Raw genomic sequence first — 126,142 nt, 5'->3', positions numbered from 1 at the left:
TTATTATTTGCAGTACTTCGGGTGGCTGTGTCGTGAGGTGGCAGTGCTATTATTATTTGCAGTACTTCGGGTGGCTGTGTCGTGAGGTGGCAGTGCTATTATTATTTGCAGTACTTCGGGTGGCTGTGTCGTGAGGTGGCAGTGCTATTATTAGTTGCAGTACTTCGGGTGGCTGTGTCGTGAGGTGGCAGTGCTATTATTATTTGCAGTACTTCGGGTGGCTGTGTCGTGAGGTGGCAGTGCTATTATTATTTGCAGTACTTCGGGTGGCTGTGTCGTGAGGTGGCAGTGCTATTATTATTTGCAGTACTTCGGGTGGCTGTGTCGTGAGGTGGCAGTGCTATTATTAGTTGCAGTACTTCGGGTGGCTGTGTCGTGAGGTGGCAGTGCTATTATTAGTTGCAGTACTTCGGGTGGCTGTGTCGTGAGGTGGCAGTGCTATTATTAGTTGCAGTACTTCGGGTGGCTGTGTCGTGAGGTGGCAGTGCTATTATTAGTTGCAGTACTTCGGGTGGCTGTGTCGTGAGGTGGCAGTGCTATTATTAGTTGCAGTACTTCGGGTGGCTGTGTCGTGAGGTGGCAGTGCTATTATTAGTTGCAGTACTTCGGGTGGCTGTGTCGTGAGGTGGCAGTGCTATTATTAGTTGCAGTACTTCGGGTGGCTGTGTCGTGAGGTGGCAGTGCTATTATTAGTTGCAGTACTTCGGGTGGCTGTGTCGTGAGGTGGCAGTGCTATTATTAGTTGCAGTACTTCGGGTGGCTGTGTCGTGAGGTGGCAGTGCTATTATTAGTTGCAGTACTTCGGGTGGCTGTGTCGTGAGGTGGCAGTGCTATTATTAGTTGCAGTACTTCGGGTGGCTGTGTCGTGAGGTGGCAGTGCTATTATTAGTTGCAGTACTTCGGGTGGCTGTGTCGTGAGGTGGCAGTGCTATTATTAGTTGCAGTACTTCGGGTGGCTGTGTCGTGAGGTGGCAGTGCTATTATTATTTGCAGTGCTTCTGGTGGCTGTGTCTATGCATCATCTAAACCCAAATCTTCCGTCAAGTTCACCCAGTCAAACTCTACTTCTGGTTTGACTCCCTCCGTCTTGCTTGATGACTCATCCTCCCCTTCATCTGGGGGTGGTGCCTGAACCCGAGGTATGTCATTGAACCAGTAGTTCGGCTCCCATTCCAGAGGCGGGGCCAATGGAGGAGGTGCCCTTTTTTGTACTCTTGCGTCAGCAACCATCACTCCTGTGTTCCAATGGCATGTTGTGTTAGCTAATCTAAGTTGATCATTTTAAAAGGCTAATTGATCATTAGAAACCCCTTTTGCAATTATGTTAACACAGCTGAAAACTGTTGTTCTGATTAAAGAAGCAATAAAACTGACCTTCTTTAGACTAGTTGAGTATCTGGAGCATCAGCATTTGTGGGTTCGATTTCAGGCTCAAAATGGCCAGAAACAAAGACCTTTCTTCTGAAACTTGTCGGTTTGTCCTTGTTCTGAGAAATTAAGGCTATTCCATGCGAGAAATTGCCAAGAAAATCAAAATCTCGTACAAACGCTGTGTACTAATCCCTTCACAGAACAGCGCAAACTGGCCCTAACCAGAATAGAAAGAGTGGGAAGCCCCGGTGTACAACTAAGCAAGAGGACAAGTACATTAGAGTGTCTAGTTTGAGAAACAGACGCCTCACAAGTCCTCAACTGGCAGCTTCATTAAATAGTACCCGCAAAACACCAGTCTCAACGTCAACGGTGAAGAGGCGACTCTGGGATGCTGGCCTTCTAGGCAGAGTTGCAAAGAAAAAGCCATATCTCAGACTGGCCAATAAGAAGAAAAGATTAAGATGGGTTAAAGATCACAGACACTGGACAGAGGAACTCTGCCTAGAAGGCCAGTATCCCGGAGTCACCCCTTCACGGTTGACATTGAGACTGGTGTTTTGATTGTACTATTTAATGAAGCTGCCAGAAAAATGTCGCCCATACAAAAGGGGAAACTAACAAAGAGTCACTGACAACAACCAAAATGAAACGTGGGGTTTTAGGAGGGGTGTCCACTGAAAGTTGACTAGCCAAAACACTTTTTCGGAGAGTTTGAAAGGGCATTGAAAGGGCATTTCTGGGTATAAAGTTGACATGGAAATGAATAATATTGAACATTTCCCCTTGTAAAATGTTTAAGGTCAAATAATGTAACCAAATGCAAAAATGTCAACTTGTTTCCCTGCCGGATAAGGACTGTCCCGACTTTCAAGAATCCCTGCTCTACAGTTACCAATAGTGTCAACTTATCCACAGCAAATTCAGGAAGTTGTGCAAAATAAGATCTTGGACAGGATGTCTCTACCGTGTAATCTAGGTTGATAACAGGGCATTGTGTGTTCTCTGTTTGAAGACATTTAAGACTGAATAGACCGATCACTGGCACGTGACATCCATCACCACTAGGCCATCTAATTTCCTGTATGGGTAAAAAAAAAAAGTAAACTTGCCCATGTTTATAATCTTCTCTAAAATCTAACATATAACCTTTTTAGTGCCTGGAAACAGCTACTGGTCACAGATGCACATAGGGGCACAGAATTCACCATGGCACCATCATGCTACTTATGATTCTAGCCACATCACCCTGGCTGACAGTCCGCAGAGCAGCTGGTGCCAAGTCGAGTCCTGTGTTAGCTAACCAGGGACTGTTTTTCTGATGACTGCAGCTGTCCAATCACGGCTGTATGGTAAACAAGCCCTCAGCTTGGAGGACAGATAGCTCTGCTATGATTACACATGCTTCAGCTTCACATATCTTTACGCTGTTTGTTCATCTCACTTTTCTTTCTTTTTTTAAAAAAATCTGTATTTATTTTTTGCAGATAAATGGTTGATGAATCATGATGCATTTAACCTCCAGCGTGACACTGTTTATCTTTTGTAAAAGTGTAGTTGGTATTTTAGAGCCAAACAACGTGTCACATGTATCCATGTTATACTATATTTTGTTTGAGCTGGAAAAAATATGATAATGGACAGGTCATGTATTCTTCCACATTATCTGTGCGTAGTAGAGCAACTTAAGCTTTCCATTATCAGTTCCACTTGCTTTGCCAAAGTAGTTGTCAAACAACATACATTTAACATTTGTTATGAAGTCTTAAATCAATATGGCTGTACGTTACGTGGGTCAAAACAGGGATATATCAGCCCATTATTAGAAACTCAGTAGGACAAGGTGGGTGGATGCATAGAGGTGAGCGCTGGCCTGGTCTGTTTCTGAGATACAGTATATATGAGAGGGATTACAATGTCACAATGACATCCAGCACTGTACTTAAAAAAAAAGTAAAAAATAGTTAGTGTAGGTGTGTGTGTGTGTGTGTGTTTCCATGTGTCTGTGTGCGTGTGATGACTCCTAACTCATGACCATGTTTGGCATTGTACCGAGAGGAAAACTGAACTAAGTCTAAAAATGTATACTGTAGGCCTATTGTCTGTTGCCATGGCAGCTAAAGGTCTAGGCAGAGTCCTCTCATTGAAATACCCCCTTCCATAACTTGACTGTGAAGGAACCATCTTTCTGGATCACGTCGCATAATTTAACAAGTATGGGTTTCATACCTAGGTTAAAATACTATTTAGTGTATTTAAATTACTTTCAAAGACTTTTTGGGTTTATTTATATTTTGTTTTTATTGAAAAGACAGTTGAATGTATTTGGAAATTCACTTGGAAAGTATTTGAAAATACTCAAATACCCTCACTCCAATACATTCATTTAACCCTGGTATTTGAAAATAGGATTTTAAATAAGTATTCAAATACACTTTCAAATGGTAGGCTTTTTATAGGAAATTATTTGACAGATCTTTCAAATAATTCCAATATTGATATTGATTATTTGAAAATACTCAAATACACAGAAAATACATATTTAAATAACAAATACCGAAGTATTTGAACTCATGTTTGATGGGTTTATTGTTGCCACCAATAAGTTCAGAGTGTGATGTCCTTTTTACCTGCTGTGTGAGATTGCCACTTACCAACCAGTAGGAGTAACAAGTGTTCCTCTGTCAGACCCAGCAGGCTAGTGAAGAACTCTCACCATTCAGTTTGGTCCTGTGCAGCTAAGTCGGTAGAGCATGGGGGCTTGCAACGTCAAGAGTCGTGGTTTCAATTCCAGCTGGGTCCACCATATGCAAATGTGAAATAAGCATCTGCTAAATGGCATATATATATATAGCAGGTACTTTCCTTCACAGCTGGCCACAAGGCTCTCATAATATGCCCGTGTAGAATCATGCAAAAAGCTGGCTTTGTATCCTGACAAGTGGCACAGGTGTCAAACTCATTTCATGGAGGGACAAGTGTCTGCGGTTTTCTCTCCTCTATTGTACATGATTGATCAATTAAGGTCACGGATTAGTTAGGAAATCCCCTTACCTGGTTGTCTAGGTCTAAAGTGGACACAAATTGAAAGAAAATAACAAGAATCAACAGACACTCGGCTCAGCATGGAATGAGTTTCGCACTACCGACTTCTAAACCATGAGAATTGAATGGAAGGCAGTTGGAAGCCATGTCTATCTGAAGCCCCAGTTCTCTCCCATCTGTAGTATGGCATTTACACTCGAGATCTAGGAGAGCTGATTGACAGGCTGTGAAAAGGCCTTGGAAGCAGGACCCCCAAAATGTGATGAAGATGTATTAAGTACGCAGATATTGGCCTGTCAATCAGAAGGGGAGAAAACATCTTACGAGGAAAATCTCATCCCACACGCGTTGATTATTAAGCATTGTCGACGCTCTCTCTCTCTCTGTGTATTTCTCTCTCTCAACCGGTCATTCAATCCACATACTGTATGTGTTGCAGTGTGATGGAAACTCTGAGCAGATAATGTCTGATGAGCACCACTGATGCATGTCACAAAAACATACATGCCCGGGGCGCAATTTGATCTAGATACGAGTGGCATGCACAACCATCATTATTCACCCCTGTAATTCTCCCAAGTCTTCCATATGCCCCCCCCCCCCCCCCCTAATCTTCCGTCACATTGTTCAAGAGGCAACGCGCTGAATAAAATGACACAGATGAAAAATGGTATGTCAAGGTTTGTACTGATGTCACATATAAATGCCGGGATCTTCGATAGGTTTACATTCGCCAGGCATACATCGATCACACTACATAGAGACATGGTTATACGTGTACATTAATAGTCCTTCATAACTATGCTTTTCTCCTAGACAAATCTACTTCACATGGACACGCAACTTGTTGACACGCTAGGTTCATAGTCAGTCATCAATATCATAGCCCTCCTCCCACACTTTAACATCTTTCTACAGTATCTAAAAGAGCAATAGCATCCCCCCCCCCCCCCCCCCCCCCGACTGCCCATTGGTGTTTAATGGTGTCCATGACAAACAATTCAGAAAACGTCCACATTGCCTCCATCATAGCAGTGTCTGTCTACAGGTCTAGGGCCCACTCAAACCACCATGGCTTGTGATTTAGCACTTCCGGAAGACGAGTAGTCTCTAGTCTTCCCTAATAAGTCATCATCAAAAATGGTGTTGCACCAACCAGGACAGTTCCGTGAATATTTCCCTATTTTGTTGCATTACAACCTGTAATTGAAGTAGAGTTTTATTTGGATTTCATGTAATGGTCATACACAAAAGAGTCCAAATTGGTGGAGTGAAAAAACAAAAAACGGAAAAGCTGTGTGTGCATACGTATTCACCCCCTTTGCAACGAAGCCCCTAAATAAGATCTGGTGCAACCAATTTCCTTCAGAAGTCACATAATTAGTTAAATAAAGGCCACCTGTGTGCAATCTAAGTGTCACATGATCTGTTACATGATCTCAGTATATATACACCTGTTCTGAAAGGCCCCAGAGTCTGCAACACCACTAAGCAAGGGGCACCACCAAGCAAGCGGCACCATGAAGACCAAGGAGCTCTCCAAACAGATCAGGGACAAAGTTGTGGAGACGTACAGATCAGAGTTGGGTTATAAAAAAAAGATCAGAAACTTTGAGCATCCCACGGAGCACCATTAAACCCATTATTAAAAAAATGGAAAGAACATGGCACCACAACAAACCTGCCAAGAGAGGGCCACCCACCAAAACTCACAGACCAGGCAAGGAGGGCATTAATCAGAGGCAACAAAGAGACCAAAGATAACTCTGAAGGAGCTGCAAAGCTCCAAAGCGGGGATTGGAGTATCTGTCCATAGGACCACTTTTAGCCATATGCTCCACAGAGCTGGGCTTTACGGAAGAGTGGCCAGAAAAAAAGCCATTGCTTAAATAAAAAAATAAGCAAACGCATTTGGTGTTTGCCAAAAGGCGTATGGGAGAAGATACTCTGGTCAGATTTAGCTTTTTGACCATCAAGGAAAGCGCTATGTCTGGCGCAAACCCAACACCTCATCACCCCGAGAATACCATCCCCACAGTGAAGCATGGTGGTGGCAGCATCACGCTGCGTGGATGTTTTTCATCGGTAGGGACTGGGAAACTGGTCAGAATTGAAGGAATGATGGATGGAGCTAAATACAGGGAAATTCTTGAGGGAAACCGGTTTCAGTCTTCCAGAGATTTGAGACTGGGATGGAGGTTCACCTTCCAGCAGGACAATGACCCTAAGCATACTGCTAAAGCAACACTCAAGTGGTTTAAGGGGAACATTTAAATGTCTTGGAATGGCCTTGTCAAAGCCCAGACCTCAATCCAATTGAGAATCTGTGATATAACTTAAAGATTGCTGTACACCAGCGGAACCCATCCAACTTGAAGGAGCTGGAGCAGTTTTGCCTTGAAGAATGGGCAAATATCCCAGTGGCTAGATGTGCCAAGCTTATAGAGACATACTCCAAGAGACTTGCAGCTGTAATTGCTGCAAAAGGTGGCACTATAAAGTCTTGACTTTAGTGGGGTGAATAGTTATGCACGCTCAAGTCCTGTTTTTTTTGTCTTATTTCTTGTTCCACAATAAAAAATATTTTGCGTTTTCAAAGTGGTAGGCATGTTGTGTAAATCAAATTATATACAACCCCACCCAAAATCATTTTAATTCCAGGTTTTAAGGCAACAAAATAGGAAAAATGCCAAGGGGTGTGAATACTTTCGTAAGCCACTGTATCAGACGACAGTTTTAAAAGGGGCAATCTTCGATTACTACATCCATTTCTGGCTTTGTTTTCTTTGCTGTCATTTGAACTGCAGATTTCCTCTGAGACCATGACACCCCACAAGCACTGGTCTGCTGCCTACAGTTATAAGCCTTTTATCTACCAGTCACAGGCACTAAATGACTGGTCTGCAGCAAACAGGTCTGACAGCACATGCAGGGCGATTCCACTCATCACATTCAATGAAAATAAAAAGGAACGGTTCATACGGATTTGTTTATGGGTGGGTATAAGTTACGCATTAGTGGATCGATCGAGTCCTTAATGTTTTTTTTGTCTGTCTCTCTCCCTCTCCATCCCCATCTCTCTCTCTCGCATCCAAACTGACCTTTGCCATACTGCAGTTTAGACTGAATGAGCACACTGCAGCAGCGATATTCTACACATCCCCTGACCACTGGATACAGTATGTCCTTGTGGGATATAGAAGAGCAGTCTGTTAAACTCAAAGAGTTCTAGGGTTGAAGAGAGAGTGGTCAAGGATGGGGTCTGGAGATTGGACAGGCTTGGGCAAGAGTGGGACACCATTAGTAGACGGACAGGGGCGGGATCATGTCTATAGAAGGCGCTGTTCTACAGCTAAACCTCCCAGCCTCACCCTCCCCAGACCTCCAACCATCCATCCAGCCAGCCCCTCTGTCTCTCCACTCGCTCCCCACACTCCCCTCCTCTTCCCTGGGTCAGTCTTGAGTCCCTTGGGCCCTCGTGGGTCCTGGTTCTGCTGGTTCTCCAGGTTCTCAGAGTATGCTGACCCTCTCGGTGAGTCCCTGCATGTCTGCGTCCTCCCCGGCCTCATCGTCGGAGCCAGGCGCAGGCAGAGGGGGAACCAGGTGGGCCGGGTAGGGGAGCGTGTGCTCGCGGGCAAACATCTGCCAGCGGCAGTCGTCGCTCTCATGGGTGATGTAGCGCTCACCCAGCTTGGTCTCCAGCTCCCTCAGATCCAACCACGTCTGGTAGTCCTGGAGATGAGGGATGGGGGGGAGGGAGGGAGGGAGGGGGGGAGGGAGGGAGGGAGGGAGGGAAGGAGGGAGGGAGGGAGGATAGGCATGAGGGGGAAGAAGATAAGAGCATAGAAGAAGGGAAGTGGATGAGACAAGAGGTTTGAGGATGGAGAGAAACATGATAAATAAGTAAGTTAGGGGGCCTTGTGTCTCCACTGTAGGTAATGGACTTCTGTATAGCCGCCATGATTCTGTTGACTAGCGTACCTGTAGATAGGAATGACTCAGGCTCTTGTCCACGCTGTAGCGTTTCCTCATCTTCACCTGGAGCAGGTTGTTGATCAGGTCAGTGGCTGAAGAGAAACACAGGGACACAGGTGAGAACAGTATGTGTATGCCAAAATAATCTGTATATTTGGGTATACTTAACCATGCACAAGACCTTGCATTGGCCATTTAACGGTGCAAGTGTGTGTGTGTCTTACCATCAGGTGAGATCTGTTTCCAGGGGTTGGGTGGGTACATGAAGGCAGCGTTGTGGATCTGGTCGTTGATGTCCTCATCCTCGTTGAAGGGGAAGGTGCCACTGAGGCTGACGTACATGATGACTCCTACAGACCACATGTCCAGGGAGCGGTTATAGCCCTGGTTGAGGAGCACCTCTGGGGCCAGGTAGGCCGGGGTGCCCACCACCGAACGCCTGAACGACTTCTCACCAATGATACGGGCAAAGCCAAAGTCACACAGCTTCACCTGGGGGGGGGAGACAGACAAGAGTGAGAGGGAGTAAATAATAAGAAGAAATACTGCATGTATCGCTACTTTGGAGTAGAATAAAGTCAGGGTGAATTTGTATACTATGCATGAAGGTGCATTACATGGAGTAAAGGGCTGTCTACATTAGCTTGGATGTGTAGAGTCTGTGTGATAGTGCGATGACAGGGTTCTGTACCTGGGGGAAGGGCTCGGCAGAGGCCAGCAGGACATTCTCAGGCTTCAGATCACAGTGGACGATGTTCTTAAAGTGCAGGTTTCTCAGAGCTGCCAGAATCTACACACACAAACAAACCCGGATTTGGCTTTGACTTTCTGGGTCGTAACAAGAAACTAAAAAAAAAAAAAAAACACACAGAGAGTGAGAATACACCCCCGAAAAAAAACACATACACCTAGAACGTGTGTGTTACATAGTGAGTGATCTGTGGAGTAAAGCAACACGAAACGGTGACCAGCAAACCCTCAAGCGAATATGAACATTGCGGCTTAAATTGTTTGTTTTTTTAACTGTATCCAAAACAGTATCAAATCTTTTTTTATATATATTTCAAATGCATTTCAAATTTGAATCTCTGCTAAAAAATGCATGTACTGCCTGACCATATTCCAGAAATGCGTGGCTGTGACATCTAGTCTACAGGGTGGCTAAACGGGTTACTAATTTGGCTTCTTAAATGACTCGTTACGTATTGATCAGTAGTTAGGTTTCCATCCAAATTGGCACAGATTTGACTGTGAATATTCTAAAATCGGCATTTTCCCCACCAGAGATGTGTTTCCATCAAATTGACTTGTTGCAGATGAAAGGATGAAAGGGTGTCCTGTGATGACGCAGTGCACAAAAAAAAAGTACATTTTGTGGTTAAAATTCCCAAGTACTGAATAAAAAATACAAGGTAGAAAATACAAGTTAAATGGGTTTCCATCACATTTTCAACTCTACGGAAGGTTTTCTCACAACTATCTGCTGTTGGCTAGAGAACACGTACACTGAGTATATCAAACATTAGGAACACCTTCCTAATATTGAGTTGCCAAAGTGGCTAAACTAGGCCCATCTTTGACTTTGAGTACTTGTGTTTTATAGTGAATGGCATTCTGGGATTAGGGAGTTTTCACTTGTCAAACACAAACAAACATGGCTGCCGTCGTAAACAATTTATCTGCTGTTAGCTGACACGTCTCTCGTTGTGCCTGCCAGAGATGTGGTACATTGTAAACAAGTCTAGCTGTTCGCTCGCTAACTTGTGTTTTATTTTTGTTGTTTAGACTGGTTCATGGATTGAGTTTGGCTGTGGATGTGTTCTGTGTGATGCTTGGAGTTCGCATTTATCTTTCACGATGAAGTTCGCATTTATCTTTTACAATGAAATATGAAATTGAGGAATAGAGTTGTGAATAACTTAATTTTCCATCAGTACAAAACATTGTTTAGAAATGTTTTCTGCATCATACGTTCTGTTGCTACTGTTCCAAATCACATATTTGCGATAGTACACTGCAGGGACCACTCAACAATGATCACAAATATGAGCGTGAAATCCCCAGCAGCGTTGCATTTCTCCACACAATCCGGTGCGCCTGGCACCTACTACCATACCCCGTTCAAAAGGCACTTAAATATTTTGTCTTGCCCATGCACCCTCTGAATGGCACACATACACAATCGGTCTCAGTTGTCTCAAGGCTCAATCCTTAAATCCTTCTTTAACCTGTCTCCTCCCCTTCATCTAAACTGATTGAAGTGGATTTAACAAGTGATCATAGCTTTCACCTGGTCAGGCTATCTCATGGAAAGAGCAGGTGTTCTTAATGTTTGGTATACTCAGTGTATTGCGTACATAATGAGATTATTATGGACCAAAACAATTTTATTTTTATACGATTTTTTTTTTTTTTTTCCAAAGGGCAGCCAAGCATCAATTATCTTGTGACCAGAATAAAACAAATTCACATAGAAATGTGAGATCTGTCATTCTCATTGCAAGCAAGTCAAAGAAGCAGTAGATCTGTTCTGTGTGTGCAATTTCGTTTCTTGCATCTTTTACGTTCAGTTTTGTACACCAGCTTCAAACAGCTGAAAATACCGATTCAAACTAAATCTATACATCGCACAACTCCGCAATATGTCAAAGTGTAGGTCTAGGTCTTCTGCTTCCAAGAAGGGGTATTATACGGCTCTACAGTGGATGGTTAGCTGTGTTGGGGTGCGTTTGTAACCAAGGGGGAAGTGGGGATTTACCACATCTGGGGAAAATCCCTTGAACGCACTCCAACTGGCTGAAGTTAAATCAGCCATGAATCCCCATGTGACAAGGGTAATGGAAGCTTGTTATGTGCAACAGGGAGGGGCAATTACCGTAAATGCAAGAGAAAAAAACATGTAATTGTTCAAACATTTCTAGCCTGCCTATGTATAGGTAAACAAGGTTTATGTGTTATGCTCGACCCGCTCAGTTTTTCACCACAAAACAGCAGAAAATGGACAAAGTAGAACCAGATAAGCTGCTATTATACTATGATTTGACTGGTAGATGTTCAATGTTTCTTTTCAAATAAATATATATATTTTAAAAAAGGAATAGTTTCATCATAGTAAAACCAGTTTGGTTCCCGTAACGGGGTAGACCTTAAAAGGAGGGACATATGTAGACAAATCATTAAATCACATTAAATACAGAATATTATTCAGAAATAAGTTAACACAAAAACTAAGGCTTTACAAAAAAACAAGTTTCCATCCACAGTTGTTTTGCGAGTAAAGTCATACCCTATTTAAAAAATATTAAAAAACATCACGACAGCTGCAATGGAAACAGGAAGTTTTGGTACAATTTTATAAAATGGCGACAGATCATTTGTTTGTTCAACATGGTGGGATCTTTTTGTGTCGGTAAAATTAATTATGTGAGAAATGGAGCAAAATGCCTTTTTGCTCAAATATTGGATATAATAACCGTCATATCGAAGTCACGCAATGTTATGTTGTGTGATCCTCCCACTACGACTGGGGGTAACCATGCAGTTTACTAGGCTACAGATGAAATAAGTTACGATGAACTTCACAGGGTGGCGAAAGTGCACGGTGATTATAGCTTTATAACGCTCCTTTCCAATAAATATCGAGGGTCTTATTCTGGTGACATGACGATCGATGCTTGACTACTGTTTGACAAATACAAATAGCCTCGCTCTTATCCATAAGAATCTCATCATGTAGACTAGCCTACCTGCACAGCCTACCCGAAATGTATCTGTGAGCTGTTGGCTGTTGAGCGTGTGTACCAAGACCAGAGTAGGCACATTTGTTTTGTCATAACAGCTTTTTTTGTGACAAAACTTTCCGTAGAGTTAAAAATGTGATGGAAACACATTGAAATGTAGATTTTTATTCAGAACAAGAAAAAAAATAAATCTAATTTTGTTTTTCACTACGTCATCACACACTGATTTTTTATCCGCAACAAGTCAGTTTGGTGGAACCACCGGTGGGAAAATGCACATGTTTTCTTCATGGAGATTTTTTAAATATCCGCATGAAAATCTGTCGCCAATTGGATGGAAACCTAACTACGGTGAAAACCTGGAGTATTTCGAGGGGGTTAAAATCTTCCGTTTTCAGGGGACTTCATTTCATATAAACAGACATTTACAAATTCAATATTAGTGCATGATTGTTACTTAACTTATCAAAAGGCACTCATTTCCTGGAACATTTCAATTGGACAAATACATGAATTGCCCGACTGTAAATATTTCACATGTATCCTAAAAGGATTATGAAAAATACCATTTTAAATGTATTTTTTACCCCCATATGGGAGCAAGAGTGCACGCACACACACACACACACACACACACACACACACACACACACACACACACACACACACACACACACACACCTGTGTGATGAGGAACTTGGTGAGCCTCTCTGGGAGCCGTCCTTTCTCACTGGACAGGATCATCTCCAACATGTCTCCATGGAGCTTCTCCATCACCACAAACACCTTCTCTGGAGTCTCAAACATACACTCCAGGTTCACTATGCCCAGGTGACGTAGACTCTGGGAGATGGAGAGAGGGAGGGGGAGGAGGGAGAGGGGGAGGGGTTTGAGCGAGAGAGGGAAAGCGTGGGGAAAGTGGGGAAAAAGTGCGAGAGACAGTGAGAGAGAAGAAGAGAGAGAGAGAACGGGCAGAAGAAGAGGGGGGAGTGACACACAGGGCGGAAGAGAAAGAAACAGAGAGGTAGAGCGGAGGGGATGGAAGAGTGAGAGAGATTTAGAATGAGTATCAGTTAGTTAGAGTATAGTGTGAAGGCAGTGTTTACTGACCTTTATCTAACTACACCCCATAGAGCTGATAACGATGCTGCAAAACCTGCCAATGTAATTGAATGCAGTTGGCATGACAACCCCATGATGTAAAAATGAACCCTCGTGGCCTGTACAGACGTTGGACCTTAATTTGATCACTCTTTTGTTGCTGATAGCGTGTAGTGTATTCGAGGTTTGCATGCCAAATGGCACCCCATTCCCTACATTTTGCACTACTTTTTATCGGGGTAAAAATATGGTGCCATTTGGGATGCAACGCTTGTGTGGCAGCAGTAAGTCACCAGCCAGCCAACAATTAGCTGATGAACTAGACTTGTAGTGGGAGACCCGTTGAAAATGTGTTTCTGCGTCTCCCCCTGGTGGTCACCTGCAGTATGGCCACCTCGTTCCTCAGCTGGCTCTCCTGCTTGGTGGGGAAGCGCAGCTTGTCAATCACCTTCACCGCCACGTCGCGCCCTGTCTTCCTGTGCTTCCCTGGTGGCGGGGGGGGGGGGGGGAGAAGAGAGGAAATTACAGGAGTCTGATTAACTGAGATTCAACGACTCAAAACAGAGAGTGTAGACGATTAGGGACACTCACCCCCATACACCACTCCAAACTGGCCAGAGCCGAGGATTTCATCTGCAAATATCTGGTACACCATACCAATGTCCTGGAGGAGAAATTGATTTTTTAAAAAGCATCATCACCATCATCATCACTACAAAGTCCTGGGTAATGATTGTGAACGGGTATTATGTACGATGGTGTATTACGACCGCGTGGCAAGAGACGACTCACCACGTTCTCCTGGATCACACTGTTGGACACTGAGATGCTGACTGAAGCCTGTCCTGCGGATCAAAGTCAAAAATGCTAACCATCCACACTAACATATACAGGACTTCCACCTGAGCTTATGTGGGGTCACTACAGAATGATTGAGCGTGCGCTCGTGTGTGTGTGTGTGTGTGTGTGTGTGTGTGTGTGTGTGTGTGTGCGCGCATGCAAAGAGCTCTGAAAACAGTGTGTGTGTGTGTGCGCGTGCAAAGAGCTCTGAAAACAAGCTTCTGAGTTCCTTGAGCTATGGACTGCATACCACTCAGAAGCCTTTCACTGTTAATCTCCCACAACACCAGTCCCCCCACACACACACACACACACACTAAATCCAGACTAAGAGCAGGACTGAGATCAGATCCAGACCTCGTGATTCTGTTCTTCAGATGGCTAACGTTAAGAACTAAGAAACTTGGGAATTAAATTTTCGCTAAATTAACATATTATTATTGTAAGGTGATATTATATCTTACTGTGAGGAGTGTGTCCCTCTACCGGTGGTGCATCCTGGAAGATGACTGGCATGAGGGCCTGGCGAATGGCGCCCTCCCACGCCTTGGCCACCTCCCGCCCCACGCCGCTATTGGGCACCACGTTGCTGGGGGAGGGGGGTGTGGGGGGGAAGGCCTGGGGGGTGTTGGGGGGCAGGGCGGGGGGGTGGACGTTGGGGTCCTCCCCTACAAAGTAGCGCATGGTGCCCATGACAAGCTCGAAGCAGTGGGGGCTGGTGCCCGGCGGGACCAGGGTGAAGTCACCTGCGGGGCGCACCTCCAGAATCTCAGACAGAGGGATCTCCTACAGGACGGGGGGGAAGGACGTGAGGCCAGGGGATGTACGCAATCAATCATGTGAAGACAAGTGCAATCGAGACATTTTTTTAAAATGTTAGTTTTTTTTTTTTTTTTACTTTGAAAATGTGGAATAGGTTGTGTAGATCAATAGGATTGTTTGTTTTTTTCAATCCCTTTTTAGATGACATTTTAAGGCAGAAAAATGTGAAAACTCCGCAAGGGGTGTGTAGACTTTCACCAGGTCAATGTATGTGAGAGTGTCTACACATCTGTATCGCTTTCTCTTCTGAGTTTTAGGCTGGGTATCTGTATAAGCACTTTGTGACCACTACCGATGTATAAAAAAAAAGGCTCTATAAAATAAAGTTGACTGATCGATTGACTGAGACCCGACTCACATAGTACCTGTGAAGTTTATTGGCTTGCTAACCTAGTTGAGCGGAGCTGGAGAATACAATACCTTATAGTACTTGTTGGTGGTGTTGTTCTGGAACAAGATGATGCACTTGCAGTCCAGACGCCAGTAGTGCCGCTTTCTCTGTGGGGGGTGCCGGAGGAGTAGGAGGGGACAGGGGGGTAAAAGGGGTCAACCAAGGTTCACTGAGGGGGTCAGAGGTTAAGCTGTGGTCCAGGAAGAGTGGACAAGGAGAAGGATGAGGCGGGCCAGCTGATGGGTGGAGGAGAGGGAACGAAAGGGAACGGTAGGAAGAGAGAAGGAGAAAAGAGACAGTGACAGTGTCAGTAAAGCCAGGACAGGTTGGCTTTGAGAAGGCAGAAAGTGTCTCAGGCCTGAGTTCAGGTAAACAGCAACACTTTCTAAGAGGAAGGAGAAAGAGAAGAAGAAGAGAGAAAAAAGGGCTGCGGATGTGAATTCAACACACGTCTCCCGGGTGTTTTCGTGCGGCGGGGAGCAGGTATACACTATCTATCCCACTCAGCCGGAGACACACACACACACTTTCACACAGATGAAAAAAGGGAGAGCATTAACGAGAGCATTAAAAAGGGGAAGGTCAAAGTTGCAGAGGTAAGAGAAACTCCGACCGAAAACATTGTGAAGAAGAGGCGGAGGACTGGAGGGGTAGGGGAGAATGATAAACGGTGTGTCAATGTCGCGGAGAACAAAGGTGGAGGAGAAAGCTTCTCTGAAAGTTCTAGAAAAGAAGGAGTGGAAACACTATTGTAAGGGAACCTAATAAACCCTTTCTACAGCCTTTGTACGTGTTCACCATGTATTAATCATCACTACAACATGTATTATTACATGTATAAACCATTTACTAATCATTAGTTAAGTTTTTTTGCAGTCCCTAATCTAAAGTGAGCACTATTTGTACTTTTTAAGTCTTGACCAGTGTAATTTGTCACAACAGGATGGGCATGTGATTGGCTAGCAGACTAAACTCAACTTCAACGTTTTATGATGGCGTTGAGCGGCGACTAGGCGGACTGGAGCTCTGACGTCACAATTTTAAAAATATATATATATATATATATATATTTTTAAATGTAAACGATTGATTTTAGCACCCAAAGAATAGCCCCCATTTACACAGAACTATGTGGTGTGTAATTGCGGGCTATTCCGTGGGTGCTGAAATCAGTCATTTTTTGATAAAAACATCCTTTTATGTGAAGTTAATGTGGAGCTCCAGTCCGCCCACACTAGTCGCCGCACAATTCTAGCGTAAATCGTTGAGTTTAATCGGATAGCCATTGGTAGACATTCCTGCAGTACCTGGTAAAAGAAGAAGCACACAAAACAGGATGTGTAAGAAATATATATATTCATGTTAATTAGGTACCCTTAAAATAGAGTAGAATAAAAAATAAAGGAACGTTTTAGAAAAGAAGTAGTAAAAAAGTAACATTTGGTGTGGTAGAGAAAATGTATTGTATGCAAAAGTTGAGAGAGAGAGAGCGAGAGAGAGAGAGAGAGAATAGAGAATAGAATCTGGCTGGTGTGGTACAGAAAATGTCTCACATTGTCAGTCGGTCAGTCAGTCAGTCAGTAGCATTACCAGTGTGTCCTTGTTGCTGTAGTGCACCACCCAGCCCTCTTTGATGGATGTGCTGGAGCGACGGGTGGTCTGCCTCATGGACTGAACCACCCTCATCAACGGGATGTTAGCGCTGAGGAACAAGCGGGACAGGGTTAGGTGGTCGGCGGGTGTGATGCGTGTGGGCGTTAGTGTGCGTGAGCGTACGCGCGTACCTCTGGTCCCCGCCGACCCCATCCTGGCTGCTCTCGGGGGAGAAAGAGCCAGGGATGCTGCAGGCCTCGTCTGAATCGTCCATCAGAGAAGACTTGTCTGAGTCGGCATACTCACTGCTGTAGTCCATAGGCACCTCGTGGTCCACACTGGGACTCAACATGTCTGGAGGAGAGAGGAGGACAGAGCCAGCCACACATGACTACAAATTGATCTAGAGAATAGACAGAGAAAACAGGGTAACACCACCTTCCATTACAACACCCCACTATACCAGTACGTACGTAGGCTGTACTTACCACTTGCGTTGTCTGATAAAATAAATAAAATGCGCAAAGTAAGTACTATATAATATTAATGCTCCATATAAGTACTAATACTGTATATAATATTGGGGATATGGATGTGGGTACGCAGGCCCACAAGCCACTGCCGCCCCGCATGACGAGTTTCATTTTTTGTGTGGCCCCCACCCCCCCCATCAAAGTTAACCCTCCCTGCTGTAGACAACGTCCTCTCAAGTGCGGCTGGACAAATCATGGTACAACATGACACAACGTGACACAACCCGATGAAACATGACACAACATGACAAATCATGGTACAACATGACACAACGTGACACAACCCGATGAAACGTGACACAACGTGACACAACGTGACACAACATGACAAATCATGGTACAACATGACACAACGTGACACAACCCGATGAAACATGACACAACATGACACAACGTGACACAACATGACACAACATGACACAATGTGACACAACCCGATGAAACATGACACAACATGACAAATCATGGTACAACATGACACAATGTGACACAACCCGATGAAACATGACACAACATGACAAATCATGGTACAACATGACACAACGTGACACAACCCGATAAAACATGACACAATGTGACACAACCCGATAAAACATGACACAATGTGACACAACCCGATAAAACATGACACAACGTGACACAACAAAGATGTGTTTTGTCAGCTTTACCTCCTATGGTCTCCCCCAGGCAGTCGTTGGGAACCTTGTACGCACAGCGCTTGTGGCAGTTGAACTTGCAATCTACAACACAACGCGAACAATCAGCGGCATTGTTAAGACAGTCATCTTCCTCCCAATATGCACTCCAAATACGTTTATCCCCCTCTTGATAAACCCCTGGGGCCCCCACACTAACCTTTGACTCCATACTAACCTTTGCATTGCAGCCCTTGTCGGAAGAGGCCCCGGAGCAGCCTCTTGCAGTACTGGCACACGGTGGGGCGCGTGTAGGAGTGCACGGCGAACGTGTGCGGCACCTTCACTTTGCTCATCAAGATCTTGTCCAGGTGCACCGGCCGGCCCGTGTAGAACCGCCGCGCCTCGCTGGGGGTCCGCGGCTGGAAGGGGACGCAAGGAGACCAAGAAACTAGACTTACACAGATCTATCAGTGGCATTTCTACCTATGTAAATCAGAGCGCTGGCTTTCCCCTTAACTACCGCACAGAGCCACGGTTGTAAACCGACATCACTCAAATGTTCCTGAAAAGCCACGCGTCACATGACTTCTTGCATATATTGAATTGAAATAGAATGCGAGCGTTGGCTCACCATGTGAGTGTTGGTGCGGGCCATGGGTCTGGTGATGGAGGCGCTGGTGGACAGGCCCAGGGACGCTGACGCGGTACAGGTGGAGTTCGGGGGCGTCTGGGTGGTGTGAGAGCGGATCAGGCTGGCATCCTCCATGCAGGTGCTGACTGAGCTGGTCCCCACGCTGCTCAGGGACTCGCTGGTGGACAGACGCAGTGACGGGCTACTGGTCAGAGACGTGGTGGACAGGCGCCGCTTGCGAGCGCCGCTGCAGTTGTTGGGGATGCTGAAGGCACAGCGCTTGTGGTAGTTCAGTCCACAGCCTGCAAGGGGGGAAGGGGGCAGAGAGAGAGAAAGAGAGAGAGAGAGAGGGGAGAGACGGATATATATAAGAGAGAGAGAGAGAGACGGATATATATATATAAATGAGAGAGAGAGAGAGAGAGAGAGAGAGAGAGAGAGAAAGAGAGAGAGAGAAAGAGAGAAAGAGAGAAAGAGAGAAAGAGAGAAAGAGACAGCGTGATAGAGAGAGAGAGAGAGAGAGAGAGAGGGAGAGACGGATATATAGAGAGAGAGAGAAAGAAGGGAGACGGATATGTATAGAGAGAGAGAGAGAGAGAGAGGAGAGACGGATATATATATATATATATATATATATATATATATATATATATATAGAGAGAGAGAGAGAGAGAGAGAGAGAGAGAGAGAGAGAGAGAGAGAGAGAGAGAGAGAGAGAGAGAGAGAGAGAGAGAGAGAGAGCGTGATAGAGAGAAAGGAAGGGGGAGGAGATGGGGAGATGAGCTCACCCACGAAGGGGAAATGACTTTGCTGATAGCAACTGTATTTGAGAAAGAATACTGAGATGTGGTTTTCCCACCTAGCTATCTTGAGATGAATGCTCACAGTTAGTAAGTCGCTTAATGTAAATATAAACCCATATCCTTCGTCAGACAAAGTTCTTAACGGGCAAGCTGAACAGGCCCCCCTCCTCCTCCCCTCCTCTCACTCTCTCTCTCTCTCTCATACCGTCACATTTGAGGCCCTGTCTGACCAGTCCAAACAGCATCTCTCCACAGTGATCGCAGAAGGCCGGGGCACGGTACGAGTGGACGTTCAGGGCATGAGGCCGAATCTGGAAGTCCTCGAAGGTGGCCGCAGCTGCAGACGTACAACACAACAGAGAACACAACAGTCAATCTGGGCATCAACCTGGGTATCAACCTGTCAAACACATTAGCAATGATATACTGTCTGTGAATATGTTTCGTACTTCAGCCTTTTGGAGTTGAGACCACATGTTTCACAGGCAACATTACAGAATGTCACCTTTCATTTGAGGGTATTTTCATACATATTTGTTTTTTTTCCGGATAGAAATGAAAGCGCTGTTTGTATCTAGTCCCCATTTGCAGGAGTCATCAGTATTTGGACAAATGCACTTATAGTGTAGTCAAACACTTCAAAAGTAGCCAAAAGTGTCGTATTTGGTCCTATATTCCCTGCACACAATGATTACATGAAGCGTGTGACTCTGCAAGTGGATGCATTTACAGGTTGTTTTGGTTGCGTTTCTGATTATCTTTGGCCCAAATCCAAAATGCTGGAGTACAGAGGCAAATTGTCCAAACACATATGGTGTTGAGTGCATGGTGTTATGCATGTTCCCTGTGGCTCTACTTAGCGTTCCATAAGGATACAAGGGATAGGAACAGAGAGGGTTCGGAGGAATAAGAGGCCGAGGGGATCAGAAAAAAGAGGAGGGGAGCAGGAAGACGAGGATGGGTGGATGAAAGGATGAGTAAGGGAGAAGGGGGTGGGCGGATGAAAGGATGAGTAAGGGGAGAAGGGAACGGGTGGATGAGTAAGGGAGAAGGGCATGGGTGGATGAATAAGGGAGAAGGGGACGGGCGGATGAAAGGATGAATAAGGGGAGAAGGGGACGGGTGGATGAGTAAGGGAGAAGGGGACGGGCGGATGAAAGGATGAATAAGGGGAGAAGGGGACGGGTGGATGAGTAAGGGAGAAGAGGACGGGCGGATGAAAGGATGAGTAAGGGGAGAAGGGGACGGGTGGATGAAAGGATGAGTAAGGGAGAAGAGGACGGGCGGATGAAAGGATGAGTAAGGGAGAAGAGGGACGGGCGGATGACAGGATGAGTAAGGGGAGAAGAGGGACGGGCGGATGAAAAGAGAGCAGAAGTGGATGAGAGACTGCTACCCACCGGAGAGCACCACCTCCACCAGGTCTCCCTCCTGGATGTCCTGGGGAGCCTTGACCAGCTGCAGGATGTTGTTGGTGCCTGTGTCATGTTTAAATAGCAGGATCTTGTCATAGATGCCATAGAAGCCACACTCTGGGAACTACAACAGACAGACAGAAAGAATAGATGAATACCTCATTCCTATCTTCTTCTTTTTTGTATCATTTCACCATCTCTAAAAACCAAGGTAATCTTGGAGACCGTCTTGACGCATATGAGAGTGAGAGACGTATCATGTGTAGTCTACGGAATTGCTATATGGTGTCACACCCAAGTTGTTAAATAAATGCTGACAAAACAGATTTATCTTTGCATAGTGATAGGCTGCAGGTGTGCCCCCAGTGGAAAACTCTATTCAGTGAACCGTTAAGGATGGCACAAAGGGAATGGGGGGGGGGGGGGGGGGGGGGGCACGCACATACACAGGCAAACATGCACATACACACCTGGCAACTGGGTGGTGAGTTAGGGGGAAGGGGGGTAATTAACCGTTTCCTGTTGTGTGTGTGTGTGTGTGGCTCTCACACACACTCACTATTCTGAGAAAACCATGCTGGTCACATGGCAAACACATACACACATACAGTGGGCTCCAAAATAATTAACACCCTTGATAAGGATGAGCAATAATTACTATATTAAGTAAATAATTAAAATAATGTGCTATATCATGAGACTAATGTTTTCAAATGACTTTGTGCCCAATAGAATTGAATGGTGAATAATGTACTGTGTCATTTTTGGAGTCACTTTTAGTGTAAATAAGAATAGAATATATGTTTCTATACCACTTTACATTCATGTGGATACTACAATTATTACGGAAAATCCTGAACGAATCGTGAACAATGATGAGTGAGAAAGTTTCAGGAGGGTCAAAGGCCATATCTCTAGGACACGCTAACCTCTCGTGTCATTGGTAACGGCGAGAGGTTAGCGTGTCTTAGGGCTATGTCAATCATTTCAGACCTCACTGTATATAATCCAGAATCCTATTTCAGATATCAAGCGGTTAAAATGTACTGACAGAGAGTTTTCGAAAAAAAGATTCATTCTAAACGGTGCAAAATGAAGGTATCTCAGTGAGCAGTGTTAAGATAACCCATCCCCGAGCCACAGAACTGAGAAGCAACAATCAAATCTTATGTTATTTGTCACATGCTTCGTAAACAACAGGTGTAGACTAACAGTTGAAATACTTCCTTTGTCCAGAGATAAATATAAAATAAATAAAATGTATAGAAATAAATACACAGGGAATAACGAATAAAAAATGAACATGCTATAATACAGAGAGTACCAGGACCGAGTCGTTGTGCAGGGGTACGAGGTCATTGTGGTAGCTATGTACTGTACATATAGCTAGGGGTGAAGTGACGAGGCAACAGGATAGATAAGACAACTCCATATCATACGGGGATGGGCAGGGGTGCTCTGCATGGAACAGACAGAACACATCGAAAAAGCCACAAGGGTAACACTATACCCCTGTGTCTCTCACTCTCTCTGTCTCACACACACACACACACACACACACACACACACACACACACACACACACTTCCAAACGTGCCCTGGCAGTTATGAATGAGTCAGTCAATGCCACCTAAGCGAGGCTAGTGGTTTGTATGGACAGCCCTGTGCTCCTGAATAGTTCGTATAGTCTGGTTCAAGTCAGCAGCACTATACATGTTACAGGGCGCGGGTCAACAGGGCTGGGACATGACCACTTCATCCAGCACCACAAGAATCCCCAGGGTGATGTATAAAACAGCCGGCACGCACAGTATATGGGCCTATGAAATAGGATTGCTTGATGGCGGCATAAAATGCAACATGCTGCTAATGTTAGTAAGGGAGTCGGTGTATCTGGGTCATCGAGAACAGCGAGGTGGTGACCTCTCCCATATGGGGCGTGGCACAGGTACGTTGAACTTGTTTACTAGGCCTGTCAAAGGGATGATGGGGTTATGGGATAGCGTTACTCGTTTACTAGGAGAGAAGGCCTGCGTGCTGGAACGTACATACTGTTAACAGAGCACTGGAGCTGGTCAAGAGAAAGCGGCCCCGACCTCTCGCTCGCCCCCTACCACCTCACCCGGAAGGCCCTCATGTTTGTCGAATTCCAGACTGGCGAGAAGAATATCAAATAAACCCATCAACTTCTGGAAGCAATCGGGACTCGAATGATGCAATTCCATATTCCACATGATGAAACGAGCATGAATTTCAAAAGAACAATTCTCCCTGTCGTTTTACAATATACCGTGTCGACCTCGGTAACAATTCAACCGTACACCCTCGATCAATTTCACTCCCTCCGTTTTGGGACATTTGTCGTGCAAATGGAGGGCTGGGACTGGTTTGGTATTCAGCATCTGTCTCTCTCCTTCTCTGTTCCACCCCCCCCCCCCCCCCCCCCCCCCCCCCCACCCCCCGGTTGTTCCCATGATTCCACCCTGCAGCCCATCTGGCCAGACCCTACACACTAACAGGAAGAGGGAAGCGGAAGGGGGAGAAGATAGGGAAGTTGTTTTTTCTTCCCGTTATCAAAGACCAGAATTAGCAACTTTCTGTTTGGTGGGGGGACCAAAATGTTGACTGCGGTTGCAAAAATAGTTGGAAAGAGATTCTCGACGTGCCGATTCCATGCCACATGGTTTACGAACTGATACGCAAAACAACATTTGATTCAGAACTGAAGTTGTTTGTTTTTTCTTCAATTTAAATGACAGACGTTATGTATATGGGGCACACAACGACCTGAGCTCTGCAGATTTTGCTAGGAAGAGACAGAATTATTAGATAACTTATTCTGGAATTGCCCCTACAGTATGTGGCTTGTTTCTGGTCACAGGTTCAGGAATGGCTGAAAAATCACATGAATTATAAGTATATACATTAGCAGTGAAAAGTTTGGACACACCTACTCATTCAAGGGGGTTTTTCTTTATTTTCTACATTGTAGAATAATAGTGAAGGCATCAAAACTATGAAATGACACATGGAATCATGGAGTGACGTTAAAAAGTGTTAAACAAATCAAAATATATTTTATGTTTGAGATTCTTCAAAGTAGCCACCCTTTGCCTTGATGACAGATTACTTCATTCATGCAATGAATTTTTTACATTTTTACTAATAATGCCATGTATGTAAAATGTCTATATATAAACAACAAAAGAACAAGCTGTAAAAACAACACTACACACTCCCTGCCTGTACACATTACACACACTCCCACAGTCCCTCTGTTTACGTCTCTGCTGCTCACCAAACACACCCTCTTTCTTTCTCCCAGCGGGGAATCAATAACATCACATCTGAGGGAGGCCAAGAGCTTTGCTTGACTCCCTGCCAAACAACACAACCCTGTTAGCCCACCACACCCAGCTGGGTCATGCTACTATGCTGCCGAACAGGAGTCAACAACACACAGAGTGAGACCCAAACCAGGCCTGTCCCAATACCCAGAACCACAAAGGAACCCCCCCATCCTTACTGCTCCCACACTAACCTTCCAACTCTGTTTGTCAACATCACACCCAAACCTGCTATAGGGCCAGACCAGAACGCTGTCACCACAGACCTACTCAAGGTTATAATGTCCATCGTCCCAAACCACAGTGGTGGGCCCTAATCACAACACTGTCACACTATCCCAGTACGCCACACACACTGCCATGTTGCTGCTGCAGACGCGACTCCGCAACCACTGCCTTCCCACCCGACGACAGGCCCCAGTCGATCCACGCCCCTGCTAGGCGTCCTAGGGCAATTGCCGCGCTTCTACTGAGGCAAACAGGCGTTCAGCAGCTTCCAATGCTCTCAACACTGCCTCCTCCTCACACTGTAGCACTGCTAGCCTCCTGGCCTCGATGCGGACGATAATAACATCCTTAGCCTGGCTGCCAGCGTCTTTAGCCAATTTGGGTTGGGCCAAACTTAAACTAGGAAACGATGTAGTATTGTTGAATTCATTAACAGTCTGACACCTCGGCTAGATGACATAACCAAACCTCCCTTTTCATTGGCCTGGCTCTTCTACTTTTAAGTGGAGCGACTTGTGGTGTGGGTAACAAGACATCCTCTCTTTCCTAGTATCTGGGTTAGCATAGCGCATGGGCGGCATAGTGTACTAGGCTTCTAAGCAGTCTATATCTAAATGCATGTAGACTGTGTGAGTATTTATTTGCACAGGCGCGTTTGTGCAGTATGTATTCAGACAATGGGAGCGGGTGCAATCATATCTTGTTGGCAGATTGAGTTAGTTAGTTTGCCTGGAGACAGGGCTGTGTCTCTAGCCAGCGTCTTTGTGTTGCCAAGGATCAGGTTTCCCGCCTGCTCCCTCCTCGGGCCAATGCCTTCATTATGACTGACTGATCAATTATGGAGGCCCTCCTCTCCGCCCATTCCCACTCTCTATCCTGCCATATTCCTCCTTTGTTTTTCCTCCCCCTTCCTACTTTCTCCTGCCCTACTCTCTCTCTCGACTCCCCTCTTTCCTGGTTCCTCCACTCTCTCAATTCTGCCTCCTCTCTCACACTCCTCCCTGCTCTTTCCATCCCCATCATCCACTGCTTCAGAATAAGTTAGGAAGATGAAGAGTTGCCCAGCCCAAGGTAAAACCCGTCAGGACGGCAGGGCTTTAAAAATCTAACCAACCACTCATTCTAACCCCCGTCAATCTCGACGAAGTACCTCAGGTTGTCGCTAATAAGCAGTGATGCCATTGCCACGTTTGTCACCTCCAGCCGTCTGACCTCTTCCTGCCCCGTCGTTCAGAAGTCCAACAAACATGGGGAGAAATGTGTCCACCAGCGAGGTGGGTTCATTCCCTCTATTAGCAGATGAAGTCATGTTGCTGTTGGCTGTGACTGAGGGGAGGGAGTTCTGTTCTGGATTGGCTAGTGGTTGGAGGAGCTCTGCTGTTTCTGGGTTTGATGTTAGATGATCAAATTCTCCAGGATTTCTGTCGGTGGGCTATTCATTCTAGCCTGGGTACTAGTCTGTTTCTGCTCTTTTGCCAACGCCATATGGATTGTCATGCTTGACAATGGAGTACGCAAAAAGCACAAACAGATCTCGAACAAGGGAAGGGCTTGCCAAGAAAAACTTCCAAAAGGACTAATTTGAGGTTGAAAGGAGTTGGAGCACTCAACAAAAAGCTGAGATCTATTAAAGTGAGATCAAATATATCAATTGTACAGGATCTATTCTCTCTCATTCTATTCTCACTGACTGGACTATGTTGAGTCACACAAAGAGTAGAAGGGAGAGAGATGACCCTATAGCAGTCCCTATAGCAGCTAGCCCTCATCAGAAAATGTCCTACAGACTGCACACTGTCCCTTTCTCCAAGTGTCCACCATGTTGACGCTGTCAATAACAACTAAACTCAGCAACAAAAAAAAGAAACGTCCCTTTTTCGGGACCCTGTCTTTCAAAGATAATTCGTAAAAATCCAAATAACTTCACAGATCTTCATTGTAAAGGGTTTAACCTTTCTAGCGCAGGCATTCCGCTAGCGGAACCCCTCGACAACATTCTGCTGAAAAGGCAGTGCGCGAAAATTTTTTTTTTTTTTTTTGAAATATGGAACTTTCACACATTAAGTCCAATACATCAAATTAAAGATACACTTCTTGTTAATCTACCCATCGTGTCCGATTTCAAAAAGGCTTTACAGCGAAAGCACAACATATGATTATGTTAGGTCAGAGCCAAGTCACAAAAACACACAGCCGTTTTTCCAGCCAAAGATAGGAGTCACAAAAAGCAGAAATATAGATAAAATTAATCACTAAGCTTTGATGATCTTCATCAGATGACACTCATAGGACATCATGTTACACAATACAGGTATGTTTTGTTCGATAATGTGCATATTTATATCCAAAAATCTCAGTTTACATTGACGTGTTATGTGCAGTAATGTTATGATTTTAAAAAATCCAGTGATTTTGCAGATAGCCACATAAAATCCCAGAAATACTCATAATAAACATTGAGAAAAGATAGACTCTCCTTAATGCAACCGCAGTGTCAGATTTCAAAAAAACTTTAAGGAAAAAGCATAACCTGAGTATGGCGCTCAGAGCCCAATCCAGCCAAGAAAATATCCGCCATGTTGGAGTCAACAGAAGTTAGAAATAACATTATAAATATTCACTTACCTTTCATGATCTTCATCAGAATACACTCCCAGGAATCCCAGTTCGACAATAAATGACTGATTTGTTTCATAAAGTTCCATAAAGTTCATAATTTATGTCCAAATAGCCACTTGTTGTTAGCGTGTTCATCCCAGTAATCCATCTTCGCGAGGGGCGAGCACTACATCCAGAAAAAAATTGAAAAGTTCCGTTACAGGTCGTAGAAACATGTCAAACGATGTATAGAATCAATCTTTAGGATATTTTTAACATAAAACTTCAATAATGTTCCAACCGGAGAATTCCATTGCCTGTAGAAAAGCACTGGAACGAGAGCTAACTCTGTCGGGACCACGCGTCACGAGCCTGAGACACTCTGCCAGACCCATGACTCATTCAGCTCCCATTCCCCCCTCCTTTATAGCAGAAGCCTGAAACAAGTTTCTAAAGACGGTTGACATCTAGTGGAAGCTTTAGGAAGTGCAACTTGACCCCATAGACACGGTGTATTCGGTAGGCCAAGCTTTGAAAAACTACAAACCTCATATTTCCCACTTCCTGGTTGGATTTTTCTCAGGTTTTCCACTGCCATATGAGTTCTGTTATAATCATAGACATCATTCAAACAGTTTTAGAAACCCAAGAGTGTTTTCTATCCAATACTACTAATAATATGCATTTATTAGCATCTGGGACTGAGTAGGAGGCAGTTTACTCTGGACACGCATTTCATCCAAAAGTGAAAATGCTGCCTCCTATCCCAAACAGACTGTTTCCCATGCTTGTTCAATGAACCATAAACAATTAAGGAACATGCACCTGTGGAACGGTCGTTAAGACACTAACAGCTTACAGACGGCAATTAAGGTCACAGTTATGAAAACTTAGGACACTAAAGAGGCCTTTCTACTGACTCTGAAAAACACAAAAATAAGAATGCCCAGGGTCCCAGCTCATCTGCGTGAATGTGCCTTAGGCATGCTGCAAGGAGGCATGAGGACTGCAGATGTGGCCAGGGCAATAAATTGCAATGTCTGTACAGTGAGATGCTTAAGACAGCGCTACAGGGAGACAGGGCGGACAGCTGATCGTCCGCGCAGTGGCAGCCCACATGTATCAACACCTGCACGGGATCAGTACACCCGAACATCACACCTGTGGGACAGGTACAGGATGGCAACAACAACTGCCCGAGTTACAGCAGGAACGCAAAATACCTCCATCAGTGCTGAGACTGTCTGCAATAGGCTGAGAGAGACTGTACTGAGGGCTTGTAGGCCTGTTGTAAGGCAGGTTCTCACCAGACATCACCGGCAACAACTTTGCCTATGGGCACAAACCCACCGTCGCTGGACCAGACAGGACTGACAAAGTCTTCACTGACGAGTTGCGGTTTTGTCTCACCAGGGGTGACGGTCGGATTTGCGTTTATCGTCGAAGGAATGAGCATTACACCGTGGCCTGTACTCTGGAGCGGGATTTGTCATTGCAGGCAATCTCAACACTGTGCATTACAGGGAAGACATCCTCCTCCCTCATGTGGTACCCTTCCTGCAGGCTCATCCTGACATGACCCTCCAGCATGACAAAGCTGCCAGCCATACTGCTTGTTCTGTGCATGATTTCCGACAAGACAGGAATGTCAGTGTTCTGCCATGGCCAACGAAGAGCCCGGATCTCAATCTCATTGAGCACATCTGGGACCTGGTGGATCGGAGGGTGAAGGCCAATCCCCCCAGAAACTTGCAGGTGCCTTGGTGGAAGAGTGGGGTAACATCTCACAGCAAGAACTGGCAAATCTGGTGCAGTCCATGAGGAGGAGATGCACTGCAGTACTTAATGCAGCTGGTGGCAACACCAGCTACTGACTGTTACTTTTGATTTTGACCCCCCCCCCCCCTTTGTTCAGGGACACATTATTCAATTTCTGAGAGGTCACATGTCTGTGGAACTTGTTCAGTTTATGTCTCAGTTGTTGAATCTTGTTATATTCATACAAATGTTTACACATGTTAAGTTTGCTGAAAATAAACGCAGTTGACAGTGAGAGGACGTTTCTTTTTTTGCTGAGTTTAGAATCTTTACCTTGGGCAGAGGGTAGATTGTCCAAACCGAAGTAATTGAAATAAACACACATCGAAAATATAAAAACGTCAGCACTCAAAACAAACATAGTGAAGTCAAGGGTACACACACACACACACACACACACACACACACACACACACACACAGTACAAACAAATGAATAGGCTGGGTGTCATGGAGAAGTCTCTTTGATTTTGAAATGGGAGCTCAGAGAACAATATATTCTATTCAGACCAAATGACGTCATGCTTCATAAGCAGCCCTCTCCACATCGCTGCTCTCGATCAGTTTGTTTGTTTATTTGCTTCCTTGTTTCTTTTAACAGTGCTATCACCTGACCTCGTGGTCATCTGTTGTGATCATCCAGGCTGTATTCAGTAGCCTCTGGCAGAGAGCTCCTTGTCCTGATTCTGGCCCGGCTTCTCCTGACATATTTTCTCTCCATCTCTTTCACTTTCTCTCTTGAGGCTAAGGGTTTGATTAGATTCAATCTGTGTGATCGCTCGATTGAAATGAAAAGGTAATTTCCGATTGAGCCGAGTGTGCAGTTTTTTTACAGTGAATGCAAACTCCGCTAATGTGGGAACATTTACATTTAAATGTAAATTGAGCTACAACGTGCTACGGATTTAATCCCACCCTAAATCGTTTGACTTTCGCTCCTGTCCTGGATTGACCAGACATATCACTGCCATGTGATCATATGGTAGAATAGGATATGATGAAAATGTGTTGGAAAACCACAGGGAAATGAGGCGTGTATTTACTATAGTGTTTCTGTTTTATTATCTTTGACATAGAAGTGGAGGCTTTCTCCTTGAGGAAACCTACTGGAGAAATGTTAAAAGGGCACATTTTCCAGAGCTTCTTCTCTTTTCTATAACCTATAGGGAACACAGTATGTTGTCTATACTTGGCATGTACTGTAAGGTTTCTCACATATGGGTGGCAATAAATCGGGAAATGGGGGCGGGGGATGCACAGGGTATACTCAAATTAAATACTGTAGTGTTTACTACAGGTTTTTTTTTAAAGTGTAGCGTTTTTGCGGACATTACTGTAGTATTTAATACAGTGTTTTTATGGATACTATTTTAGCATTTTTTATAGTATTCTACAATATACTACAACATTATTTAGTAAGTAGTACACAATTGAGGGATACTACAGTATGTACTATAGTATTCTACAGTGTACTACAGTTTACTACAGAATTCTATAGAAAGTACTGTAGTATTCGATAGTATTTTTTCATGTGGGTTCGCTCAGTAAAACACAAAGCCGTAACAGGAAACAACAACATGATGCGAGGCAAAACCACAACTCCCCGACATTATTAAAGAGGTGCCCTGACAGAGATTAGACATGTGAGGTTTTTTATGGTGACCTCTCCTAGGAAAAACTCTCATTTAGAGCATTCATAGCATTCTACAGTGCTTACACCATGGCCTCACAGCAACAGAAAGGACTGTGTTTATGACCTCACAGAAAGAGCAACTTTGTCTATGACATCACAGACAGAGAGAAAGCAAGAGAGAGGGACTGTCTTTGGCATGGTTCACCAACTGGTGACCCGCGGGCTGAATTTAGCTTGCAGGTGGTTTTATGTGGGCCCCCAAGTTTTCTGAGCAAATTATTTTAATTATTATTTTTTACAGATTTTTCTTTTTTGGACATAAAACACTTAAAAACACCAGGAAATCAGATTCAAGTGGTTTTAATTTTGGAAATCTTATTTTATTTGATGAAAAACAATCAATCAATCATAATCACTAGTTATAACTACGCATGGTTGATGATATTACTAGTTTATCTAGCGTGTCCTGCGTTGCATATAATCGATGCAGCGCTGGAGGTTGATTTCAACGAAAGCGCATTAGTGAAAAAAGCACAATCGTTGGAGACTGTACCTAACCATAAACACCAATGCCTTTCTTAAAATCAATACACAGAAGTATATATTTTTAAACCTGCATATTTAGCTAAAAGAAATCCAGGTTAGCAGGCAATATTAACCAGGTGAAATTGTGTCACTTCTCTTGCGTTCATTGCACGCAGAGTATATTCAACAGTTTGGGCAGGCTAGCTCATTGCAAACTAATTTGCCAGAATTTTACGTAATTATGACATAACATTGAAGGTTGTGCAATGTAACAAGAATATTTAGACTTAGGGTTGCCACCCGTTAGATAAAATACCGAACGGTTCCGTATTTCACTGAAATAATAAACGTTTTGTTTTCGAAATGATAGTTTCCGGGTTCGACCATATCAATGACCAAAGGCTCGTATTTCTGTGTGTTATGTTATAATTAAGTCTATGATTTGATAGAGCAGTCTGACTGAGAGATGGTAGGCAGCAGCAGACTCGTAAGCATTCATTCAAACAGCACTTTCGTGCGTTTTGCCAGCAGCTCTTCGCAAGCACAGTTAATGTTAAAAGGAACCACCAACTTTCATATGTTCTCATGTTCTGAGCAAGGAACTTAAACGGTAGTTTTTTACATGGCACATTTTGCACTTTTACTTTCTTCTCCAACACTTTGTTTTTGCATTATTTAAACCAAATTGAACATGTTTCATTATTTATTTGAGGCTAAATGGATTTTTAGTAACGTATTATATCAAGTTAAAATAAGTGTTCATTCAGTATTGTTGTAATTGTCATTATTACAAATGAATAAATAAAAATAGTTAGATTAATCGTTATCGGCTTTTTTTGGTCCTCCAAATATCGGTATCGGCGTTGAAAAATCATAATCGGTCGACCTCTACGGTGTACCCCTCCAGCTATTCTGACAGCCTTTAGATCGCCAAAGTGATGACATTTTCACACAATCTATGATCGCAGGGACACAGAAATACCGCTTTTATCCTCCCTCTACCTCAATACTATGCAACTATCCAAAAAGTTGCTTTTATCAATAACATAACTCGTGTTGTGAACAAGGCTCCTCAGTACAATATTTCAATAGCCATACATGGCTTTACGACAGAGTCAGAAACAGAAGAGTTCTCACGATAGCTTTGTCCTCCTGTTCTTCTAAAGGTAAGTGGAACATACACCCTCCTCAAACAACAGCCATTGTTTAGACAGCCATGTCTCGTTTTTCAGCTGAACACACTGTGCAGTATACAGCACCAATGCCAAACCCCATCACTGAGAGTGTGAGTACCTCCAGACAGGGCGTGGAAAGTCCTCCATAGTGGGAAAGTCCTGTGGGAAGTTGGGACCCTCCCTGTTCAGGGACATGTTTAGAACGGGGCCTAACAGAGGACATGAAAGAGAACCATGCTGCCACTGAACACAGGGACAAGTGTTTAATGAGGCGTTGCCGCGGCGACTGGGGTGTAAAAGACGTCAGTGTGCAGCCTCATTAGCACCTGACAACAGCTTGGCTCGTAGCTGGAATTTCTCCTTTCTCATTGTGGGTAAGCGGGGCATGGGCTATTCTTAACCCCGTGAGGTCACTGTGACGGAGGGATGAAACAGACGACAGGAATGTCTTCTATTCCTGTCCTCCCTTTGCCCCTGAATCAGCACCGGCAGGGTAAGAGTGGCAGCACAGGCCAGTGACGTCAGAGTTTATAGAGAGAGAGAATGACAGATAGAGGTGAAGTCGGACATTTACATACACCTTAGCCAAATACATTTAAACTCAGTTTTTCACCATTTCTGACATTTAATCCTAGTAAAAATTCCCTGTCTTGGGTCAGTTAGGATCACCACTTTATTTTAAGAATGTGAAATGTCAGAATAATAGTAGAGAGAATGATTTATTTCAGCTTTTATTTCTTTCATCACATTCACAGTGGGTCAGAAGTTTACATACACTCAATTAGTATTTGGTAGCATTGCCTTTAAATTGTTTAACTTGGGTCAAACGTTTTGGGTAGCCTTCCGCAAGCTTCCCACAATAAGTTGGGTGAATTTTGGCCCATTCCTCCTGACAGAGCTGGTGTAACTGAATCAGGTTTGTAGGCCTCCTTGCTCCCACACGCTTTTTCAGTCCTGCCCACAAATTTTCTATAGGATTGAGATCAGGGCTTGTGATGGCCACTCCAATACCTTCACTTTGTTGTTCTTAATCCAATTTACCATAACTTTGGAAGTATGCTCGGTGTCATTGTCCATTTGGAAGACCCATTTGCGACCAAGCTTTAACTTCCTGGCTGATGTCTCGAGATGTTGCTTCAATTTATCCACATAATTTTCCTGTCTCATTATGCCATCTATTTTGTGAAGTGCACCAGTCCCTCCTGCAGCAAAGCACCCCCACAACATGATGCTGCCACCCCCGTGCTTCACGGTTGGGATGGTGTTCTTCGGCTTGCAAGCATCCCCCTTTTTCCTCCAAACATAACGATGGTCATTATGGCCAAACAGTTCGATATTTGTTTCATCAGACAAAAAGTACGATCTTTGTCCCCATGTGCAGTTGCAAACCGTAGTCTGGCTTTTTTATGGCAGTTTTGGAACAGAGGGTTCGTCCTTGCTGAGTGGCCTTTCAGGTTATATCGATATAGGACTCGTTTTACTGTAGATATAGATACTTTTGTATCTATTGATTTGCACTTTTCACACCAAAGTACGTTTATCTCTTGGGGACAGAATGCGTCTCCTTCCTGAGTAGTATGATGGCTGCGTGGTCCCATGGTGTTTATACTTACGTACTATTGTTTGTACAGATGAACGTGGTACCTTCAGGCATTTGGAAATTGCTCGCAAGGATGAACCAGACTTGTGGAGGTCTACAATTCTTGGCTGATTTCTTTTCTGATTTTCCCGTGACGTCAAGGCACTGAGTTTGAAGGTAGGCCTTGAAATACATCCACAGGTACACCTCCAATTGACTCAAATGATGTCAATTAGCCTATCAGAAGCTTCTAAAGCCATGACATAATTTTCTGGAATTGTCCAAGCTGTTTAAAAGGCACAGTCAACTTAGTGTATGTAAACTTCTGACCCTCTAGAATTGTGATACAGTGAATTATAAGTGAAATAATCTGTCTGTAAACAATTGTTGGAAAACTTACTTGTGTCATGAACAAAGTAGATGTCCTAACCGACTTACCAAAACTATAGTTTGTTGAAAAGAAATTTGTGGAGTAGTTGAAAAACGAGTTTTAATGACTCCAACCTAAGTGTATGTAAACTTCCAATTTCAACAGTAAAATGAAAAACAGAGAGGAGAGCGGTGGTAGGAATATTGCCTATTGTTAATGCCATAAATCCAATGCGGAAGTGTGAGAATGACCGGTTGTTGCAAACTGGGAGATGACTGCAGAATCGCTGATATCCAAACCTACTAACTACACCTAGACACAAGGCCCAATACTCTCTGGAAGACAGGAAGTCAGATCGTTCGCTAGAAGAGTGTTTGTGTCACAAGCCTGAGTGCAGTATTCCCCTGCGTCCTCACATTCAGCCTAATATATATATATATATATATATATATATATATATATATATATATATATATATACACACACACACACACACACACACACACACACACACACACACACACACAGAGGAAGAAACAGGCCCGGGCCTCCTAATAGCCAGACTGTTGGCCCAAGTTTCAGAGAGAAACCCTGGAATTGAGCAGAGACTAGATGTGTAGGACACCAAATTATTCACCACTAGCTTAACTTAAAGTTATAGTAATATTAACCCTAAGTATGTGATTTTAACATTTGCCCTCTACATGGTTATAGGCATAGTGCTGTGTAATGCAGTGGAGGCTCCTCCTCTGAGGAAGGAAAGGACCATCCTACTCAGTGAATTTCATAAAAATATAAATAAAAATTGTGAAACCTTAGTTATAATTTTAAGATAAAACTATACTAAATATATTCACGTCACCAAATAACTGATTGAAACACTATTTTGCAATGAAGGTCTACAGTAGCATCAACAGCACTCTATAGGGTATCGCCATGGTGTATCCGGAGGACAGCTAGCTTCCGTCCTCCTCTGGGTACATTGGCGTCAGTACAAAACCTAGGAGGCTCGTGGTTCTCACCCCCTTCCATAGACTTACACAGTAATTATGACAACTTCTGGAGGACGTCTTCCAACATATCAGAGCTCTTGAAGCATGAACTGACATGCAGTCCACCCAATCAAAGGATCAGAGAATGAATCTAGTACTGAAAGCATAAGCTACAGCTAGCTAGCACTGCAGTGCGTAATGTGTGGTATGTACTTGAGTCAAAGAGAGAGAAAGGAAATAGTTTAACAATTTTGAGCAAATTAATTTGTTCAAAAATGCAGGAGAAGCAGCAGAGAGAGCTAACTATATTTCATTTTATTTGTTTACCTTTCAATTAATTAGCTAATGCAGCTAATTTAGTCTAATCAACAACCTGACTCAAACAGAGAGGAATGCTATTTATGTGTTCTTGTTCAGTGAACGCGCCTTTTTTCGCGGACTGGTGGTTAGCGGTGGAAGGAAGTATGAGGCAGTGCTCTGTCTGAACTTCGTCATGGAGAGTAGGGCATGGAAAGGCACACAGGTTTACATTCCTGACATGGCTGCTGCATACCAGAACACGCTCTGTAAACCAGCAGGACAGGAGTGGGAGAGGAGTGGAAAAACTGATGACACACACACACAAGCGTGACAACGCAGATACACACACACTAGAGTGCAAATACAGATATGCCCACATCTAGTACCAATAGTGCCAATCTTGACCAGCAGGGCCAGGATATGGAGCCAATCAGCCTGCTATCTGGATCCAGGGCTATATGACATATTCTACACAAACCGGAATCATTTTTGCTCCAGTATACAACAAGGGAATAAAAGTCCAGATTCATATACCTCCTCTTGACCACAGAATGTGGCAAGCCTAAGAAAACCGGCCTACTTATTCAACAATGGACCAACATATCCAACCTGGACTCAGGGGTAGACGTAACATAGTTACCGTAAATCCGAGACCATCAGTATGATATGTATTCATTTGTGGACATCCATCATCCATTTTGTGTGATACTGTATGTTACGAATTACAATTCGTATGATGTATTACACATATGCTAAATGTATGATATTTTACAAATTCCAATCTGTTGTTGCTAACGTTAGCTGGGTGGCTAATGCTAATGTTAGCTAATGTTAGCTAGGCTAGGGGTTAGGGTTTGAGGTTAAGGTTAGGAGTTAGGTTAACAGGTTAAGGGTTACTGTCAGATAGTGCGGCAGCACTAGGCTAGGGGTTAGGGTTTGAGGTTAAGGTTAGGAGTTAGGTTAACGGGTTAAGGGTTACTGTCAGATAGTGCGGCAGCACTGTCATCTGACCAAAGACCCCCATTCCATCAATTGAGTGCAACTATACAGCAAATGTCCCTTTCTCTCCCTAGCATTGGCATGATGTGTAATATGTAGCTCTTTAGGTAACTTTAACATTATAACCGAACCACTACTTGCCCTTTTAAGTTGCTTCCTCCATTCATAATTCACAGACCATACTCTTTCGCGGTACCTGCTTGACCTGTTAATAGTCTTGAGTATGTAAATGTTGCTCCATGCAAATTGACAGTATTATGCTCTAACACTTTGCTGGTAAACAACCTATTGAATTCAACTTTTTCCGACCCCTGTATCATCTGCCATTATCATCCTTCAATCTTACTATTTTTATTATTCACCTTTTCCCCCCCACTGTATCATCTGCCATTATCATCCTTCAATCTTACTCTTTTTATTATTCACCTTTTTCCCCCCACTGTATCATCTGCCATTATCATCCTTCAATCTTACTCTTTTTATTATTCACCTTTTTCCCCCCACTGTATCATCTGCCATTATCATCCTTCAATCTTACTCTTTTTATTATTCACCTTTCCCCCCCCTGTATCATCTGCCATTATCATCCTTCAATCTTACTCTTTTTATTATTCACCTTCCCCCCCCGTATCATCTGCCATTATCATCCTTCAATCTTACTGTTTTTATTATTCACCCCCCCCCCCTGTATCATCTGCCATTATCATCCTTCAATCTTACTCTTTTTATTATTCACCATTCCCCCCTGTATCATCTGCCATTATCATCCTTCAATCTTACTCTTTTTATTATTCACCTTTCCCCCCCCCGTATCATCTGCCATTATCATCCTTCAATCTTACTCTTTTTATTATTCACCTTCCCCCCCCCCGTATCATCTGCCATTATCATCCTTCAATCTTACTCTTTTTATTATTCACCCTCCCCCCCTGTATCATCTGCCATTATCATCCTTCAATCTTACTCTTTTTATTATTCACCCTCCCCCTCCTGTATCATCTGCCATTATCATCCTTCAATCTTACTCTTTTTATTATTCACCTTTCCCCCCCCCGTATCATCTGCCATTATCATCCTTCAATCTTACTCTTTTTATTATTCACCTTTCCCCCCCCTGTTTCATCTGCCATTATCATCCTTCAATCCTACTCTTTTTATTATTCACCTTTTTCCCCCCCTGTATCATCTGCCATTATCATCCTTCAATCTTACTCTTTTTATTATTCACCTTTCCCCCCTGTATCATCTGCCATTATCATCCTTCAATCTTACTCTTTTTATTATTCACCTTCCCCCCCTCCTGTATCATCTGCCATTATCATCCTTCAATCTTACTATTTTTATTATTCACCTTCCCCCCCCCGTATCATCTGCCATTATCATCCTTCAATCTTACTCTTTTTATTATTCACCTTTCCCCCCCCCTGTATCATCTGCCATTATCATCCTTCAATCTGTGACGACCCTCCCACTCTGTCTGCCGTATTTTGTCTTTGTTCTTGTTTCCTTATTAGGATGCCGGTGGGCGGAGTTGAGAGGGTCGTCAGCTACATGGGAAACACCTGGGCCCAGGTGTTTCCCAGGATAAATACACCCCTTTCCCATTCATGGGGGAGACTCTCTCCATGCAGACATTTGTAGATTGTGTTGTGGTTCTTGTTGGCTTTTTGTTTGTTTGCTTTGGCACCTTTCAACACCCTGCATTATCACATTCATGCATGCAAAACACTCACTTACGCTACTGATTACTGATTACACACATCGTTGTATATTTTCCTTAGTTGCTTTAGTTAATAAATATATATTTTGTTACTCCTTATCTCCACGTTGTCTCCCTTTGTTACGGGCTTTGAGCCGGTTCGTGACAAATCTTACTCTTTTTATTATTCACCTTTTTCCCCCCCTGTATCATCTGCCATTATCATCCTTCAATCTTACTCTTTTTATTATTCACCTTTTTCCCCTCCCACTGTATCATCTGCCATTATCATCCTTCAATCTTACTCTTTTTATTATTCACCTTTTTCCCCTCCCACTGTATCATCTGCCATTATCATCCTTCAATCTTACTCTTTTTATTATTCACCTTTTTCCCCCCACTGTATCATCTGCCATTATCATCCTTCAATCTTACTCTTTTTATTATTCACCTTTTTCCCCCCCTGTATCATCTGCCATTATCATCCTTCAATCTTACTCTTTTTATTATTCACCTTTCCCCCCCTGTATCATCTGCCATTATCATCCTTCAATCTTACTCTTTTTATTATTCACCTTTTTCCCCCCACTGTATCTGCCATTATCATCCTTCAATCTTACTCTTTTTATTATTCACCTTTTTCCCCCCCTGTATCATCTGCCATTATCATCCTTCAATCTTACTCTTTTTATTATTCACCTTTCCCCCCCCTGTATCATCTGCCATTATCATCCTTCAATCTTACTCTTTTTATTATTCACCTTTCCCCCCCTGTATCATCTGCCATTATCATCCTTCAATCCTACTATTTTTATTATTCACCTTTTCCCCCCCACTGTATCATCTGCCATTATCATCCTTCAATCTTACTCTTTTTATTATTCACCTTTTTCCCCCCACTGTATCATCTGCCATTATCATCCTTCAATCTTACTCTTTTTATTATTCACCTTTTTCCCCCCCTGTATCATCTGCCATTATCATCCTTCAATCTTACTCTTTTTATTATTCACCTTTTTCCCCTCCCACTGTATCATCTGCCATTATCATCCTTCAATCTTACTCTTTTTATTATTCACCTTTTTCCCCTCCCACTGTATCATCTGCCATTATCATCCTTCAATCTTACTCTTTTTATTATTCACCTTTTTCCCCCCACTGTATCATCTGCCATTATCATCCTTCAATCTTACTCTTTTTATTATTCACCTTTTTCCCCCCCTGTATCATCTGCCATTATCATCCTTCAATCTTACTCTTTTTATTATTCACCTTTCCCCCCCCTGTATCATCTGCCATTATCATCCTTCAATCTTACTCTTTTTATTATTCACCTTTCCCCCCCTGTATCATCTGCCATTATCATCCTTCAATCCTACTATTTTTATTATTCACCTTTTCCCCCCCACTGTATCATCTGCCATTATCATCCTTCAATCTTACTCTTTTTATTATTCACCTTTTCCCCCCACTGTATCATCTGCCATTATCATCCTTCAATCTTACTCTTTTTATTATTCACCTTTTCCCCCCCCTGTATCATCTGCCATTATCATCCTTCAATCTTACTCTTTTTATTATTCACCTTTCCCCCCCTGTATCATCTGCCATTATCATCCTTCAATCTTACTCTTTTTATTATTCACCTTCCCCCCCTCCTGTATCATCTGCCATTATCATCCTTCAATCTTACTATTTTTATTATTCACCTTCCCCCCCCCCCGTATCATCTGCCATTATCATCCTTCAATCTTACTCTTTTTATTATTATTCACCTTTCCCCCCCCCCCCTGTATCATCTGCCATTATCATCCTTCAATCTTACTCTTTTTATTATTCAGCTTTTGTATTTTACCTGCTGTTTCTCTAATACAAAACACTCTAGAAAACGGTACAAATTCACCATTCTGATATTAGGCTCCTCCGATATACTGTCAGATAAATCCATTTGTACTATTGTTCACATTTTGTTCTTATTGTGCCATTGTTAAGATACATCATGGGTCAGGTCTTCTTAAAAAGGTCATTTTTGTCCAATAACGGACTGGTGCCCCGATTTATAACAAGATAAATTAATCATTTATATTAATAACTTGACCAATATCCTCTACAGACACACACACACACACACACACACACACACACAATTTTAAATACTTTATTTGAATCCACAAATCACTTTACAGTTGAGATGGATTCAACCATTTCAAAGGACATGGATATCTGGACACTTGTGGATACAGATAGTACCTTCTCACAGAGCGTTAACTCGCTAGCTGCTTATTCAGGCCTGCAATCTGAAGGCCACATACTGTCAGCCTAAGTACATGGCTGAGACTCCTGAATATCAGCCCCACAGGCTTGCGATGATAACCAAAGCTACTAAGGTGTAACAGAAGGGGCTGGCATTTCAGTAAATTGTCGGCAAAGGTCTGCTCCACGTAGGAGCTGAAAAAGCAACCCACTACCAAAATAAGCTCCTCCCTCTGGCCTCCCCCCACAACAACATCTGGCATATTTTACACACACACACACACACACACACACACACACACACACACACACACACACACACACACACACACACACACACACACACACACACACACACACACACACACACACACACACACACACACACACACACACACACACACACACACACACACACACACACACACACACCTAGCTATTATAGTACACAGAAACCAGCAGCCCAGTCCTGTGAGGTGTCTCTTATGAAACGGGAGGATTATGCGTAAGAGAGAGGGATAGCTTATACGCTATAAGCAAGGTCTGTGTTCATTTCCATGTGTGGGTACACATGCATTTAAGTTTGTTTGGTGGGATCGGTGTGTTAGAGGGGGCTGGTCTCGGGTGGGGGCTCGGCGACAAAGCGTCTTATTCTGCTCTGGGGGAGCGGGGAGGTAATATGAGAGACGTGTCCAGACTGGGGCGGGGGGGGGGGCTGGGGATAAAGGAGCTGTGCTCCGCTGCACTGGACTGGGCTTTTGTGGGCCTGCCTCTCCCTCTGCCTGGCCAGGTAAGCCGATAGGAACCTGGCCCCTGATCCCCCCGGGCCTCGCTCTACACACTCGGAACTGAGCACAGCTTTCTTTATTCACAAAAGAGAAGGAGGGAAAGGGAAAAAGGGTGATGGAGAGCGAGACCTGAAAGAAAAAAAAGAGAGAAAGTAAAGGAGTCAGGGATATGCCGATGTAGGATCTTCATTTGACCATGTTTCTCACAGCAGGAAAATAAACCTGCAGCAACAGGAAATTGTGAATTGCTGTGTGGATTATAATTCATGGACATTTTTCGTAGGGGTTGATACATTTTTTAGTTGGGTCAAGTCAAGTCTGACATTTTTCAGTGGAAAGTGCAAACTTTAGAAGCCTTTTGAAACCTTCAATGCACAACAAGTTTACATTTCCTGCTGTGCAACAACAGGGGGATCAAATTAAGGTCCTGCATCTGTAGAGCTGGAAAAGAGATGGAAGAGGAGGAGATTAAGATGGGCAAAATGTAGAGAAGATAGAAAGACCCCCTCTTCTTTTCCCTACAAACGCCTCCTCCTCCCTCCATCCCACCTCCACTCAGCAGGCCGGGTGTTATAGATGGGACTCTCCAGAGAGATCTCAAAAGAACACTGCACAACATGTGTTTGCTGAACATTCCCAAGGCGTGCTGGGAGTGCATGGTCGGTCACACACACACATCCCTCCCCATCCACACTGGGAACCACAATGGACACATTACTGGGCTGTGAGTCATTCCCTTTATGTAGGCTCCCTCTCCTCCCTCTGTTTTTGTTCCTTCCCTCCTCCCATAACCCGTTCTGGTTTTTATCCCTCATTCCAAGGTCAGGATGGAGGGGTTTTCACTGCTTTTGTGTGTGTGAGTGAGTGAGTGAGTGAGTGAGTGAGTGAGTGAGTGAGTGAGTGAGTGAGTGAGTGAGTGAGTGAGTGAGTGAGTGAGTGAGTGAGTGAGTGAGTGAGTGAGAGAGAGAGAGAGAACAAGCGAGAGAGAGAGAGAACAAGTGAGAGAGAGTGGAGAGAGAACAAGATTGAGTGAGTGAGTGAGTGAGTGAGTGGAGAGAGAGGGTGGAGAGAGAACAAGATAGAGAGAGAGAGAGAACAAGTGAGAGAGAGTGGAGAGAGAACAAGATTGAGTGAGTGAGTGAGTGAGTGAGTGAGTGGAGAGAGAGGGTGGAGAGAGAACAAGCGAGAGAGAGAGAGAACAAGTGAGAGAGAGTGGAGAGAGAACAAGATTGAGTGAGTGAGTGAGTGAGTGAGTGAGTGAGTGGAGAGAGAGGGTGGAGAGAGAACAAGATTGAGTGAGTGAGTGAGTGAGTGAGTGGAGAGAGAGGGTGGAGAGAGAACAAGATTGAGTGAGTGAGTGAGTGAGTGAGTGAGTGAGTGAGTGAGAGAGAGAGAGAGAACAAGCGAGAGAGAGAGAGAACAAGTGAGAGAGAGTGGAGAGAGAACAAGATTGAGTGAGTGAGTGAGTGAGTGAGTGGAGAGAGAGGGTGGAGAGAGAACAAGATAGAGAGAGAGATGCAGGCTAGTGCTGCAGCTCCAGTCACATGACTAATGTCAGCGCTCCCCTCTACAAAGAGTTTGTCTAGACATTTTTACAAGAGACATCAGCGTTCCCTTCTAGTGATTCTCCCAGTATAATACTAGAAACAAATCATTTCATTCTGACTTCATCTCTCTTCCTAACCTTCCTGCTTCTCTCTCCACTCTTGTCTTTCCACTGCCAGAGTCCTCTCCTCAGCCCTAATGTAATTTGTTTACCTACTTGAGGTAGCTCCTCTCCTGCCCTCCCACCCCCCATCCCTTCCCCCAGCCAGTCTGGCAGTCCTCTCACCCCCTCAGGCTCAGTCCCAAAACAGCCCCAGGCGGACAAGGGTGACCCCACCCAGCCAGCTAGCACACTGACCCCATTGTCGTCAGGCTTACCTAACACGGCCCATTACTAAAACACCAACCTTAACTCTTAAACTAAACCCTTCTTGTCATATGGCGGCCATTTTGGTATTGCTTCATGTTGGATTGTAATGTGGAAATGAAACTACATACCGACTTCTGTAGAATTGATCTTTAAGGTTTTTGTACTTCCTGTGTATTTTTTGGTGTTTTTTTTAGGTGGTAGATGAGCTTTAATACTGCAGATAGCTTTCATCAATGTAATTGTCTGCATCATTTCCAATCCCCCATATATTTTTTGCAAATATCTAGATTTATATTGTATATACACACACATATTTAAAAAATATCATTTCCTTCATTATTTTCCCCTAACCTAATTGTAGTAAACTAATGGACAACAACACTTAGGCTTCTACTTCCAGCTTATACATACTATATACATTTTACGGACACACTATATTTTACAGTAGTTATCTTTTGTTTGTTTTTAGTCCTGGCCTTCCTCAAACCACACACCACGGCTCTAACAAAATCAAAGTAGCATGTTAGAAAACCCATAAGAGTGTGAAACCACTAGTTGGGATAAATCACGTTTGTCAGCCCACATACTCAAAGTAATTAGCCAAGGTTGAACAGCTTTTCACTGTGAGCCCAGCGCACGAGACCGAGAGGGTTAAAGACCCACATGACACACCTATATCTTTCTCTCATATAATCTATCTTTGATAATCGTCTATGTCCCCTCCTTCCTCTTTTTATGAAAGTCACAGCAGTGCCAGCCTCAGTGTTAAGTGTATTTACTAAATGCTTCTCTAACCTCAGGTTCCCCGAGTGCGGAAGAGTGTGTGTGCGCGTGCGTGCGTGCCTACGTAGGCCTCCGACACACGTCGCGGACCAGCACCGACACACGCGTAACCCTCTGAGTATCTGCTGCCGTGCCTGGTAACCACGGATGCCATCCGTGACCTTGTAGAAAAAGGCCGCCCCAGACCCTCCAGAGCAAACACGGCTTTTCCTGGAAAGCACCGAAGAACATCGTCCAGGCAGCATCTCCAAAAGAAACGGCATCTAAGTTGAAGCTGCAATATGGGCCGATCTGACCAAATTCACCTAAAAATGAAATGTGAGTTACAGATCTGTCATTGTCATTGAAAGCAAGTCTAAGAAGAGGTAGATCTGTTCTATGTGTGCTATTTTTATGCTTTCAGTAATTTTGTTTGTGCGTCTTTTACTTTCGATTTTGTACACCAGCTTCAAACAGCTGAAAATACAATATTTTTGGGTTCTGGAAAATATACACTATACATACAAAAGTGTGCAGACACCCGTTAAATGAGTGGATTGGGATATTTCAGCCACACCCGTTGCTGACAGGTGTATAAATTCGAGCACACAGGCATGTGTAGACAAACATTGGCAGCAGAACTACCTTACTGAAGAGCTCAGTGACTTTCAACGTGGCATAGGATGCCACCTTTCCAACAAGTCAGTTCTTCAGAATTCTGCCCTGCTAGAGCTGCCACGGTCAACTGTAAGTGCTGTTATTGGGAAGTGGAAACGTCTAGGAGCAACAATGGATCAGCCACAAAGTGGTAGGCCACACAAGCTGAGTGCTGAAGCGCTTGGTGAGTAAAAATACTATTTACTCAGTTCCAAACTGCCTCTAGAAGCAACCTCAGCACAATAACTGTTCATCGGTAGCTTCATGAAATGGGTTTCCAAGGCCAAGTAGCCGCACACAAGCCTAAGATTACCATGCGCAATGCCAAGCGTCAGCTGGAGTGGTGTAAAGCTTGCCGCCATTGGACTGTAGAGCAGTGGAAACGCGTTCTCTGGAGTGGTGAATCACGCCTCACCATCTGGCAGTCCAATGGACGAATCTAGGTTTGGTGGATGCCAGGAGAACGCTACCTGCCCCAATGCATAGTGCCAACTGTAAAGTTTGGTGGATGAGGAATAACAGTCTGGGGCTGTTATTCATGGGGCTGTTATTCATAGCCCCCTTAGTTCCAGTGAAGGGAAATCTTAACACTACAGCATACAATGACATTCTAGACAATTCTGTGCTTCCAACTTTGTGGAAGGCCCTTTCCTGTTTCAGCATGACAATGCCCCCCGTGCACAAAGCGAGGTCCATACAGAAATGGTTTGTCGAGATCGGCGTTGAAGAACTTGACTGGCCTGCACAGAGCCCTGACCTCAACCCCATCGGACACCTTTGGGATGAATTGGAATCGCCCAACATCAGCCGACCGCACTAATGCCCTTGTGGCTGAATGGAAGCAAGTCCCAGCAGCAATGTTTCAACGTCTAGAGGAAAGCCTTCCCAGAAGAGTAGAGGCTGTTATAGCAGCGAAGCGGGGACCAACTCCATAATAATGCTCGCGATTTTGGAATGAGATGTTCGACGATACTTATGGCCATGTGGCGTATTTCACAGCGGTTTAAATGGTACAGCGATTCTCTAACCGACACTTGCTTGTTTCGTCACCAAACGGAAATTGGAACTTTAGCAACCAGGAAATGGCAGAGCCATTTCTGAATAGTGCACCTTTAGGAACCCCTTCCTCGGGTTTGAATGTATACCAACTGGGTTAGGGATTCATGGCATTTACGTGAGTGAGTGTTGTTGTCTGAAGAGATAGAAGTGCACATGTCTGTCTGCCCTTGATCCACAGAGCTCTCTCCCTGCTCTCAAAGAGCCCTGTGTGTTCCGTCTGCTGCCCTGGAAATGTGAGGAATTTTCCTGCCTGCTTGCTTGCCTGCCTGCCAGACCAGCTGGGAGGGTTTTGCATAGTAACATGCCACCGAATGCTTCTGCTGCTGCTGCCTCAAATTGGATTATGGTACAAAACGGGTTTTTAGCAGAGCTAAATCATTGGATTAGTATCATAATGTCTCGGGGTGATCTGGAATGCAGGGCTCTACAGTAACAGTAAGTATGGACCTACTCTACAGCCTTTGACACCTTCTGTAGAAAAACACTGACAAGGTTGTTACTACCTAGACTAACTCAGTGACGCACGGGCCTCAACATTTTCGAAATGATCGAGTCCACTTTCATTGCGCTTAAAAGAACGATTGCTCAACTCTAGAAAACCGTGGCTTCAAACTAGGTACAAAACCACAGCATTCCCCTTGATCCTAGCAGCGTATGGCCTGAACCTTGCTTTCCATCTCTCTCTTTCTCTCACTCTCCCTATTTCTCAATCTCTGTAAATGTCCTTTTCCTCTCTTGCTCTCTTTCTCTCTCTCCCTCTTTCTAAATCTCTCAATCCCTGTCAATACCCCTTTATATCGCTCTCTTTCTCTCTCTGTCATCCTCTCTCCCTCTCCCCCTCCTCTAATTGATAAGTGGACATGTCATTAGCAGTGCTTTGAATAGTCAAATGGAGGAGTACGCTGCCTGCTAATGCCCGCCAGGAAACACTGTACGTTCATGCAAAGCTGCTCCGAGCTGCTCTGCTATGATGCAAATGAACAGAGTGGGGAAGAGGGAAGAGTACGGGGTTTGGGTAAAGGAGCCCTGTGTGGATCAATGGCGGAAGCTGTCGTTTCAATATGGGACACCATTTCCTCTAGAAGCCTGCTGGTTGTGTGTGTGACTTCATAAAGCTGTGGTGTGGTAAAGGTGTGGCGGCTCAGACCATTGTGCTACCACGCTAATGCTTTCCTGACTCACTGAGCTCTGCACCTGCCTGGGTTTAGCCAATTGGTCTGATAAGTCTAGGTCCAAGAGGCTTCTAAACAGCTTCTACCCCCAAGTCATAAGACTTCTTAACATCTAATGAAATGGCTACTCAGACTATTTGCATTGCCCCCCCCCCCCCCCCCCCCCTTTCACTCTTTTACGCTGCTGCTACTCTCTGTTATTATCTATGCATAAGTCACTAAAATAACTCTACCTACTTGAATATATTACCTCAACTAAACGGTCCCCCCCGCACATTGACTCTGTACCGGTACCCCCTGTATATAGCCTCCACATTGACTCTGTACCGGTACCCCCTGTATATACTGTATATAGCCTGCACATTGACTCTGTACCGGTACCCCCTGTATATAGCCTCCACATTGACTCTGGACCGGCGGTACCCCCTGTATATAGCCTCCACATTGACTCTGTACCGGTACCCCCTGTATATAGCCTCCACATTGACTCTGTACCGGTACCCCCTGTATATAGCCTCCACATTGACTCTGTACCGGCACCCCCTGTATATATCCTCCACATTGACTCTGTACCGGTACCCCCTGTATATAGCCTCCACATTGACTCTGTACCGGCACCCCCTGTATATATCCTCGCTATTGTTATTTTACTGCCACTCTTTAATTATTTGTTACTTTGTTTATTTCTTTATTTTTTATTTTATTAGGTATTTTTCTTAAAACTGCATTGTTGGTTAAGGGCTTGTGAGTAAGGATTTCACTGTAATGTCTACACGGTTGTATTCCGCGTGTGTGACAAATACAATTTGATTTAGGGCTCCCAAAACACACACACGCACACACTCAACCAAAATGGGTTAGAACAAGATCAAAATGTATCAAATTAACATATGTGATACACGCAGATCAATCGTTCGGAGGGCTGGATTGGTTGAGACAGACAGACCTGGATTAGGTGGAGTTGTCATGTAGCTACAATATCAGCAATAATATTGAATGCTAGAGGATTGTCTTCCGTCACACAATACAACGTTGTCCATCAGGCTGGACCCTTTTCGTCACGATCAGGACTGGCGGTGCAGTGTGTATGCGTGCGCAAGTATTCTTTACTGCTTTCTTGTGTGTGTGTGTGTGTGTGTGTACGCTCCTGCCTGTGTGTGGTGTGTGCAGTGGTGTATTTTGGTAAAAATACTTTAATGTTTTCACATGTGAGTTCCAAACATCTCTAACGGTCGCCCCAGCGGGAGTTTTTTTATATGCGTGATGTCAGAATGCTCTCACTGTTCCAAAATGTGATTGTTACGCAACAGGACAGTTGCAGTGCTAGAGGCGTTACTACAGACCCGGGTTTAATCCCGGGTCTGTAGTAATGCCCAGCGTCGTCTGGGTTAGGGGAGTGTTTGGCCGGGGGGCTTTACTTGGCTCATCACGCTCTAGCGCCTCCTTGTGGTGGGCCAGGTGCCTGCAGGCTGACCTCGGGTCATCAGGAGAACGGCGTTTCCTCGGACACATTGGTGCGGCTGGCGTCCAGGTTAAACGGGAGGGTGTTAAGAAGCGGGTCATGTTTCGGGGGGATGCATAACTCGACCTTCGCCTACAGAGCCCGTTTGGCAGTTGCAGCGATGAGACTAGATTGAAATTGGGGAGAAAAAAGGGGGTAAAAAAATAAATAAAATGCCATTATTTTTTTTTTGCCCATTTCATTGTTGTGGACAATTTTTGGTTGAGGCTTTACTGAGTGGAGATACTTCTCTCTTCAACAAGAGCCCAAGCACTTCCCCAGTGTTTCCCAAGATCAACGATGCAGGCATTTGCGCATCTCCAGTCAGAACAGGCCTTGAACAAACTTTTTCCCCCTGGCACATTTTCTGGCTGGTACCCGCATTGCCTTCATTGTTGTTTTCCTTACAAATAATAACTTTGGACATGTCTGTCAGACCAAAGATGTTATAACAAAATGAGGTGAAGGGATGGTTCACTCATCTTTCGAGTAAACTTCCAGAAGTGAATGATGGTAGATGACACACCCCCTTCAACATGCACACTGCGAACAGACCGAACTCATCTTGTCTCCTCTTCTTATCTTGGTTGACGCAAAAAAACAAACATGGCGGCGTGCACAAACCACCCATCGTCGGATTACTTTTGATTTTTAAAAAGTGTTTCAGTTATTTGGATCGTAATTGCTATTAGCTCATTCAGATGATGGATTCTGTCAGCCAAGAGTTAACTAAATATAACCGCTTGTGTTATGTCAATCTTTCCTCAGTTAGCGCTATGACTAAATGTAGCCTACATTTTCCGGTTTGGATGAGAATTGTGTTATGCTGTCGCTACATCTGTGAAAGTCTGAAAAATGCATCCAAAAATAAATTGGTTACATAACCTTGTAAAGACCGTGTTTGTGCAAAATGCATCTGTGAAAAAACAGTGTAGCCAGCTTTAACACGGACTGTTGCGTTGGGCATTCTAAATAAGTGCTTTATTCAAAGCGGTTTGAGGTTATGCTGCAGGGACAACTGTAGAATGATCACACCTGTGTGTTGATACGCGTCAAAGGGTTAAATAACTACTTAAAGTTGTTTTGTGGGGGAAATGTACTTTACCATTTATACCATTTATATTTTTTACCATTTATATTTTTGACTACTTTTACTTTCACTTCACTACATTCCTAAAGGAAATGATGCACTTTTAACCTCTTGTAAACGGACTATTTCTCAGGACCAGATGCTAGAATATGCATATGATTGACAGATTATGATAGAAAACACTCTAAAGCTTCCAAAACTGTCAAAATATTGTCTGTGAGTATAACAGAACTGATATTGCAGGCGAAACCCTGAGGAAAATCCAATCAGGAAGTGCCTCTTATTTTGAAACCCTTCTGTTCCTATGCATGCCTATCCTCCATTTAAAGGGATATCAACCAGATTCCTTTTTCTCTGGCTTCCCTAAGATGTCAACAGTCTTCAGACATAGTTTCAGGCTTTTATTTTGAAAAATGAGCGTGAAAGATCACATTGCGTAAATTGATAGGTGGGGGCTCTCAGAGTGAGTTTTTGCGTTACAGAGTAAAACCTACACACTCAGTTGATATATTATCGAATATATATTTTAAAAACTACCTGAGGAATGATTATAAAAAACATTTGACATTTTTCTGTGGACTTTATGAAGACTATTTGGAATTTCCATCTGCGTTGTCGTGACCGCTCTTTCCTGTGGATTTCTGAACATAACTCGACAAACAAACGTTGGTATTTTGGGTATAAAAATAATCTTTATGGAACAAAAGGAACATTTGTTGTGTAACTGGGAGTCTTGTGAGTGAAAATATCCGAAGATCATCAAAGGTAAACGGTTAATTTGATTGCTTTTCTGATTTTCGTGACCAAGCTTCCTGATGCTAAGTGTACATAATGCTATGCTAGGCTATTGATAAACTTACACAAACGCATGGATTGCTTTCGCTGTAAAGCATAATTTCAAAATCTGAGACGACAGGTGGATTAATAAAAGGCTAGCTGTGTTTTGCAATATTGCACTTGTGATTTCATGAATATGAATATTTTTTAGTAATATTATTTGACTGTTGCGCTATGCTATTCAGCGGTTGCTGACGAAAATGATCCCGCGACAGGGATGGGTAGCGTCAAGAAGTTAACTTCATACATTTTTCCCTCACACCCAAAAGTACTCGTTACATTTTGAATGCTTAGCAGGACAGGAAAATGGCCCAATTCCCACACTTATCAAGAGAACATCCCTGGTCATCTCTACTGCCTCTGATCTGGCGGACTCAATAAACGCAAATGGTTCGTTTGTAAATTATGTCTGGGGTTGTAACGTGCGCGCTGGGAGTTGGGAAGCAAGTTCAGGGAGTGAATAATTGAATAAATAAATGAAAACATAATACAAAACAAGAAACACGAACAGACATGAAACTGAAACAGAGTCCGAGTCACTAACACCTGAGGAAAGAACCAAGGGGAGTGACAGGTAATCAAGGAGGTGATGGGTGTCCAGGTGAGTGTCATGAGGCGCGAGACGATGGTGACAGGTGTGTGGGATAATCAGCCGGATGATGACCTAGAGGCCGGAGAGGGAGTATACGTGACAGAGGTTTGGAGTGTGACCCTGGCTATCCGTAATAATAAAAAACGTGAAAGTTGTGCAGTCTAGTTTGCTTAATATAAGGAATTTGAAACTATTTCTACTTTTACTTTTGATACTTGAAGTACATTTAAAACCAAATACTTTTAAACTTTTACTCGAGTAGTATTTTACTGGGGACTTTCACTTTAGTCATTTTATATTAAAAAGGTATCTTTACTTTCGCTCAAGTATGACAACACCACTGGGTGTCTAAGTGTGCTTACATGCGTGCGTACACATGGGCGTGTGTGTGTGTGTGTGTGTGCGTACAAATGGGCGTGTGTGTGTGTGTGTGTGTGTGTGTAAAAGAGAGACAGAGGTAAACAGGAGATAGTGTGTGTGTATGATCACATTCCCAGGCCCAGCTCCTCCAGGGAGGCAGATAAAGAAACTGCCAATTCCAGAACGGAGGTAGAAACAATGGCCAGGGACTTTCAGTTGCAGCTGTGTGTGTGTGTGTGTGTGTGTGTGTGTGTGTGTGTGTGTGTGTGTGTGTGTGTGTGTGTGTGAGGGGATATGGCCCACCTGTCCAAATCGCTACACCTCTTCCTGTGTACAGTTCCACATTTCAATTGCTCTCTGTCTTTATCGCTCTGTCTGTGTTTTTCATTTTATTTTTTTATTTTAAACTCTTTCTTCTTCTCTCTTGGTCTCTCCATTCCTCTCTATCACTCTGTGAGACTCATTCACTACAGATGCCAATCTAGAGTGCAGGAGTAGTGAGGGTGGCCACGTGTTGTATGCTAGACTGAGAATCACAGACACCTACACTAAATACACACCTCGCTTTGCGCACGGGGACATTGCCATGCTGAATTTTGAAACCTAAATAGCAAGCAAACAAGGTTGACTTACAGTAGAAATCTGTGATCCTGAGAGTATGTTCTCTCCGTCTGCGGGAAACCAATGAAGGGTGGGTTTGCTATTGTTTTCTTAGTGAATAACCATACCAACCTCAGTGCAACGTTCAGGCATCAGTTATTACAATCCTGTTACAACAATCATCTGACGTGATGAAACTATGGTAACACTTCAAATGACACAGTCAAGCCTCGACAGGTCGGCCCTCCCCAGTCTCACGCGCGCACACACGCACCATTCATTACAAGTCCAATTAGTAAACAGGTTATTGGTCTGAGAGGTAAGGATCAGCTTGAATAAACACACCTCTTGGCAGAGTGAGACTTGATTGGACGATGAAAGAGACACAACAAGCTCACAGCCACATGGGACTGAATGGCTCTATGACGAGACACAAATTGCCACTTTTCAACTGGTGCTTGTTTGCGACATTAAAGCGTCTCTAGCATGCAGTACAACATCCCCGACACACATATCTACTGTATATTGTCCCGTAGGTTTGCCTTCCAGCCATGGTCTTATGGGGACTTAACGTTTGATCCTGTGGCTTCACAGGAAGTCCATATTAGCCTCGGACCAATGGGAAACGGGGGTGGTCTCTATGAGTCAGAGTTACTGTATGAAACTCAGCAACACACTGGGAGTGGAGGCTCAATAGGCCCCAATTGTCCGGAAACAATGAGGGAGATCTGCCCAACGGTCAGCACCAAATTCCCCCTACCCTACCTCGTCTCCCACCAACCCCAGAGAGAGGGGGAGGCGCCCTGGGGGAATACGTGGAGGACGACGGGAGGGGATGGAGGTGGAAGGATGAGGAGGAAGAGGACGTGGATCGCCCCCGGACGGAGTGGACTCCAAGAGGAAACAGGCCTCATTTCCTCCTCTTTATCTGTCAGACAATGGGCCACCGTTAGCAGGGAGAGTGATGGGGAGAGGAGGAGTGGGGAGAAAGGGAGAGGAGGAGGAGGGAAGAACAGATGTGAGAAGAAGAGAGGGAAGGACAGAGGAAGAGAGGAGCAGATAGGGGAGAGAGGTGAGGATGGGGGAGAGGAAGGGAGGCGAAGAGAGAAAAACAGCTTTTGGGAAGAAGAGAATGAAGGAAGGAGAGAAGATGAGAGTAGGAGGAGGGAATGGAAGGATGCCTGTCCACAAATCACTGAATAAACCTTCAAGTGTTGTGCTGTTTCAGGGTTGAACAGACATACACAGCACTAGCGTTAAGGTCTTATTTGATCTTATGCCACTAGGAGCAGGGGCTGGGGGGCAGGGAAAGAGTGTCCTCCTACATATTGTAGGCTCTGAAGTTAATGGAAAAACGTGTCAGTGGAACACAGCGAGGCTGGCTGGCTGTTAAATAAACAGAGAGAGAGAGAGAGAGAGCAGCCTGGCCTGGCCGTGGCTGGTGACTCAACATTTCTGATTGAGACGGACGGACGGGAGAGGAGAGCTGAAGGGAATGATGGAACCGTGACAAAACACCCCTACTCCTGACACACACACACACACACACGAACACACACTGCCAAACCTGAAATCTCCCTAAATACAAAGCCCCTGTTATGCCATCCATATGTAAGGACAGGGGGACTGACTGACTGGTTTTCAGGTGCTGGTGTTCATTAAAGTGGCCCTCCAGTCTCCTTTGAACCAATAGCATGCACCCATCCACATCGATGGGGCTGCAGTGGAGCGGGTAGAGAGCGTCAAGTTCCTCTGGTCCAAATCACTAAAGACTTAAAATGGTCCACACGCACGCACAGTCGTGAAGAAGGCACGGCAGCGCCTCTTCCCCCTCAGGAGGTTGAAAATGTTTAGCATGTGGGCCCTCCAATCCTCAAAAAGCTCTACAGCTGCATCATTGAGAGCATCTTGACTGGCTGCATCCCTGCTTGGTGTGGCAATAGCACCGCCCTCGATCGCATGGAGCTACAGGGGGTGGTGTGGACAGCCCAGTACATCACTGGGGCCGAGCTCCCTGCCTTCCACCCTCAAGCGGCGTGAAACAAAGTCCCGGAAAACCGTTAAAAGACTCCAGCCACCCAACCCATCAACTGTTCTCCGCGCGGCACCGGTGCATCAAGTCTGACACCAACAGAAGCCTGGAACAGCTTCTATCCACAAGCAATAAGACTGCCCCACACGGGACTCTACACACTCACGCACACTGACACTCCAACACACACATAACATGCACACACACACACACTCCAATGCAATCTTCCTTTACGCCCGCTGCTACTCTTGTTTATCACACATCCTGATGCCCAGACTCCTTAACCCCGATGCATATCTGCCTCCGTCACTCCAGTATCCCTGCACCTTGGAAATATGTTATGGGAACTGACCCGGTGTCATAGCTTCTTACCATCTCGTGTTCTTCCTATTTCTTAATTTTCCGTGTGTTCTTGAGTTCTATTTATTTGTGGCGCCACATTGATGCTGAAGACCGCATCGTTGGGCTCAGCGCTTGCAAGCGAGGCACCTCACTGTACTCGCGCACGTGACATTAAAATGTGAACCGTGACGAGTACGGTAGAGTGTTTCCCGAAGGGGGAGAAAAGGGGAGTCCTAGCATAAACATCTACAGTTGACACAGGGACTTCTGAAACCCGTCACAGGGATATGAAGGGGCAGGCGTGGAGCTGATTTTGTTCCCGCAAAACAATGAACAGATTAGGGAAAGCAGCGTTTCCTGGAACAGTTACCCCGTTGCACATTTTTCAAGCTGCTGTTGGCCAACCTCCAGCGACTGGCTTTGGAAATCTGGTAATCTAACCATCTCAGAGTGTAATTGGCTGAGAGAAACCAACGCCTCTCATGCCAGACACTGACTTGAGGATTATGCTCTCCTGCTGGCTGCTGCAAAATGGCCACCTTCTTCCCTGTACTGCACATGCATGGCCCAGGTAAAAACCTGGCTGTATGGTAAGACACCACGGCGGATTACTCAGTAATTGTTTACTTTTCCTTTTGATGCACATAGATTGGGTGCCACTCTGAGCACAACCAAATCAAATGAAAACATCATCAGTGGCTTTAAATGCGTTTCATAAATTGGACTGCGAATGCAGATTATGGAAGGTATCCTTTCAGACATGGGATGCTCAAGCAGGGGTACTTGTCGTTATTAGAGTGGCCTGGTAGGCGTCCTGGTTTTGTGACCTTTTTAGCTCATAGTCTGTCACAGTGATGTAACAGTGTTGGCCTGGATGTCATCAACTGCTCGTTACATGAACATGGACTTACTTCGAGACAAAATCATATACATCTATACGTCACTTCATGGCACCTGGATGTACTCAGTGTGTGTGTGTGTGTGTGTGTGAGAGAGAGAGACATTCACTGCCAAAATTCCTCACCATTAGCTATGAGATGTCAGAGACAGCTGGATAAAGATAGAACTGGCATTTAGGGCTCATCGGCGATTACTAAACAGATAAACACGACACACACACACACACACACACACACTCACACTCACACACACACCAATTCAGGGCAAATATAGTATTCCGTAGGTAAATCTCACACACGCCGACATGGTCTCAGAGCAATTTGTATTATTCTGTACTTAAATATGTGACACATCGCGACTCAAACAAGCAACCTTTGGATTGCTAGACGGTCGCAGAGTACGCCCACCCATCCTCCCTGATCAACCTCCCTACTTTTGTTTCTGTCTAAAGTAACTAGACCATACATCTTGGAGATGCTCAGAAATACGTCATGTATGTTTCGTACGGCTCGGAGGCCAGGCTGCACACACACACACACAGACACACACACACACACACACACACACACACACACACACACACACACACACACACACACACACACACACACACCTTGTGCTCTCACCTTGATGTCGACAATGGAGCAGGCGATCTGTTTGACGTAGGCAAGGTCAGCGGTCTGGGGCAGCAGCACTGACTCTCTGGTCAGCCCAATCTGGATGATGAAGGAGACCCCAGCTGGGGTGGGGGGCACATAGGAATTGGCAACCCCCCCAGGGCCCAGCCCAGCCCCCATTTCCACAGGGGGGAGACCACCGTGAGCAGGGGAAGGAGGCACGGCCATGGGGGTCCCCTGCTGCATCACCACAGAGCCTGGGGGAGAGGGGCCCCCCGTGTGGAAGAAGACCTGGGGTAGGGGTCCCGACGACATACAGGGGCTGGCGTTGGCCATCCCTCGCTACACACGCGCACGCTCTACCTCCCTCAAAAGAGCAGGAGCGCGAGGGTGTCGACACGGTGATCCACAGACAAATACACACCTCTACTGGGAGTCTCTGCCCTGTGACCACCTCTTCTCCCAGAGGAGTCAGGAGGAGATCCCTATCCAGGAAGACCTGCTTCTTCTTTTCTTTCTTTCTATCTCTCCCTCTTGATTTTTTGTCATCTGCACTCACACGTCTTCTTTCATTATCCCGGCAAGGCAAGCGTGAGGGACAGACTGAGAAAAACTTCTCCCCTCCTACCCACCGCTCCTCCTTCTCGGGTGAAGAAGTTGTTCTGCTGATGAGAAAGTCTCAATTTTCACAGGAAACACTTGAGGAAGGAGAAAGAAGGGGGGAAAAAGTTTGTTGTCCTTAGACTCCAGCCTGTACAAAATGGCTTCCTTGAGCAGGAAACTGAGAGAATGAAGGAGAGACAGCCTGGTGGTGCTTTTCTTTAACAAGTCTTGTCCTGTTTCAGTTTCAGCCGAGTTAACTATTTTTCTGTAGAAAAGCAAGACCGAGAGTACCTCCCTCTCCCTCCTGCTCCCTCCTTTCTGAACTTGCAACAGCCAAGGAGGAAGTGATATGACTGACACAACTCTCGGCCAATGGGTGGAGGAGAGCTCTGGATAAGCCCATGTCAGTCCCTCCCACTCCCTGGTCTTCTCCCATGCTCTATGTTTTATGTTGCAGTAATTTGCCTTGTTTACTCCTTCTCTAACAGCTGGGCTCTTCTTAATCTAGCCCGAGGGGAACTGCACACAAATATTTATCTCTCTCCCTCTAAAACACTATCCCTCTTTTCTCTGTGGCTTTGCTTTTTGTTCTCTCTCCTCACCCTCTTGGCAGTGCCAATGAGATTCAGGCCTCTCTCTGATTCGAATGTAGGACCACACCTACAGTATAACTACTATTCTACTCAGTGAAGTAGAAAAGAGCTGTAAAAAAATTACTTTTGATAGTTCACTCAGTTTATAACTTGTGGTAGGTACTCTTTGTTTAATATCTGTTCAACGTATAATTGCTTATTGTGAAAAACGATTATTTAGATATAGGTAATTAGCCATAGATTATGCTAATTTAAATAAGAGACGTGGCCACAATAAACCTACTGTAAGAAGCACTTTCTTATGATGGTTGTTCTGAGTTGTACCTCCTTTAAGGGCCACTAGAGGGAGCTGTATCCCCCAGAGTCTCTGACATAATCATAACACTGGAACAGATCCATGGTCTGTTTTGATCTTCATCACATAACTAATAAAACCGGCCTTGCTCATCTTCAGGAAGGGGTGCTGTGAGCTTGATATTTCTGGGTTGTCTTCTCCAGAGCATGGGTAGCAGGTGGCTGTCAAGATTGTCATGTTAATGTGGCTTGTTCGTTAACAATCCCTTGGTCACTTGCTTGCTGTGGGTCCTGTTGTATCTTTTCCTAGAGCCCTGTAAAAACTGTCTAGTTGCAGAATTGGCAATGACCGGGTTAGAAGACGGGTACTTCAGGCATTCCTGGTCTGAAGAGAAGTCAGGCGAGGGAGAGAAGAGCGTATTGGGTCGTTCCACGAAATTAGTCCCTTTTGGGCAGTGGAACTTGGTGCTGGAAAAAAACTGTTTGATTTATGCAAATGTTTACACTCTGTCATAAAGAGGACAGGATAAACTGAATAAAAAAACATGCTTTCCCCATCTCAAGAGGTTTTAAATAAGCAAATACAAAATACTTGCAAAGTAACAGGGTTGACGACGCCATCTTACATCAGCGATAAAGCTCCTTGTGACAGGGAGAACGTTCAAACATTTCTAGCCTGTCGAGCTATGGGCAACAGGGTTGACGTCTTATGCTCAGTTTTCCACCACAAAATGGCCGAAAAGAGTAGAACCAGGTCATGATTTCATGCTATGAATTAACTATTTTATGTTCAATGTTTCTTTTGGAGAAAAAAAAAAGATTTAAAAGGGAATAGTTTCACCATATTAAAATGAGAGTTCAGTCCACGTAACGTAACTTACAATTAGTGAGAGAAAAAAAATGTAAGCATAAAATGAATCACTAATAAATAATCATCTTTAGAAATCAAAATCAAATCAAATCAAATGTATTTATATAGCCCTTCGTACATCAGCTGATATCTCAAAGTGCTGTACAGAAACCCAGCCTAAAACCCCAAACAGCAAGCAATGCAGGTGTAGAAGCACGGTGGCTAGGAAAAACTCCCTAGAAAGGCCAAAACCTAGGAAGAAACCTAGAGGAACCAGGCTATGTGGGGTGGCCAGTCCTCTTCTGGCTGTGCCGGGTGGAGATTATAACAGAACATGGCCAAGATGTTCAAATGTTCATAAATGACCAGCATGGTCCAATAATAATATGGCAGAACAGTTGAAACTGGAGCAGCAGCACGGCCAGGTGGACTGGGGACGAAATAACTTTGTCAAAGCAACAAAATAACTAGGGCTTTGCAATAATGGGGAAAACTTGGAGAAATGTTGGGGTTAAGTGGCTTTAAATCTTCCTAGAAGTCTCAGAGGGTGCACAGAAGGACAGACTGACTTCGGTCAGAAGGACAGACTGACTTCGGTCGTCAGTTGAACAGTGTTTCCTCTGACACATTGGTGCAGCTGGCGAGTGTGTTTTAAGGAGCACGGTTTGGCGGGTCATGTTTCAAAGGACGCATGACTCGAGGGGGAGTTGCAGCCATGAGAAAAGATCGTAATTGAAAAAAAAATATATATAATTTAGATACATTTTAAAATAAAATAACATAAATAAAGAAACCATGTATCATTAAGTTGATAATTAATATGTAGTAATACAGTAATCAATTACAGTTGTCATGATACAATGAATGACAACACTGCTCTCAATTCACTGTACAAAATCGTTATTTTATTAGAATTTTTTGTGTTTTTCTTCTTTAATGACATACAACACGAGACCCGCAAAGTAAAGAGAAGGAAAATCTGTAATTTGATACAAGCTAGAATGCAGTTCCAAAAATATATATAATAAAACAAACTCAATAAAAAGCAGGTCTCTTATCCCTTGTAGTTAGAGGAAATTGTTTGAATACCGCTTAATATGATGTACAAAATATCACACAGTGATAAGTTGCTATTAAAAAAATAAAAACACAAAGAAACAAGAGTCCTTTACCTTGGCCTCGGACTGATCACTTTTCGATGTTTTTTCTTCTGATTTGTTAACCGTTTAGTTGTTGTTTTTTTTTACAAGGTATACATTGTCATTATCAATCACAAGCAAGTTCTAAGCCTAGCAAAGAAGAAAGATTTCACTGATGATACTACAGTATTCTTAGATAATAATTATAATCAAAGGGGGGGAAAAAGCAACAAACAAAAAATGAGACTGGACATGTAAATCAGATAATGGTTGCTCTAGTCTTCTATCATTTACAGTCATATCTATTTTCCTCTTGCTTTCTTGATTTTTTTGTTTCACATTGATTTGTCTGTACTCAGAAGACGGGACATATTTGAGCGTTATATCAGGACCAGTCTGTAGCTCAATGCTGCAGACGTACATGTGGACTCTGACTGACACACAAACACGGAGTGCAGAGTTCGTCCAACACACTCATGCAGTCTTAATATTTACTCGAAGGGAGGAGAAATACCAGGGAGACACTTCAGGGCTTGGTTTCCCGGTAGCGATGGAATTTAGGCGTACAAGTATTTTAACCGATGCATCGGTCCTGCAACGGCCGAAGATGTAACATGCGTTTCCCAAAACACCACGCAGAAAGAACGTTCGCCAAGTGCGTCGTTGGAGCATGTGTCGATACCTATAGGTTAAAAAGAAAGGCCGCTTTCGCTATTCATATCTTACCTTAACATAATTATTTCACAATACTGGCAACCGGTCAGCTCCTAGAGAGATGATCACCTAATGGCTGCAAATATTGAGGTGGTTTATTCTAATGCTTAACCAATAATAATGCACAAATCACAGATTTGGCATATCATTGCGCACATTACACATGAAATGTATTGAGGCAAAAATTGCAGACAGACTAGCCAGCTAAATAGAACTCAATTGATTGAACATGAAATGGATTTCAATATGATTTAAATAAGGCCTATGTATGTAGCCTTTATAAACCTATTTTCTGTATCCATCTTTTAATGCAGTCAACTCGGTTTTCATTTGATGCATATCGCGGTCAACTTAGCAGTCAACTTCGGTCTGAAGTTATCAGCGTTCACAGTGAGACAGATAAACATCTCGAATTCTGTTTAGATGACATCCTCTGATCTGTGTATAAAGTGACCAGGATGGGTAAAAAAATAAAATAATAATAATTTAAGCATCTAACGACACACTTCGCTGTTCTGAGGCAGTCGATTTCAAATGCGACTTTAGTAATGGTTTTGGGAAACAGCTTGGCGATTTAACGACGCTCCTATGAAGATGCTAACGATGAACTGCACTTCCTGATTTGTCCTCGTTTTAGATTCGGTTCATTAGTAAATGCTAGCGGCCAGGACTGAATTCAGTCGGGGTGTGGTTTGATGTGAGTGTCTCTTGTGCGTGTTCGCAGGAGGGAAGAGTTCGCCAAAATCGTTTCGCGAATTAGCTTCAGCTAGCTGGTACGTCACCGTGGCAAAATTAGTTTAACTTTGGATAGCTTATCTCTGGGGATAGTTTGGGACGTCAATAAATTACACAATGTAACCGGGACAATATTTTCATGTTGCACATCTTTTAGGTGTCTCATTAATTGCTTTCAATATTGCGATATGATTTATAGTTGGTTTTCTGCATTGTATAGTTGGTTTGAACATTTCAAATATTGTCCAATGTACATTGTGTAATTTACTGATGGTTCCTAACTTGCCCCATAAGGATATTCAAATTCAAACCAAATTGACCATGAACATTACATTGGGTCATGATGCAGCTGCACTCAGAATTGATGATTACTTGGGTGCAGCCAGCTGTGGGAAAGATTCAAATAAACCCAACCTATGGAAAACTGTTATGGTACTTTCCATTCCTTTTCATTTTTTTCCTATCTCGCAAATCTCAGTTTTGGACAAGACTGACTTTATGACCAAAATTATTCTAGTTGCACATTGTAGTCAATTTTGACAGTAAAATAAATGCTTCTGACTCACACCGATGCTACACCAATGCTACTTTTTAGGGCCAGTCGCTCTTTAAGACTCTTTTGGGAAACTGGGCCATGGGCTCCACAGCCGCACTAAGACACAAACAGGCTCCAGGTAACCTCTTGGTCTAGTCTTGGGGTCTAGTGCAGCTGATGTAATGCAGCATATAGCCAACCGTTAGTTAGTGTGTCACTGGAATGCACTTCGTATGGAAGCTATAACGTTGGTGGGAGTGGATGCACTGTTACACAAAAAATGGCCACCGGACTTCCAAGAGGTGGGTGATACCATCAGCTGGGTGATTGACAACTGCGTACTATAGTTATCCTCTCAACAACAACGCATGACAGCACCCAGTGTGCTACAGTAAGTAGCACTTAGGCATTCTCTCTGCCTCATCAAATTCAATGCATCTGAAACCATCATGTAAAAGCAATCACATGAAGCTGACATTAACTAAACCAAGCCCACACAAACCTGTCTAACCAGAGAGAGTGGCTTCCCAGAAGGTCTTGCAGTGGAGAGAAACGTTGACCTCTCAGTCATTTTTTTACCAGCAACCTTTGATTCTCTGACCCCTGTAGCGACCCTGTTGCATGTAGGCGCTCTTGGTTAAAGTTGACCTTAACCACATATCTAGGATTAGATTACCCTAACCCCAATGCTGACTTTAACCATTAAGGGGATGGAAAAAATACCTGATCTGGTATCAGTGGTTTGAGACGAGTTCTACCCCCTCCCTCTGACGTATGTGCTAGGGGTTGATTAGTAGGTTTGGGGGGGGGGGGGGTCAGCTCGGGGCCAGTTACTGATTGACATGGAGCTACTGGGCCATTCAATCTTTACTGCCATGCCCTGCTCTGCCCTGGTCTGGTGGAACCATGTTTCCACAGCCAGAGATCTGCCCTCGGGCCCCCCCCCCCCACCACTACCCGCCGCCTATCTTCCACCCCGGAAAGTTCAAAAATAAACTCGAAGGATGCAGGAGGCCGGTTACTCAACGACATCACCCCTGACCTCTGACCTATATGTCAGTCTTTAACAGACGCCCAAGGCTCCGCCCTTTGTCCAACCTCGTTACCACTTCCAGGAAAAACAGCTCCGCAATAATCCAAGCACAAAGTGGTGGCTTGGTGAACGGTCACCAGCCCTGTCTAAACTCAGTCTTCGTCGGAGGCCAATGTAAAGGGTCTTGGGTCTTGGGGGGGGGGGGGGGAATTCAGGTAGTGTTTGTTCTTGTTTCCTCTCCAAAGGGGAAAGGGAGAGGAAGGAGGGCTCTTTATGTGGCTTTTGTTCCCATATCCTGGGGGCAAATGTATCCTGCTGGCCCCGTTAACACGGGAGAGAGGCACCAGTTTCCCACTATGAGCACTCTGGGCAATTCAGTGCAACCCCCCCCCCCCGCACAAGAAACAGAAACCTAATCAACAACAGTCATTTCATTGGACAATAAGATTGTTTCCAAAGGCCGTTGTGACTAGATGCCGACTTAAGGGACAGAGAGAGAATACAGGACACCACTTTCTGGTAATGTCCACCGTTTCAGTCAGAGGGGTTACTGCGGCATCAACATTAAATTACTCCCGTCATCTCCACATACTCTTTCACAAACCAGCTGTCCCGATGAAATGACAAAACTTCACACACACACACACACACACACACACACACTATATATAAAAAGAAACCAGTAGAAAAGTGTCTGCTTAGCATAGCGTGTTAGTTTCCTATGAGATACAAATGACCCATACAGTATCTCAACACAAACAGTTGACGTGGCTGGAGAGTGACGATACAAGCTATATCATGCTACTTTTGATGACAAATATCCCAGTGAGAGACAATCAGGACCCCCCCCCCACACACACACACACATACACACACACACACACACACACACACACCTCGAATGAAAACAGGTCCCTGATTCAGACTCGGACTGATGAGGTCTTAGCACCAAGATTAAACAAGTGCAACACACACACACACAAACACACCTTTCTACTAAAATGGATGACCGTACAATACCGGACACACAAACGCTCAGACTTCGTATCTTGGCGATGAGGCTGATATTAAAGCCGTTTGTCCAACACCGGTTAGGAGGCGTCTCCAAAACACACACACACAAAAAAACTAAAACCCTCAGAAGTCTTTGGAATGAAATGCATTGTTCCCCCACACTGTGGTGCAGCAGACAATTGCTACTGCCATCAACGGGTGGGTACTGGACTCTACTGTAGTTAGGTGCTTACGTGTGTTAGCAACTGGTGAGCTAAGCTTCTTATCTCTTAAAAAACCAAAAAGCTTTAAACTGAAAGTGAACCCGGGTGCGCGCCGCGTCATAGTAGGTGCCGCATCAGCATGCGTAGTGATCCAAGTCAACACACATTGTCTTATAATAACCGCCAGTGGACTGTAAAAAGTAGAAATGAATGAGAGTATTGTAGTGTAGTAAACTGACCTAATAAACCGAGCAGTCCGATCTAGTCGTTAGAAAAGCAGTATGGTTAGTATTGCAACAAGTTACTGAGGCATCATGGGATCAGCTAGAGAACTGTGGTTAATAGTGTCCTGTTGGCGATGACCCAGCCAGTGGGGTGCAGGACAACAGTTTTTGTGTGTGTATGTCACTGGATGGGTATGTGTGTAACTGTGAATGTGGAATTGTGTGTGAGGTTCGTCCATTGTAGTCATCACTCTCCTCTGGCCGAGTTGTGTTAGTCGGGCTGTAATGAAAAGAAGGGACAAGTTCATATAAGCAGAAACTGTAAAGAAACTCAACTAACAGATTGTAAGATAAAGCACACACACACACTCTCGCTCTCTCTCTCTCTCTCTCTACCAGTGAGGATGATGTTGAGTCCCTGTCTGTGCCTCCTCTCAGACGAAGACCTTGGCGAGTGCGTCGGCGCCAGCCGAGGCGATGAAGGGCTGCGAGGGGTGGAAGGCCACGTCGTGAATGGCCTCGTCGTGCTTCTTCCTGTGGGCCGTGATCTCCTGCACACACGTCCTGTTGTCCAGCATCCACAGACGCACCGAACAGTCATGGCCTGCAGGGAGGAAGCGGAGAGCACGGTTAGAGTAACAGCGGAAGCACGTGGTGAGGTTAGAAGCAATGGTTCTCAGTCCTGGTCCTGGGGACTCAAAGGTCCTGGGGACTCAATTCCTGGGGACTCAATTGCAGCCCTTTTAAGAAACACTGGATTACTGGTACTCACTGCCAGAGATGAGGTAAGTGCCTTTGGGGTCCGTGGTCAGACAGGTGACAGCATCCAGGTGTGCCACCATGGAGTGGATCAGTTTACCTGGTAACACACACAGGTGGGCATTACATTTCATTGAATTAAATCAAATGGGAAAAGCAAGTTTTGGAGCTATGGGCTAGTTCGACCCAGATAAAAACAGATCAGGCACGAGGCCTAACTCTGGCGTAGTTACAGAAAGGTAGGATTTAGCCGTGGACAGTGGGCTGACCTGTCTTGTTGTCCAGATAGCGGATAGTGCGGTTCTCGTGTGCGGTGATGGAGATGGGCTCCGAGGGGTGGCTGACCACACAGTTAATCAGCTCACTGCCTGCAGGGGGCGACACACACACAGATCAGCTCACAGATCTGCTCACAGACACATACAGATCAGTAGAGGGAGATCCTCCTGGCTCCTCTCATGGAAGGGAGGCACAGAAGGATGCATTTTATATATATATATATTAAGGTATTTTCAGATTTTATTGAACAGAGAGAGGATGAGAGAGGGGAAGGATGGAGCAGTATGCCCGATTTGAACTTGTGCCGACTAGGGGTGTAAGGGTACACATTTTCGTACCGAAGACGTTCAGGTACCTCAGATGAACATTTTAAAACGGCCATTTTGTGAATATACTCCCATCGTTGTTTAAATCTCCAGTTTGGGAAAATGTTGGTTTCCCAGTAGATTACAACGGCGATGGACAGAGAGTAGTGGATAAAATGTTAACAGTATGTCGCCACGTGCAACGAGAACTGCCTATGCAGCTGCCAACACCTCAAATATGTTGACACATTAACACCGACATCACCCCAGTATTCCGGAGCAAGACGGAAACGCAAAAAAACAACACAACATCGTCTCCCTTCTGCATTCAAGCAGCCCTTGGCAGCTGATTCTGACCGGGCCAAAGAAAATAGAAGAGCGATAGGTAGGCTATGTTTATATTCTTTAGTACATAGCCGTGGATATGCGTCCATTCTCGGTGGTTGAGAATAGGGTGTTTCAGCACCTCGTTGAAAGTGCTCGAGCCACGCTACGAACTTCCCTCTCGCATCCATTTCAGCAAACAGCTAGTACCCCGCTCTATATAAGCAAGCCAAAGCCAAAGTTTTCAATGAATTGGCCAATGCATCCTGTGTTGCGCTTGCTTAAGTCACAGTCCATCACATTACCCCGGAGTGGGAGATGTGCTACGGACACGCCCCTTTATGAGAGTCACAAGTGCGTATCTGGCACTGAAGGAGGCAACGTCATGGTGCATTCGTAACCATGTGGGAAGTGGGAATTTACCACATACCACTGGGAAAAATCCACTTGAATGGCCCTTCAACTGGTAATTACTAGTGGGAAACTCATCCATCATTCTGAGCACCCACTTCTCCCACATGTTGACCTCTGACATCATCTACTAAGGAAATGGCCTCTATAACAGCATTTTCGGCAGTTAAATGCAACAACAAAATAAGATATAAAATAGCTATCTAGAATTGTTTCGTTTTTTTTTACTCTATAATTTATTTAAAAGCATGATAGCTGTAATTTTAGTTGATGGTTTGCGCAGCTTGTTGGCCATTAGCCAATCGCCGTTTCTCAACGAGTTCAAATCACGTGAACGCACCCAACTGGTATCTACAACCTCTGTGGGAGGTGGGAACTTGGTCAAATTCCCACCTCCCACATGGTTACAAACGCAGCATCAGAGTGTAAACTTGAGAGGCCCAACAGAAAAATCCTCTCACAGCAGACAATGCCAAGAAAAATTGTGAATGCTAAACATTGTGAATGCTAAACATTGTGAATGCTAAACATTGTGAATGCTAAACATTGTGAATGCTAAACATTGTGAATGCTAAACATTGTGAATGGCATTTCATTTTCCCGCTGTACCGAAATGTAATCGAACCTTGACCCTAAAAACCGCAATAGGTACCGGTGAACCACTACACCCCTAGCCAACACAGTACGCGTGTGCCAGAGGCTGCGGCATTACCGCTAGCCCAACCAGGCCACAGGAAACATTCTGACAGTATTAGAACAGGCCCTAGGACTCACCGTCCTTGGTGCCGGTGTCCAGGACCATGATGCTCTGCTCTGTGGTGAGGTCATAGAGCAGCGTCTCGCCGCCGTCGAATGACACCACTGCCTGGTTGGGGTCAGAGTTCACAAAGGCCACCGAGGTGGGCGTTCCGTGTTCTGAGGGGGGGGGGGGGGGGGAGAGAGTTGAGATATAACACACACACACACACACACACACAGAAACACACACGCTCACCTTTCTCCTTGTTGAAGACGGAGAGACAGGGGGCAGAGTTCTGTGGGTCCCAGATGCGAACGGTCCCGTCTGCGGAGCAGGAGGCCAGGCGATGGTGGGCAGCAGAGTACGTCAGACTCCACACCGAGTCCTCATGACCCAACAACACATTGCTCTCTATACCCGGGTCTACACAACAAAGAGAACACACAAATGGATTCTACAACGGGATGAAACGGTGGTGCTTCTTGCTGAAACAAGCAAGGTGTTGTAGCAAACGAGTCTTCGGTTTTCAAATTGGGGTCCGCGGCCCCTTATATACGGGGTCGTGATTTTCTTTTGGGGGGGATTTTTTTATGTGTAAAATAACTTTGTATGAATATCATTATCTACAACAGAATACCATTGTGGATACCATTTTTATGTCTCTTAGACAGTTTCACGAGGCAATGGTAACTAGCGTTAGCTCAATGACGATCTCTACAGGAACGGTTAGCATGCTAGCTGTTCCCGTTCGTACAACTCTGTGGAAGTACGTAGATTCATGGATTCATTGCCAGAATCTCGAACTATCCCTTTAAAACGGGGCCCTTGGGTCACCGGTTTGCTTGGGCGGGGTTCCCTGGGCAAGAAAAGTTTGAAAACCCCTGGCCTAGGCAACGACCGGTGACCGCGGTCATTTGTCTGACCAATAACCCCCCTTCAAAAATTCCATGGCCGTCACAGCCCTAATTTCAGTCAATCTGTTTTTATTTCACCTTTATTTAACCAGCTAGGCTAGTTGAGAACAAGTTCTCCTTTACAACTGCGACCTGGCCAAGATAAAGCAAAGCAGTGCGACACAAATAACAACACAGAGTTACACATGGAGTAAACAAAACATAGTCAATAATACAGTGGAAAAAAGAAAACAAAAAGTATATATACAGTGAGTGCAAATGAGGTAAGATAAGAGAGTTAAGGCAATAAATAGGCCATGGTGGCGAAGTAATTACAATATAGCAATTACACACTGGAATGGTAGATGTGCAGGAGATGAATGTGCAAGTAGAGATACACGGGTGCAAAGGAGCAAGGTAAATAAATAAATAAATACAGTATGGGGATGAGGTAGGTAGATAGATGGGCTGTATATAGATGGGCTATATACAGGTGCAGTAATCTGTGAGCTGCTCTGACAGCTGGTGCTTAAAGCTAGTGAGGGAGATAAGTGTTTCTAGTTTCAGAGATTTCTGTAGTTCGTTCCAGTCATTGGCAGCAGAGAACTGGAAGGAAAGACGACCAAATGAGGAATTGGCTTTGGGGGTGACCAGTGAGATATACCTAATGGAACGCGTGCTACGAGTGGGTGCTGCTATGGTGACCAGTGAGCTGAGATAAGGTGGGGCTTTACCTAGCAGAGACTTGTAGATAACCTGGAGCCAGTGGGTTTGGCGACGAGTATGAAGCAAGGGCCAACCAACGAGAGCGTACAGGTCGCAATGGTGGGTAGTGTATGGGGCTTTGGTGACAAAACAGATGGCACTGTGATAGACTGCATCCAGTTTGTTGAGTAGAGTGTTGGAGGCTATTTTATAGATGACATCACCGAAGTCGAGGATCGGTAGGATGGTCAGTTTTACGAGGGTATGTTTGGCAGCATGAGTGAAGGATACTTTGTTGCGATATAGGAAGCCAATTCTAGATTTAATTTTGGATTGGAGATGCTTAATGTGAGTCTGGAAGGAGAGTTTACAGTCTAACTAGACACCTAGGTATTTGTAGTTGTCCACGTATTTTAATTCAGAGCTGTCCAGAGTAGTGATGCTGGACGGGCAAGCAGGTGCGGGCAGTGATCGGTTGAATAGCATGCATTTAGTTTGACTTGCGTTTAAGAGCAGTTGGAGGCCAAAGAAGGAGTGTTGTGTGGCATTGAAGCTCGTCTGGATGTTAGTTATCACAGTGTCCAAAGAGGGGCCAGAAGTATACAGAATGTTTTTGTCTGCTTAGAGGTATACCAGAGAATCACCAGCAGCAAGAGCAACATCATTAATGTATACATAGAAGAGAGTCGGCCCGAGGATTGAACCCTGTGGCACCACCATAGAGACTGCCAGAGGTCCGGACAACGGGCCCTCCGATTTGACACACTGAACTCTATCAGAGAAGTAGTTGGTGAACCAAGGCTGTCGAGTCTGCCAATAAGAATGTGGTGATTAACAGAGTCGAAAGCCTTGGCCAGGTTGATGAATACGGCTGCACAGTAATGTCTCTTATCGATGGTGGTTATGATGTCGTTTAGGACCTTGAGCGTGGCTGAGGTGCACCCATGACCAGCTCTGAAACCAGATTGCATAGCATGATCATGATCATGTGCAATCCACTGACTCAGAGCTGATTACGTTAGCTGGGGATAAACCTGGCTAGTTCTGACTGGTTGACCGGAGGTGAAAGGTGATAGAGGGGTCAGACAGGGGTCAGGGGCTGACCGTAGTTGTCGTAGGGATCCACGTTGATGTCAGGGATCTTCCAGCAGCGCACGGTTCCGTCCAGACCCCCGCTGTAGCACGAGTCTCCGTCCTCTCCCATTGCCAGAGACAGAACGGCACCACTGTACACACACACAATTACACAAAGAGTAGCTATTATACCCAGAAACACACCAAAGCATGTGATAGTTGCAACAAACGTGTTTGCATGCGTGCGTCACGCGTGGGTGCGCGCGCGAGTGGTCTGAGAGCACCTGTGGGCTCTGAAGGTGTAGATGGGTTCAACGTCCAGCGCTGCATTTCTGTTGAGGCAAAGACCAACATCAGTTTACACATTATAACACAGTGTTATAGCAAACTACCAGACCCCATTCAGTTTCTTTCCCACTCCTGGGCCTGTATTCATAAAGCATCTTAGATTAGGAGTGAGTGCTGATCTGGGATCTGTTTTTTTCCCCCTTTAAATAACCATTCATGAGATTACATGGGACAGGAGGGACCTGATCCTAGATCAGCATGACAACTTTATGATACATTTTTTGAACACAGGCCCTGATATTGGTGTGTTATGTTCCTGCTATTCCTTAGGCTCTTACTTCTTGGAGTGTATGGCCTTGTTGAGGTTCCACAGCTTCAGGGTTCCATCCTCGGAGGCTGTGAGTAGAACGGCCTGGCTGGGGTGGAACATCAACGCTCTGATGGCATCAAAGTGGCTACGCAGCGTGAAGCGAGGGTTCCACGTCTTCTTGAACTCCTCCCGGTTATCCTGCAGCTACACGCACACAGGTGTCAGAGTGTTTGTGAATATATTCATTTAACAGCAGCGGGCCCCCACTGCTAAATTGTTGCCACCTATTTATTTATTTTGGGGGTGGGGGGGGGGGGGGTTGAGTCCCTCAGATAGCATAAGAACACGGCTTAAGCCATGTTTAAAACTGCAATTTCTTCTCTCAGTCCCGTCCCCCCCTCTGTTGTGTGTGTGTGTGTGTGTGTGTGTGTGTGTGTGTGTGTGTGTGTGTGTGTGTGTGTGTGTGTTTTCAAGTATTCACATCCACGGTGAGGTCGTTGTCGTTGGCCACGGTGAGGTCAGCCAGCTCTCCCAGGTTCATGTCTCCGCCCCCGACGGCGTCCAGGATGAAGACGTCAGAGGAAAAACCCAGAGCGCCACCTTAAGGAGCGGAGGAAGAACGGCTACATTCACCCACCATCTGATCAAAAACACATCCCTTCCTTTTTTCAATACTTAAACAATTACCTCTTCAGAGCAGTATCCCTTTAGACGAGAGAGAGAGAAGCAATTTAGCTACTTTGGTATTTGAGGATCCCCATTAGCTGTTGCGAAAGCAGCAGCTACTCTTCCTGGGGTCCACGCAAAACATGAAACAATACAGAACAGTGTAGAACATTTGGTACAGCAAGACAGGGAGAGTTTTGGGGGTCGGGTGTTGTCTTACCTTCCCCGGAGCGAGACTGTCCCGACACAGAGGGGGGCGGGGAGGGTTTGGGGGGGAAGTCCGACATCATGCCCTGTAACTTGTTCCTGCGCTTCTCTGAACCAGGCCAGAGGAGAGAGACACAACACACACAGTCATGCAGAGAGAGAGCGAGAGAGAGAGAGAGAGAGAGAGACACACACACACACACAACACACACAGTCATGCAGAGAGAGCGAGAGAACGAGAGAGAGGGACAACACGCACTGTCATGCAGAGAGAGAGACACACACACACACAACACCATTCATGCAGAGAGAGCGAGAGAACGAGAGAGAGGGACAACACGCACTGTCATGGAGAGAGAGAGAGACACACACACACAACACACACTGTCATGCAGAGAGAGAGAGTGCAGACAGAAAGATAGAGAGACGTGAAGGTCGAGAGTACACATGACCACGCATACCGAAGGAGAGACGATGAGTGGTCAGAGAAATAGAAAGAGACGAAGAGACACGGACCGAGAGACGGGCCGAGAGACAGGCCGAGAGACAGGCCGAGAGACAGGCCGAGAGACAGGCTGAGAGACAGGCCGAGAGACAGGCCGAGAGACAGGCCGAGAGACAGGCTGAGAGACAGGCCGAGAGACAGGCCGAGAGACAGGCCGAGAGACAGGCCGAGAGACAGGCCGAGAGACAGGCTGAGAGACAGGCCAAGAGACAGGCCGAAGGGTGGATGTAGAGATAAAGTAGCCAGACACCAAACAGCATGCTTATTGCTAACTGAACACATTGCTCCAGAGAGAGAGAGAGACACGTGGATGACAAAAGGCACCCACCAAACACAACATATGTGATAGTGAGACACACAGACAATGGTTCACCATAGGCAATGGTTTATTGGCAGTAGAGGTGAGAGTACAGAACATGTGACTCCCTAGAAAGAGAGAGATAGGGATGAAGGGAGAGCGGGACTGGCAAATAGAAAGAGACAGACAAAAAGCTGGACAGACGAAGAGACAGACAGGTGTGGCTGAGGTGGTTGCTATGACGATGGCGTACCTAACTCCCGGCCGTCCCCTGAGATACGGGCCTCTCCCGCCCCCTCCCCCTCCTCCCCTGATCCCAGGAAGTCAAATTCGCTCAGGGCATCCTCGGAGTCGTCTTCGTCCTCCTCATCATCAGGGTCCAGGTCTGTGGTCATGGGCTCAGTCCCCATCTACACACACACACACAGAGAGAGAGAGGGGGCTTTAATACACATACACACACACACACACACACACACTTTGTCGTGTTGACGTGATCGGACCTTAACGCGAGGCTTCTTGTTCTTGTTGCGCTGCCCATCTATACGGTCCGTGCCCATGCCCTGGAAGTCATCTTCCTCATCACTGTCATCCTCATCATCATCCTGGCAGCCGTGTAGGAAGGGGATCTTATCCAGCACGGAACCGCTCAGACGCTCCTTAGAACCATCCTTCCCCGCCGCGTTCCTACCGACACACACACACACACACACACACACACATCAGAGGCAACACACACACATCAGAGGCAACCTCCAACGGTAACAACATTACTGACAGTTATAGAAATTTGACAAAAACATGCAATACACCAACACAGACGTAGTACTCATCAACGACACGACTACCGCGGAGACAAGCTTCCATTAATCACTGTCCACAGCCCCCTACACCGAGGACAGGGGTGTGTGTGTGTGTATGGGCGTCTCACCTCTTGATCTGCTCCTCTATCTGTCTGATGAGGAGTGACTCCCCCCCTGCCAGGGGCTCGGGGTCCGGGGCGGGCTGCTCCTCGCTGCTGGCCGGGGCGCCGTTAGCCTCGGGGCTGGTACGACCCAGCAGGGAGCGCACACGCTTCGAACGCATGTCCAGGATGGTGTCCGAGTAGCCCACCTCCTCCAGGTACCTACACACACACGCACGCGCGCGCGCACACGCAAACCATGGCCACACACACACACGATTAGACTCTTCATTCAGACTCAACAGTTTGTTTAAAGTGTTGGAGACAGTGCTGCTCTCTCGCTATGGGGAGGAAGCCTTACTCTCGCTATGGGGAGGAAGCCTTACTCTCGCTATGGGGAGGAAGCCTTACTCTCGCTATGGGGAGGAAGCCTTACTCTCGCTATGGGGAGGAAGCCTTACTCTCGCTATGGGGAGGAAGCCTTACTCTCGCTATGGGGAGGAAGCCTTACTCTCGCTATGGGGAGGAAGCCTTACTCTCGCTATGGGGAGGAAGCCTTACTCTCGCTATGGGGAGGAAGCCTTACTTGCGCAGTAGCTGACGGCCCTCCTTCCAGGACATCTGATTGGCTGGCTCAGATTCAGATTCTGCTGGCCCATTGGGCACTGTGGGATAGACGAAGAGTCGATCAGAGGAGGAAGCTTTGATGTAACAGAAGCAAGCAGCAGAGCAACCCTCAAAGCTCGGTGCACCTCCCCCCCACCCACACACACACACACAGTTAAATGGGACAGATGTGGAAACAAAAGCATGGGGAAGTTACTAGTTCTGCTTTATCTAGGCTACATAGTGAACCAATCACTGATGCAACCCATTAGGCCACACACATTCTCCACGGTGAAAAACCAAGTCTGGTAGCAGATATAGTGAGCTGACACAGAGGGATGACAGTTTTACATGGAAAAATGGAATGTCTTCGGATAGTCCACAGAAGGGCTGTGTCCCGGATCCGAGAGGGTCCAATCCGGCCCGCGGGTGGTTTGACTAAAAAATACATAAATGTTGTTTTTGTGTGTTTTTCTTATTAAAAACAAAAAATCAGGGGGTACGGTGGAACGAACTCAATATACTTTAAAATGACTAAAACCCAGTGTAGAAATGATCATGGACATACATTCATACAGTATCTTGACTGTGTCCAGCTCGCTAATAATGACCCTAATGAAAGCCAGAAGGTCAGGGAGCATCGAAAATGATGGGTAGAGGAAACATATCTCGAACATTTGGATGCCCTCCGGACCTCGTTGAAGACAGAACGCCCCCCCCCAGGCCTTAGAGCCTACATAGAGTCGACATAAGGTCTACATAGAGCCTGCATACCTTGTTCTGCCTCTGGTTTCTTCTCCCCTGGGCTCTGGTCACTGCCTGTCTTCAACTTCTGGTGTTTGGACCTGCAGAGAGAGGAAGAACCACAAGATGGCCGTGTTACCCAAGCCCTACACTCTGCGTGTGGGAGTGCGTGTGTGCGTGCGCGTGTGTCTGTGTCTGACCTCTCTTGTTTAAGGGCGTACTCCAGCATCTTTATCCTCCTGACCAGGTCCTGCTTCATGTTCTCCTGCCCCTTCCTCTCACCCTGGAGGAACGTCACCTGAGCCTGAGCACACACACACACACACACACACACACAACACACATAACATTGTCTTTTACCAATCAACACAACTGAATTTGAGTGTACCATTTCCCAGTTATTTTGAGCGAAGTCTGTTTGGGACCCACTAAACAAATGCCATGTACAGTGCAGAAATGCTCGCTGTTTGGTTTGGCAAACCGACGTTCCTTACAAGTCCCAGGCTAAGTGGTGGGTTGTGGAGGGAGCTGCGTTCTGGATTTAGAACTTCCCCTGACCAGCAAACCCGAGCCAGACATCTGGAGGGGAAAACAATCGTGCATGCGTGGTCCCATTGCTCTTCTGAGACCGCAAAACACACACACACACACACTCGCTAACACACAGAGCCCCAGAAAAGTAGAACAGCCTAAAAAGAAAACGCAGTCTCATCAGGTCCGCGCGACGCCGGCAAGATCATACAGCCGGGACACACAAACCGCACCCGTGAAAACAAAATAATGGCACGGTGCTACTGCAAAAACTACCTCTGCTGATGGCGCATCATTTTGGGACACGCTACTGGGACACGCTATATCTGTTACAACTGGCTATTATTCTGAGAACACAGCATCTCCTGTGTGTTTCAGCTAGAAGTGTCTATCTGGTTCTAGCTGCAGCTCCAGCCATACCTACAGACTCCAGGTACTAAAATACACCTGCAGGGCACCATGCTCAGGGCTGTGTCTGTCTGGGGGAGCAGGGGAGCAGCCAAGCCAGGTAGTGAAGGAAGCTACCGGGTAGGTGCACTGTGGTTGGGTGGAGCCAGGAGAGCAGAGCACTAGGACACAGAGAGGGGGCGCTGTGGACGTCGTCGTTAAGTGGGTGGGGTTCTCACATGGTTCTGTTCCTTCCCTGACAGGGGCGAGCTGCGACCTGTCATTCTAACGCATTGTTCTTTACACACACACACACACTTACTTCTTTGGAATGTCCCTCCCATCTCAGATAAGCATCAGTGATCTCTCCCAACACTATTCCTTACATTCCTGGCTTCAGTCTCCACTGGCCCACTGCAATCTGACATGGCTTTATTTGCCTTGTGTGTGTGTGTGCGTGTGTGTGTGTGTGTGTGCGTGTGTGTGTGTGGTGTTACAGTGTACACACAGGAGCATGTCATCAGGATCCATGAACATCACATCCACTCCCTGTCTTAACAGCAGGACTTTGTCCAATCCAGTGCCCCATTCGAACGCTTCAGACATGCACCTTTCCTTCCTTCCTTCCTTCCTTCCTTCCTTCCTTCCTTCCTTCCTTTCTTTCTTTCTTTCTTTCTTTCTTTCTTTCTTTCTTTCTTTCTTTCTTTCTTTCTTTCTTTCTTTCTTTCTTTCTTTCTTTCTTCCTTCCTTCCTTCCTTCCTGGAATAGCTGGAGTAAAGGAGTCTACTGTAGGTGATTTAGTTCACTCTGAGAGGGCTTCCCTACAGATCAGTGATCTGTGATCAACCACACATCACAAAATGTTCCAAGCATATACACTATATATACACACACAAAAGTATGTGGACAACCCCTTCAAATTAGTGGATTTGTCTATTTCAGCCACACTCGCGGCTGACGGGTGTCTAAAAATTGAGTGCACCGCCATGCAATCTCCATAGACAAACATTGTCAGTAGAATGGCCTTACTGAAGAGCTCAGTGACTTTCAACGTGACACCATCATAGGATGCCACCTTTCCAACAAGTCAGTTCTTTAAATTACTGCCCTGCTAGAGCTGCCCCGGTCAACTTTAAGTGCTGTTTTTGTGAAGTGGAAATGTCTAGGAGCAACAACGGCTCAGCCACAAAGTGGTAGGCCACACAAGCTCAAAGAACGGGACCGCCGAGGGCTGAAGCAAACAGCGCGTAAAAATCGTCTGTCCTCGGTTGCAAACACTCACTACCCAGGTTCCAATCTGTTCGTCGGGAGCTTCATGAAATGGTTTTCCATGGCCGAGCAGCCGCACACAAGCCTGAGATCACCATGAGCAACTCCAAACGTCGGCTGGAGTGGTGTAAAGCTCGCAGCCATTGGACTCTGGAGCAGTGGAAACGCGTTCTCTGGAGTGATGAATTTGTCAGCGAGATCCATCTGGCAGCAAGGTCCATACAGAAATGGTTTGTTGAGATCGGTGTGGACGAACTTGACCGGCCTGCACAGAGCCCTGACCTCAACCCCATCGAAACCATCGCCCAGCATCAGTGCCCGACCTCACAAATACTTGTGTCTGAATGGAAGTCCCCGCAGCAATCTAGTGGAAAACCTAGTGGAAAACCTCCCCAGAGGAGTGGAGGCTGTTATAGCAGCAAAGGGGGGGGGGACCAACTCCACATTAATGCCCATGATTTTGTAATGAGATGTTCTACGAGCAGGTGTCCACATACACGACACGACCAAAAGTATCTCACAGGGCCTATGAACAAACTCACTAATCAATTTTGGTGTAGACTCGAATATAATGGGCCGGATCCTTGATTTTCTTACTAACAGAACCCAGAGGGTGAGGGTGAATGGGTGCCTGGCAGGGAACACCCCATCATCAATAGCCTCCCCCAAGGGGGTTGTGTCCCCTCCTCCTCTGTATCCTGTACACTGACGTCGTAGCCAGTGCGAGAACCAACACATCCTGAAGTTTGCGGGTGACTCAGTAATGGTCAGTCTGCTTCACACCGATGAAAGTAACCACGGTCCTGGTTGTTAAGAATTTTGTACATGGTTGCCACGGTGCTTTCTTTACAACCCGAATGTGACACACAAAAAACAAAGATATGTGTATGGACCCCTACCCCTCATAACGCCATCCTTCAGGGCCAGGTGGTAGAAACTGTAGCCAGTTCTAAGTGTCTTGGGACCGTGATTGATGATGAATTGAGCTTCGAGTGGAACACTGACAAGTTGTGGAAGAAGGGTAAAGAAGGGCCAGCAACACCTTCCAAAGATCCAGGTCGACCTGTCTGACCTGTACAACAGACGACGTGGTGCGAAAGGCAGAATCCACCCTGTCTGACAGTGCCCACCCCCTACAACAGGAGCTCCATGGCCTACCCTCTGACCCCTGGTGTAGATTCCCCAACTGTTAAGACTAAAACAAGTACGAGCACTCCGTTACCCTTTACCCCGACGGCCACTGGCCTTTTAAATACAGGGAATACTCTATTTTGATGATGTTGACGTGATGTTTCTGAGAATGTGCACAGCGCACTTCACTTACCTTCGGTGTGGGCCTTACTTTATACTATTGCCGCTGATAATGTTGATCATGAGCAATGTTGTATTTATATCGATGGCTGCCAATCCATGGCTGATTCAGTAGCATCGTATGTATGTTTCACGTTATTCTTTGCTGCGAAACCAATTGCCCTCTGGGACAAATTAAGTTGAAACTTCAGCCAAAAGAAACAGCTGTGAACTGTAATTAAAAGGGCATCAACTATGTTATAAACATGCCTGTTGAAAACTGGCACATAAACCAACAGCAGTCTGAGCACGAAGACAGGCTAAAGAACTACCTTTCTCAGTAAAAGCACTACCGCGCTTCCTGTATGGCCATCTCCGTGTGGCCTGCTGAGGAGCTCAGTCAGTCCCACCCACCCTGCCTCTGGACAGGGTCAAGGGCAGCTCTCCCTCTCCTATACCCTCTCTGCCATCCTCCATCCTTCGGAGACGCATCAGCCGACAAGTAGAGCAGAGGACTTTACTGGGACAGGGAGCTGGAGTGTGTGTGTGTGTGTGTGTGTGTGTGTGTGTGTGTGTGTGTGTGTGTGTGTGTGTGTGTGTGTGTGTGTGTGTGTGTGTGAGCTTAAGTTCTGCAAAAATGTCAACTTGTGTGCATGGGTGTGTGTGTGTGTGTCTTCACGTGCGTATGAGTGTGAGAGAAAGAGAGAGAGAGAGTCAGTGGGGGGGGACGTACAGTAAGGGCCCAGAAGTGCGTGGGGGCGAGCGAAGCACACCACTGTACATAGGGTGGGGCAAAAAAGTATTTAGTCAGCCACCAATTGTGCATGTTCTCCCACTTAAAAAGATGAGAGAGGCCTGTAATTTTCATCATAGGTACACTTCAACTATGACAGACAAAATGAGAAAAAAAATGCAGAAAATCACACTGTAGGATTTTTAATGAATTTATTTGCAAATTATGGTGGAAAATAAGAATTTGGTCAATAACAAAAGTTTATCTCAATACTTTGTTGGCAATGACAGAGGTCAAACGTTTTCTGTAAGTCTTCACAAGGTTTTCACACACTGTTGCTGGTATTTTGGCCCATTCCTCCATGCAGATCTCCTCTAGAGCAGTGATGTTTTGGGGCTGTTGCTGGGCAACACGGACTTTCAACTCCCTCCAAAGATGTTCTATGGGGTTGAGATCTGGAGACTGGCTAGGCCACTCCAGGAACTTGAAATGCTTCTTACGAAGCCACTCCTTCGTTGCCCGGGCGGTGTGTTTGGGATATTGTCATGCTGAAAGACCCAGCCACGTTTCATCTTCAATGCCCTTGCAGATGGAAGGAGGTTTTCACTCAAAATCTCACGATACATGGCCCCATTCATTCTTTCCTTTACACAGATCAGTCGTCCTGGTCCCTTTGCAGAAAAACAGCCCCAAAGCATGATGTTTCCACCCCCATGCTTCACAGTAGGTATGGTGTTATTTGGATGTAACTCAGCATTCTTTGTCCTCCAAACACGACGAGTTGAGTTTTTACCAAAAAGTTATATTTTGGTTTCATCTGACCATATGACATTCTCCCAATCTTCTTCTGGATCATCCAAATGCTCTCTAGCAAACTTCATACGGGCCTGGACATGTACTGGCTTAAGCAGGGGGACACGTCTGGCACTGCAGGATTTGAGTCCCTGGCGGCGTAGTGTGTTACTAATGGTAGGCTTTGTTACTTTGGTCCCAGCTCTCTGCAGGTCATTCACTAGGTCCCCCCGTGTGGTTCTGGGATTTTTGCTCACCGTTCTTGTGATCATTTTGACCCCACGGGGTGAGATCTTGCGTGGAGCCCCAGATCGAGGGAGATTATCAGTGGTCTTGTATGTCTTCCATTTCCTAATAATTGCTCCCACAGTTGATTTCTTCAAACCAAGCTGCTTACCTATTGCAGATTCAGTCTTCCCAGCCTGGTGCAGGTCTACAATTTTGTTTCTGGTGTCCTTTGACAGCTCTTTGGTCTTGGCCATAGTGGAGTTTGGAGTTTGACTGTTTGAGGTTGTGGACAGGTGTCTTTTATACTGATATCAAGTTCAAACAGGTGCCATTAATACAGGTAACGAGTGGAGGACAGAGGAGCCTCTTAAAGAAGAAGTTACAGGTCTGTGAGAGCCAGAAATCTTGCTTGTTTGTAAGTGACCAAATACTTATTTTCCACCATAATTTGCAAATAAATTCATTAAAAATCCTACAATGTGATTTTCTGGATTTTTTTTCTCATTTTGTCTGTCATAGTTGAAGTGTACCTATGATGAAAATTACAGGCCTCTCTCATCTTTTTAAGTGGGAGAACTTGCACAATTGGTGGCTGACTAAATACTTTTTTGCCCCACTGCACGCATTAGAGCACTGGGCTTTTCATTAGAGCTGAGAGAAGGGCATTACGGCCCCCCACTTAACATGCCCCAGCAGGAAGTGATGTCATCTTGGTCACCACTAGTCGGGAGTGCCACTGATCTTGAGTAGCAATGAGTACAAAGCGCTCTGTCCTTCTATTTATGGCAAGGAGTAACTGTGCCACAATTGTGATCGCAACGTTTAAATCTACAGTAATCTGACGTTTATTATCCAACTAGGAGTGCTGTAGGTCCTTGATCAGCACCAACTGTATTACCATAATGAACTAGGACAAGAGCAGAAACACTCTTCTCTTTTCTCCACAGACTCAGCAGGAGTATATTCAGATATTCAGTAGAGAAATGACTGCTTGATTTGGAACCCTTCTACAGTTCTAAGAGACAGATATAGCCTGACAGAGGTTGAGAGGCTTACGGGTTTTATAGCAGTATCCCTCATCCTCTCTTTCTTGAAGGAATCGCTGATCTTACCTGACCGGACAGGATTAAGCCAGGGCTGCCACCACACAGCTTAGTCCTATCCCCTGTCATGTGAGATCAGTGATGACTAACAGTGCCCAGAGCGGTGCCCTCTGCAGTGCCACCTGTCTGTCCCTTGGCCTGGCCTGCTGGCTGTAGTCACGTGGCCCTGTGGCTCTGCTCTGGGGACATCACACCTGGTCCACCCTACGCTGGGTGTGTATATAAACGGACGCATCCGGTTTCCAGGGGAAATGGAGAAAAAAATAGCCTGTGAAGCGACTTCCGCTTTTGGATGTCAACAAGGCGACACTCCACTTGATTGGTTGAACAGTGCAGAAGAGAACTTCCCCCTAAAAGAAACGCCTGCTACGTTAGGTTACGCCTGCCCCAGCCAACTGCTCGGCCTGGCCCCTCCACAGCCTGCCTGGCTGGCTGTCACAGGAGATAGAGTGCCACAAGTGTTCCCGTTTAACGACCTGATTCAGCCCTAAAAAAAACACACCACTGGCACACCATACACACACTGTCAATGTCACATACACACACACACAGTCACGTGGGAGGGAAGGCCAAAAGTGTTTTCCACACACCGGGCAGTCATCAATCGACAACTTTTGGGTTGAGACAGAGCAACAGCCCAGAGCAAACTAGGCTATATTCTGTATATTGTTGTGTGTTCTGTGTGTATGGAGACAATTCAGGCCTACATACATACAGTTGAAGTCGGAAGTTTACATACACTTAGGTTGGAGTAATTAAAACTTGTTTTTCAACCACTCCACAAATTTCTTTTCAACAAACTATAGTTTTGGCAAGTCGGTTAGGACATCTACTTTGTTCATGACACAAGTCATTTTTCCAACAATTGTTTACAGACAGAGTATTTCACTTCTAATTCACTGTATCACAATTCCAGTGGGTCAGAAGTTTACATACACTAAGTTGACTGTACCTTTAAACAGCTTGGAAAATTCCAGAAAATTATGTCATGGCTTTAGAAGCTTCTGATAGGCTAATTGACATCATTTGAGGCAATTGGAGGTGTACCTGTGGATGTATTTCAAACTCAGTGCCTCTTTGCTTGACATCATGGGAAAATCAAAAGAAGTCAGCCAAGACCTCAGAAAAACAATTGTAGACCTCCACAAGTCTGGTTCATCCTTGGGAGCAATTTCCAAACACCTGAAGGTACCACGTTCATCTGTACAAACAATAGTACGCAAGTATAAACACCATGGGACCACGCAGCCGTCATGCCGTTCAGGAAGGAGACGCGTTGTCTCCTAGAGATGAACGTACTTTGGTGCGAAAAGTGCAAAGCAATCCCAGAACAACAGCAAAGGACCTTGTGAAGATGCTGGAGGAAACAGGTACAAAAGTATCTATGTCCACAGTAAACCGAGTCATATCAACATAACCTGAAAGGCTGCTCAGCAAGGAAAAAGACACTGCTCGAAAACCACCATAAAATAGCCAGACTACGGTTTGCAACTGCACATGGGGACAAAGATCGTACTTTTTGGAGAAATGTCCTCTGGTCTGATGAAACAAAAATAGAACTGTTTGACCATAATGACCATCATTATGTTTGGAGGAAAAAGGGGAGGCTTGCAAGCCAAAGAACACCATCCCAACCGTGAAGCACGGGGGTGGCAGCATCATGTTGTGGGTGTGCTTTGCTGCAGGAGGGACGGGTGCACTTCACAAAATAGATGGCTTCATGAGGCAGGAAAATTATGTGGAGATATTGGAGCAACATCTCAAGACATCATTCAGGAAGTTAAAGCTTGGTCGCAAATGGGTCTTCCAAATGGACAGTGAGCTCAAGCAAAGTCAAGGCATTGGAGTAGCCATCACAAAGCCCTGACCTCAATCCTATAGACAATTTGTGGGCAGAACTGAAAAAGTGTGTGCGAGCAAGGAGGCCTACAAACCTGACTCAGTTACACCAGCTCTGTCAGGAGGAATGGGCCTAAATTCACCCAAATTATTGTGGGATGCTTGTGGAAGGCTATCCAATATGTTTGACCCAAGTTAAACAATTGTAAGGCAATGCTACCAAATACTAATTGAGTGTATATAAACTTCTGACCCACTGGGAATGTGATGAAATAAATAAATGCTGAAATAGATCATTCTCTCTACTATTATTCTGACATTTCACATTCTTAAAATAAAGTGGTGATCCTAACTGACCTAAGACAGGGAATTTTTACGTGGATTAAATATCAGGAATTGTGAAAAACTGAGTTTAAATGTATTTGGCTAAGGTGTATGTAAACTTCTGACTTCAACTGTACATACATGTATTTGTGGGAGATGAGAGAGCACATGTGAGTTATAAATGGACAAGTGTGTGTCCTGCACACATGGTCTCAGAGCATGCCTACCCCTGGCACATACTCGGCTCAAGAGGGTTGGCAGAGAAAACACACCAGGCATTGCCTTCTGTGTGTTTGTGTTTGTGCCACTGGGCTTTCCCTAGTTTAGCAGCCACTGGGGTTCTCTTATGTAAACTGCTGGGCTACTGTTTGAACAGGGCACTCAACTGCTCCTCTCGCTCTCTCCTGTCCCATGTTCTCCCCGCTAATTTGGCATGAGAAAACCAGACCACACCACACACACACACACACACACACACACACACACGCATGCACACACACACACTCAAGTTCACACCTTCACACACAATCATTCACGCCCTCACACACATGTTCACACATATAAATAATTCCCAGTAAGAGACTAGTGGTGGTGGTGACGTACTTCCGACATCCATCCGCTGCTATAATATCCACACGGGCCTGTTTGTTATGGTTCATCCATAATATATAAAGCTCCTATTTATATCTAGGCTATAGCCTATAGGGTAGAGTGAGAAGAATAGTGAAATACACTGAGAGCAGTGGAATGGCATTGTTTTTCTACACAGGCCTTTAGGCTACTGTAAATAATCAAGAAAACTCCTATTTCAGCAGCTCATGCTCATTCAGTTTACTTATAAGAAAACGTGTTGACAGGAGGCCACATATGGGGAAAGCAATGAAGAAAAACAGGCTTTGCACTCCTTAATTAAGGGAGGCATGAGTGAAAATGTTCATGTGCGTAAACGGCGAAAAAGGACCACATTACGTCACCTGTCTTTTTTTGTGCGTGGCTCCGGGATTTTACAAACGCAATTGGCATTACTGAACCCTTGTTGTAATTGGCAGTGAGTCACGTGGCCGTAAATAGAAACCATCAAAGAGGTTCAGAAACAGCGGAGGCCAACCGCCTGGCGTTAATTCTAACCGCGTTAATTACCGTTGGAGCAGCTCGACATAGCCGATTGACACCTCCACCTGTGTGATCCGCTATATATAGACAATGTCGATTATATGTCTGGCTGCGTTGGGATCAGGGGGTGAACGACATTGACTGCGCCTCAATGTAACACCGCAATTAACACACACGGACAATTTAAAGTCCTGTGAGTGATGCAAGACGTTAAGTAAATTCACAATCCAGTGTTTTGGATTAGTCAAGAAAGGTGACATCATTTTCTGGAATCCCCAAATATTGGGTTTGCTTTGATCCCAGAATAAGGCGTGCGTCTAAACCACATCAACGCTTTTGAACTGACGCAAACATAGCAACATTGTTTGAAGTTACTCCAGCTAACATCCTGGAACACAGGATGAAAACATTTGTGATTATGTGGACAGTATCCCGTCCGATTAGCGAAACTATTGACGAGCGGTCGTGATTTCTGTGGGATCTGAATAATGGCAATGCTAGGCTAGCTTTTTTTTCCTCCAAAATCGTAGCAAGCTACTATAGTCATAAATAGTCTACATAGCTATAGCTAAATAATAACATTGTAATTACCCTGAGTTCGTCTCTCTCGGCCTCCCAGCGATATTTCTCGGCCTGGAAGCGTCCCCATTCGAACTGGATAAAGTGCAAGATCCCAGGAAGCGATAGGCCTGCGTCGCCGTCTTGCGGTTCCCGAGGCTGCGACGACCCAGCCATCGCCCCGGCCGCTGATGCCGCCGCGGCCGCTTCCGTCGTCGCCTGCCCGAGTACCGATTTCGGCCCGTTCGGATTGCGCCCCACGCCGCTGCCTCCAGAGTTCTGGTTCGTTCCCCCTGCTACTCCGCCGGATCTTTCCGCCTCCATTTTAGCGCTCTCGCTTTCGCCAGGACAAGGAGGTGGAAAACAAGCAGCGGTAATAATAACAACCCAACCCTCACAGACCCAGCACAAGCACTCTACCCTTCTTTCTTCCTCTCTCGCGTAAAGAGCAACTGCAATAACTCATGGAGAAAGGGTGCCAAAAAATGAGCTGAGAGCAAATCCACTACTGCTTCGACGGGAATCGTTTTTTCCATGAGTGGTAACCAGGGACGTCGTTCCTGCCATATTGTGATCTCACGCAAGCTTCCTGTGATTATTTCCCGAAACGGCAAAGCAAGGGTACAATGTTACAGACCGCGGCATTGAAATGAAACTAAACGTCTCAGTATATTACCACTATTTGAGTTAATTTGTCAGTATAATATCAGTATTTTGCACTGTAAGTAAGAGCTATTGAACTGGCGGTGTCTCCATGTTGTGCTTAGCTCAGCCACCTCTGCACACAGAGAGCGAATTCGATGTACGTGCGTTGTGGGTTTGTATGCTCTGTCTTATTCTTAACGATTTTGGGAATGTTAGGCTATGTAACGGGGAGAACATGAATCACATTTGAAGACCGATGAGTTCTGCATATGAAGCTTTTAGAGGGGTCATGGCGTGGCCTTTATGAAATGATGTACATTAAATGATTCTTTGGTTATTTATCATGATAAAAAATAATTTATTGAGAATGGTCGTGGTTGCATTGGTTCCATGGTTGCATAGAAGCCATGCAGCATTGGTGTAGTCTACTGACAGCGTTAAATGACGGAATAAAACGTATTTTGCCTTATGCAGACAATTCTAGGCACTATTATTGCTGTAGCAATACTTGATAGCCTACGTGACCTATTCTAGAAGGGAGCATAGGCCTATACTTAAATGGAGCATCAATTTGAAGCATCTCTGTAGCTCATTTGGCTGTAATTGATAGTCAAGAATACAATCTAGGTCAATGTATTGGCTGAAGAGAACTAGGGCAATCCAGTCCATGTATGGGAGACACACTGCACCCAGTCCCTTGACGTTTGAATATAATGTAATAAACTAGACTACAGCCTCTAAAGCCTGTCACAGCCAACTGTTGTGCTTTTTTGTTTTAGGACTCGTTTTAAAATCACGTTTTAAATTCCTGTGGTGTTTTCTGTGTATTTCAGCTATTCCAGCAGCTGGCCATTATTATTCCGGCGCACATAGGCTGTAGCTCTTTACTGATGGGGTCCTGATGTTTATGGACAGGCTTTCTGAATAGAGAGCTCCATCCTATAACTTTCCCTGAGCCAGACGAGTGCAGCAAGAGGTGCCATGCGGGTGAGTTTCTGCCAGGGCCTTCTGACTGGAGCCATTGTTCTGAACCTGCTCATCCTCTACTATGTGTCACGAGCCCAGCAGCAGATGATGGAGAAACGCCGGGACCCAGGAAGGGGCTCCAGGAAGGCTGCTTTACCTGCGTCCGGGCTGGGGGGTGGCATGGGGGGCCTGGTGGGGGTTGGCGGGGGGATGGTTGGCCCTGGAGGTGTCGGGGGAGAGGGGAACAGCCGCGGCCCCCGTGTGACTGTCCTCCTACGGGAGTTTGAGGACTTTGAGAACTACGTCGGTGATGTGGCACGCTCCTTCCTGCACCAGAGACCTGAGCTGCCCTTCTTGGCTGTGTCTGACACCCTGCCCTATCCCCCTCTGTCTCTCCCCGATGGGGCCCGTCTCCTGGTGCTCTCCCCCAGCCCCGAGCAGCCTCCGCAGGCCCACCGGCCAGAGTTCCACGTCCAGACAGAGTTTGTGCTGCTGGTGCCTGACGGGGTGGAGCTGGAGCAGGGCCGGGCTGTGGAGAGGCTGATCCGGGAGCTGGAGGGGGAAGGTGGGGGGCCCGTGAGGCTGGTGGCGGCCCCCGTGTTGGCACGCTCGGCCGTCCAGTGCCTGCACCTGCGGGTCAGTCTGAGAGAATGGACGGCCACCTACACCCCAGCGGCGTCTGGGAGCAGTGGTAGCGTGTGTACAGCCCTTCAGGGGGACGCAGTGGTCCTCATCCGCTCCGAGGACCTCTTTAACCTGTCTGTCCCACTGGGGAGGCCCCTGCTGCCCTCGCTCTTCATCCAGACCTCCCTGCATGGCTGGAAGGTCAAGCTCCTAGAGAGCCCCTGCTTCTCCGCCAGCCACCGGCCTCTCTTCAGCTCAGCCCACAACCAGTGGAAGGCAGACAGCCATCTGAAGGAGGCCACTAGCCGGCTGATGAGGAACTTTGGGCTGAAGCGTCTCCTACTGGCTGATGGGAAGGAGCAGTGGCACGGCTGTGGGAAGGAGACAGCGCGTTGCTTCGGTACAGTCCGGGACGACACCCCTGAGTACCTGTACCTGGATCGCTGGACACCTCCCTGCTGCCTGCGCGCCCTACGCGAGACCACCAAGTATGTGATCAACATCCTGGAGAGCTCCGGGGTGCGCTACTGGCTGGAAGGAGGCTCCCTGCTGGGGGCGGCCCGCCACCAGGACATCATCCCCTGGGACTATGATGTGGACCTGGGCATCTACCTGGAGGACGTGCCCAACTGTGACTACCTGAAGAACCTGGACTCTGGTTCTCTGGTGGATGCTAACGGCTATGTGTGGGAGCGGGCAGTGGAGGGGGACTTCTATCGGGTGCAATACAGCGAGGCTAACCACCTCCACGTGGACCTGTGGCCCTTCTACCCGCGGAACGGCGTCATGACCAAAGACACGTGGATGGAGCACAAGCAGGATGTGGAGTTCCCCGAGCACTTCCTGCAGCCGCTGGTGCCGATGCCGTTCGCCGGCGTCACCGCCTACGGCCCGAACAACCACCGCGCCTTCCTGGAGCTCAAGTTTGGGGAGGGGGTCATCGAGAACCCCCAGTACCCCAATCCTGCCAAGAAGAGGCTGGACAGGAGCCGGCTGTGAGGGAGGGGTGTGGCTGGGACCTTTGGGGTTTTCATGTGGCCCCACCAAAAGGACAAAACGATTCTAGCCACAACCCAAAACATATTGATAGCAATCCGTGATTGGGTCGCAAGTGGGTATCCTTTGGGAATAACTGTCCTTAAGGTTGCCAAAATGCACGGATCAATTAAAACTCCCTGGAGGGAAGTGGGTTAAGAGAGAACAGACGCTGCTGCTCTAACCCGGGCCAGCCACACTGATGCAACAGACACGTCTGTTTGTTTGATTTACTGCCTGCCTTTGTCATCTGTCTCTTTAACACAATATCCTCACCGTGGGGGAAGCAACTGCGCGTTACGTCAGGAGGCGTGACTGACTGACCTCTGTCAGGAACGTGTCCGCCACTGCGACTGAGACTGTGGAACAGGGCCTGCATTCATAAAGCGTCTCGTCGAGTAGGAGTGCCGATCTAGGACCAGGTCCCCCGGCGTCCCATGTCATCTTATTCTGTGTGAGCTAAAAGGCAAAACCGATCCTAGATCAGCACTTTATGGAACACAAGGGGACTGCTGCTGACCTACATGCCAGGTCGACTGAAGACTCCTTGCAGAGGTCCATTATTCTGTATAAGCTGTGAATTAAGTATAGAGACACCAGAGTATTTATACATTCAAAACGGTATTCTGTTGCACATCATTTTCCGGTACATAAATGACCAGATATATAGTAAGAAATTCTATGGTAAAATGGTAATTACACAGTAATTATACATTTATTTTCAAGATTTTTTTTTGGGGGGGGGGGCACCATTGGGTACAAGGTGGTTATGAATTGTTTTGAAATGTTTGATGTAGTACCATAAAGTATTAGTTGTCATTACCACATAGTTTTCTGGTAATTATCAGGTGATCATTAAAGTGCTACCAGATATACACCACAATATCAGCTGCTGTTAAGCAATATCTGACACAATCAGTGTTGATAGCTGTGTTATTATTGATATTAGGAATATACACGTGTTGGTCAATTCTGTCCTAAAGCTAAAGATGTACTTCATGAAATATATGTGTGGATTTGTTGCACTGATTCCCTTTCTTATTTTCAATTTGTTTACTTCATGTTCAGGGTACGATATGTATGACTTTTGACCTTTTGAACTGTCAACTGATGCCACTGGGTAGGCTTTGGCATGTCCCATCAGCATGACGATTTTGGCTGTCCATTTCCCAGTGGTAAAATGAGGAGCTTTCCCTTAAACTCTGACTTGGATATTCACGTCATGATTAAAGCTCCATCAGTCCATTCAGGTGCATTCAAATCCCAGGTATGAATTGTAAAAAAAATTGAACTATCCAATATACTAAATTAAATGTGTGTGTCATCTGTTGAGTGTTGCTGTTTCATTCGTGTCCTGCCTTGACTGGAATGTATAAAGTCATCTGAATTGTGAGTGAAAGACTGATATCTGATAGGTGCCACTTGTTTGCGCTTGACCTATCGTTTTAGTGAGGAAAAATGCACAAAAGAACTCTTGCTGTCAATGTGTCACTCCATTTCATGTACTGAAGAAAAAATAATAATTATAACACTACTGATGTTTGTGTTTCGTCATTTGAGGTTTGTGGATTTGATGAGACAACGTTGTATACATTCCAGTGTTTCGGGGAATAATTTAAGAAATGCATTTACCAGGAGGGCTGAAAGCTGTCTTCGGGTTTGTCAAAAATAGAAGGATTTAGTATGCAACTCCCCTGTTTCACCAGCAGGTGGCAGAAGAGCCTTAACATTTGCACTTCTTCCTTGGCCACTTCTAACCACCTCTGAATGAGAGACGGCATGTAGTGGACATTGAATGGGTAACTTGTGAATATTGCCATGGGAAAGTCACTAGCTGCAAAATCCCCCAGACAAAATACATCCAACTAAATTACATTTCTGAATCCTACATTGATTAGCTAAATCCAAGTACAAGAACACCAGAAGACATTTCAGTGAACTGAAAATACTTCCAACCGTTCTGTCCCCTCTGCATGTAAAGTTGAACCACTGGCTGAATTCAATTGAGAGGGGTGTAAAGTTACCACATTGCTAACAGAACAACAATGAACAGGTCTAATAGGAGACCTAGGAATGTCAATATAGAAAGATGTACCCTAAATGTCCCCAGTTGTAAAAACTAATGCCAGCTATTCTTCCACCAACGGGGCCATATAGCACTGAACCTCATTATAGGATATGAAACCTCTCAACACCTGTTAGTGTGGGATCAATAAGTTGGCACTTTCCCAGTGTGTGTGTGTGTGTGTGTGTGTGTACGTACACAACCCAGGTAGGTGATGTAATATTGTAATGTTGGTGACTGCATTGTGTGTGTGTGTGTGTGTGTGTTGGGAAAGGTCTATATTTTATTTTTTTATTTCACCTTTATTTAACCAGGTAGGCAAGTTGAGAACAAGTTCTCATTTACAACTGTGACCTGGCCAAGATAAAGCAAAGCAGTTCGACACGTATAACACAGAGTTACACATGGAGTAAAACAAACCTACAGTCAATAATACAGTAGAAAAATAAGTCTATATACAATGTGAGCAAATGAGGTGAGAAGGGAGGTAAAGGCAATAAATAGGCAATGGTGAAGTAAATACAATATAGCAATTAAAACACTGTAATGGTAGATTTGACAGTAGATGAGTTTGCAAAGTAGAAATACTGGGTGCAAAGGAGCAAAATAAATAAATACGGTAGGGGAAGAGGTAGTTGTTTGGGCTATTTATAGATGGGCTATGTACAGGTGCAGTGATCTGTGAGCTGATCTGACAGCTGGTGCTTAAAGCTAGTGAGGGAGATAAGTGTTTCCAGTTTCAGAGATCACTGTAGTTCGTTCCAGTCAATGGCAGCAGAGAACTGCAAGGAGAGGCGGCCAAAGGAGGAATTGGCTTTGGGGGTGCCAAGTGAGATATACCTGCTGGAACGCGTGCTACGGGTGGGTGCTGCTATGGTGACCAGCGAGCAGAGAAGGCGATAGCCAGGGGCATGTCTGAAGTTCCATTAGAATGAATAGAAGTACATGTCTCTCCGTCAACACCTCATGGAAGCAGGACATAGCACCAGGTAGTCTGTGTAATATGTTCCTTCATGGGCATCGCCGTTAACTACAACCTGACAAACTTGTCTTGTCCGGAGGGCCTATTCACAACCTGTCATAGTGGATACACTGAGTGTACAAAATGCCCAAGACTGACCAGGTGAAAGCTATGATCCCTTATTGATATAACTTAAATCCATTTAAAATCAATATAGGTGAAGGGGAGAAGACAGGTTAAAGAAGGATTTTAAAGCTTTGAGACAACGGAGACATGGATGTGTGTGTGTGTGTGTGTGTGCGCCATTCAGAGGGTGAAGTGCCTTTGAACAGGGTGTGATAGTAGGCGCCAGACACACCGGTTTGAGTTTGAGACACAAGCCAACTTGACACAACTGTGTGAAGCGTCGGAGTCAACATGGGCCCGCATCCCTTGGAAAATGCTTTCGACACGTTGTAGAGTCCACGCCCCCACGAACTGAGGCTGTTCTGAGGGCAAAAAGGGGTTGCAACTCAATATTAGGAAGGTGTTACCCGTACACTGTCTATACATCAACCTTTGTAATATTTCTGTACACAGCCATTACCATTAGGTCCTCTGTGGCGCCGTTGGTATAGCATGGCGTTTGCAACGGCAGGATAATGGGTTTGATTCCCGGGGGCGCAAAAAGAATACGGGCAGGGCTGAAAGTCGCGCCTGCTAAATGTCATAGATTATCCGTATTATTATTTAGAAATATGAAATAAGAGGCAAAGTCAACAAGTGAATATTAATAAAAAAAGTATTTTATTTCTAGAAATAACGGAGTCATTTCAGAGCAAAACCGTGGTTCTCTACAGCTCTAGTAACTATGTCATCGTGTGACCATGGTGACTGACTACACATCCACCATCACCACACATACATCTGTACACACACACACACACACACACACACACACAAAGACCCTGTGGAATGTTTTTTTTAAAGCATTGCACAAAACATAAAGAGACAGCAGGGGGGGGACAAGCTGCAGAATCAGAGGTGGCACCACAGGTTCAAAAGTAGCGTAGCAAAATAATTCATAGGTGTCTTTTCTGGTGCCTGGAGTTTTTCCTAATCTCATGAACCGGGTCATGGTCTGGGCCCTATTCATAGGCTATGGCAGGGTCCAACACAATTTATTTATTTTTTTACCTTTAACTAGGCAAGTCAGTTAATTTAAGAACCAATTCTTATTTACAATGACGGCCTATTAGCTTTTATCTCACTGGCCCGAATAGGCCAGTCGGCCTGACTGGGCCTTAAAGAATCGATGCACTGGGGTCATGCAGAGCCCATATGTTGGCACGCTTTCTCTCTATATGCAGCTATTAAATGTATAAAAAAACCCGTTTAATATAATTTCGCAATGCAAGCCATTACAAAGCAGTTCTAAAGAATAAAGTATTAATTGCATTCCCTTATTTTCTTTAAAAGTATGTCATTGTGAATATTTGTTTTACATCTCAAAATAGGACGCTGTCCCTTTAAGACAATTACGTTCCAAAAGAGATTTTATAAACTGTGTGGTTCAAGCCCTGAATGGTGATTGGCTGACAGCCATGGTATATCAAACGGTATACCACGGTCATGACAAAACATTTATTTTTACAGCTCTAATTACGTTGGTAACCAGTTTATAATAACAATAAGGCACCTCTGGGGTTTGTGGTATATTGCCAACATACCACGGCTAAGGGCTGTATCCAGGCACTCCGCGTTGTGTCGTGCTTAAGAACAGCCCTTAGCCGTGGTATATTGGCCATATACCACACACCCCCGGGCCTTATTGCTTAATCAACCTGGCTAGTACAGTAAGATAGCCAAGACGAATGCTAAAAAGTTTTTGCAGCATTTTGCTTGTATGTTCACTGTTGAAGGTTTACCGTTGTAAATCACTTTCCCCCCAAAAAATAAGCTCAGCGAGTAGATTTATAGTCACTTATTTTTGCTCAGGAAAACAGTTTACAGAGCAGGTAAGTGTTGAACTGGAACACAAGTAACTGGCCCATAGGTGCTGCTGCTTTGAAAGTGGTAAAACTGCATTGAAAGTGGTGAAACTGCATTGCAGTGCTAGAGGTGTCACTACAGACCCGGGTTTGATCCCGGGCTGTATCACAACCGGCCCTGATCGGGAGTCCCATAGGGACTGACTTGTCTAGTTAAATAAAATAAAATGCTGTCTCGCCAAAAGGTTTTCAAGCGGCTCTGTGCAGAATGATAAACATTGAGTATAAAAAGCTATTACCAACAAATTATTAAAGCATCAAATAACTAGCAAAAATAAACTTTCAAATAACATTAATAAGTCTACAAATAAAAGTTTTTCATGATTTGGGTAAGGTACATTCTTCACTTGATGAAGGGAAGGAAGCCAGTTTGGAGACAATTTAAAACAGTAGAACTGATCCAAAAAGAGGCTGACGAGTATGTTCCTACTCAGCCACTGGCCTCGCCTGCTTTGAAGTATATCTGATTCAAGAAATACATTTCAAAAAAGAGAAAAAAAGCAGTGAAATAAACACAAATTGATAAAACGGCCTACAGTCAATAACCCCTGGCTTTAAAAGATACACCTTTGTCATAGAGACAAATCAAAATTTCATAATGTATTCCTCTAAATGAAATTGCCTCAGACTTGCTCACTGTAACTCCCCCCACTTATCTTCCCACTCGTCTGCCAGAAGTCCTATTCCCCAATAAACATAGGACATGCAACATTAGGTTACTGCGACTCTTAGCCTAGTGAAGGCACAGGAAGGGCAACACCCATAGAATTAAGAATTCAAACACTAGAATGGCCATTAACCTCCTTATCAAGGTCAGCCGTGTTGGTCAGGGAGGTGGTCAACCATGGTTTGCCAGTGCTGTGATAATATAGTGTAAAACAAAAATTGATCTGCACTCCATGTGTCTATTAGCTAGCTAGCCAGACAGTTTGAGGAATGATCCTATACATTTTTTCAAATTAACTGCTAAAATGCCAACATTCCTATTCAAACAATGCAGTCGATCCACAGCCATACACTAGCTCAAATATAGCACAATTCATGATGTATCACATGCCTTACTCCCCCCCCCCCCCCCCTGCTTAAGTAAAAGCAGGAAATGCATCACCTATGCCTCTACTGCCATTCATTCCCATGACTGTTTTTGGATTTCGCCCTGACCAAGATGGCTGCCATTTTGTCCCATTCTGAAACTTTGAGATATGACATTTCCCCTCTTAGTAATTTAATAGGATCTCTATTGCAACACCTCTCACACATTCTTTTAACATTGTAAAACCACTGTGAGAACATGAAGCCTCCATTTGGACTGTGCAAACCCTCTTGTGCTTGGCCCCAGACTGACTGAAATGTTTGGGATAAAAACAGCTACAGATTAGAAGCATTGAGCAGAGCCACAGTTCTTGTGTGAGAAAAGTCCTTTCTCCCAGCAGTGGAACATAATGTAGGATTCAACTTAATTTGGTACATCATACAGTACAGAGGATCTTGTGTGATAACTTTGGAATTTTCATCATCTACTCTCACAGAGTACAGTGAGAATTAGTGCAGGCTACTTCATAAACAGAGAAACAAACTGTACATGCGGCTATGATATAGAAGACATGGAGATATTTGCCTTTTCAAGACTGGTTACTGTTATAAATATTTAAAAAGGGAGTGGAAGTCAGGGCCAGCTCTTCTGAACCAAAGCAGCATTCAAAGGACTCTAATCTAGAGTCCTTAATCAAAAACACTGTCCCGTTCAAATCTGAACAGCCTCTGTTCACACTCTCCTTTCTCCCCCCCACCAACCCACCAAACCTGGACCTCTGTCTCGCTTAGAAAGAGAGAAGACACAAGGAGAGGAATCGTCTTTAAATGGAAGTCTAAAAAGGCCCTCTTCCCCTCCTTTCTGGCATGATTGAGGGGTCAAACGGAGGGTCATCGATGACACATCAGCGAACACTCTACATGACCGACTCTTTCTCAGAGCCGCGAGCCGCCGCCGTCTCGTCGCACGCGCCCCTGCTGCTCTCCTTCTCCTCGATGAGGGGCGAGTGCTCCGGCAAGGCGGGCGTGCCATCCTCCAGCTTTACCTCGCTTAGCTCCGGCCCCTCCCTGGGCTTGTCAGAGCGGTCCACGTACCACTGCAGCAGCCCGGCTCCATAGGCGTCGCCCTCCACGTTCAGAATGGTGCAGGTACGGTCCCTGAAACAATGGTCCGACGTTTGTCATGTCAATGCTGTGTCAAGTGTATGAATCAGACAAACGGTCGCAGGGTGTTGTGACATGTATACGACAGCATTATAGAGTGTGATGGAGGAGCTGTTCCAATAGAACTGCAGTCAACACGAGGTACTCACACGAGCCAGTCGACGGCGAGGATGAGGGAGATGTCGCTGGTGGGCAGTCCCACTGCCTCCAGGATGATGGCCAGCGTCAGCACGCCCCCCGCGGGGATCCCTGCTGCTCCCACACTGGACGCCGTGGCTGTCACTCTGACAGTGGGGGCGGGACATGCAGAGAATTAGCCACTCAAAGAGCACAGCGTTTCCTAATACTCAGCCTGGCGAGTTTGACCCCAGCTTTATTCAAGTCTGTTTAGCATGCGTGTAGAACAGCTACTACATTTGAATTTGCTCCGCTTTAGCCAACACAATCAAACGGAACCGAATCAAACGGAACCGAATCAAACGGAACCGAATCAAACGGACTAGAGGGAGCGGGACTCACAGGATGGTGAAGACTTGGATGAAGTTGAGCGGGATGTTGTTGAGCTGAGCGATGAAGACGGCCGCCACACACTGGAAGAGGGCGGCACCGTCCATGTTCACCGTGGCCCCGATGGGCAGGATGAAACGACTGATGTGTTTCGACACGCCGTTGTTCTCCTCCACGCACTTCATCATCAGGGGCAGGGTGGCAGAGCTGAGAGAGAGAGGGAGAGCATGAGTGTGTGTGTGTGTATTCACCAAAGTTTCTCTTCCCAGTAACACTTTTGGTAACATGTTACATGTCACTTGAATAATTGTATTTTAACTGCATAGTAATGGAGTTGAGCATTCTTGGTACGGTACAGAGCAACCTTGGTATAAGAGTAATTAAGGATTTTACCATCCTCTCTAGTATGGTGATCTAGTGACTACAACCGTACCTGGAGCTGGTTCCAAAGCCGGTGGCCAGAGCGGTGAAGATGCCCCACAGGAAGGTGTAGGGGTTCTTGCGGGTGATGATAAAGTAGATGCCCGGCAGGACCAGCAGGCCGTGGATGGCGTGGCCGACGATACAGCAGGCGATGTACTTGCCCAGGCTGGCAAACAGAGTTCCCACGTCCTCCATCTCCACGATCTTCCCTGCTACCAAGAACATGATTCCAAGGGGGGCATACCTGGAGAAAGGAGGGAGAGGTGGGTTACAGTTATGAATTTGTAAGGACGCAATCCAAAGTACAAATACAATTTTAAAAAAATAACAAATATGCATCAATATTACCACATATGAAGCAAGTACAAATACAACAATTAGTGACTTAAGGTCCTTGAAAAACACTTTTTAAATACCATATTATTAGTACAAATCACGAGTTGACTTGTGGAAGAGAACAAACGTGGGGTGGCAAAACGCACACACACATCATCCGCGTATCCTCTCTCACACCCAGATCTAGTCCCTGCAGTGCTGCTGGGCAAACGGCTTCCCTTACCACATGATCCAGGACACCAGCACCATGGTGGCCTCGTTGAAGGAGTTGAAGAACTTGATGAGGATCTCTCCCTCCTCTCCCAGCTTCCTCAGGGCCACACCAAACACTATGGCAAACACCACCAGTCCTAGGATGTTCATACCGTCCTGGTCTGTGCCAAAGGGAACCTAGACACACACACAAGCCACTCAACACAACGCGGTAACTCAGGTCGGCGTGAGTGATGCCCTTTTAGATACGTTCAAACTGTCAACAGCCATAACAGATATTAGAAAGTCAAATGTGACAGCCCATTTAGATGACAAACTCATTTCGGCATTCAAGTCAACGCACCTTCTCCACTGTGATGCTGGGCAAGCCATTAGAAACATTCTTGGTCACAAACTTGTAACTGGTAGCGTACTGCAGACAGAGAGGGACATATTTCATTAGCACACCGATGTGAGACGTGTTCTGTTTAACTAATTATGTGATTTTTTTTTTAAAGCCTTAAAAACCTTGACATGCTTCGCATGTCAGCAATCACGTTTTCAAGATATTTGACTTTCAAAACGGCCAATTGTAACTTGCCACATCATCATGATGACGCGTTTTGCGTCGCGGGACAAATTACAATTTGCTTTTTGAAAGCCCTGCATCTTGAAAACGCGATTGCAGACATGCAAACAAAATTGGGATCGTATCAACAGCGGACTAATGAGGAAAACAAAAATGTCACAAAAAAAAAAGAGTTTGAGTGGGATTATTCCTTTCCGTCTCGGTGTCTCTCCTTCTATTGTATGTGCAGTACAAGAGGACACTCACAGACTGAAAGGCAGCAGACACCAAGTTGGAGGGGAAGATGTTTCTGGAAGAGAGAACAAGAGACACATTCAGTACACTACAAAGGCAACAGCTGTGCTGACAGTGACCCTAATGATGATCAGAAACCACAGCTAGAAACCAGAATATGGGGATGGGGGGGGGGGGATTACAGGAAGGGAAACATTCAGTCACTTCATCTCTGAGGGACTCTGCTAGTGCAGGTGTGTGACAGTCAGGGCTGAAATGTATTGGCTTGACTTTCTGGTGTGTAACGGTATACGGAGAGCCGTGTACCCTTTGGCGTTCTACAAGAGGTTCTACAAGAGAACGCCACGGGACAGTCATCTAAAAAGTCGCCACGGGACATTCATCTACAGTCCATTTGGAGTGTCCCCCCTTAAATGGCTCAAAAGAGAATCCTTAATTGAAACCGTAACTAAGCTTTCTACGTGCCTCTCAAAAACATACACAGCTATGGATAAAAGAACTGACCCTTCACATAGCCTTAACCATTCTTTGATGCTATTCAGTGTATATTTACAAACATTGGTGTAAAATGCACTTATATTTTGAGTTCTGGTGGGGTACAACAGTTGAACTAAGCTTAAATAGGCATTTCTGAATTCAACTCTTCAAATATCAATGGGTATTTATCTCCATCATTAACTTATCATTCCAAAAATGGAATTTGGGGAAAGGTAAACTGATCCGAGGTCTGTGGCTAAAGGTAACAACCCACGGGATACAACACCTAACTGAACTCCTTGTTCTAACTTCTAAGCCATCTTTCCAGGATCCCTGTATGCTAACTCGGCGCCTATACCCTCGGGCACCGACGCCTCACGAGGGAACCAACCACGAGTTCTGTCATGTGGGAAAAGCGGGAAAAAATGTCAGTGTTTTAATCCTCCGACCTGCCTCCAAAAACTGCTGCTGCGGGGATTTCATGCCCAAACCCAGACCTCACAGAGAGAGGTGGGCAGATTACTGCTCTACGATACAGCACAGACTCACCCCAGTGGAGTTACTGTACCACTCCTTAATAAAGCCACATACAGGCCAACTCTCCTCAGAGCACTAAGTCACACCCCCACACGTCCCTCTCCGTCAACATCCATATGGATTTAAAGTAATAAGGGATGAACTTGTTTCGTGTGTTTATCCTGCAGCTCTTTCTGACCTGAACACGGGCGGGACAGGAAACAGCGCATTGTGGGATTAAACGGCCGCAACCATGTGACTGAGGGTAGAATGAGTTAAGGTAGAAGTGGCCCTTAAACCACACTTCTAGGAAGCTGACCGCTATCAGTCTAACAAACCCTGTCAATTCAACACACTCCACTTCCATGGCTGTCGCAGGACTTGGTATATATAGATATATATATATATATATTTTTTTTTTAAAGGGAACGGAAATGACTTGCCTAGTTAAATAAAGGTTAAATAAATAAAAACATCTTGCTCTGGCTGGGAGTGAAGATCCCACAGAAACAGGAAGCAGTGACGTTAACGTGGGTGTCAGGTTTCAGCGGACAACCGTCTGCCTGCCCAAAACTCGCTGGACGATGGCCACATATCTCTGTTTAGATTTAATACCCGGCCGACCCCACCTAACCCCCCCTCCTTATTTTTCCTTCCTGGTAGGCCGTGTCATGACAACCCAATGTCACCGTGGGCCGTGTCATGACAACCCAATGCCACCACGGTCATTAAAGCCAAATTAACGCGGCTAGACGCTGGGACATCGGGTGGTGGTTGGAATAGACCGAGGGAAAAAGACAACGCAGACGGGGCTGCAGGCGAAGGACTGATACACCCTCCCTGACCAGTACAGAAACACCCTCAAACGAAACAAACGCTCCCGGGTGGCAGCCGGATCTAGGCCCAAACACCCAAGGAAAAGTAGACACACTACTTTGAACGTGCAACAGAGCACATATTAAACCGTAACCCATCTCGGCCAGGGTCCAGTTTTGGCATGCGGTGTGTGCGTGCGTCCAGCCGTGCGTACGTCTCTGTTTGTCATGTTACTGTAAAAATGTGCAGTTGACATTTTGCCATCAATGCGGTGTACACGCTTAGTGTAATAGCGGGTTGGTACTGTATTCACATTACCGTGGTGTTTGAGTAAAGAGCGAAGGGGTTGGTAAAAACAGCAGAAATACACACAACACAGCCTGCCTGATCTTCTGGGGACATGTGAAGAGTGGTGCTGGGTGTGTTGTGTTTACAGTGCAAGAGGCGTCACTGCAGTCCCTGGTTCGAATTCAGGCTGCATCACATCCGGCCGTGATTAGGAGTCCCATAGCGTGGCGCACAATCGGCCCAGTTTTGGCCGGGGTAGGCTGTCATTGTAAATAAGAATTTTATATATAAGTATATAAAAAAGGTATATAAAAATGTATATATAAAAACATATATAATAAACGCTTTCTCTGTCTTGGACACTCCTGAAATACTGCTCAGGTAGGTGAACCAAATGCCATAGAGAGAGAACTGTAGAGGCATGTTACAGGAAGGGGGGGGGGGGGGGGGTGATTGACGCAACACCTGATACTCTACCTCCAACTTTCTTTGTTCCTGCAGACCAATTATTTTGTCCCAAGGCTTTTTTTTTTAAATGACTTGCCTCCCCATTCAAATCCAGTGAATAGTAGCGCCGCCCTTCTCTCTTAACGCCGTCTACGTATAACAGCTACCCTCCATTGTCCTGTATGTTTGTCTGTGGGTTTACGTCTCGGGGTTAAACTAACAAGTCAAAAACGGGACAGACAATGACTTTCAACTGAAGTCCAACACTACCAGTCACTCCATGTGAATGAGTTACTGGGCATATCAAACCTTGATCAGTAAACAAACAAGAGGTACAACACTGCCTGCATACCTGTGAACGACGCATTGGGCTGACAGGCGGGAGAGCAAAAACAGATGAGAGCCAGGTGGATATAAGCAGCGGAGGCTGCTGAGGGGAGGACGGCTCATAATAATGGCTGGAACGGACCCAAGGGCATCCCATTCCACTGATTCCGCTCCGGCCATTACCACCAGCCCGTCCTCGCAATTAAGGTGCCCGGCAACCCTCTTGTGAGATAAGCAGCAAAGTAAACCGGGATGTGGAAGGGGAGGGAGGGTTTATCGTACCTGGTCGGGAAATGTGATGCCGTATCCCACTTCAGTTGGTTTATGACCTTTATTTAACCCATTGACCGGTTTAAGCCGGTCGTAGTTCATTTGTAACTACGAGAACCTGCCACAACTGTTTGTGATATTGTGTTAGTATGTATGCGAGAGAACGGAGGAGCGCGAGAGAGAGAGAGAGAGAGAGAGGAGTGAAATACAGTGTGTGAGCGTGCACACTTTAAAGGGATCCTCGTTTCTGCTGTAGTGAACTGCTCTTCGGGCCGGCCGCTGCCAAAACGGGACCCCGACAGAGAGTGGTCGCTTTAATGAGCCACATAAGTCACGCAAGAGGCACAATTAACCATCATCCTTTGTGGCCTTTCTGTGTGTCTGTGTGTGTCCTCCCGAGACTGACAACCTTTCTCATTGATTCCCCGCCGAGAGCCACACGCATCCAAGAAAGACTAATCCGAATTGAAAACATAGAAATGAAGTATTATAAACGAGTGGATTCCTTATGCGTTGGATTTGGAAGGAGAGACCACTTTGTCGCAACTTGTAGATCGTATTATGCAAAGGGCGAGTTACTAAGTCATAACGACAACTATAGGTGAAGGATTATAAACTAAAGCGTATGCATTACCCAATTCCACCCCACCCGTGTAATCTGACTTTGATAACAATTTGAAGTGTATTTAGGACATTTTCCTGGACTGGGACCTAGGGGGTCTGGACTGGGACCTAGGGGGTCTGGACTGGGACCTAGGGGGTCTGGACTGGGACCTAGGGGGTCTGGACTAGCTGAAGGCTGAGACAGACTTTGGAAAGTAGCCTCTGACTTTCACCACCCACAATGAATTTTGAGGTTTAGAGGTCACCCATAATGCTGACCGGGAGGAACAGAGCAGCTGACTGACAACAACAACAAAAAAGATTGTGAACTTCATAAATAATTTAAAGGTTGAGTATATGGGGTGGTGCTTTTGGCTGCCTTCCCTCTGCCAGATAGAGCAAAATAGTACATCTGCCTTGCTAGCGAATTGTTTTACAAGAAGTAAGCCGCTGGCAGAAACTGGCATCAATCCATACTAGACTACATCTCAAGGAGTCTCGAGACTGGCTGCATGGCATCAATTTAGAGACGCTACATGTGCTTCTCTTTATAAACCCAAAGAAACAGACATAGGCCTCGTTTAGGTTGTGTGAAGAATGGGCCTCCAAATGAATGGAAATAACCTGAGCGAGGCTCTTTTTTAACGGTGAAAAGACGAGGGGGCACACCATAAACAATGACTTCTCTGTAGATTGGGTGTGGTCTAGTCAGGTTTCTAATCCTACCGGAAAACACAGGGTCCTTTAGCTCAGTTTGAGCCCTGGAGAATAGGCCGTTCTTTATTATCCAATTGAGGCACAACATGTGATAGGCTAAATGATTGGCAAGATGTTTAGGTTTGAAAACCACTAACTAGTAAGCCTAATCTAGCAGTGGGGGGGGGGCATGACTCCCCTCGCCTAGCCTAGGATGTGCCTGTGATGCAGGAAATTTGTGACATGCGCACAAAGGACCTTTTGACAGTTGAGCACTTCCTGTTAACAGTCACTGTAGGGCACATATGTCAGAGTCAAGGCCCGCGGGCCACATCCGGCCCGCAAGAAGGTTTTTTACGGCCCCTGGGATGATCTTGATTTATTATTAGAACCGGCCCGCAGCAAGCCGGCAGCCCGCAGATCTTTTACACGCACCAATACTACATTTCCCACAATGCAAAGGTGACGCACCGAGCAGTAGGCTGCTTCATTTCAATATTTATTGGCACAGCAGTCGTCAGCATCACAGTAAAATTAACTTTCAGATACCCATCAAAAATGGCAAAACGGAAGGTGGATACTGAGAACCGGGGGTTTCAAACAAGGTGGGAGTCGGAGTATATGTTCACGAAGGTAGCTGGAAAACCTGTGTGTCTTCTGTGTGGAGAAAGTGTGGCGGTACTGAAAGAGTATAATCTGAGACGACATTATGAAACGAAACACGCGGACAAAAACAAGAATATGGACATGGAACAAAGGCTACAAAAGGCAGAGGAATTAAAACGAGGCCTCAAATCTCGACAGGCTCTGTTCAAAAAAGCCAAATCACAAGGCCAGGCTGCTGTCAAGGCCAGTTTTATTTTGGCAGAAGAGATCGCTAAATAGCCCGGCCATTTACGGAGGGGGATTTCATCAAAAACTGCATGATTAAAGTTTGTGACGAAGTTTGCCCAGAAAAAAGGCAACTCTTTTTAAATGTGAGTCTGAGCAGAAACACCATTGCCGAGAGAGTAGACCAGTTGTCCATCAATCTAAAAGAGCAGCTTGTGAAAAAGGGAAAAGATTTTATTGCATATTCCTTGGCTGTGGATGAGAGCACCGACATTTCTGACATTGCCCAGTTGTCAATTTTCATCCGCGGAGTGGACTCCAACCTAAGCGTGACAGAGGAGTTTTTGGCTTTACGTCCTATGCATGGCACAACTACGGGGCATGATTTGTATGAAGAGGTGTCAAGATGTGTAAATGAGATGGAGCTGCCTTGGGAAAAACTTGTGGGTTTGACAACCGACAGAGCACCTGCGATGTGTGGACACAGGAGCGGACTGGTGGCGAAGATACGGGAAAAGATGCAAGAGGAAAACGCGACAGGTGAGCTGACAGCTTATCATTGTATCATACACCAGGAAGCGTTGTGCGGTAAAGCCTTGAAAATGGAGCATGTAATGAGCATCATCACGCGCACAGTTAACTTTATCAGAGCCAAAGGTTTGAATCACCGCCAGTTCAAGGCATTTCTGACGGAGTTAGAAACGGAGCATGGTGATTTGCCTTATCACACAGAGGTGCGATGGCTAAGCCAGGGAAAGGTGCTTCAAAGATGTTTCGAGCTTCGTGAGGAGATTTGTCTGTTCTTGGACAGCAAAGGGAAAGACACAACACAACTCCGAGACGAAATGTTTCTGTGTGAAATGGCTTTTCTGTGTGACATTACGAGTCATCTGAATGCAATAAACTTGCAGCTGCAGGGTCGGGATCGTGTCATCTCTGATATGTACAGTACAGTGAAGGCATTTAAAACCAAACTGACTCTGTGGGAGACGCAGATGCGGAAAGAAAATTTGAGCCACTTTCCCAGCTGCCAGACCATGAAAGAGAAGCTCTCTACCAGTGCGTTCCCGAGCACACAGTTGGCTGATAAAATAGGTATGCTTACCACTGACTTTCGACGCCGATTTGCTGACTTTGAAGCACAAAAAAGCAGGTTGGAACTGCTCGGTAACCCATTTGCTGTTGACGTGGAAAGCTCACCACCAAACCTCCAAATGGAGTTGATTGACCTCCAATGCAATGATGCACTGAGGGAAAAATATGCGGCAGTGGGTGCTGCGGAGTTTGCCCGTTTCCTCCCCGGCACAATGCCCCAGCTGCGCATCCAGGCTGCTCAAACGTTGTCTATGTTTGGCAGCACATACCTGTGTGAACAACTGTTTTCTTTGATGAACCTGAACAAAACATCACACAGAAGTCGACTTACTGCTGAACACCTCCACTCAATTCTGAGGATTTCTTCAGCTCAGAGCCTTACCCCGAACATTGATGAACTTGTGGAAAAGATGGGACACCACCAAGTATCACCCTCAACCTCAAACAAGTGAACATTACTGTGCAATCACATATTTAGAGTTTTTACTCAGTTCAAGTTTAAAAGTTAAAATTTAATATTTGTTTTCACTGCATGTTACTTCTCCTTAAACAAAGTGTTGTTTTTGATTAATAGATTTTTGCACTTTATTTTTTTGTATTTCAATCCAATTATATTTTAAAAATATTTCAGTTGAGTGGATGATAGAAAATTGCTATTATTGTTTTTTCTTTGAAGTAAATTTAGCCCACTTTTGCTAAAATAGAAAATATAGTCTACTGATGGTGCCTTGAATACCGGTTTCTTTCATTTAATGTTCATGTTATGGGGATATTTATATAAAGGAAATTTGTCTTTTGTGTCTGTTGAAAATTAGAAGATTACTGACAGAGCCATAAGAAAATATTGCTTTATTTATCTGATCATATTGTAATATATTTGTTAGGTTTTCAGTAGGTTCAATTAGGTTCACTAGACTATATGCGTCATTTAAAAAATTTTCAATGAACATTCGAACAGTCCGGCCCTCGTCTTGTAGCTGATTTTTTTATTTGGCCCTCCGTCCATTTGACTTTGACACCCCTGCTGTAGGGGGTATCTGTGTAACACAACCTGATGCTATGGAACAGCAGTGTATGGAGACGGTTTACAACACCCAAGGTCCAGCAAATAGTTTGTTTTATGACATAAGTTCTGTTGCAGTAAGGGCTCACGGCAGACTGACACTTTTGTACCACATTCCTAGTGGATTTTGAGTACTGTAAGCGCCAACATGAGGCTTTGGTGACAAACTGTTCACCACTTCCTTCCTAAACCCAACAGCGAGGTTACATTGAGAGCGAGTGCGTAGAAGTAGGCTCAATGTCCGTAGAAATATATGGTATATTAAATTAGTAAAAAAGGATGGTTTGTTTCTGAATCAAGGCTCAGTTTGGCATAGCCGTGGTCATCCTTTAGATAAATAGAAGTACAAAAGGGAGTGGCTCGACACACGCGCACACATTCCCCCACTAACACCTTTTGCTCTCCATTTAGAAGAGATCACCCTCTCCCGGGCCAGTCAAAACGACTTGACTCATACGCTTGAGAGGCTTTTAGGGCATCAAAGCAGTAGAAGCACAGACAACAATGAGACAAGATAGGTCACGGGATGTATAAATATGAAGCATCCCCTTGGCGTTTCCACTCACTACCAAACATTGTTAGATATTGCTGCACTGTCGGGGAACTAGAAGCAAGAGCATTTCGCCACACTCGCAATAACATCTGCTAAACACGTGTATGTGACCAACACAAGTTTTATTTGAAAGAACGGAATGTTCAAGAAATCGTTCCTCGTCCGTGTCAAAAAAAAAAAAAAAGCACACGGCTGGAACGAAATGTACTGCCCATTTTTGGAAATACAAGGGTCTATTCCTAGAAAGAAAGGGGCCAGCCCAAAAACCTACTCAGAACTACCGCCCCACACACGCTGCGACGATCATTACAATGTTTCCCATGCAGCGTATTTGTCCTAAGCACATGCATGTGTTACATAATATCAGGTATGTAGGCTAAACAGGTTGTAATTTTTTTTCTGATGATAAGAGGGTTGGAATGACAAGAGGGGACAGGTCAAGACATCCATCTGTCCTTGGACGCTGAATAAACTTTCGAGGATTTAACCGGCTGCACCATGAGCTGATGCAACTACCCCCCTATGTTACAGCAAGAGGAATTCATTGGCTGGCTAGTGTAGTTAGCAACTACTAAAGCTCGTTAGCACACCGATACCTTCTCAACCGTCTTGCTATGATGGCACGGTGTGTGGACTTGACCGAGGTATGCGAGATTCTTTTCTGGGCGCAGGGCGAAGGGAACCCCGGCCGGTTGGGGGATACTGTGCCTTTAATTAAACTGGATGGCGCGGATATCACCAACAATCCCAGAAAGCAGGGAGAGAACTCACCCTTCACAGTTTCAAGAGACCTTATTTGTACTGACGCAGCAAGAGAGCACTGACTGTAAAAGTGTTAAAGACGATACAAGCGCAGCCAGACTACTTTGCTCGGTTTTCTAATTAATATATGGGAATGTATGCCTAATTTGGGGGAACAAAGCAACATCAAAAAGGAGACCCGGTCAAATTCAAACAGTGGGTTCGTTAGCTTGCTGTTGGCTAATGGGTCTGCCACGTGTGAGCACTTTGTCATGGTGACAAAACAAGGCAGTGAACTACCCCCAAATGGATAGATGCCACATCAGCCCGTCTTCCCTTTTTGCTAAGCCTAAATCACCACCCCTGCCATGATCTCACCTGATCAGGTCCAAGAAGGAGTCCACCACTTCTTTGGCCTGGGGCAGCTCGCCGTCATCCGACAAAATTGGCTTGGAGCCGGTGTTTGATCCGGGGGAGATGATGAACGCCATGATCACCCCGATGGCTGATGCAATTAAAGTGGTGACCAAAAAGAAAATCATCGCCCAGCCACCCAGCTTGCCCAGAGCTTTGGGGTCGATGCTGGCCGCCCCGGACACCAGGCTGCACACCACCAGGGGGATGATGATCATTTTCAACAGCCGGATGAGCAGCTCGCCGGGGAAGCCCACGTAGAGGATCTGTGTCCTGCTCAGCTCCATGTGGCGCACACCAAGTCCGATGAACACCCCGATGATCACCCCGGCCACTGTGAGAATCACCAGCAAGTTGGCCATGACTAACCTCTTTATTTTCTCCACGGTTGTCTCGTTGGAACACTTCTTGTGGCGGAGTCCGTTGGCTACCGGCTCATCAAGATGCGCTTCTCCGTTGGATACCTTCCCCTCCATGTTTTCTGCCATTGTGCGCCCTGAGTGTACCTTAAAAAAGGAACGAAATATTTCTATGAAGAAAATGTCTGCCTGTTGGTGTAGCTCTTGGCGGTAGTAATGGGCTTGTATTTTAGCGAAATGGCCCTGGTTGTCCGTGTGTTGCTGTGCCTCTTAGCGCGTAATTTATAACCCGACCCGCGCTATCTCTCCACGAAATAGACACGTTGGTAAGGACGTCACACAGGGGCGGGCTCCTGCATGCAGGTGGGTGGTGTCCCCCAACCATTCCTAATCAAAAAGGCATTTACCTAGGCCATCTGTCCTAATACCAAAATAATTGTACAAATCTAATAAAAAAGGAGCAATATAATTTGACATTTTCTAAACCATAACTGCACAATTCAAATATTCCAATGGGACAAATAAGTAAACACATAATGAGCAATTAAATCATGCTTATTTTTATGTTCATGTTTAAATTACATGAATGACATTACATTTTAGCAATTAGAAGTACACTAAAATTAGGATAGATCAGTATTTCTCAATCCTGCATGGTAGCCTATCACTGCCCTAAATTACACAAAGGGCTGGATTGCATCAGCCACAGTGATAAATATATACTGTATATACAATGTTCTTTATGTAACTAGGCAAGTCAGTTAACAAATTCTTATTTAAAATGACGCCTTCCCTGGCCAAACCTGGGCGTCACCCTATGAGACTCCAAATCAGGGCCATATGTGATACAGCCTGGATTTGAACCATGGGCACCTTTTGCATTGAGATGCAGTACCTTAGACCACTGCGCCACTCAGGAGCCCATTAAACTTGTCATTCGCTCTCAGAAAAAAAGGTTACGGTTAAGGGTACGGTATTGTGCCCAGGGGTACAAAAATATTAAAATACACATAATGTACATTTCAAGGTACACATATAATATAACATGGTGTGGTACCTTTTAGGGTACATGTGCAGATAATCTAGTATAATGGTACATTTTTGTACCAAAAATGTTGACTATAAAGAAGGTACAATCATCACACACTCAAAAACCCCTCCCATCGTTGTCATATTTCCCAGCATGTTCTATTGGCAGTTGATTTTTAGATGTAATTTTTGTTTCAATGTGTGTGTTTTTGTATGCACATAAATGTATTGATTTTATGCTACACAAAGATAAATAAAACACATTTTTCTAAACTAATCCAACCCGTTACGGAGATGGTTGTTCCAGTTTAGGTGGTTTAGTTAGTCTTGTTCTCTTACCTTGGCAGTCATTCCAAATGCAGGTTGCGGGTGATTAAAAGTAAAACAAATTGGATATCCTAACTCTGGCTGGGAATTCCATATCACTTTGCAAGCCAGCATAATGTGACCTGCCCGATGTGCCTGCAAACCAGGAGATTCAGACCACTGTGTTATGGTAAAACTAGGCTGTCAAAGTATGTCCTTATGATATATGAAATGTATTGTCATAGAGAGTTTAATTTAAATTACAACAAAATATTCACTTTGGCACTCACTTGGTGAAGGCTACAGAACTGAAAGCCATTGGCCGTGTTCGAGAGGCTCATAACCACATTTTATCATGGATAAATTGTGACTGACAAGACTGATCTGCAAATAATATTGAGTCATTATTTATGACGCAAAGTGATTTGTAGATCAGTCAGTCGCCACTCACCTGCAGTCGTTTTGATGATCTCGAACACGGCCATTGGCTCAATCCCAATACTCATTTTAGCCCTCCCCCCTCGTTTTCGAATGTCCCTCGGTGGGCGAGTGTCCTTCAAAAATGCAACAAGTGTTAGGGACTAAGGAGAGATAAACAACCATAGGGAATGGGACATCCATACATCACTCGTGCACAGCAGAAGTCTCCAAAGGACAGTTTACTACGCAATTGTGTTTTTCACCAATGTCTGTACTGGCAACACTAATAGCTTTCCTTATATTTCTCATGTAACAAATACGTAGGGCAACCATGAGCAAACCTAGCGGCCAAACAGGGAAATGGTTACAATTGTTTTTCCATTTCAGAGACACTTAAAATAAGGGCATGTTTGGCAGCATGAGTGAAGGAGGCTACTGAGGCAGGACTTTCAATTGCAGTTTGATCCTTCACTCTGTCATTTTCTGCGAATTTCTTGGGTATTAATGATTAACCGTGGAAGCAATTAGAACCACTGTTCTGAACAAATATTTTTATACCTAACGTTTTAGGGTCCATCCACAGATTGGCTACATAGCTATGCATCCATTGAACCAGTACACCAGTAACTATCTTAATTTACTCCCGTGACACGGCCGGTATGTACTTCAAAAATGCCTCTTCGGCACCTCCAATGTATTGAGCTGTTGTAGGCTTCCAACCTGTTTGTGGCCGTAACGAGTGATTGTAGCTACATACCGGCCTTAAGGAGTAAATTAAGATACAGTAGTTGCTCAGTGAAACTCCATATTTGGTGATCAACAAACGTATTTTGACATTATAACACTTGCAGAGGTGGTGAATGGGAGTTTAAACCTGAGCATTCTGGGGGTCTCTAACACACAGACACTCACACGTTCATATGACCCCGCCCCTTCCCGTGTGCCTCTTTTCCTCAATCAAGGTTTCCACTAGCTTCTATACCCACAAAGTCAGATTTCACAGGTCACAAATTCAGATTCCACATCCACAATGTCAAAATTGGATACAAAAAAATATATATTTTCAGGCTTAATTTAAGGTCAGAGTTAGGTTTAAAATAAAAATGTAAGATGAGAAATTGTAGATATGGGTGGGGTTTATGGTTTATGGGTGGGGTTTATGACTTGTGGCTATAGAAGCTTGGGACAACCCTCAAGTCTGCATCTCAATTTGATTTGTTTCTTAATGCATTTGATCCTTTCAGTTGTGTTGTGACAAGGTAGGGGTGGTATTCAGAAGATAGCCCTATTTGGTAAAATACCAAGTCCATATTATGGCAAGAACAGCTCAAATAAGAAAATAGAAACGACAGTTTAAGACATGAAGGTCAGTCAATACGGAACATTTCAAGAATTTTGAAAGTTTCTTCAACTGCAGTCGCAAAAAACCATCAAATGCAGTGATGAAACTGGCTCTCATGAGGACCACCACAGAAATGGAAGACCCAGAGTTAACTCTGCTGCAGAGGAGAAGTTCATTAGAGTTACCAGCCTCAGAAATTGCAGCCCACATAAATGCTTCACAGAGTTCAAGTAACAGACAGATCTCAACATCAACTTTTCAGAGGAGACTGCATGATTCAGGCCTTCATAGTCGAATTGCTGCAAAGAAACCACTACTAAAGGACACCAATAAGAAGAAGAGACTTGCTTGGGCCAAGAAACACGAGCAATGGAGTCCAAATTTGATGATGAGTCCAAATGTGTCATTATTGGATCCAACAGCCGTGTCTTTGTGAGACGCAGAGTAGGTGAACAGATGATCTCTGCATGTGTGGTTCCCACCATGAAGCATGGAGGAGGTGTGATGGTGCTTTGCTGGTGACACTGTCTGGGATTTATTTCAAATTCAAGGAACACTTAATCAGCATGGCTACCACAGCATTCTGCAGCGATACTCCATCCCATCTGGTTTGCGCTTAGTGGGACTGTTATTTGTTTTTTAACAGGACAATGACCCAACACACCTACAGGCTGTGTAAGGGCTATTTGACCAAGAAGGAGAGTGATGGAGTGCTTCATCAGATGACCTGTCCTCGACAATTACCCAACCTCAACCCAATTGAGATGGCTTGGGATGAGTTGGACCACAGAGTGAAGGAAAAGCAGCCAACAAGTGCTCAAGCATATGTGGGAAGTCCTTCCAGGCTGTTGTAAAAGCATTCCAGGTGAAGCTGGTTGAGAATGCCAAGAGTGTGCAAAGCTGTCATCAAGGCAAAGGTTGGCTACTTTGAAGAATCTCAAATATAAAATATATTGTGATTAACACTTTTTTGGTTACCACATGATTCCATATGTGATATTTCATAGTTTCAATATTTTATCAAATCATTTATTTTTTATTTTTAAGATACCTAAAGGGGTCCTAAAATTCTAAATCAAATAGCTAAATGATCCATGGTGTGACCATATTAAAACAATTCTATATGTAAGCTTAGAACCCCCCCAATGACTTAGACTCTTATAAGGCCAGTTTTAAAAGTTCAGAGTGATGGAGCAGCTCTCAGATGGTGAGGGAGAGCATTCCATAGGCGAGGGGCAAGGGAGCATGAAGGCTCGGTCCCCCATAGTTCAGAGATGTGTCTTGGGGACTTGAAGCAGTAGGGAGTGGTTGGAGCTGAGAGTGCAATGTATAGATACAGTACAGTACATAATCAAAGTGATATGAGTCCAAAACAGAGTAGATCTGTGTGTTTGAGGGGAGAGGAAAGATGGAGCCATCTGGACATATTGAACCATTGACTCTGTGAGTCACCATATTCTCTACCTATATTCAATGAAGATGTGGGGCAGAATATAACCAATCACAGTCTTTCAAACAGAGCAACTCCCTGAACATTCCATCTGTGCTATCCTTGAAATGTTATTTTGTGTTCTCCCTCCCTCATCCCTGATACAGAGAGAAAGAGGGAGAGACCTGACCCGATCTCCCCACAAATTATTTTCAAAGGCATGGTTTTGGATTCGTAAAAAAAGGGACAGAATCTCAATGTCAGGGAGAACGGTGCCCCGTCTCTGATAGTAGGCAGTCTCTGTCGGGGTGCCACTATTCTCCAGGTTAGCTTATACTGAGAAAATAATCAGAGCCCTCTTTGAACCCGCCTCTCAAGGGTACACATTGGTGGGAAAGGCACCTTTTAACAGTTAGAAATTTAAATTCAGCCATGAGAGAGCAGTAGGAGGCTCTCCTCTCCGCCCTGGCTTGTGTTATCTCAGGCTTTGTCTTTGTTGCACCACAACTGGGTGAGTGATGTTTCGAAGAATCGTTGTGTCCCTGTGAAATTGTGCATTCCTCTGTGAGACTCTGTGAGAGAGGTGCGTTGGATAGTCAGAGCAGCGTGAAGAGTAAGTGCTGTGAGAGTTTTGTGAAGCAGGGCGCCTCTAATGAAAACACACACGGGGATGGAGTGTCTGTACACAAACCCACTGTGCGTCCCCCCTGCGCGTATCACAACTGCATGCAGACGACCTCACTGACCCTGACGCCTCTGTGTCAACACTGGCCTTCCCTCACGCTGCACATGCACACGCACGCTCGCACACACAGACACATACACACCGCCCTCCCCCTGAGACACACAATCATACACACATGCATGATTGCGCCTACCATATTAACAATTATCATGTTGCACATGCGTACACACAGACACAGACACATTGCCTTACATGTCATCAACTGTCACTGAAAAGCTCACACAGCCTGTGTGCACATATACACAAGCACAAATCTTGAATTGTTCAATCTCATAGAGGCTGACTAAACATAAATGGTTTTTGAATTTTGGATTTGCTTGGTCGGCAACAGCAGTTACCATAGACTTCCACTCATAGTTAGCAATTGCGCTAATTCCTCCTGTCTAACTCACTGCTATTGGACAAAAGCATTGAGGGAGGCAGGTAACCTAGTGGTTAGAGCGTTGGACTAGTCACCAAAATGGTTGCAAGATCAAATCCCAGAGCTGACAAGGTAAAAATCTGTCGTTCTGCCCCTGAATAAGGCAGTTAACCCACTGTTCCTAGGCCATCATTGAAAATAAGAATTTGTTCTTAACTGACTTGCCTAGTTAAAAAAGTATATTTAAAAAAGTGACGACACGCAAACACTCTCTGACATAATGTCTATGTGTCAGGGGAGAAGCTCCAGGTGGTATCTGACTTTAAGTACCTTGGCATCATACTTGATTCCAACCCCTCTTTTAAAAAGCATGTGAAAAAGGTAATTCAAATAACCAAATTCAACCTAGCTAATTTCCGATTTATACGAAATTGTTTGGCTACAGAGGTAGTAAAACTGTACTTCAAATCTATGATACTCCCCCACTTAACATACTGCTTGACTAGTTGGGCCCAAGCTTGCTGCACAACAATAAGACCTATTCAGTCTGTCTTCAAACAGGCTCTCAAAGTGCTTGATAGGAAGCCCAATAGCCATCATCACTGTTACATCCATAGAAAGCATGAGCTCCTGAGTTGGGAAAATCTTGTGCAATACACTGACGCATGTCTTGTATTCAAGATCCTAAATGGCCTGGTTCCCCCTCCACTCAGTATTTTTGTTAAACAGAAAACCCAAACATATGGCAGCAGATCCACAAGGTCTACCATGAGAGGTGACTGTATAGTTCCCTTAAGGAAAAGCACCTTTAGTAAATTAGTTTTCGCTGTGAGAGCTTCCCATGTCTGGAACACAATGCCATCAGACACACATAACTGCACCACATATCACACTTTCACAAAATGCTTGAAGACATGGCCAAAGGTCAATCAGATTTGTGAACATGGTCCCTAGCTGCGTGTTGCCGCTTTCCATGTTGTCTGTCGTCTGTAGCTTGTGAGGTGTGGAAACACTTTGTTGCTTTTATGAATTTTGTCCTGCTGCTTTTTGTCCTATGTTGCTCTGTCTGTATGACACGTCTTGCTTGTCCTATGTTGCTCTGTCTGTATGACACGTCTTTCTTGTACTATGTTGCTCTGTCTGTATGACACGTCTTTCTTGTACTATGTTGCTCTGTCTGTATGACACGTCTTTCTTGTCCTATGTTGCTCTGTCTGTATGACACGTCTTTCTTGTACTATGTTGCTCTGTCTGTATGACACGTCTTTCTTGTACTATGTTGCTCTGTCTGTATGACACGTCTTTCTTGTACTATGTTGCTCTGTCTGTATGACACGTCTTTCTTGTACTATGTTGCTCTGTCTGTATGACACGTCTTTCTTGTCCTATGTTGCTCTGTCTGTATGACACGTCTTGCTTGTTCTATGTTGCTCTGTATGTATGCTACGTCTTGCTTGTCCTATGTTGCTCTGTCTGTATGCTACGTCTTGATTGTCCTATGTTGCTCTGTCTGTATGCCACGTCTTTCTTGTCCTATGTTGCTATTGTAATATATATATATATATATATATATATATGTATATATATATATATATATTGTAATTGTTTTTAATAACCTGCCCAGGGACTGCGGTTTAAAATTAGCCGGCTGGCTAAAACCGGCACTTTTACTGAAACGTTGATTAATGTGCACTGTCCCTGTAAAAAAATAATCTAAACTCAAATAAACTCAAACATAAGACAAGGACTATGACTGTCTTTGTATCTCTTGAGCTACATTGTCTTACTTCCTTTGGCCATTCGAGACCTATTTGCAGAGCAAAAGACCACGGTCAAGCTCCTTGAGACTTCATTGAGTTCATGTTGTGTTACTTTGACTTTGAGTACAATGTGACTTAGTCTCCAGTCTAAATGTGAGCAGTGATGTTATGCATGTAGTATTGTTGGCAGAACCAGAACAGTCTGGCCAGGGAAGGAGATAGGCCTGTCATGTGACCACTGAAAATGGGGCTGACACAATGGACTGGGGTCTCAGGTGGTATGGGAAAAGGCTGGCAGAGCAGAAAGGAAGTAGGTGAGAAACAATCCAATGTTTTTAGTCCTCCAGTCTGGCAGCGAACCATGCCCCTTTCCTGTCCAGGTGCTAGCCTGCAGTAGACGAAGGCATAAAAACAAGGAGGCTTTACTGACTGTAAAGCTAGAGGAAGTTACTGCCATTACTGTTGGCAGTGGCACCATGAGGAGGGAGAAGAAGGGAGGAGGGATGTCCTCTAAAAAAGTCAGCCAGCACAGAAGAAGATGAATTTGTCATTTTACCAATCTTGTACGGTAGCCTACAATTGCCTCAGGTTAATAAGATCCTAACAGAGAACAATCTTTTTTTGACAAACGTTTTTTTTTACTCCTTTTTCCCCCACTCTTAGCTTTTTTCCACAAAAAAAAGTACTGTCAATGGTCAGAATGAAAAGAGAGAGAAAGAGTAGAGAGAGTGGGTGTCAAAAGAGAGATGGGGAGAGAGAGAGAGAGAGAGAGAGAGAGAGAGAGAGAGAGAGAGAGAGAGAGAGAGAGCATGAATAGAGGCTGTTGACCAATATGCTGAGTCACTGTTACACTGGAATAATTTCAGCAGACATACTATGGATATTTAGGCAGATTCAGAGATACAGGAGTACTCCTAGTGATATGCAAAATACACTGTAATACACTGATACCCAAAATATTTGTATACAGCATTAGAACGTTTTATTTGTATAATGGGGGCTACACTAAAATGTATTTCCTGAGCAACTTCATCAGATGTTCATAATTCAATGCAAGGGTCATCTCTCTCAAAACTGCTGATTCATGGTTAGAATGGAACTTCTTACCAATCATGAGTCATCATTACAGGAGAATGCCACTGACTAATGGGCAGGAATGTGAGAACCAGGAGAACCATGTCAGTTTATTGCTAGTGGTATCAATAATGGTATTTTTACATAAATAATTCCCCATAGGATTCAATAGAGAAGCACATTTTTGATATTGATAATAAAAAATTATATACAAAAATTCAAATTTTTGATATCGATAATACAGTGTGAAATAAATAATTCAATTTATTTTACATAATTTTTTTAAATGATCAATATCAATATAAGAAAATCGGCCCTCCCTAGGGCCGCAGCGGTCTAAGGCACTGTAACGCAGTGTTGCGGCTTCACTACAGCCTGGGGTTTGATCCCAGGCTGTGTCACAACTGGCCGTGATCGGGAGTCCCATAGGGCGGTGCACAATTGGCCCAGCGTCGTCTGGGTTAGGGGAAGGTTTGGCTGGGGAGGGGGCTTTACTTGGCTCTTCGCGCTCTTGTGACTCTTTGTGGCATGCCGGGCGCCTGTAGGCTGACTTCAGTCGTCAGTTGAATGGTGTTTCCTACAACACATTGGTGCAGCTGGCTTCCGGGTTAAGCAAGCAGGTGTTAAGAAGCACGGCTTGGCGGGGGGTCGATGACGTGACCTTCGCCTCTTCCGAGATTGTTGGAGAGTTGCAAGGATGAGACAAGATCGTAATCACAAAATTGGTTAAAAAATATATATATTAATAATAATCAAAAAATATATTAAATTATATTTATTTTTTTGAGGAAGGAAAGGACCATCCTACTCAATGAATTTCATAAAAATAAAAATAGTGAAACCTTAAAGTTATGATTTTTTAAGTAAAACTAAGTAAAACTAAATATATTCACATCATAAAAATAATTGGTTAAAATACACTGTTTTGCAATGAAGGTCGACAGTAACATCAACAGCACTGTCTGGGCAATTACCATGGTCCATCCTCCTCTGGCTCTATTGACTTCAATACAAAACCTAGGAGGCTGGTAGGCCTTTCATAGACATGCATGGTAATTATGACCACTTCCGGAGGACGTCCTCCAACCAATCAAAGCTTTTGCGGTATGAACTGACATGTTGTCCATCCAATCATAGATGTAGGATCAGAGAATGAACATTGTGTGTTGTATTGGGATTGTGCCACAGAGCATTATGGGGTTTTTATGTGTTGAGAACCCTGGTGACATTGTTGGAAGAGATTAAGAGTGATAGTTGAGTATTTTTTGAAATTCTTAAATTCAAATTAGTTTTTCAAATTACAGGAGACAGAGGAGGTATATTATACATTGTTTTCTTGGTTTTAGAACTTTATTTTTGTATCGTTAGTTCAATTTATTTAAATTTGCCTTGCTAACTTCAGTAGCTAGCTAGCTACCAGCGTCATTGCACAGTTTCTCCACCAGAATGGTAGAATGTCCCACCACTGCCGAAAATGTTGTGGACTTTTTGTTGAAGAACTCCTTTCATTCTCTTGGGTACACGGAAAATGTGCGAATTAAAATCGAGGGTCGACCTCTGCCTGAGATCAGTTTCATGAAGAAGGATGAAAAAGTGGGCGTTCAATACCAACTGGTATCAAAAGTATAGCTGGTTAACAGCGAGCCTATCATCAAGCCGCCTGTAATTGCACATTAAGATTCTTTACATACTGAACATCCTTTCTGGGATGTCGAAAACAATTCAGAATGAGTTGATAGCTTCCATCGCACCATCTGTTAAAAGTTAGATTAAAGAGGTTGACACAGCACATTATTTCGCGTGCGCTCAAGTAGGCTTTGCACTTTCCTCCGGTATTTATTTGACAAAGATTATAACACACAGTCACTCCGGACAGACACAAGCAAAAACTCATGACATAAATGTTGCAGCAGCCTAGGCTACACCTAAACATTAGAAATCTGACATGCAGTACGGGATGAAAACTAGACTATTATTAAGTCTGATCAACTGTAGACTACTAATAAGAGCAGCTGCATACAGCCTATGTGCCCTGTCCATCTGGTCAGGGTTAACTAATTGGTAACGTCATGTATTTATAGTCCATTTGTGTGTCAGGAGAAAATGTGAACGTGATCAAATTTTGATTCTATTCACAATTGGGCTGCCTATGTGTTTTTAATCCAAAATAATTCACTTGAAATAATCAATCAACATAATAGTGAAGACAGTACATTTGTTATTAGGCCTACATTTGCATAGGCCTGCGTGATGCAAACATGCATAAAAGCAAGCTCAGCCCAGGGAGTTCTATCGTCTATCAGTTGTTGTCTCTGTCTGGGTAGAGGAAACCCCCCTGTTAGTCTAGTCTAAATATAATTCATATCAGCAAATATAAGGTAGCTGCAGTTTAAACCATGTGACTTGATTAGGAAAAACTGGTCCCATCATAGCCCACATAAAACCTTTTTACAACTGATTAATCACTGTCATACCTTATAGGGTCCATAGTTTTCCTAGTTAGGTTAACATATAATAAGGAAAAACTCCAGGCCCTAGGAGGTTTAAATTGCCCCACCACTCCGGGAGCTATGGTGCCACCAGCCTGCTTGCAGTTGTCAGTTATCGTCAGCTATGTGGATGATCAGGGCTTTATTCAGGAACGTTTCTTGGGTCTACTTTGATGTGTCAAGTGGGAGAGATGCGCAGTCTGTGTTTGTGTAACAGTATAACTTTAGACCGTCCCCTCGCCCATACCCGGGCGCGAACCAGGGACCCTCTGCACACATCAACAACAGTCACCCACGAAGCCTCGTTACCCATCGCTCCACAAAAGCAGCGGCCCTTGCAGAGCAAGGGGAACTACTACTTCAAGGTCTCAGAGCAAGTGACGTCACCGATTGAAACGCTATTTAGCGCGCACCGCTAACTAAGCTAGCCGTTTCACATCCGTTACATTTGACCTTAGTGAATTCTGAGATGTCTGAGTTTAAAGCTCTTAGAAAAACTCTGTTGTCCAAACCTACGATGGAGCCGCTCTAATGGAATGTCTCTGCTGTTTGTATTTACAGCTAAGTCCCCTCCTGTTCCCCGATGAAGAGGTGATGACCACTCCACTCCACTACCATTGTCAACTTTCTCCTGACATGACCTGAAGCCACGACGTCTCACGTGCCCGCCACATTGAATGTTTCCCTTCCAAACACTGTGAGCACCCATATCAATTTTCTCTCATTCCTGTATGTCGAGTCAGTCACATACACAATCACGTTATTACACATCAATGATTTTACTCCTTACTTGGACTAACTCATTCTTAGCTCTTTTGTCTAACTGTGTACTGTGTTGTGTTGTTGTTTTTTGTCTTCCCAGCCAAATCCTGTCCTGCACTGGTTCATGCCTCTGAACACCTCAACTCATGCCTCATACCCTCATTTAATCACTGATCCCTTTCCAACACTGTAAGTAGCCCTCTCATCCCCATTCCCCATAATATTGTACTGTAAATGTCTTTATTAAATGCTTTAGGTTAAAGTAATTAGTCTTTGACGATTTTTGAAACACGCTTGGTGGTCTCCGTGTGTTCCGTGCCTATAACCGTGGGTCTCCCATCCTCCTCATTTCTTCAAGTCACCAGCCTCCGCTGAGGGTATGACATGATTCAGTTGTTGTGAAAAGGTTTAATATGGGCTATGGGACCAGAGTTTTTCTCATCAGCCCACATGTTTTTTTTAAAACTCCTGGATGAAAACCCTGTTAAACTGCAGCAACCTAGTACTTCATCATGTGAATTATATATTAAAGAAGGCCTAGGAGGGTTTCCTATACACAGAGAAAGCAACATGATAGGACAATACAACTCACAGGGCTGAGCTTGCTTTATGCAGGTTTGCATCCTGTAGTCCTGCCCTATGCAACTGTAGGCCTAATAAAAAAATGAACTCACAGTCTGTCAGCTATTGTGTTTATTGAGTCATTCCAGTTAATCATTATGGACTGAACAATTCTAGGTAACCTAGTACGGCCACATTTTAATATTAACCAAATGTTATCCCATTCACATTTTCTCACAAACAAACGGGCTATAAATTCACAACATTGCCACTTTGTTTACCCTGGCCAGAGGGACAGGGAGCATAGTCTAGACTATGCAGCTGCTGTTTGTAGCCTACAGTTGATCAGACTAAGCAATAGTCTCATTTCCATGCAATACAGCATCCCAGCAAACAGGGGATGTCCTGAGGACATTCAGCGACGTTCCCATTTTGTCCAAAGGGAATGTTCTCTATGGGACCTTTGTCTAGTTCCCTGTACGTTCCCAGTACATCACTCAGGACCATGTCAGGACCTTTTTAGGACTTGCTCAGGACTTTCATTTTACTAGTCCTTAGGATGTCACGTGATCGTCCCACGGGAACATTCTCTGGGGGACCTTTTTAATAGTCCCTGGTTTGTCCCTGGGACGTTTTTAGAACGTTCTTGGGACGTTGTGTCATGGTCCACTGGTGTTCTTAGTCATGTGACGGTCCCAGGTGTCCCAACCATTATAAGTAAGGAACTGAAATGGCATAGGGGTTTTAAGGTAAGTTGTAGACTGTTCAGCTAAAATAGTCTAACAATCTTTAATCAATGACATCTATTGACATGATCACTTAGTGAGTTTTCAATATGACCCCACCTGGGATTTAAACTCACAACCCCTGGATTTGGGTGATCTTTATGCTGGGCCACAAAGTCTGTAGAAGTCCCCTTCGCATTAATTACCCATAATACATCTCTGCACTTAGCAAAATAGTGCCATCTGCACTGCAGTCAATTGGACTATTCTCTCACTGATTTCATTTACTTAACTTAATTTAAGTTTGAGGTTTCAGTGGGGTTCTCTACAGTTGGTGGGGCGTAATGCTACTCCTGAATCACTATGATAAATATAATAGTTTTTCTTCAGTGTATTTTTAACAGAGCTGAGATTTACTTTGAAGTGCACAGTGTAGGAATAGACTTACAGGTAAAATCATTCATTGATACAGACATGGTGGTGTAGCAGGGAGATTGGAATGCTGTGAACCAAGAGGTTATGAGTGCAAATCCCAGGTGAGGACACTGCAGGACAATAAAAACACAAAGCCACGCTGAAGTTGCTTACAAAGAAGACAGAGGCCGAGTTACAGTTTTGACTTAAATCTGCTTAAAAATCTATGGCATTATGGCAAGACCTGAAAATGGTTGTCTTGCAATGATCAACAACCAAATTAACAGAGTTTGGACCATTTTGAAAACAATAATGGCCAAATGCTGCACAATCCAGGTGTGGAAAGCTCTTAGAGACTTACCCAGTAAGACTCACAGCTGTAATCGCTGCCAAAATTGAATCTAACATGTATTGACTCAGGGGGTTGAATACTTATCTAATCAAGATATATTGGTGTTTTAGATTTTTTGGGGGGGATTTCTTTACAAATGTTTGGATTTTTCTTCCACTTTGACATTACAGAGTATTCTGTAATAGATCGTTGACAAAGACATGACAATTAAATCCATTTTTGTCCATCCCACTCTGTAACACAACAAAAGGTGGAAAAAGTCTAGGGCTGTGAATACTTTCTGAAGGCACTGTTTGTATGAGTTCTTGTTTGTGTCTGGAGTGACATGTTATCACGCTTACTAAATAAATACCGGGGGGGAAAACCCAAGGGGGGGAAAATACCGTCTTCTGAAAACCGAACCCTGCAACTGAGTTTTGTTTCTCAGTGGAATAATTACAGCAATTCTAATCCCAAAGACACCAGAATGGCTCTCCAAGAGGTGTTGAGTGTCCCTGAATGGTCTAGTAGTCTCAATCCTGACCTAACTCTGCTTGAAAATCAGTGACAAGCATTGAATATTGTGGTCCAATATAGAGTACGTTTCCATGCACACCATTTTGCGATTATTGTGCGTAGTCAGATTAATGTAATAGTTTGATTAAAATGTTTACATGCTTTGCAAGAAGACGACCTGAAACCACTCTGATAAGCGCAGAAAATTGGCAATCAAAATAAACGGTCTACCACAGCGACCAGGTTTTTTTTTTTTGGTAAGCAAATTTGTATGGGAAAATGACTTCTAAGACATACATTCAGTTGTTCAGAAATAATTTAACTCGCGCTAAAGAGGGAGGCTCGCTCGGCTGGTTCTAGCACATGTGCAGATCAAATACACAGCTGGAACGCCGATTAAGGTGATTACGTCCTCATAATTTGAAAGATTTCTAAGAAAACCAGGTGATTTTTTTTCCCTTGGCGTGTGCTTACTTCGATTAAGCAGAGTAAGGTGTTTACATAGACTTGATCAGGCTGTTGATTGTGGCATGTGGAATGTTGTCCCACTCCTCTTCAATGGCTGTGCGAAGTTGCTGGATTCCGGGCGGGAACTGGAACACGCTGTCGTACACGTCGATCCAGAGCATCCCATACATACTCAATGGGTGACATGTCTGGTGAGTATACAGGCCATGGAAGATCTAGGACATTTTCAGCTTCCTTTTATTTTCCCCAGCACAAGGTGCACCCGTGTAATGATCATGCTGTTTATTCAGCTTCTTGATACGCCACACCTGTCAGGTGAATGGATTATCTTGGCAAAGGAGACATGCTCACAAACAGGGATGTAAACAAATTTGTGCAGAACATTTGAGAGAAATAAGCTTCTTTTTTTTAATGGAAAAACTTTACATGTTGCGTTTATATTTTTGTTCAGTATATGTTAAAACATCTTTCCATATAATAGTGACTGTTCTGCCAGGGACACCCTGAAGCAAATTCCTCAAACGTAACTTTTTTTATTGACAAATAAGAACTTTATATTTTACCTGGTAAGTTGACTGAGAACACATTCTCTTTTACAGCAACAACCTGGGGAATACTTACAGGAGAGAGGCATGAGCCAATTGAAAACTGGGGATGATGGTATGAGAGCCAGATTGGGACTTTAGCCAGGACACCAGGGTTAACACCTCTACTCTTACAATAAGTACCATGGGATCTTTAGTGACAACAAAGAGTCTGAAACCCGTTTAACGTCCCACCTGAAACACCCTTCACAGAGAAATGTCCCCAATCACTGCCCTGGGGAATTGGGATATTTTTTTGGGACCAGACAAATGAGTGCTTCCTACTGGCCCTCCAACACCATCCGGTCTTCCATCCAGGAATTGACCAGGACCAACTCTACTTAGCTTCAAAGTTATTTTATTTCATACTAATACAATTGCTCGGAGAAAGATTTTGTTCTTGCTTTTTTTGTAATCAAAAAATGTGAAGATAGCAATCTGGTCACAGAGCAGTTCGTATTATTCTGTACGTAAATGGATGACTTTCATTTTAGTATGATATGTTATGTTTCATATGGTATGTATTATTTTGTATATGTTACAAATTTGCAAAACTTACAATATGTTACGAATTTGAAAAAACAAATGATAACAAATTCTAGCTAGGTGGCTAACGTTAGCTGATTCGCTAACATTAGCTAGGCTAGGGGTTAGGGTTAAGGGTTAGGGTTAAGGTTAGGGTTAAGTTTAGGAGTTAGGTTAAAGGGTTAAGGTTAAGGTTAGGGGATAGGTTGGCTAACATGCTGAGTCGTTGCAAAGAAGCTAAAATGTATTAAGCAGTTGAAATGTTGCTAATTAGCTAAAATGCTAAAGTTGGCCATGAACTTTTAACGTTTGAGTTGCAAGACGGTCACGTTGTATGGCCAACCCCCCTCCTTTTGTGTTTGCCTTAAGTAACCAGCTGTCTAATGTAACCATACCAAACGTATCGTAGCATGTACTAAATGGAGTGCCTTGGATTTATGTACGGAATAATACGACATGCTCTTAAACCAGTTTGAAAATAGGGTTCAAAATGATTGGCACCCCTGTTTTCAATACCTTGGAACCCTCCCCAAGCTAGTATAAGTATTTTTCTTAAACTATTTATGAGCTTGAAGAACACATTGGGAGGGATCTTAGACCATTCCTCCATACAGAATTTTTCCAGATCCTTGAAATCCTGAGCTTAAGGACTGCCCTCTTCAATTCAAACCACAGAGACTGAGATGGCCATTGCAAAATTGTGATTTTGTGGTCAATGGATTTTGATGTATGCTTGCGGTTATTGTCTTGCTGGAAGATCCAAGTTTCAGCCTCCTGGCAGAGGCAACCAGGTATTTGGCTAAAGTGTCCTGGTACTGGGTGAAGTTCATGATGCCGTTGACCTTAACAATGGCCCCAGGACCAGTAGAGGCAAAATACCAGTAGAGGCCAAAGAGCTCTATTTTCATGTCATCCAACGAATGAAAACGCCTTGAGTTTGATAAACGGCACTGGCACTTGGATTGGAGCCGGTGCTTTGGTCAGATGACATGGAAAACATAGATCTTTTTTTGCTCATCATTTTGGTTGTGACTGTAGATAGTAGGTTGTGTTCTTAAGCACACTGTTGAAGAATATGACCAATGAAATACCATGCCAGTTTCTAATGAGGTTTACGGTGCTTTTGCGTTACGGAAAATGTGGCCCCCTGTGAGACAACAAAAGCGCACGAGCCACTGTCATCTACGTCCATTAGCAGCAGTTGGAGACTTCCCTATGCATGGTCTCAGGGGAGACTTATCTGAACTAGATGATACGCATGTTTACAGTTGTGGGTTTCCCCTCGGGTTAGATACAGTAGTGATTATCATCTAGGGACAACCTTAACACAGGATAACCAAGTGGTGAATGAAAATGAATAACACGATTCAAATAATCCTACATGGCCTCCTTAGCCCTTATGGAGCATGTTATATATCCAGCTTTTCCATCTTAAACACTGAATCAAAACAAGTCCAACTCTGTCACATGCGCCAAATAGAGTGTGGACCTTACTGTGAAATGCTTACTTACAAGCCCTTAACCAACAGTGCAGGTCAAGAAGAGTTAAGAAAATATTTACCAAATAATAAAAAGTAACAAAATAAAATAGCAATAACGAGGCTATATACAGGGGGTACCGGTACCGAGTCAATGTGTGGGGGTACGGGTTAGTAGCAGCATTGTGCAAAACAAATGGAAGGGGGGGGGGGGGTCAATGTAATAGTCTGGTGGCTATTTGATTAATTGTTCAGCAATCCCAACTTCTCCATAGAGTTCATGTGTCACACTCTGTGTCCTTCCACACTAGCTGTCTGTTTAAAGATAAACATGTTTTACCCTCCCTCCCTCCCTCCCACCCTCCAGCCCACCACCCATTTTGTTTTGCCAACTTTTGCTTGATGTCAAGTAAAGTATTCCAAACATAGGTCATGTATTTTTGAGGGTTGGCACATGCAGCCTTCCCCTGAAAAACCCTTAAACATCAATTTTGTGAAAGTAACAACTTAATAACAAGGTTGTGCATTTCAAAGAACATTAACATCTTTGAGTTTTCCATTACACCACAAAGGGTGCAGAGTCCTCGGTGGAGATGTAAAACAAGGTCCTGGATCAGACAGTGGCTCGTCAATTTGTTGCATTAGAGGGCTTAGGGCAAACGGCTGGAAATGCAAGAGATACGTTCTGACACAATCTTCTCTAGAGAGACATGGAGTTGACTTGGGACTACTGTTTCAGCTGCATTTCCCACAGTCCCTGCCAGCAATGCTTTGAACGCTGGGAAACCTTTTTCCACTATGATGGACAAAGAATAATAATTCATTAACCAGTCAATCAATCACAAGCAGTGTATATAACTGCTATATGTGTATGTGCTCTACATAGGCTTGCTGATACACACGTCTCTCTGTCTCTCTTTTGGTCTCTCTCGTCTGTTTGTAGGGAAGGTAACAAAGGTCATGCTCTGCCACTCAGGCCAGGGCCCGGTTTCCCAAAAGCATCTCAAGGCTAAGTTAAATCTCAGAACCATAGGATCCTATGGTTCTAACGATGACCTTAACCTTAAGATGCTTTTGGGTGGCAGAGCATGACCTTTGTTACCTTCCCTACAAACAGACACTGTGGCATCGGCAGGAGACAAAAAACACAAAGTTCAATGTGCATGTGTGTCATTACACAGGTGTGTGTGTGTGTGCATGCGTGCGTGTCTCTTTGTATGTGTGTGAATCTGCTTGCATGTTGTGTTCATGATTGACGTGACCCTAATGCGAATGGCGTCAATCAATAAGACAGTGAAGAAATCAACCAAATCGGATCCATCGATCTTCCCCCTGTCAGTCTACATGAGACAAAACCTCCAGCAACCCTCTGAGCCTTTCCCTTCTCTGCATTGTGATGCACATAATGATACGCCACACTGAGGTGCACTCTGTACACTGGCAATTAATCTGATGAAGTTAAATCTCTCTCCATCCTCTCTCTCTCTCTCTCTCTCAACCCTTCCCCCTCAAACTTTTCCTCTCTCAAAATTTCAAGCCAAGCTAAACTATTTACACTGGCAATAAACCCAGAATCTGATGAGGAAATCTAATATTGCACTTTCTCTCGCCCTCTTCTTCCCTCTATTCTGTCCCTCGGGTTGGGTTAAATGCAGAAGGCACATTTAAGGTGAAGGCAGTCAGTTGTACAACTGACTAGGTATGCCGCTTAGGCTGTGTCTGATCTGCAGACATTCCCCAGCAGACGTAGCATGCATTGTGGTCAGGGATACAAGCAGAACATTTATTCTACCCTGCAGGCTCTCAGCTGGGCCTTGTTCACTGTAGAGGCCTGCAACTGCCTGTGTGATGCATTACATCACCCTCACCCTGCATGACATCAGTGGCATAATCACTGAAGATGACTTCCAGGTTGTTACGGTAGAGTAGAGTTTGTTCCCAACAACTTACCTGGCAGAATACAGGTTAAATTAATCAACAAATGGTGGGCACCGAGGGATATGTTAGCACTGCAGTGCACGTAACGATCACATTTGTTTTATACTAGCAAGATGTTATTGAGTTAAGTTGAAAAACCCTCCTTTTTCATATCCAATACATGTGCCAGTTATGAGTTTAACATACATTTAAACATATGGCTGGTGCATTATGCCTTGACTCTATGCTATCGTGCCCAGAAACCTGCTCCTTTTACTCTCTGTTCCGAACGTGCAAGACGGCCAGTTCTTATAGCCCTTAGCCGTACCCTTATCCTACTCCTCCTCTGTTCCTCTGGTGATGTAGAGGTTAATCCAGGACCTGCAGTGCCTAGCTCCACTCCTACTCCCCAGGCACTTTCTTTTGATGACTTCTGTAACCACAATAGCTTTGGTTTCATGCATGTTAACATTAGAAGCCTACTCCCTAAATTAGCTTTATTCACTGCTTTAGCACATTCTGCCAACCCGAATGTCTTAACCGTGTTTGAACCCTTGCTTAGGAAAACCACCAAAACCCCTGAAATGTCCATCTCTTACTATAACATTTTCCGCCAAGATAGAACTGCCAAAGGGTGCGGCGTTGCAATCTACTGCAGAGATAGCCTGCAGAGTTCTGTCTTACTATCCAGGTCTGTACCAAAATAATTTGCGCTTCTACTTCTAAAAATTCACCTTTCCAGAAACAAGTCTCTCACCGTTGTCGCTTGCTATAGACCACCCTCTGTCCCCGGCTATGCCCTGGACACCATATGTGAATTGATTGCCCCCCATCTATCTTCTGAGCTCG

At 44.8% G+C, this 126,142-nt stretch overlaps 4 protein-coding genes and 1 long non-coding RNA gene across 8 annotated transcripts; 2 read left to right on the top strand and 3 right to left on the bottom strand.

The window, feature by feature from the left end:
- Positions 1-5,084: 5,084 nt before the first annotated feature.
- LOC110507439 (serine/threonine-protein kinase D2) lies at positions 5,085-56,591 on the bottom strand. 3 transcript variants are annotated; one of them, XR_016492628.1, is made up of 18 exons: positions 55,647-56,591; positions 20,884-21,022; positions 19,689-19,820; positions 18,681-18,982; positions 18,285-18,468; positions 18,080-18,151; positions 17,070-17,232; positions 16,876-16,987; positions 15,315-15,392; positions 14,537-14,858; positions 14,025-14,077; positions 13,824-13,896; positions 13,612-13,718; positions 12,813-12,974; positions 9,083-9,237; positions 8,616-8,883; positions 8,398-8,483; positions 5,085-8,148 (listed from the first exon to the last, which is right to left on the bottom strand). XR_016492628.1 is itself a non-coding variant. In XM_036964809.2 (18 exons), the coding sequence occupies exons 1-18, from the start codon at positions 55,971-55,973 to the stop codon at positions 7,927-7,929; spliced, it is 2,901 nt and encodes a 966-aa protein (XP_036820704.1). In that variant the 5' UTR covers positions 55,974-56,591; the 3' UTR covers positions 5,085-7,926. The 3 variants fall into 3 exon arrangements, 1 of the variants encoding a protein (XP_036820704.1); XM_036964809.2 differs by having other exon boundaries at positions 9,083-9,181; XR_016492629.1 differs by lacking the exons at positions 5,085-8,148; positions 8,398-8,483; positions 8,616-8,883; ... (3 more) ...; positions 13,824-13,896; positions 14,025-14,077 and having other exon boundaries at positions 14,647-14,858; positions 16,839-16,987.
- A 2,269-nt stretch (positions 56,592-58,860) lies between these two features.
- Positions 58,861-84,544, bottom strand: strn4 (striatin, calmodulin binding protein 4). The gene is made up of 18 exons (XM_090224316.1): positions 83,792-84,544; positions 73,792-73,895; positions 73,622-73,692; positions 72,828-72,906; positions 72,269-72,463; positions 71,841-72,024; positions 71,591-71,747; positions 70,548-70,643; positions 70,143-70,261; positions 69,690-69,865; positions 69,348-69,395; positions 69,094-69,215; positions 66,647-66,814; positions 66,427-66,567; positions 64,603-64,701; positions 64,347-64,433; positions 63,971-64,178; positions 58,861-63,854 (listed from the first exon to the last, which is right to left on the bottom strand). The coding sequence occupies exons 1-17, from the start codon at positions 84,080-84,082 to the stop codon at positions 64,009-64,011; spliced, it is 2,307 nt and encodes a 768-aa protein (XP_090080442.1). The 5' UTR covers positions 84,083-84,544; the 3' UTR covers positions 58,861-63,854; positions 63,971-64,008.
- Positions 84,335-88,562, top strand: fkrp (fukutin related protein). Of its 2 annotated transcripts, none has more exons than XM_021587430.3 (2): positions 84,335-84,560; positions 85,237-88,562. In XM_021587430.3, the coding sequence occupies exon 2, from the start codon at positions 85,385-85,387 to the stop codon at positions 86,990-86,992; it is 1,608 nt and encodes a 535-aa protein (XP_021443105.1). In that variant the 5' UTR covers positions 84,335-84,560; positions 85,237-85,384; the 3' UTR covers positions 86,993-88,562. The 2 variants fall into 2 exon arrangements, with proteins under 2 accessions (XP_021443105.1, XP_021443106.1); XM_021587431.3 differs by having other exon boundaries at positions 84,356-84,575.
- A 2,255-nt stretch (positions 88,563-90,817) lies between these two features.
- Positions 90,818-108,860, bottom strand: slc1a5 (solute carrier family 1 member 5). Its single transcript, XM_021587427.3, has 8 exons — positions 105,663-108,860; positions 96,574-96,616; positions 96,103-96,171; positions 95,770-95,936; positions 95,221-95,454; positions 94,800-94,994; positions 94,430-94,564; positions 90,818-94,274 (listed from the first exon to the last, which is right to left on the bottom strand). Exons 1-8 carry the CDS (start codon positions 106,184-106,186, stop codon positions 94,034-94,036), a joined length of 1,608 nt encoding a protein of 535 aa, XP_021443102.2. The 5' UTR covers positions 106,187-108,860; the 3' UTR covers positions 90,818-94,033.
- An 8,518-nt stretch (positions 108,861-117,378) lies between these two features.
- On the top strand, positions 117,379-118,447 carry LOC149971215 (uncharacterized). Its single transcript, XR_016492627.1, has 2 exons — positions 117,379-117,709; positions 117,875-118,447. It is a non-coding gene; the product is annotated as an uncharacterized LOC149971215 (long non-coding RNA).
- The last annotated feature ends 7,695 nt before the right edge of the window (positions 118,448-126,142 follow it).

Source organism: Oncorhynchus mykiss, chromosome 27, assembly GCF_057628025.1.
Source record: "Oncorhynchus mykiss isolate SJ-2025 chromosome 27, ASM5762802v1, whole genome shotgun sequence".
NCBI lineage: Eukaryota > Metazoa > Chordata > Actinopteri > Salmoniformes > Salmonidae > Oncorhynchus > Oncorhynchus mykiss.
The sequence above is the reverse complement of the archived record's forward strand: the minus strand, read 5'-3'. Positions and strand labels throughout refer to the sequence as shown.

Excerpts from the sequence above, each read along its gene's own strand:
- LOC110507439 (XM_036964809.2), bottom strand. The coding sequence starts at position 55,973 with ATGGCCAACGCCAGCCCCTGTATGTCGTCGGGACCCCTACCCCAGGTC. Across the intron at positions 17,233-18,079 it reads CCTGGGGGAGACCATAGGAG|ACATGTTGAGTCCCAGTGTG; the intron begins GTAAAGCTGACA and ends TCTCTCCTCCAG. Across the intron at positions 13,897-14,024 it reads GTGTGATCCAGGAGAACGTG|GACATTGGTATGGTGTACCA; the intron begins GTGAGTCGTCTC and ends TTTCTCCTCCAG.
- strn4 (XM_090224316.1), bottom strand. The coding sequence starts at position 84,082 with ATGGAGGCGGAAAGATCCGGCGGAGTAGCAGGGGGAACGAACCAGAAC. Across the intron at positions 73,896-83,791 it reads CCGAGAGAGACGAACTCAGG|GCTCAGGTGACGTTCCTCCA; the intron begins GTAATTACAATG and ends GTGTGTGCTCAG. Across the intron at positions 64,702-66,426 it reads GGACACCGGCACCAAGGACG|GCAGTGAGCTGATTAACTGT; the intron begins GTGAGTCCTAGG and ends CGCCCCCTGCAG.
- fkrp (XM_021587430.3), top strand. The coding sequence starts at position 85,385 with ATGCGGGTGAGTTTCTGCCAGGGCCTTCTGACTGGAGCCATTGTTCTG.
- slc1a5 (XM_021587427.3), bottom strand. The coding sequence starts at position 106,186 with ATGGCAGAAAACATGGAGGGGAAGGTATCCAACGGAGAAGCGCATCTT. Across the intron at positions 95,455-95,769 it reads CTGGTGTCCTGGATCATGTG|GTATGCCCCCCTTGGAATCA; the intron begins GTAAGGGAAGCC and ends TCCTTTCTCCAG. Across the intron at positions 94,565-94,799 it reads ATCCAAGTCTTCACCATCCT|AGTGACAGCCACGGCGTCCA; the intron begins GTGAGTCCCGCT and ends CCCCACTGTCAG.